Source organism: Oncorhynchus nerka, linkage group LG7 (genome assembly GCF_034236695.1).
Source record: "Oncorhynchus nerka isolate Pitt River linkage group LG7, Oner_Uvic_2.0, whole genome shotgun sequence".
Classification (NCBI taxonomy): domain Eukaryota; kingdom Metazoa; phylum Chordata; class Actinopteri; order Salmoniformes; family Salmonidae; genus Oncorhynchus; species Oncorhynchus nerka.
Window position 1 is genome coordinate 64,836,350 of NC_088402.1, and position 144,179 is coordinate 64,980,528.

General features: G+C 42.4%; 1 protein-coding gene across 2 annotated transcripts; it reads right to left on the bottom strand.

Annotated features, from left to right (window-relative positions):
• Nucleotides 1-6,550: 6,550 nt before the first annotated feature.
• Nucleotides 6,551-115,589, bottom strand: LOC115132189 (neural cell adhesion molecule L1-like protein). 2 transcript variants are annotated; one of them, XM_065020712.1, is made up of 28 exons: nucleotides 115,496-115,589; nucleotides 103,993-104,189; nucleotides 103,021-103,129; nucleotides 102,668-102,855; nucleotides 102,410-102,532; nucleotides 98,093-98,263; nucleotides 91,914-92,025; nucleotides 91,572-91,753; nucleotides 78,652-78,786; nucleotides 78,091-78,231; nucleotides 68,535-68,646; nucleotides 67,512-67,678; nucleotides 66,986-67,148; nucleotides 66,667-66,791; nucleotides 66,155-66,256; nucleotides 63,455-63,652; nucleotides 63,187-63,257; nucleotides 62,821-63,043; nucleotides 60,117-60,232; nucleotides 45,802-46,006; nucleotides 45,300-45,422; nucleotides 43,520-43,699; nucleotides 36,161-36,199; nucleotides 35,224-35,286; nucleotides 32,036-32,197; nucleotides 31,521-31,652; nucleotides 28,566-28,638; nucleotides 6,551-12,930 (listed from the first exon to the last, which is right to left on the bottom strand). In XM_065020712.1, exons 2-28 carry the CDS (start codon nucleotides 104,072-104,074, stop codon nucleotides 12,759-12,761), a joined length of 3,669 nt encoding a protein of 1,222 aa, XP_064876784.1. In that variant the 5' UTR covers nucleotides 104,075-104,189; nucleotides 115,496-115,589; the 3' UTR covers nucleotides 6,551-12,758. The 2 variants fall into 2 exon arrangements, with proteins under 2 accessions (XP_064876784.1, XP_029520392.1); XM_029664532.2 differs by lacking the exons at nucleotides 32,036-32,197; nucleotides 35,224-35,286; nucleotides 36,161-36,199 and having other exon boundaries at nucleotides 6,552-12,930.
• Between the last annotated feature and the right edge of the window lie 28,590 nt (nucleotides 115,590-144,179).

A 144,179-nucleotide genomic window follows, 5' to 3' on the forward strand; every position in this document is an offset into this window, starting at 1 on the left:
AGCTCAATGAGTTTAAACAGGAGAACGGCAAGATGGCAGCAATCTATAAGTCATTGATAGAGGACATCAGTTCTGTATGTGAATCCATGATAACAATGACAGAGAAATCAGATTATCTCGAGGGACAATCCAGGCGGAAGAACATGGTTGTGGATGGAATTGCAGAATCTCCACATGAGACCTGGATGGAATCTGAGGACAAAGTGTGGTAAATTATCTCAGAGAAACTGAAGATGCACCACAGGAAGATTGAGGCGGAGCGAGCCCACAGGACTGGAAAACCCTCCACCGGCCCAGGTGACAGGCACAGGTACACTACCATTCAAAAGTTTGGGATCACATAGAAATGTCCTTGTTTTTGAAAGAAAAGCACATTTTTTTGTCCATTAAAATTACATCAAATTGATCATAAATATAGTGTAGACATTGTTAGTGTTGTAAATGAAACGTCAGATATTTGATGGAATATCTACATAGGTGTAGTGGACCATTATCAGCAACCATCACTCCTGTGTTCCAATGGCACGTTGTGTTAGCTAATCCAAGTTTATCATTTTAAAACACCAGTCTCAACGTCAACAGTGAAGAGGCGACTCCGGGATGCTGGCCTTCTAGGCAGAATTGCAAAGAAAAAGCCGTATCTCAGACTGGCCAATAAAAGATTAAGATGGGCAAACGAACACAGACACCCTGCCTTGAAGGCCAGCATCCCGGAGTCGCCTCTTCACTGTTGACGTTGAGACTGGTGTTTTGAAGGGGTATTATTGATTGTTCAGTTTTGATAATAGGTTGTATGGGGTTTCTCTTTATTTTATAATAATTTGCTTATTAACTGTGAAACTTAAATGGTATTATCATGTAACCATGATGGTTGAAGTTGCGTTACGTAATGCCATCAAAGTGTTTGACTTATTACAGTACCAACATAACTTTTAAGTCCATCAGCATCTGAAATGTCCTTCTAATTGGGTTTCATTTATTTCCATAGTTAAAATGATTGAATAAAACTGCTGTACAACAATAGCAGTTGGCTATACATAGAGGAGCAATACAACACCCAGGCATTGTTTTTGATTGTGTGAAATGGGGAATGAAAATGTTTGCATAAAATATTTTTTCACTTTTTTTTATTACACTCATATAGCAGTCAAAACAAACTGAAATCCTTGAGCATACAAAATATTAACCATAATATTTGTCTTTTCTGGTGGATTAACCTGAAATTGCAACCAGCTTTCTATTTCAACAGTAAAATAATATGGGATCTCTGATATGGGAGCTCTGCTTCTCGCTCCTAAGTAACTTCGTAGTATTTTGTTTTTGTGTGTGTTATTTCTTAAATCATTGGCCCATAAAATGTTTTGTGTTATTACATACAGCCAGAAATAACTTATGGATATCAGAGTGACGGTAATTCACCAGCATTAAGACCAGGAATACATTAATAGTGTTGGATGTTACATTTTATTTAGAATAGCAATGGAGTGGTCTTGGTGTCTTGGAACAGTTGGTTATCAATGTCTAGCTTGTCGACTACGAGAGCTGCACGTCTCCATTTTAGTCTAGTGTCGTTCTGCGATTTCCTTTGGTAACTGATTGTTCATGCCTATTTTAAATCCGGCGAGTCTTTTGACCAGGCTTTTAACCATTATTTTTTCTTTAAAGGACGCACATTTGGCAATGGTGGCTCACTGAGCCTAGAGGAAAGTCTTTGTCCTCAGGCATGGAGGGAAGCCAAAGTCATTCCTCTACCCAAGAGTAGTAAAGCTGCCTTTACTGGCTCTAACAGCAGACTTACAGTATCAGCTTGCTGCCAGCCCTTAGCAAACTGTTGGAAAAAATGGTGTTTGACCAACTACATTTCAATTTCTCTATGAACAAATTAACAACAGACTTTCAGCATGCTTAAAGGGAAGGGCACTCAACAGGTACTGCACTGACACAAATTACTGTCACGTTCTGACCTTAGTTTTTTTGTATGTCTTTGCTTTAGTATGGTCAGGGCGTGAGTTGGGTTGGTTGTCTATGGTTGTTTTTCTATGAGTTGTTATTTCTGTGTCTGGCCTGGTATGGTTCTCAATCAGAGGCATCTGCCAATCGTTGTCCCTGATTGAGAACCATACTTAAGCAGCCTGTTTTCACCCTTGATTTGTGGGTGATTATTTTCTGTTGAGTGTTTGTATTTTGCACCAGACAGAACTGTTTTGGTTTTGTTCGTTCACTTTGTTGTTTTTGTTCAATGTTCAATTTCTTTATTAAAAATATGGACACTTACCACGCTGCGCATTGGTCCTCCGATCCTTCCTACTACTCCTCGTCAGAGGAGGAAGAAGACCATTACAATTACTGATGACTGGTTGAAAGAAATATATAATAAGAAGATTTCAGTGCAGCCTTTGATATTATTGACCATAGCCTGTTGTTGAGAAAACGTATGTATTATGGCTTTTGAACCTCTGCCATCACGTGGATTCAGAGCTATCTATCTAATAGAAAAGAGGGGTTTATTTAATGGAAGCTTCTCTAATGTCAAGTGTGGTGTACCGCAGGGCAGCTCTCTAGGCCTTTTACTCTTTTCTATTTTTACCAATGACCTACCACTGGCATTAAACAAAGCATGTGTGTCCATGTGTGCTGATGATTCAACCATATACGCATCAGCAACCACAGCTAATGAAGTCACTGAAACCCTTAAACAGGAGTTTGTCTGTTTTGGAATGGGTGGCCAGTAGTAAACTGGTCCTGAACATCTCTAAAACCAAGTGCATTGTATTTGGTAGAAGTCATTCCCTAAATTCTAGACCTCAGCTGAATCTGGTAATGAATGCTGTGGCTGTTGAAAAAGTTGATGATGTTACCTTAGACTGTAAACTGTTTTGGTCAAAACATATACATTTACATTTACATTTAAGTCATTTAGCAGACGCTCTTATCCAGAGCGACTTACAAATTGGTGCGTTCACCTTAAGACATCCAGTGGAACAGCCACTTTACAATAGTGCATCTAAATCTTTTAAGGGGGTGAGAAGGATTACTTTATCCTATCCTAGGTATTCCTGAAAGAGGTGGGGTTTCAGGTGTCTCCGGAAGGTGGTGATTGACTCCGCTGTCCTGGCGTCGTGAGGGAGTTTGTTCCACCATTGGGGGGCCAGAGCAGCGAACAGTTTTGACTGGGCTGCGCGGGAACTGTACTTCCTCAGTGGTAGGGAGGCGAGCAGGCCAGAGGTGGATGAACGCAGTGCCCTTGTTTGGGTGTAGGGCCTGATCAGAGCCTGGAGGTACTGAGGTGCCGTTCCCCTCACAGCTCCGTAGGCAAGCACCATGGTCTTGTAGCGGATGCGAGCTTCAACTGGAAGCCAGTGGAGAGAGCGGAGGAGCGGGGTGACGTGAGAGAACTTGGGAAGGTTGAACACCAGACGGGCTGCGGCGTTCTGGATGAGTTGTAGGGGTTTAATGGCACAGGCAGGGAGCCCAGCCAACAGCGAGTTGCAGTAATCCAGACGGGAGATGACGAGTGCCTGGATTAGGACCTGCGCTGCTTCCTGTGTGAGGCAGGGTCGTACTCTGCGGATGTTGTAGAGCATGAACCTACAAGAACGGGCCACCGCCTTGATGTTAGTTGAGAACGACAGGGTGTTGTCCAGGATCACGCCAAGGTTCTTAGCGCTCTGGGAGGAGGACACAATGGAGTTGTCAACCGTGATGGCGAGATCATGGAATGGGCAGTCCTTCCCCGGGAGGAAGAGCAGCTCCGTCTTGCCGAGGTTCAGCTTGAGGTGGTGATCCGTCATCCACACTGATATGTCTGCCAGACATGCAGAGATGCGTTTCGCCACCTGGTCATCAGAAGTATAAATAAATAAATATAATTAAATAAATAAATATAGATTGAATGGTTGTAAAGATAGTGAGAATTCCATCTGTAATAAAGAGATGCTTTGCTTTTTTGATACCACACTCCACAAAGCAAGTCCTGCAAGCTCTAATTTTATCTTATCTTGAATATTGTCCAGTCAAGTGAGGCAAAGAATTACTTAGTTGAGCTGCAGCTGGCCCAGAACAGAAAAGAGGCACACGTCTTGCTCTTCATTGTAATCAAATGGCTAATATTAATACTATGCATGCCAGTCTCTCTTGGCTAAGAGTTGAGGAAAGACTGACTGACACTTCTTGTTTTTATAAGAAACATTAATGTGTTGGAAATTCCACATTTTTTGCACAGTCAACTTACACACAGCACTGACACAGACACTTACCCCACCAGACATGCCACCAGGGGTCTTTTCACAGTCCTCAGGTCCAGAACAAATTCAAGTACGTGTCACGCCCTGACCTTAGAGATCCCTGTTTATTCTCTATATTTTGGTTAGGTCAGGGTGTGACTAGGGTGTGTACTCTAGATTTTGTATATCTATGTTTGCTTTTTCTTTGTTGGCCTAGTATGGTTCCTAATCAGAGGCAGCTGTCTATCGTTGTCCCTGATTGGGGATCATACTTAGGCAGTCCTTTTTCCCACCTTCAGTTGTGGGATCTTGTCTTTGTTTGTTGCATGGGTTGCACTCCTAAGCTTTTTGTTCGTTGAGTTTGTTTTTTTGGTGGAACATTTTAATAAAGAAAATTTCCGCCTACCACGCTGCACCTTGGTCTCATTTGAACGACGGACGTTACAACATGTACAGTATAATGCAGAGCCATGAGTGCATGGAACTCCCGTCCATCTTATATAGCACAATTGAAAAGCAAACCTGGCTTCAAAAAACAAATAATGCAAAACCTCATGGCACAATGCCTCTCCCCCATGTGACCTACTTTTTGTGTGTATGTACTGACATATATGTGTAACTGATAGATGCGCACACACACACACACACACACACCACATATTAATGTTTTTAATGGGACTGTCCCGACGGAGCTCACTTCAGACCGGTACTTTATGCATCTAAGTTTGACTCAAACCTCTCCAGCTTGTGAGAGTCGTGCATGTGTGGAAAGGACATGATTGAAATTAGGATACTAAGCTGATTGAAATTGGGATAAAAAGATGATTGAAATGTAACTAAGTATTGCTTGAATGAGAGCTATCATGGGACTAAATCTGGTGTGAGAGAGGCAATATGGGAGATTATTGAGGATGTGTAATGAATACCCGAACCAGTTCTGTGAGCTGAGTTTTTTAATCTATAACTTTATCTAGAGATGGGTGGGGCTAAAGCTTAAGAGGGTGTGAAAGATGCTGACAAAGAAGAGCTCTCCAGTAGGTGTACCAACACATTCTTAGGCAATTTTGTCAAAAGTGAGAAGCTTTCAAAGCAGAATTCCTTTCCCATTGTTTCTCAACTGTAGTTGATGATATACCCTTTCCTAGTTCTGAGTCCCTACTGTTATCCAATGTAAAAAACAACAACATTTTTCTACATCAAACCGAATCGAGCCAGTCGGTCACATTCGTCATACAGTGAATAATTTGTCTGGATTTCCTGAATCATAAATGCCCTAAACTAAATAGAGTAGAGTGAGTAGATCTAAATGCATGGAAGGATAATTTGACTGAGAACAGTGTGAGCCTCACCCCGTCTAACCGGCGGAAGTAATGGTAACAATGGTGTTCACTATGGCCCTGACCTTCACCATTTCTACCGTGAGACCTGAGTCCGAGCCAGAAACCTGTACACAGCATCCAGTCGAAGCTATCAACTGCCTTTTCTCTCACACCCATTAATAGTATAACCTTTATTATGATGACAGTATTACCATACTAATTAGATTGTATAACCCAGAATAAAGGGTTTGAAATGATGAAGTGACTGCTTTTATGGGTTGATTTCCCTTACTTTAATAGAAGTATAGAAACTTTTGATATAAACTATAATCTAATGCTTACCTTAAAATGTAATGATAATACTCACAGATTGAGTGATAAGAGGAGGGAAGTGATGGAAAATGTAATTGGTGTGCTGCAGTCAGCATGCCAATTGCACACTCCCTCAAAATTTGAGACATCTGTTGCATTGTGTTGTGTGACAAAACTGCACATTTTAGAGTGGCCTTTTATTGTCCCCAGCACAAGGTGCACCTGTGTAATGATCATGCTGTTTAATCAGCTTCTTGATATGCCACATCTGTCAGGTGGATGGATTATCTCGGCAAATGGGAAATGCTCACTAACAGGGATGTAAACAAATTTGGGGCAAAATAAATAGAACAATTTGCTTTTTGTGAGTATGGAACATTTCTGGGATCTTTTATTTTGGCTCATGAAACATGGGAACCACACTTTCCATGTTGCGTTTATATTTTTGTTCAGTGTAATTCCTCCCCCAATTTTCATTTTCTGGGAAATAGCACCTTTGATGAAGCGGAATTTCAAACTAATAGAGATGGGAAGAATCGACTCATCTCCTGTTTAGTGGGAACCACTCACAGTTAGGATTTGTCCCAAATGGCACCCTGTTCCCCATGTAGGCCTAGTGCACTGATCTGTTCAAAATTAGTGCACTATATAGGGAATAGGGTGCCATTTGGGATGCACACTTACATTCAGGCACAATAGAATGTTCTTGGAATGGCCAACTAGCAGTTGTTTAAAAAATATATATTTAGCCATTATTTTACCAGGTAGGTTGACTGAGAACAAATTCTCATTTGCAGTAACAACCTGGGAAATAGTTACAGGGGAGAGGAAGGGGATGAATGAGCCAATTGTAAACTGGGGATTATTAGGTGACCATGATGGTTTGAGGGACAGATTGGGAATTTAGCCAGGATACCAGGGTTAACACCCCTACAATGGGATCTTTAATGACCTCAGAGAGTCAGGACACCAGTTTAACATCTCATCTGAAAGACAGCACCCTATACAGGGCAGTGTCAATCACTGCCCTGGGGAAGTGGGATATTTTTGTTTTAGACCAGAGGAAATAGTGCCTCCTACTGGCCCTCCAACACCACTTCCAGCAGCATCTGGTCCCCCATCCAGGAACTGACCAGGACCAGCCCTGCATAGCTTCAGAAGAAATCCAGCAGTGGTATGCAGGGTGGTATGCTGCTGGCATAATTCTTTAAATGTTGACAAGTGATAGAGTGAAAAATATCATTATCTTGAATACTATAACAACTGCAGCAACCTTAGAAATGTATTAGGAATGCCAACCTTCTGTTGAATGAAATTGGTTCATGCCATGATTTTGACAGGAAATTAAAATGAAAACTGACCTAAATTTGACCAATGCCCTAACACGATTTTACAGCATACACAGCTTGTACACCTTCTACTGTACTATCGATGTGCATAGGGTGATTTCATTATCATTTGTATTTACATTTTTTAGAATTTCACTAGCATATAATTATTTCAATTATTAAATTAGTCTTTTACATTTAATTTACTAGTAGACAGTTTTCCAAAGCAGGGATGGAAACAGCTGTAATATGTTTGATCCTATAATTTACAAAAACACATTAGACATCAGTATTAACATTGTAAAATGCAATCAACCACAGTAACATTCACACATTGCATACAAAGCCAACTTTTCTTTTCTACAATATATACAGTGTTGTGAAGTATTAAAAGGGCAGTGCCATCAAAAACTTGATTTCCTGTTATTCTGATGATATTTCCACACTGAGGTCGAATAACACTATGAAGTTGTGAAAATGATGGAACAGATTTTTTTAAAGAATGTCTGGAATTTCAGCCTGTTCAGGTGGGATGAAGTTTTTGACCAAGATCATGACATCACAATCAGATCTTATTATTCTGACCAATGACCAGTCATCTTTTATTTGCATGCGTAATCCTCCTACTTTGAAGGGGTAAACTGAGTAGGCTCTAGAGCAGGGGTACTCAACTCTTACCCTACGAGGTCCAGAGCCTGCTGGTTTTCTGTTCTACCTGATAATTGCACACACCTGGTGTCCCAGGTCTAAATCAGTCACTGATTATAGGAGAACAATTTAAAAAACACAGTGGAACTGTCTTCAAGGTCCAGAGTTGAGTGAAGGGGTCTAGACAATTATATCCGACAATCAGGGCTGTGTATTTATAGTAAATATATTTTAATTTGTATCAACGCCCAAACGATCAGACTGAGAATTTCAATGTCGAAAGGAGGCTCAGGGAAATAAATGACAAAAAATATATTTGTAGTTATTTTCATGAAATAAACAAACACAGTGATGTATTAGACATACAGTGATGATTTAAAAATACAATTAAAAACACTTTTAACATTGTGAAAATTAAATATACAAAAGTAGGCACAAGTAATTATGTAAAGGTAATCAACGAGGGGATATGCAGTCTATAGAAAATAATACACAACGTGGAAGGTGTGTGCCAAGGTGCGCAGCAGAATGGCACTAACCTTCCACCGAGTTACATTATTTTCCATAGAATGCATAGAGCTCAGGGTTGATTATCCCACTTATACCACGGTTATAATGCCTTTGTCTCTTTTCGACTCCTGACATGTTCATTACTATGAGACAGCTGGAGATAGAATTTGAATATTGAAACAATGTTGCAAATGTCAGACAGCAAGGTTTATACAAATCTCCGCTGTTGAAAACAAAATGTTAATGTAAAAGAAATGTGAGATAATATAGTGGAGATCAAGTTTATAAATTGCTTGGCAGGGCTGACGAGACAGTGAATTGAGCAGTCAGATGGAACAGAGTAAATACAGTTGTGGCCAAAGGTTTTGAGAATGACACAAATATTAATTTTCACAAAGTCTGCTGCCTCAGCTTGTATGATGGCAATTTGCACATACTCCAGAATGTTATGAAGAGTGGTCAGATGAATTGCAATTAATTGCAAAGTCCCTCTTTACCATGTAAATGAACTGAATCCCCAAAAACATTTCCACTGCATTTCAGCTCTGCCACAAAAGGACTAGCTGACATCATGTCAGTGATTATTTTGTTAACACAGGTGTGAGTGTTGACGAGGACAAGGCTGGAGATCACTCTGTCATGCTGATTGAGTTCGAATAACAGACTGGAAGCTTCAAAAGGAGGATGGTGCTTGGAATCATTGTTCTTCCTCTGTCAACCATGGTTACCTGCAAGGAAACAGGTGCCGTCATCATTGCTTTGCACAAAAAGGGCTTCACGGGCAAGGATATTGCTGCCAGTAAGACTGCACCTAAATCAACCATTTATCGGATCATCCAGAACTTCAAGGAGAGCGGTTCAATTGTTGTGAAGAAGGCTTCAGGGCGCCCAAGAAAGTCCAGCAAGCGCCAGGACCGTCTCCTAAATTTGATTCAGCTGCGGGATCGGGGTACCACCGGAGCTTGCTTAGAAATGTCAGCAGGCAGGTGTGAGTGCATCTGCACGCACAGTGAGGCAAAGACTTTTGGAGGATGGCCTGGTGTCAAGAAGGGCCGCAAAGAAGCCACTTCTCTCCAGGAAAAACATTAGGGACAGACTGATATTCTGCATAAGGTACATGGATTGGACTGCTGATGACTGGGGTAAAGTAATTTTCTTTGATGAATCCTCTTCCCGATTGTTTGGGGCATCCGGAAAAATGCTTGTCCGGCGAAGACAAGGTGAGCGCTACCATCAGCCCTGTGTCATGCCAACAGTAAAGCATCCTGAGACCATTCATGTGTGGGGTTGTTTCTCAGCCAAGGGAGTGGGCTCACTCACAATTTTGCCCTAGAACACAGCCATGAATAAAGAATGGTACCATCACAACACAGAGCAACTTCTACCAACCATCCAGGAACAGTTTGGTGACGAACAATGCCTTTTCCAGCATGATGGAGCACCTTGCCATAAGGCAAAAGTGATAACTAAGTGGCTCGGGGAACAAAACATAGATATTTTGAGTCCATGGCCAGGAATCTCCGCCGATCTTAATCCCATTGAGAACTTGTGGACAATCCTCAAGAGGCGGGTGGACAAACAAAAACCCACAAGCATTGATTATGCAAGAATGGGCTGCCATAAGTCAGGATGTGGCCCAGAAGTTAATTGACAACATGCCATGGTGGATTGCAGAGGTCTTGAAAAAGAAGGGTCAACACTGCAAATATTGACTCTTTGCATCAACTTCATGTAATTGTCAATAAAAGCCGAAATGCTTGTAATTATACTTCAGTTTTCCATATTAACATCTGACAAAAATATCTAAAGACACTGAAGCAGCAAACTTTGGAGAAATTAATATTTGTGTCATTCTCAAAACTTTTGGCCACGAATATAGGCATTTTAACATCATAGATTTAGCCGGTGGTAAATGGTGGAATAGACACCATTTACGGTTTTAACCAATCAGCATTCACGATTAGACCTTGTAGCCCACGCTATATTATCTCGGTAGAATTCGATGGCTATAGTTAAGTCTTACATGTTCGGTTTGAGCTGCTTTTGAAAGCAAAAGTTTAATAAAAAAATGTATACCAGCAAATGAACACATTTCTAGTGGCAAATGTGCTAAATTATAGCCCTGGTATGAAAGGGATTATAAACTCTGGGTTTTCTGGAAAATAATCCAACTCAGTGGAAGGTCAATTCCACCCTGCATATCGTGGAACACAACTTCCAGGTCCTTCATTATTTTCCATAGAACGCAGAGCAACTCATTGATTATCCCTTACACAATACACACTCTAGAATGTCATACAAGCCAATCAGAAACAAGTATTCAACAATACCGTGGTATAAAGAATGTTTATGCCTCATATCTGTTGACCTTTTCTAAGAAAGTAAAAACATAAGAAATCATGCATCGTTATTAATGATATATGTGTCTGCTGTCTACCTTTTCTTTTTAAAGATATATATATAGTGTATTTACAGTAACAGTCAAAAGTTTGGACACACCTACTCATTCAAGGGTTTTTCTTTATTTTTACTATTTTCTACATTGTAGAATAAAAAAGACACCTAAACTATGAAATAACACATGTGGAAAAAGTAGCAACCAAAACATTGTTAAATCAAAATCCAGGTTATATTTAAGATTATTCTAAGTAGCCACCATTTGCCTTGACAGCTTTGCACACTCTTGGCATTCTCTCAACCAGCTTCATGAGGTAGTCACGTGGAATGCATTTCAATTAATAGGAATGCCTTGTTGAAAATTAATTTGTGGAATTTCTTTCCTCCTTTGAGCCAATCAGTTGTGTTGTGACAAGGTAGGGGTGGTGTGACGTGGTAAAAAAAAGGTGCAGAAAAGAGACCATAAAAAACAACAAACACTAAGTATCGAAAATTCACTCAGGAAACAAATGCACACAGTAAACAATTCAAGCGTCTGCAAAGGACCACAGAAAACACACCTCTTTAAGCAGGGACACAATTATGAAATAATAAGACACACCTGCCTCCCTCTGGTGCCAGGAGGAACCATGACAGGTGGTATACAGACGATAGCCCATATTAAGTCCATATTATGGCAAGCACAGCTCAAATTAGCAAAGAGAGACAACAGTCCATCATTACTTTAAGACATAAAGGTCAGTCAAAACGGAACAATTCAAGAACTTTGAAAGTTTATTCAAGTGCAAGTTCAACCATCAAGCGCTATAATGAAACTGGCTCTCATGAGGACCGCCACAAGAAAGGAAGACCCAGAGTTACCTCTGCAGGAGAGGATAAGTTCATTAGAGTTACCAGCCTCAGAAAGCATCCTAAATAAAAGTCACAGACACATCAACTATTCAGAGGAGACTGTGTGAATCAGGCGTTCATGGTCGAATTGCTGTAAAGAAACCACTACCAAAGGACACCAATAACAAGAAAAGACTTGCTTGGGCCAAGAAACACGGGCAATGGAAATTAGCCCGGCGGATATCTGTCCTTTGGTCTGATGAGTCCAAATTGGAGGTTTTTGGTTCCAACCGCCATGTTTTGAGACACAGAGTAGGTGAACAGATGACCTCCACATGTGTGATTCCCACCTTGAAGCATTGAGGAGGAGGTGTGATGGTGCTTTGTTGGTGACACAGTCAGTGATTTACTTAGAATTCAAGGCACACTTAACCAGCATGGCTACCATTGCATTTTGCAGCGATACGCCATCCAATCTGGTTTGCGCTTAGTGGGACTATATTTTGTTTTTCAACAGCACAGTGGCCTAACACACATCCAGGCTGTGTAAGGGCTATTTGACCAAGAAGGAGAGTGATGGAGTGCTGCATCAGATGACCTGGCCTCCACAATCACCGTACCTCAACCCAATTGAGATGGTTTGGGATGAGTTGGACCACAGACTGAAGGAAAAGCAGCCAACAAGTGCTCAATATATGTGGGAACTCCTTCAAAGCTGTTGGAAAAGCATTCCAGGTGAAGCTGGTTGAGAGAATGCAAAGAATGTGCAAGCTGTCATCAAAAAAAAGGGTGGCTACTTTGAAGAATCTAAAATAGAAAATATGATTTGATTTGTTTAACAGTTTTTTGGTTACTACAGTACATGTTTTCATATGTGTTATTTCATAGTTTTGATGTCTTAACTATTATTCTACAATATAGAAAATAGTGAAAATAAAGTGTCCAAACTTTTGACTGGTACTGTATATTGAAACTGCAGATGTCCAATCCTGTCTACAAGAATGTGAAAACATTTCCTAATGAATCCGTCACAATGTGGAGGTACAAAATAAATATGCATCATATACAATTGTGATTGACAGGAATTTAACATTTCTGATCAATGTCATGCATCACACAGATGATGCCATTCATTTCCTTTTGTTGTCACACACCCTTCAGAGGGAAGTCCGAAGGAAGCATTTGTCTCTTCACGCAGTGACTGGGCTGGGTCTTACAGAGCCTCTGTTTTTGTGGCCAGAGTATTCACCGATAAATGAACCATCTTCGTTGAACTGGCATTCTTCTTCGTCCCCATAGTCGCTGTCCCCTCCCATGCCCCGATCCAGGGAACATTGGCTAGCCTTCAGTGGGTTTTCCTCACTGTCACACAGCACAAAGGACAGAGGCTCATTTTGGTTACACACACACACACACACACACACACACACACACACACACACACACACACACACACACACACACACACACACACACACACACACAATTTTGGCTGCTATTTTAGATTTCATGTTAGTCTTAAGGCATCAGTATGCTTCAGTCTGGCTGGCGTGAATGCATACTCCCTTAAGACTTTCACTTCAAATACGAGAAAAAAGCAGCCACAGTGCTGTTATTCGATTTTGAGATTCCGTAGCCAGTATACGCTTCCTCAAGCTTCCTGTCATTAATTTAGACCTTTTTGCAGAGGAGATCTTAATCACACAATTTTATATCTAACTTCGATTTTTGGTGCACTATTTCTCAATGAACAACAAAGACTTTATTGAAGAATCCTTAATGTTATTGTCAGTCGACTAAAAGTCTGGACCGTTTTAGTCTAGTTTCAGTTAGTCATTTTTTTCATTGAATAATTGATATTTACCTCTAACTTCCTGTGTTAAGAGATGCTTAAATTCAGATAGCCTTGTCCAACTTCAATAGCCTTGTCCAACTACAATAGCCTTGTCCAACTACAATAACCTCCTATATCTTAGTTGGCAACATTGCTAGATTGTAGCATACTCTATGGTTAATTCTGGCTATGGTTAAATAGCTGGATAAAGTTTAAACAATTTACAGCTCCAATTCTCTCCTCGTCATAACCATCTGAGGGGGATGAATTACAATGATTCACTTAAAGAGGGAAGTATCTGAGCTTCCCAACAATGACAGAATTATTACAGTAATACTATTTAGCAAATAGTATATGCCAGGCGTTGTCTTAGAAAGGCATGAAAAATTGACAAAGACTCTTCTCCACGCTCCCGTCCGGTAGGTGGTACATCAAGGCTCAGACCAACAGACTCCTAAACAGCTTCCATCCCCTGGCTATAAGACCGTTAAATGGCTAACAACTACTGCTCTCCCTCTCCCACAGACTATCCACACTGACTCTATGCCCATCCACAGATCTCTACCCACTCAGACACAACCTACGCTGCTGCTAAAAATATTATTGAAAAATAAAAAAAAATATTATTGATTATTGATGGCCATTGATTATCAATTTCCAATAACATTTATCTATTTATCCTGCTACTGGTCACTATTACTCCTGTTTACATTTGGAAAGTATTCAGACCTCATGACTTTTTCCACATTATATTACGTTACAGCCTAATTCTAAAATTGATTAAATAAAACATTTTCCTCATCAATCAACGCACAATACCCCAAAATGACAGCAAAAACAGTTTTTTGCTGCAAATATATTAACAAATAAAAAACAGAAATACCTTATTTACATAAGTATTCAGACCCTTTGCTTTGAGAGTGTAGTGCATCCTATTTCCTTTCATCATCCTTGAGATGTTTCTACAACTTGATTGGAGTCCACCTGTGGTAAATTCAAATGATTGGACATGATTTGGAAGAGACACACCTGCCTATATAAGGTCCCACAGTTGACAGTGCATGTCAGAGCAAATACCAAGACATGGGGTCAAAGGAATTGTCCATAGAGCTCAGAGACAGGATTGTGTCAAGACACAGATCTGGGGAAGGATACCAAACAATTTCTGCAGCATTGAAGGTCCCCAAGAACACAGTTAAATGGAAGAAGTTGGGAACCACTAAGACTCTTCCTAGAGCTGGCAATCGGGGGAGAAGGGCCTTGGTCAGGGAGGTGACCAAGAACCCAATGTCACTCTGACCGAACTCCAAAGTTCCTCTGTGGAGATGGGAGAATCTTCCAGAAGGACAACCATCTCTGCAGCACTCCACCAATCAGGCCTTTATGGTAGAGTGGGCAGACGGAAGCCAGTCCTCAGTGAAAGGCACATGACAGCCCGCTTGGAATTTGCCAAAAGGCACATAAAGACTCTCAGACCATGAGAAACAAGATTCTCTGGTCTGATGAAACCAATATTGAACTCTTTGGCCTGAATACCAAGCGTCACATCTGGAGAAAACCTGGGACCATCCCTACGGTGAAGCATGGTGGTGGCAAGTTGTCTCGCAGAAGGGACCAGGATACTAGTCAGGATCGAAGGAAAGATGAATGGAGCAAAGTACATAGAGATCTTTAATGATCCAGAGCATCAGGACCTCAGACTGGGGCGAAGGTTCACTTCCAACAGGACAACAACCCTAAGCACACAGCCAAGACAATGCAGGAGTGGCTTCGGGACAAGTCTCTGAATGTCCTTGAGTGGCCCAGCCAGAGCCCAGACTTGAACCAGATTGAGCATCTCTGGAGAGACCTGACAGAGCTTGACAGGATCTGCAGAGAAGAATGGGAGAAACTCCCCAAATACAGTTGTGCCAAGCTTGTACCGTCACACCCAAGAAGAGTCAAGGCTGTAATCGCTGCTGAAGATGCTTCAACAAAGTACTGAGTAAAGGGTCTGAATACTTACAGTGTGTAAAAGGTGATATTACATTTTTTATACATTGGCAAAAATGTATAAAAATCTGTTTTGGATTTGTCATTGTGGGGTCTTGTGTGTAGATTGAGGGGGGGGGGACAATTTAATCAATTTTAGAATAAGTCTGTAACGTAACAACATGTGGAAAAAGTCATGGGGTCTGAATACTTTCCAAATGAGCTGTATATATTACCATGCATAGTTATATATTCCTGCTACCAATCACTTTTCAGCTCAGTTCACATGTATATCCTACTACCAGTCACTTTTTATGTATAAACCCACAACCACTCCAGTACATTGAATAAGATACTGGCACTGATGTTTTTTTTTAACTCACATCATAGTTCTTGTGTGTTTTTATTGTATTTTATGTTCTATTATTATCTACAGTATATTATTATTGTTATCATCACTGCATTGTTGGGAAAGAGCTCTCAAGGTAAGAATTTCACTGAAGGGGAGAGTGGTGTAAGTTGAGCCGAAGAGGTAAGTTGAGCCGAAGGGTTAAGCTGAGCCGAAGGGTTAAGCTGAGCCGAAGGGTTAAGTTGAGCCGAAGGGTTAAGTTGAGCCGAAGGGTTAAGTTGAGCCGAAGGGTTAAGTTGAGCCTTGTTTCTAGGAAAACATACACAAAATGTATAATTTGACCAAATATTTAGGAAGTGGTCATCATTTTCATTGAGTCTCTGAAGGAAGAAACCACATGGAAAAAGTGGTAAGCATGTCCAAAAAACAGATTTTAACAAAGTCAAAAGAATGTATTGTACCTAAACCAAAGTAGATACTATTGTTCTATACATCAGTTGGCATCTCTATAAGCTTCAATAAACCTAGCATGAAAGTGTATATTAGCCCTATGCGGGCTAATATAGTCCAAATGTTTGCCTTGGGGTAAGTTGAGCCAATGGCCATGAGGTAAATTGAGCCAATGGTTGAGCAAATGGCAAGTTGAGCAAATTGAAGTGTTTTCTTCACAGGCGTAATTCAAGGCATTATCGCTGGGATATGAGGTCACAACAGGGCCTGTTCTATGTTAAAAGTATTTTAAAAAGTACAACGTGGTTGTTAGGTGTTAAGCCTGTGTTAAGAGATGCTTACAATTATTCAAAGACAAAAAGCTATTGTGATTGTGTGGAATTGTGTTTGGGAAAAAAAGGAGACATGATTTGAAAAGAAAAATGTTATTCCACCTTTATTTAACAAGGTAGGCAAGTTGAGAACAAGTTCTCATTTACAATTGTGACCTGGTCAAGATAAAGCAAAGCAGTTTGACACATTTATTTTACCTTTATTTAACTAGGCAAGTCAGTTAAGATCAAATTCTTATTTTCAATGACGGCTTAGGAACAGTGGGTTAACTGCCTGTTCAGAGGCAGAACGACAGATTTGTACCTTGTCAGCTGGGGGGTTAGAACTTGCAACCTTCCGGTTACTAGTCCAACGCTCTAACCACTAGGCTACCCTGCCGCCCACATACAAGAACACAGAGTTACATATGGAGTAAAACAAACATACAGTCCAGTCAATAATACAATAGAAAAATAAGTCTATATACAATGTGAGCAAATGAGGTGAGATAAGGGAGGTAAAGGCAAAAAAAGGCAATGGTGGCGAAGTAAATACAATATAGCAAGTAAAACACTGGAATGGTAGATTTGCAGTGGAAGAATGTGCAAAGTAGAAATATAAATAATAGGGTGCAAAGGAGCAAAATAAATAAATAAATACATTAGGGGAAGAGGTAGTTGTTTGGGCTAAATTATACAGTAGATGGGCTATGTACAAGTGCAGTAATTTGTGAGCTGCTCTGAGCGCTGGTGCTTAAAGCTAGTGAGGGGGATAAGTGTTTCCAGTTTCAGAGATTTTTGCAGTTCGTTCCAGTCATTGGCAGCAGAGAACTGGAAGGAGAGGCGGCCAAAGGAGGAATTGGTTTTGGGGGTGACCAGAGAGATATACCTGATGGAGCGCGTGCTGTTATGGTGACCAGCGAGCTGAGATAAGGGGGGACTTTACCTAGCAGGGTCTTGTAGATGACCTGGAGCCAGTGGGTTTGTCGACGAGTATGAAGCGAGGGCCAGCCAACGAGAGCGTACAGGTCGCAGTGGTGGGTAGTATATGGGGCTTTGGTGACAAAACAGATGGCACTGTGAAAGACTGCATCCAATTTATTGAGTAGGATATTGGAGGCTATTTTGTAAATGACATCGCCGAAGTCGAGGATCAGTAGGATGGTCAGTTTTACGAGGGTATGTTTGCAGGATGAGTGAAGGATGCTTTGTTTGCAAAATAGGAAGCCAATTCTAGATTTAACTTTGGATTGGAGATGTTTGATGTGAGTCTGGAAGGAGAGTTTACAGTCTAACCAGACACCTAGGTATTTGTAGTTGTCCACATATTCTAAGTCAGAACCGTCCAGAGTAGTGATGCTGGACGGGCGTGCAGGTGCAGGCATCGATCGGTTGAAAAGCATGCACTTAGTTTTACTTGTATTTAAGAGCAGTTGGAGGCCATGGAAGGAGAGTTGTATGGCATTGAAGCTCGTCTGGAGGGTTGATAACACAGTGTCCAAAGAAAGGCCAGAAGTATACAGAATGGTGTCGTCTGCGTAGCGGTGGATCAGAGACTTACTAGCAGCAAGAGCGACATCATTGATGTATACAGAGAAGAGAGTCGGTCCAATAATTGAACCCTGAGGCACCCCCATAGAGACTGCCAGAGGCCCGGACAACATGCCCCCCGATTTGACACACTGAACTCTATCAGAGAAGAAGTTGGTGAACCAGGTGAGGCAATCATTTGAGAAACCAAGGCTATCGAGTCTGCCGATGAGGATATGGTGAATGACAGAGTCGAAAGTCTTGGCCAGATCAATGAATACGGCTGCACAGTATTGTTTCTTATCGATGGCGGTTAAGATATCGTTTAGGACCTTGAGCGTGGCTGAGGTGCACCCATGACCAGCTCTGAAACCAGATTGCATAGCGGAGAAGGTATGGTGGGATTCGAAATGGTCGGTAATCTGTTTGTTGACTTGGCTTTCGAAGACATTAGAAAGGCAGGGTAGGATAGATATAGGTCTGTGGAGGTTTGGGTCAAGAGTGTCCCCCCCTTTGAAGAGGGGGATGACCGCAGCTGCTTTCCAATCTTTGGGAATCTCAGACGACACGAAATAGAGGTTGAACAGGCTAGTAATAGGGGTTGCAACAATTTCGGCAGATAATTTTGGAAAGAAAGGGTCCAGATTGTCTAGCCCGGCTGATTTGTAGGGGTCCAGATTTTGCAGCTCTTTCAGAACATCAGCTGACTGGATTTGGGAGAAGGAGAAATGGTGAAGGCTTGGGCAAGTTGCTGTGGGGGGTGCAGTGCTGTTGACTGGGGTAGGGGTAGCCAGGTGGAAAACCTGGCCAGCCGTAGAAAAATGCTTCTTGAAATTCTCAATTATAGTGGATTTATCGGTGGTGACAGAGTTTCCTATCCTCAGTGCAGTGGCAGCTGGGAGGAGGTGTTCTTATTCTCCATGGACTTTACAGTGTCCCAGAACTTTTTTGAGTTTGTGTTGCAGGAAGCAAACGTATGCTTGAAAAAGCTAGCCTTGGCTTTTCTTTTACCCCTTTTTCTCCCCAATTTCGTTGTATCCAATTGTTAGTAGCTACATCTTGTCTCATCGCTACAACTCCTGTACGGGCTCGGGAGAGACGAAGGTTGAAGGTCATGCGTCCTCCGATACACAACCTAACCAAGCCGCACTGCTTCTTAACACAGCACGCATCCAACCTGGAAGCCAGCCGCACCAATGTGTTGGAGGAAACACCATGCACATGGCAACCTTGGTTGGCGTGCACTGTGCCCGGCCCGCCACAGGAGTCACTGGTGCGCGATGAGACCAGGATATCCCTATCGGCCAAACCCTCCCTAACCCGGACGATGCTAGGCCAATTGTGCGTTGCACCACGGACCTCCCGGTCGTGGCTGGTTATGACAGGGCCTGGGCACGAACCCAGAGTCTCTGGTGGCACAGCTGGCGCTGCAGTACGGCGCCCTTGGTCACTGTGCCACCCGGGAGGCCCCAGCCTTGGCTTTTCTAACTGCCTGTGTATATTGGTTTCTAACTTCCCTGAAAAGTTGCATATCGCGGGGGCTGTTCGATGCTAATGCAGAACGCCATAGGATGTTTTTGTGTTGGTTAAGGGCAGTCAGGTCTGGAGAGAAACCAAGGGCTATATCTGTTACTGGTTCTAAATTTCTTGAATGGGGCATGCTTATTTAAGATGGTGAGGAAGGCATTTAAAAAAAACAGGCATCCTCCACTAACTTGATGAGGTCAATATCCTTCCATGATACCGGGGCCAGGTCGATTAGAAAGGTCTGGTCGCTGAAGTGTTTCAGGGAGCGATTGACAGTGATGAGTGGAGGTCATTTGACCGCTGACCCATTAAGGATGCAGGCAATGAGGCAGTGATTGCCGAGATCTTGGTTAAAAAACAGCAGAGGTGTATTTAGAGGGCAAGTTGGTCAGGATGATATCTATGAGGGTGCCCATGTTTATGGCTTTGGCGTGGTACCTGGAAGGTTCATTGATAATTTGTGTGAGATTGAGGGCATCAAGCTTAGATTGTAGGATGGCTGGGGTGTTAAGCATGTTCCAGTTTAGGTTACCTAGCAGCACGAGCTCTGAAGATGGGGGGCAATCAGTTCACATATGGTGTCCAGAGCACAGCTGGGGGCAGAGGGTGGTCTATAGCAGGCAGCAACAGTGAGAGATTTGTTTTTAGAGAGGTGGATTTTTAAAAGTAGAAGTTCAAATTGTTTGGGTACAGACCTGGATAGTAGGACAGAACTCTGCAGGCTATCTCTGCAGTAGATTGCAACACCACCCCCTTTGGTCGTTCTATCTTGTCTGAAAATTTTGTAGTTAGGGATGGAGATTTCAGAGGTTTTGGTGGTCTTCCTAAGCCAGGATTCAGACACGGCTAGGACATCCGAGTTGGCAGAGTGTGCTAAACCAGTGAATAAAACAAACTTAGGGAGGAGGATTCTAATGTTAACATGCATGAAACCAAGGCTATTACGGTTACAGACGTCATCAAAAGAGAGCGCCTGGGGAATAGGAGTGGAGCTAGGCACTGCAGGGCCTGGATTCACCTCTACATCACCAGAGGAACAGAGGAGGAGTAGGATAAGGGTACGGCTAAAAGCTATGAGAATTGGTCATCTAGGACATCTGGAACAGAGAGTAAAAGGAGCAGGTTTCTGGGGGCGATAAAATAGCTTCAAGATATAATGTACAGACAAAGGTATGGTAGGATGTGAATACAGTTGAGGTAAACCTAGGTATTGAGTGATGATGAGAGATATTGTCTCTAGAAACATCATTGAAACCAGGTGATGTCATCGCATGTGTGGGTGGTGGAACTGAAAGATTGGATAAGGTATAATGAGCAGGGCTAGAGGCTCTACAGTGAAATAAGCCAATAAACACTAACCACAACAGCAATGGACAAGGCATAATGACATTAAGGAGAGGCATGCTTAGCAGAGTGATCATAAGGGTCCAGTGAGTAGTGAGGATGGTTGGGGTCACGGCGATTCAGACAGCTAGCCAGGCCATGGGTAGCAAGCTGGCAGATGATGGAGGTCTGTTTTTAGCCACCTCGTGCGTTTCCATTTGTAGATTAGTGGGGTTCCGTGTGGTAGAGGGGACCAATCCAATTGGCAAAATAGACATAGTTATAGTGACCCAAGAAAATTGTCCGATGGCCCTATTTAGATAGCAGCCGATAAGATAGCTAACGATTAGCGGGCCGCAGATGGGCGTTCAGGTAACGTCGCGATGGAGGGGCCAGTTGGATAACTCCCTCGGGCAGATAACGTTGGTATTCCAGTCGTGAAGGCCCGGTGGGGCTCCGCGTCAGCAGTAAAACGGGTCTGGATAAGTGATTGTAGCTCAGGAGTGGCTGATAGAACTCTTCAGCTGGCTAGCTCCGGAATAATTTATGTTTGCTCCGGGACCGACGTAAGCCAATAGTCACTCGGATAGCAGCTAGTTAGCTGCAAGATCCAGTTGTAAATGTCCAGAACTTGCTGGCTCTCACAGACCTGTAACTTCTTCTTTAAGAGGCTCCTCTGTCCTCCACTCGTTACCTGTATTAATGACACCTGTTTGAACTTGTTATCAGTATAAAAGATACCTGTCCACAACCTCAAACAGTCACACTCCAAACTCCACAATGGCCAAGACCAAAGAGCTGTCAAAGGACACCAGAAACAAAATTGTAGACCTGCACCAGGCTGGGAAGACTGAATCTGCAATAGGTAAGCAGCTTGGTTTGAAGAAATCAACTGTGGGAGCAGTTATTAGGAAATGGAAGACATACAAGACCAGTGATAATCTCCCTCGATCTGGGGCTCCACGCAAGATCTCACCCCGTGGGGTCAAAATGATCACAAGAATAGTGAGCAAAACTCCCAGAACCACACGAGGGGACCTAGTGAATGACCTGCAGAGAGCTGGGACCAAAGTAACAAAGCCTACCATCAGTAACACACTATGCCGCCAGGGATGCAAATCCTGCAGTGCCAGACGTGTCCCCCTGCTTAAGCCAGTACATGTCCAGGCCCGTCTGAAGTTTGCTAGATAGCATTTGGATGATTGGGAGAATTGGAAGAAGATTGGGAGAATGTCATATGGTCAGATGAAACCAAAATATAACTTTTTGGTAAAAACACAACTCGTCGTGTTTGGAGGACAAAGAATGCTGAGTTGCATCCAAAGAACACCATACCTACTGTGAAGCATGGCGGTGGAAACATCATGCTTTGGGGCTATTTTTCTGCAAAGGGAACAGGAAGACTGATCCGGGTAAAGGAAATAATTAATGGGGCCATGTATCATGAGACTTTGAGTGAAAACCTCCTTCCATCAGCAAGGGCATTGAAGATGAAACGTGGCTGGGTCTTTCAGCATGACAATGATCCCAAACACACTGCCCGGGCAACGAAGGAGTGGCTTCGTTAGAAGCATTTCAAGGTCCTGGAGTGGCCTAGCCAGTCTCCAGATCTCAACCCCATAGAAAATCTTTGGAGGGAGTTGAAAGTCTGTGTTGCCCAGCAACAGCCCCAAAACATCACTGCTCTAGAGGAGATCTGCTTGGAGGAATGGACCAAAATACCAGCAACAGTGTGTGAAAATCTTGTGAATGCTTACAGAAAACGTTTGACCTCTGTCATTGCCAACAAAGGGTATATAACAAAGTATTGAGATAAACTTTTATTATTGACCAAATACTTATTTTCCACCATAATTTGCAAATAAATTAATTAAAAATCCTACAATGTGATTTTCTGGATTTTTTCCCCCTCATTTTGCCTGTCATAGTTGAAGTGTACCTATGATGAAAATTACAGGCCTCTCTCATCTTTTTAAGTGGGAGAACTTGCACAATTGGTGGCTGACTAAATACTTTTTTCCCCCACTGTATATACACGGGACACGACAAGACGAGGACAAAGGACGTCTGACTGCTATGCCATCTTGGAAACTAAAGTTTTAAAAAGGTAGTGGTAACATTTAATTCACTACAGACATTTGTAGGCAGCTTAACCTATCCTGGCCATACCAGGGGTAGGTTATGTCAAAATACAATGATTTTGAACAAGCTGTTTTCGAAACTGTACTGTTTACATGAATTCTGATTATTTCCAGGGATTCACAACATCCTGAAATGTATATAGATATCATTGTTAGAAAGAATACTATATTTCCATTGACGGAGTGATGCTGAATGAAATACTCAACTTACCCCACTCTCCTCTACTGTTTTACACTTGTTGTGTCCTGTGGATGTGGCAAATAAATATTGAAACAGCATTCGTATTTTAAAAATTGGGAAAAAGCCACTGCAACATGGCAATGCAGCTTCTGACGTGATCAGAGCAAAAATGGCCAATATGAAAGTAAGAGAGGAGATATTATTATTTCTTTACAGACTTTAACATACTTTGGTTACCAATGTAAGTAGAGCAGTAAAAATAAATGTTTTGTCATACAGTCTGATATACCACGACTGTCAGCCAATCAGCATTCAGCTCTCGAACCACAGAGTTTATAACAGACCATATACCACGTGTATGAGAAAACATGTATCTTTACTGTTCTAATTAAATTGATAACCAGTTTATAATGCAATAAGACACCTCTGGGTTTTGTGGTATATGGCCCATATGCCACGGCTGAGGGCTGTATCCAGGCACTCCACATTGCGTCGTGCGTAAGAACAGCCCTTAGCCGTGGTATATTGGTCATATACCGCAACCACTCTGGCCTTATTGCTTAAATACAGTACACCGCACAGCCCTAACTCCAACAACAGAATGGTGAAGGCGAATACCGGTCATTAAAAATATTAATGAAAGTAAACAGCTGATTGGCCAGCTCAGCCAATGAGCCAACATTACGTCACGTTATATAAGTAAATAGCAAGCATTTTTGAAACAGCTGGTTTGATACAAGTTTGAGGTTGGATTTTTGAAGTGTTTTTTTCTAAAACGTGTGCTCTGGTCACAAAGGATGAGTCAACATTATTTGGTTATGAGTTAACAGAATATGAACTTTTAAAAGTGAGATTTTCACTGGACAGTTACTTTAAAAATATTCTGCAAAGGCATGCATGCGTATGCCTGAACAAAACAGATAAAAAGACACTTCATGGCAAATGTAATGTCTCGTGGAATTCTTGTCTCATCACATTTTCTTCAACTGAAATGAAAACTAATTTGTTATATTTATATATCTCGTCTCGTTATCGTCATTAGTTTTTGTTCAGGGAAAATAGATAATTAAATGAATATTTTTTCGTAAAATGTAGTTATAGTTGACTAAATTAAATATGCACTATGTAGAATTGTATCTAATTTCAGTTTGTGTGACAAAACAAGCAAGTATATTGTAGAGAATTATCGTACCATCTAAACCATGGATGGGCAACTGGCGCCCTTTTGTAGTTTCTTTAATTTATTTATTACATTTTTGGGGAACTCAGTTGGGGTCTCAACTTACTGTTGAAACATTAGAATACACAAGGCACAATTTCGAAATGTGGTTGTGCATCAGCAGTCACTCAATTTGCCCATGTCAGGAAATGGTTTAGATTGGTAAAATTAGTCTAGCGGCAAACTATCTAAAATTGTAGTAAGCATGGTAGAATTACCGACTGGGGTGGTGCCCTGTCACGTCCAGACCATAGAGAGCCTTTATTTCCTATGGTAGAGTAGGTCAGGGCGTGACTGGGGGTTAGTCTAGTTTATATTTTCTATGTGGGGTTCTAGTTTTGTTTTTATATGTTGGTGATTTTGTATGATTCCCAATTAGAGGCAGCTGGTAATCGTTGTCTCTAATTGGGGATCATATTTAGGTAGCTTGTTTCAACCTGTGTTTTGTGGGATATTGTTTATGGGTAGTTGTATGTCAGCACGCCATTATTCTTTATTGTTTTGTGTGTTTCACTGAATAAAAGATGCCTAACCCAGATCACGTGACATGCCAATTGATCATCAGTTATCATATTAAAAATGGTAAACATTTGCATACCCACTATGGCAAAATGTGTAGAATTACATGAAATGAATTGTAAAACAGATATTGTTTTCTCTCCATCCCATGGCAAAATGAGTAGAATTGCATGAAATTTGTTAGAAAATTGCTAAATCTTCTCTCCACCGCAACGCAAAACGCGTAGAATTGCAGCAAACTTGATTTAAAACGGCAATATTTAGCAGAAAATTCACTTAAATAAATGTTTTGTTTTCTTTGCTATCACGAAGGGGCGCCGCTACAATGGGTGGGGAGGTATGGATGTGGCTACACTGACCCACAAGCCACTGAAGCCCCTCATGTTGAGTTAAGTTTTTGGTGTGGATACCACCCGCATCAAAGTTGCCCATCCCTGATATAAACCGCTGCGAAATATATTTTCCATAACCAAAAATATTGTCTTTTCAGGTGTTTGAAGCTGGTGTACAAAACTGAAAGTAAAAGATGCAAAAATTGAACAAAACGGGAGGCATAGAAATAGTGCATATAGAACATATCTACCGATTCTTAGACTTGCTTTCGATGAGAATGACAGATCTATAACACACATTTCTATGTGAATTTGGTTGGGTCGCCCAAAAAGTGACATATTGCAGCTTTAACACTGATATACACACACACTCGCACACAGAAATGCTCACACAAACAAACTCACAGACGTGTGCGCACATGCACACGGAAACACACACAGCTAGCATGGCTTTAACATAGCGGGTGGGGGTGTGGTTTTGATGGGGAAAGGGTGGATGGGGGGCAAGGGAGGCGGGGTGAGGCTACCATCGTACAATCCCTTCACTTCACTAATTGCTAATTGCCAAGGCTTCAGGACGGAAGGCAATTTCAAATCTCTTTAGATGGAAATTGCCCGAGTGCTGCTCATTCCGTACAGAGTGGCCATATGCAATCCCAGACAAACAGCCTGTCATTCCTGGTATTCCCAGGGGAGCACGCCGGGGCCAAGGAGATTAGATGCCAATTTAAGACTGGGCACATGGCCAGCTTTCAGGTGTCTCTCGACAAGACAAAGGGTCACCTCAGTACCAAGGATTTCTTATCACACTCACTAAAGCCCAGGACCATCAATATGTGTTAATACTCTACATTATCTCTGTCCCATTTAGCATTCATAATTCAGTGTGATATGATCATTTATCAAATGGTTGTACATACTGAATAGTCAACACAAACATGAGACAATTGATTAGGGGAAGCATTAAGATATAGATGTGAATATTTACATATCAGGCCTTTAAGAAATAATTTTCAATAATCTATTAAATCATCCAACATGAATCTTCTCATATCTGTATGATATTAGGTAATGTTTCAGTTTACACTGGCCTCATTTGAATTGCTACCAATCTCTCTTTCTTTTTTCTACATCAGAGCTGGCAAACAAGTGCCTGTATAACACTAAGTGTTATGTTTATTGGTGAAGTGCGGCAGCCGGTGCGACCCATCATGGGCTGTGTTCGAATACCCATACTAAACCTACTGTATACTACATACTTAATGAGTATATACTGCATACTATTAGTTCATTTTAGTATACTGTAAACTAACGGTATTATTTTAGTTGAGCATACTAGAGCTTTACCTGTGTACCGGAAGTTGATGCTGTTGCTATGGAACCTCTTGCTAGCTTTTTAGCATAACAAATGACTAGCTAAACATTTTACGATTCCGTAAATTCAATCTGCAGTGCCGTAGTGGGCTCTCGGCGTTCGTAAATCCAGAGCGTTGTCAGACTGTAAATTCGGAGTGTCAAGCACCCAAGCTAACTGGCTAACGTTGGCTAGCTACTTCCAGACACAAATGACACACCTCACACTGACCATTTTACTCACCATAGCAGAGCTGGTTAGGCTGTTATGTTATCCAGAGCATTGATGATTTAACAATGAATTAACAATGTCCATTGAAACGCACAACAACTATACCACTTCGCTAAGAATGTGAATAATCAAGTCAATAAACGTTAGATAGCATATAGTTAATATACTGCCTGACAAGTTCGATGTATTAGTATCCAACTAACGTTAGGTAACTAACTAACTAACTAACATACTAGTACATACTGTTGTAATGCTATGCGGCTCGTAAGGATTGAAAAGTCATTACTTTATTACACTGCCCAACATTTTCTTAACATTTGTCATTAGTTAGTTCAATGAATTTGTTTTCGCTCGTCGGACTTTGCTGCATATTTTCCGCCAATTTCGTCAAATCTGAAAACGTTGTGAAGCCACGGCTATTTTCTGAAGAATTGCATTATGGGCCCTAAAAGTACGGAAATAGTGTCCTATGCGTGTATAGTTCGTATTTTGCCAAGTTGAGTACGGCATCCAGGAACATTTGGCATACTAACTATATCCATACTATTACCAATAGGCATACTATTTACTCAATTCATGTCACAAATAGTACGGTTAGTATGAGTATTCGAACACAGCTATTGTCACGTCCTGACCTTAGTTCCTTTTTTATGTCTCTATTTTAGTTTGGTCAGGGCGTGAGTTGGGGTGGGCATTTATGTGTTGTTCTATGTTTTTGTATTTCTGGTTTTGGGCTGGTATGGTTCCCAATCAGAGGCAGCTGTCAATCGTTGTCTCTGATTGAGAACCATACTTAGGCAGCCTGTTTTCCCACTATGATTTGTGGGTAGTTATTTTCCGTTTCTGTGTTTGCACCATACGGGACTGTTTCAATTTTTATTTCTTTCCTGCGCTTTGTTCTTTTGGTATTTTCTCGTTCTGAGTTATTAAAGTTATCATGGACACGTACCACACTGCATTTTGGTCCGATCCTTCTTATTCCTCATCAGAAGAGGAAGACAATCGTTATAGCTAAACTGTGACATCGCCATACTGTGATAAAATTAATGCAGAGTTGCTGCTAGAGTCTTGGGTTCATTTTGGGCTCTGATCTGAATCCAACTTCCTCCTCGACCTCAGCTGCAGCGCCTTGCTCTCTGTGAGAGAGGAGTTAACTGGGCACTGCGTGGTCACACAGACATGAGAGAGATGGAAGTACATCACTGATTTTTGATGACTTTGGTCATCAAAAGATGTCTCGCCTTTGACCGCCCGTTTAGTTTTTTTTCCAGCTTTGAAGGAAGTATTTTGTCCTACATGTCTCAGAATAAATCATGTTTTAAAGCACATCTACTACATAGGGAGCAACGTACAACAAATGTGTTTGAGATTTTACGGAAGTGCACATGCACCCACCCAGACACACATTGACAAAACATATACTGTACACAATATCCTACTCTACAGTACCATATCAATTTAAGGACAACAACTACCTACATTTTTTTGTTTACTTAGCTGCTTTCATTTCTGTGCTGATCCAAGAAAAGCGCATGCATATAAGGTTTTCTTTCGGGACAAGAGAAATGTACAGTAAGAAAATCATGAAAAGTACGGAAGTTCTTCTAATCTCATTGCCACAAAGCTCAATCATAAATACATTATAGTGAAAATACATATTGCTGTCAATGTAAGCACTTCCATATTAAATCTCACCAGTCTCAAGAACAATAGCCAATGGCTCACCTGTAATCACAGAATGTGTCATCATTCATGCCCTGGGACTCAACTTCAGGGTGGAGATCCTCCTTTTCCTTTACTGCAAGATTGAAACATGTTCTATTAGCCTAGTACCAGAAAGCTCTATACATACTCTTAGAATGTTTTCATTCAATTACATTTAAGGGAAGGAGATTGTCGTAACACTTCACAACATTTTCATGAAAAATGTATAAATAATTGATAAATAGTTCCTCATTATATAATCATAAACATTCATAAGCATTATCATTCATAAAGATTAGGAACATTTATTATAGTGTATAAAGCATTTATAAGCATTTATATTGTCTTATTCATTAAGGTTAATAGAAAGTGTGACCGGACATCGTTCAAAACGACACTGTGGCAGATCCCGGTTGTGAGAAAGTAATATTGTCCCTGCATTGAGAAAAAGCAGGTCCTACCTTCAGTACAAAACAGTATTATTTTGATTGATCAAATGACATGTACCAGGAAGAGTCAGTGTGGTTTTCAGGTGTACATGTTTGATTGCATTCCATCCCTGAAATATCAAGTGACAGGATGAACCTTTAAAAAGTAACCTTTAAAAGGTACTCTGCTTAGTTGAACCATATAGGGTTCGTCAGCTTGTCTCGATAGGAGAACCCTTTTTGGTGCTAGGTAAACCCTTTTCAGAGGGTTCAACCTAGAACCCTCTACTGTATGAAGGGTTCTTCCTAGAATCTTCTATAAATGGTTCTACTAATCACCCTTTTATCATCTAAAGGTTCTTCCTAGAACTCTCTATGAAGAGTTAAATTGAGAAGCGTTTTATCTTTGAAGGGTTCTTCTTAGAACCCTGTATGAACAGTTCAACCAGCCTTATTAGCCTTTGATATATGTAATGTATTGTCATAAAAAGTTTAATTTTAAAGGCCTTTCTTTGAGGGCCTAGCTATACTCTATCGCAGTAGTCTGAATCTCCTGGTTTACAAGCCACATCAGGCATTCAAGTCCTGCAACCCACATTCAGAATGACTGACAGGGTAGGGAAGATTAATTAGTGAGACTACCTAAATCATCTAAACTGGAACAGACATCTCAGTAAAAGGTGAAATAAGTCTAACTACTAACAGATTGGATTCATTTAGGAAAATATACTGTATGTTAGAGATGAAAAGGTTTTTGGTAGAACCCTTCATAGACGGTTATATGAAGAACCATTCATAGAGGGTTCTACTGTAGGCCAAGATAAAGGAAACACTTCAGTTGTTTGAGCTGGTATAGTGTGGGTCGAGGGCAAGCAAAAAGTAAACAAAAATACCAATAAATAGTCATTCTGAGTGATCACCTTCAACCTATGATGAAGAATTTCTATACTGATGGGAGTAGTCTCCTTCAGGATGACAATGCCCCAGTCCACAAGTGGTCATTGAATGGTTAGATGAAACCCAACGTAAACCATATGCCATGGCTGTCTCAGTCACCAGATCTCAACCCAATTGAAAGTTATGGGAGATTCTGGAGCGGTGCCTGAGACAGCGTTTTCCACCACAATCAACCAAACACAAAATTCTGGGATTTTCTTGTGGAGGAATGGTGTCGCATCCCTCCAATAGTGATCCAGACACTTGTAGAATCTATTCCAAGGCGCATTGATGTTGTTCTGGCAGCTCGTGGTGGCCCGACACCCTATTACGGCACTTTATGTTAGTGTGTCCTTTATTTCACAACACGTATGTAACACAAATGTTTAATTTTCTCAGTTGAAACCACAGAAGGATATGAACAACAAACATCTCAAATGACCAAAAATATCTCCTCAACCATCCTGAGTGCTCTTTTGTGCGTCTGTTCAAAGCGATTTCCAACAGCTCTATGTGTAAATATGATTAAAAAATAAAGGGGCTTTTGGGAGATACAAAGGAGAGGGGTTTCATGAAAAGCATCAGGACAAGTAAAGGAGGGAATACAGGGGTGATGAAATATTCAGTGTTCATGTTAACAGCTCCCACAGGCGGAAATGGTGAGAGCGAAAGAGAGCGGGTGAGACAGCAACACCTTTGTGAGGCCGAGACAGGTGCACAAAGGCTCGAGAAGAGCCGGGGCCGGGTCCAGGTGAAGGCGGAGAAGGGGAACAAAGCTGGATGATTCCAACCTGTCTTTTTGACAACCCCAGTAATCAGCGGTGCCGGGCTGGGACGCGAGGGCCACAGCACAGAGAGGAGGGACAATTGGGAAGGAAAGAAGGCCTCTAGCACCTTGCCGATGTTTCAGACACAGGTTTGAATGGGGTTTGTCTGATTTCCCACATGCATGGACTGATTGGCATGCACGTTATGCAAAGAGCATTCCCACACGTCACAACTTCTGCCGAAGTTGGTCCCTCTCCTAGTTCGGGCGGTGTTCGGCAGTTGAAGTCGCCGACCTTCTAGCCATCGCTGATCCACATTTAATTTTCCATTGGTTTTGTCTTGTCTTCCATCACACCTGGTTCCAATTCCATCAATTACATGTTGTGTATTTAACCCTGTGTTCTTCCCCCATGTCCTTGTCCATAATTGTTTTCTTGTAGTGCTTGTGCAACGGTATGCTGGTATTACCAAGTTTTGTTTGACCCATGTATTGTATTGTTCTGTTGACGGTGGTTTATGGATATTAAAGGACACCGCTGTAAATCAGTTTTCGCTCTCCTGCGCCTGACTTCTCTGCCTCCAGTACGCACCTCACTACAACAAAGCTGAAGCTGTTGGCCAGGTTCGGGGTCCATTTTATTTCACTCAAATCAGGAAATAAACAGGCATTCAATTTGTTAATAAATACAAAAATCACCATTGAAAACAATAGGTTAATGTTCGGTTGACGAGTTGAAAAGCAATTTATTTCCTCTATCGAATTAAATAGATGCCAAAACCAGCTAAGTTCAAAGACAAAACTGACCTTGGACACTGGAAGACATGTTTGGGTGAGGTGGCGTACCTGCGTATTTGCCACCCTTGTTGCGGGTCACGAAGCATGCGATGAGCACGGTGAGGGTGAGGAGAGCCACAGCGCACATCATCCCGATGAACCAGCCCTGGGTGGAAACTCCCAAGTGAAGACTGGCCAAACCTAACCCACCCCAAACAGACAAATGAGGTTAGTTTTCCCCATGTCCTAAACAACTCATATAACAACGAGTACATTAGAAAACAGATTGGCATGTGAACCATATGAAAGTCCGTTGAGGTCATGAAAATAACTTTTTTTCTCAATAAACCTCCATAGTACAATGATATCCCCTATTGTTTGATTGTTTCACTTTCCCCTGGTAACATTTGTCAATCACTTATAAAATAATATAAAATGAAGGACACAGGAAATAAAAACACATCTCACCACAGACGCTGTCGATAATTGTCGACAAATGCTTGTCAATCTGGTATTCTGTTGTTGTGAGTGGAATGGACAGTTGATGGCTACCAATTGCACAACATGGGACTATTCTCTCTTACCTTTGACCCTGGTCTGTATAACGTCTTCGAAAATACTAGCATTATCGAGCCGTGACTTAGCCAAGAGACGCACAGTGTACACCGTCTCAGGCTCCAGCCCGTCAATCAAGTGGAAATTCTTAGAAGTGTTTACTGCTTCTGAAATCCTCCAGTTACCTTCACCTACAGGATTCGCACAACCATCAGGTGTTATTAGTCAGGATAGCAGCACATGGTAAGGTCTACTACACTACTTCTACGACAACAACACTGAAAAATACATTGTTTACATTTCAGATAATGGAAACAAAGTATAAATAATTGTAAGTTACTGAAATGCAATATCAGTCAGTTTGTGCATACAGTACAGTCAAGCCTTATATATCCTTATAACTAGGGCTGTGGCGGTCATGAAATTTTGTCAGCTGCTGATTGTCAAGCAAAAAACTACCGGTCTCACATTTAGCATCTTCTGTCTTCCACACATAGCCTACAAGTTACTGATGCAGACCTTTGGAACATCTACATTTTAAAAAGTCAAATCCATGCAATATAGCCTACACCATCACAATAAATCCAGTATTTATTTTAGACAGGTCTAAAGATATGAAGAAAATGTAGTCTATTTCAGAAGAACAGAATAGCATACTCTGCATGGTCCTGATCTGGCTATGCCATATAACTTTAAGCTACACTAGTTCATTTAACAGAAAAGATTTGCTTAGAATTCCGTAACATTATTTTATATTATTTTATAGTATGAAGAATACAATTGAACCTAGTTGAATAAAATAGAAAGGATCTTTTCTCCACACATGCATTCTGTGTGGAGGGTTAGGGTTAACAAAGAAACAGGTACTCCTATATGCTTAATTTATAGTTATTTATGTAACTTTAGTTGTGATACAAATGTTGGGCTATATTTTAGATTTATAATACATTCTAAGGCTGTATGATGTGACTCTAATGATGATTTGAAAAAAGTTCCATGAAAGGCAAGAGCTCTGCTTTGTTACTTGCACAGGCCGCACACACTTCATCAGTCTCTCATTCACAATTTGACAAGCACTTGATAATGCCTCGGATTTCCCGGCTGCATCCCCTTTGTGTGGCCCTAATTTCCCCCCAAAAAATCATGTATTTTGCGGCCAGTAGCCGTTATGCCCTTTCGCTGAATATAATAATTATAAATCCCTTCTCCCTACTGCCTGCCCGAAGCACCTCTCACTCACATGGCTCTCAGTCACATGATTGGGTCTTCCTCACAGGCTACAAGTGAAGACCGACACATCGGGGACGCAACTGCGTGCATCCTTATCCAATTCCGAGGCGCATATTGAAGATATTGGAAGAACTTTCCACATTTACTTTTCATCAGCCAACAAGATGAGTAGGCCTAACAAACAGAAAAAGCACTAGCCTATGTCAATCTACTATCCCCATAGTACAAAAGTTGACCTATTCTGTGCGAAAAATAAATATTGCAACCATAGTCTGGGACAATTGTGGGATGCGAAAGGTCCAAAATTAATACAACCACTAGCATATAAAAAACCTGTTTTAAGCAATGAGCCCGACGCAACAGATGATAACTTTAGCTTAAAATGTTGATAAACTAATAGGCTATTTCTTCACAGCAATGCGCACACACAGAAGGCGCAAATGTTCCATTAGCAGGAAAACACCACAAATGCAATTATACATGTAATGATTTTATTATAAAGGTGCATTTATATGGCGAAAATGAGCTTCCCCAAACTTGAAAACACTTGCGCTGCGTATCTATGCCAGTTAGGTACTACACCCATTGTAAAGCGGATTCATGTGCTTCATTTTAAGAAGTTATTTGGCCACTTTAGTTGTGATACAAACCTTATCATAACACATATGCCTATGGGCTAGGCTACATGAGGTGTGTGATTATGATTTGAAAAAGTAAAAAAAAAGATGCATGCGCAGTTATTATTAAGCTGGGCATCATTGATAATATATAATTCACAAGTGATAGGTTAATATTGTCACCCATCACACTATTCTTAATTTAATCTTGTCTTTACATATACATGTGTGAAATTAGTTTTAATTTAGAATGGACCATTATCATGCACCTGTATTGAACAGGGGCAGCGGGGGAAAAAACATGTCATCTATGCTTAAGTAGCGAATGAAGGATGCCTTTCCCGTGGTTCATTTTCATGCCAGCCAGGTAGACTTTACTCCTGTTTTAAAGAGAAGCAATTTGCTTAATATTACGAAGGTGGAGAAATAAATATAGTAAGTCTAGCCTATAGAAAGCTGATGGGATCATCCTATTTTTAATAGAGGCCATCACTCTGTTTTCTCACGCAATTACATAGCCTATAGAAATGTTGAGCAACATTAGCTCATAGGCTCTCATGAAGTGTTTGATTCGATTTTTGAATACATTTGCATTGATGTCAGAGTGATTAGAGGGACAATAGAGTAGTTTGCCAGTTCAGTAAGCTACTAATGACCATCAGCAGCATCAAAGCTTGGAGAAACCTAATTACCGTTACTAAACGGTCACATGGAATTTGACTACCATCATGACTCGTGACCGCCGGTGTGGCGGTAATATGGTCACCGTAACAGCCCTACTTATGACATATAACTACATGCGTCCATTAAAAAAAAGAGTAATACACTAGCAATGTGCTACTTCTTAAAAAAGCTGCGGGGGTTAGAGAGTAGCTTACGGTTATTCATATAAGCGACATAAAGCTGAGAGTCCTGTTGCTCGTCCCCGGCAGTCCAGCTGATTTTTACAAAGGTGTCACTCACATAGGAGCGTATGTTAAACAGGGCTGGGACTGATAAAGAGAGAAGAAAGGAAGGGGAAAGAAAAGAGAGGCAGGGAAGAGAGGATTAGTGAAGCCAAATCGGATCCCCCAAGTAAAGAACACTGCAGCCACTAGGCACCCTTCAAGGAGACTGTTAGAAAGCAAGGCAGGCATCCTCTACTTGATTGTGTGGAATTGGATTTGGTGTACAGGGAGATATATAACTTAGGCAAGTCTTCTGAGTTGCCATTTATGACATCCCACATGCAATAATATCTAAATTGATCCGACTACTTAATGTCTGGAAATTGTATTGTTGTCAGAGACACAGAGTGGAAAATTCATCATAATAGAAATATAGCAAAAAACAAAGGAGCATCATATTAGAAGTGTGAGTAGGTAGTATACCTAAGGAGGAAGGAGTTGCATTCACAGGAATCGAGCTGTGAGGATTGAGAGAGCAGTTATGCCCTGAAATGAAAGACGCACCTCAAGTTCCAGTGTACCCATTGAAACAGTTTCTAAATTTCTACAACGGTCTTGTTTACGTACAAATTGTACTTTGTCAACATTTACAACGGAGGTCTACTAATGGTAGGCTTAGTGCTAGGTATCAATGTAGTGTTATTGAATGCTGAAACAATTGTGTCCAGGCTCTACAAATTGACATCTCACCACCAATTACAAATGCCTATTTATGGTTAAAAATGACGCTGATACCACTACTGTATACTATAGTGGCGTCATTCAACACATTCTTTTGAAGGGCCACTACATTTTTGCATTAATTCCTATCTTATTTGGAATTACAAGCCTAAATCCCAGAATTAGCCTAGCGAGCAAAGCTGGTTGAAATGATGTCAAAATTAATGTAAAACAGATTCTAATGACATAATTTCAACCCGTTCTGCCCGCTGGGAAGGGGGCATGTGCCTCTTTAGTTTCGATGGGCATGACACCACTGGTATACTGTTACTAATGTTAGGGCAATGATCATCACACTACTAACCTATCAAAATATCCCACACAATTAACACATTCCGTTTGCAATTCTAACATGTTCCAATGGCATGGGAAATGACTTCATAAACTATTTCCAAAACATTTGAAATGTATTAAGGATCTAAAAATCCACTCCAAACTATAGCTTTTAAGGTAATTGTTGAAGCAAAGATAGGGTAGAATGCCTTTTACATTCAACATGTTATTCAATGTGTTACAATAAAACGTGTTATTGTGTAATTCATGTATTTCCAACGCATTTTTAAGTACACAACTACCGCAACTACCACAACTACCGCTATCTGTATTTGGAATTCTATCCAGGAAGCCTATGGATACATAGTCCTCTCAGTGGGTGCCACAGCTGGAATGGACGAGAAATCTTCAGAGGGAGAAGAGTTCAAATAAGGCACCACGTCACAAACATGAGGAAAGCTAGTCTCCAGGCACAGTCAAACACCAAATACCATACACATGTGTACGTAAGCACCGATGCATGCACGCACGTACACACACACACATACATACACACACAGCCATAATCCATCAATACGCACAACACAAAAAAACTACAACCATCATATATCAATGATGATGACAGCCAAATGGTACATTTTTAATCAGTCAGACATATGCAAGGGATACACAAAGCACAACACTAAAGCCAGGTATTGATCTTTTCAAAACAACTGAAATTATGAAATGTGCTTTATGAAGAGCTTATACACTGAGCATACCAAACATTTGGAACACCTAATTCTAATATTGAGTCGCACCCCCTTTTGTCCTCAGAACAGCGTCAATTCTTTGCGGCTGGCCCATTTTGACTCCAATGCTTCCCACAGTTGGCTGGATGTCCTTTGAGTGGTGGACCATTCTTGATTCACACGGAAAACTGTTGAGCGTGAAAAACAGAAGTGCTGCAGTTCTTGACACAAACCGGTGCGCTTGACACCACTATCATACCCCGTTCAAAGGCACTTACATATTTTGTCTTGCCGATTCACACTCTGAATTGCACACATACGCAATCCATGTCTCAAGGCTTAAAAATACTTATCTAACCTGTTTCCTTCCTTTTATTTACAATGATTGAAGTGTATTTAACAAGTGACATTAATAAGGGATCGTAGCTTTCACCTGGATTCTAAATATCACATACACTGCGGCAAAAAAGTGTTTAGTCAGCCACCAATTGTGCAAGTTCTCCCACTTAAAAAGATGAGAGGCCTGTCATTTTCATCACAGGTACACTTCAACTACGACAGACAAAATGAGAAAAAAAATCCAGAAAATCACATTGTAGGATTTTTTATGAATTTATTTGCAAATGATGGTGAAAAATAAGTATTTGGTCAAAAACAAAAGTTTATCTCAATACTTTGTTATATACACTTTGCTGGCAATGACAGAGGTCAAACGTTTTCTGTAGGTCTTCACAAGGTTTTCACACACTGTTGCTGGTATTTTGGCCCATTCCTCCATGCAGATCTCCTCTAGAGCAGTGATGTTTTGGGGCTGTTGCTGGGCAACACGGACTTTCAACTCCCTCCAAAGACTTTCTATGGGGTTGAGATCTGGAGACTGGCTAGGCCACTTCAGGACCTTGAAATGCTTCTTACGAAGCCACTCCTTCGTTGCCAGGGCGGTGTGTTTGGGATCATTGTCATGCTGAAAGACCCAGCCAAGTTTCATCTTCAATGCCCTTGCTGATGGAAGAAGGTGTTCACTCAAAATCTCATGATACATGGCCCCATTCATTCTTTCCTTTACACGGATCAGTCGTCCTGGTCCCTTTGCAGAAAAACAGCCCCAAAGCATGATGTTTCCACCGCCATACATCACAGTAGGTTTGGTGTTCTATGGATGCAACTCAGCATTCTTTGTCCTCCAAACACGACGAGTTGAGTTTTTACCAAAAAGTTATATTTTGGTTTCATCTGACTATATGACATTCTCCCAATTTTCTTCTGGATCATCCAAATGCTCTCTAGCAAACTTCAGACGGGCCTGGACATGTACTGGCTTAAGCAGGGGGACATGTCTGGCACTGCAGGATTTGAGTCCCTGGCGGCATAGTGTGTTACTGATGGTAGGCTTTGTTACTTTGGTCCCAGCTCTCTGCAGGTCATTCACTAGGTCCCCCCGTGTGGTTCTGGGATTTTTGCTCACCGTTCTTGTGATCATTTTGACCCCACGGGGTGAGATCTTGCGTGGAGCCCCAGATCGAGGGAGATTATCAGTGGTCTTGTATGTCTTCCATTTCCTAATAATTGCTCCCACAGTTGATTTCTTCAAACCAAGCTGCTTACCTATTGCAGATTCAGTCTTCCCAGCCTGGTGCAGGTCTACAATTTTGTTTCTGGTGTCCTTTGACAGCTCTTTGGTCTTGGCCATAGTGGAGTTTGGAGTGTGACTGTTTGAGGTTGTGGACAGGTATCTTTTATACTGATAACAAGTTCAAACAGGTGCCATTAATACAGGTAACGAGTGGAGGACAGAGGAGCCTCTTAAAGAAGAAGTTACAGGTCTGTGAGAGCCAGAAATCTTGCTTGTTTGTAGGTGACCAAATACTTATTTTCCACCATAATTTGCAAATAAATTCATAAAAAATCCTACAATGTGATTTTCTGGATTTTTTCTAATTTTGTCTGTCATAGTTGAAGTGTACCTATGATGAAAATTACAGGCCTCTCTCATATTTTTAAGTGGGAGAACTTGCACAATTGGTGGCTGACTAAATACTTTTTGCCCCACTGTACACATACTAAGATGTGTTTAAGATGGTGCCGACAGAGATGGCAGCATTGCAACTTGCTCTTAGAAAACTTTTATTAGCTCAGGAAATGTTTTGTGTCATTACATACAGCCGGGAAGAACTATTGGATATTAGAGTGGTGGTAACTCACCAGAACTACCAGCATTATGACTAGGAATAGGACTTCCCTGGAGCCGATCCTTTGTTCACTCTCCCCAGAGCAATTGAACTTATTCCAGAGGCCAACCCAAAACATCGCCGGCGGAGGAGAGGCACTCGAGGCGTCATGCTAGTTCGATTTAGGAGGCGCACACACTACCCACCACTTCCGAGTATATTACTCGCTAATGTTCAATCTTTGGATAATAAAGTTGATGAGCTTAGAGCAAGGATTTCTTTCCAGAGAGACATCGGGGCCCTCAAAGAACTTCACTGAACTTTTTGCAAACAACATATCCTGAGGCTGCATTTATTGTAGCTGGGGATTTTAACAAAGCAAATCTGAGGACTAGGCTCCCGAAATTCTACCAACATATTGACTGTCCTACTCGCACTACTAAGACTCTCGACCATTGCTATTCAAACTTCCAGATGCTTACAAGGACCACCCAGCCCTCCTTTTGGCAAATCTGACCACAAATCCATCTTGCTCCTCCCGTCTTATAGGCAGAAACTCAAACAGGAAGTGCCCGTGCTTTGTACTATTCAATGCTGGTCTGACCAATCGGAATCCACGCTCTCAGTCCCATCAAAGCTGGGACCGAGAGACTGAAAAGCAGCTTCTATCTCAAGGCCACCAGACTGCTAAACAGCAATCACTAACTCAGAAAGGCTGCTGCCTACATTGAGACCCAATCACTGGCCACTTTAATAAATTGATCACTAGTCACTTTATACAATGCCACTTTAAAAATGCTTACATATCTTACACTACTCATATCACAAGTATATACTGTATTTTATACCATCTATTTCACTTTGCCTATGCTGCTCGACCATCGCTCATCCATATACTTACATTTACATATTCTCATTCACTCCTTTAGATTTGTGTGTATTAGGTAGTTGTTGAGGAATTGTGAGATTAATTGTTAGATATTACTGCACTGTTGGAACTAGAAGCACAAGCATTTCGCTACAACATGGCATAGACTGACCAGGTGATTCAAATCAAATTGTATAGGTCACATACTTTTATTTTTTTATTTAACCTTTTTTATTTAAGTGAATGTGATACCGTAGAATAGTTTAGCCTGTCCGGAAGCAAGACGTCGGTCTCGGCGACATGGCTGAATTTCCATTTACAACATTTCGCATTAACATCTGCTAACCATGTGTATGTGACAAATAAAATTTGATTTGAGGATTGTTTTGATCACGTGGACTGGGATATGTTCCAGGTAGCATGCAAAAATAATCTAGACGCATACACGGATACAGTGACTGAGTTCATAAGGAAGTGTATAGGAGAAGGAAGTGTATAGGAGTACCCACTGTGACTTTTAAAACCTATCCTAACCAGAAACCGTGGACAGATGGTAGCATTCGCGCAAAACTGAACGCGCGAACCACCCCCTTTAACAATGGCAAGGCGACTGGTAATATAAACAGTGTAGTTATTCACTCCACAAGGCAATCAAACAAGCTAAAGGAAAACCAGCCACGTCACTGAGATCTTGCTTCCGGACAGGCTAAACTATTCTACGGCATCTCATTCACTTAACAATGCTTACATATCTTGCATTACTCCTCTCATATGCATATACTGTTTTTTCTATACTATTCTACTGCATCTTAGTCCGTTCCGCTCTGACATCGCTCATCCATGTGTATATAGTCTTAATTCATTCCTACTTAGATTTGGGTGTATGGGTGTATGTTGTGTAATTTGTTAGATATTACTTGTTAGATATTACTGCACTGTTGGAGCTAGAAGCACAAGCATTTCACTACACCTGCAATAACATCTGCTAATCACGTGTATGTCACCAATACAATTTTATTTTGTTTGATAAATATGTGTATGTCTTGCCTAGTTAAATATATATTTTTTAAAAAGTATGTGACCTATACAATTTGATTTGATTCACCTGGTCAGTCTATGTCATGGAATGAGTAGGTGTTCTTAATGTTTTGTAGATTCAGTGTATAGTTGCAGTAAATGCGATAAAGAGGAACAATGGGTACATATTGAAGATGCGCATGCTTATCCCGGGAATCTTTTAACTTGTCAATTTTCGAGGCATAAAGCTAAGAACATTAACAACGTCATAGTTAAGAACATTATAAAAATATGGAAAGAAAATTAAAAGTATTCTACAAGAATCAATATCACTCTGTAAAACACAATCATTTGGAACAATACTTGGATAGCTTTTCAGAATTCACTGATAAATTTGTCCACATTGGAAAACTAAAGGCATAGAAACCATTAATGACTTGGTAACAGGAAATACATTTGTTTTCATGACAGAATTCAAAAGTAAATTTGGACTGAACAATGTAGATAGTTTCAAATACATGCAACTTAAAAGTTACTTAACACAACATTTCGATTTGAAATCTTTTGGACATCAGAGCAACCTTGAGGGAGTCTTATTTTTGTCACGTGTGCTCCCTTATCCGGCCTCTAGGTCACCAGGCTGCTCGTGTTTCTTGTTTTAAAGTTCCGTTCCTTTATTAAATGTATTCACTCCCTGAATTTGCTTCGCGACTCTCAGCTCACATCGTTACAATGTGAGCCAGGAAAAGATCTTCATATGATAGGGAAGATATACAAAACCTTGCAGGGAGCATGTCCAACTGACAATCTCTTAGGAAAAAATATAACTATTGGAACCAAGACTTAAAAATAACTGATTTTGGCACAAGATGGAGGGAAAGTTGGAGCATAACTAAGGAAATTACAGTTAACGATAATGTTAAAGCTTAATCCAGTATAAACTAGTGTATAGAATTTATTATACAAAAGACAAAATTCACAAATTCTACAGCACAAGGCCAGAGTCAGGTCTTAAGTGTAAAACGAATAATGACTCAATAATCCATGCTTTCTGGGAATTATATAAAGTCCGGAAATTGTGGGCGTAGCTAGAAAGTTGGCTGTCAGAAGTATTACAATGCAAACTTGTTTTTAATCCGTCTGTCTTCAAATTTCAAGACATGGCATGTGGGGGTGTAGTGAGATACCCGATGGGTTGGACAATTTTCTTCATCACTCATCTTGAAACCCGCCATCATTAACACAATGGAAAAATCAAATTATTTAATATTTAAATACTGAAAGTGTGGAAAGAAACAAAATGGTGCAGTTTCAGGCCATGTGGCAGAAAGTGATGCGGCCGCCGGAGATCAGAGTGGGTGTGCAAGTGGGTCTGGGCAGGTGTGATGTAGTTGATGTTTGTACAATGTAGTCGTTTGTACAGTAAGTGTATGTTTTGTATTGTTTATAAAATATCAAATGAAATCGTTAAAAAAAAGAAAAAGGGATCATAGCTTTAACCTGGTGTTCCTAATGTTTTGTGCACTCAGTGTAATTGAATCTCTGGCGATACACTGTTTTTCTAAGGGATTTGTGGTAGGAGGTTTTGCTATCTGTCTTAAATGCAACATACATTTTTTTTCTCTCACTTTTTTGCTACACCATGAGGAGACAGACAAAAATAGATGGTTTTAGACCAGTTGAAGAGTCCCAACACATTGTTCTGATATCACTGCTGTTGTGTCCTTGAATCACAGCTGTTGTTCTTGTTTAGTTTCTCAGTAGTTTCTCTTTTTCTATTTCCTTTGTACCATACACTTATTTCTTTCTCTCACGCATGTCAGTCTCTCTCATCCTCTCTCTCGCTCATAGGCACCCACCCACACTCAAATACAAACAGAAACAAAAACACACAACCCACACTTTTCCCAGGATGCATCTCACAGTGCCATGAATGTTCCATTGTATGTAGTATCAACTCCATTCTCTCTATCACCTCCCATCAATGTCTCCAAACTCATTGCGTTCCAGCTCCCTATTGCCTATTGTAGATAACAATGACTGACTTGGCCAGAAGGCACACGTGCCCAATAGGCCCTTTTATCTCCATTCAGAGCCATATACTCTACCATGTTCAGTAATGACAGACACTATAATGTCCCAATAGGAGCACTGACTCCAAGCACGGACTACAACTCCCTTCAACACTTCAAAAACTGGTTGTCTCAACAATGAATTCTCATTCAGCTTCATCAACGTGGCTGCCTGATATTTGCTAAAAGTTGTCAGAATATACAGTTTGTCTCATAATCTAGATGTCAACCACAAAACAATAAAAGGGTTTGAAGCTGTTGTTGAATATTTGTTTGCACAGTGTAAACTATACATGTGTAGTAGTATTTGGCTTGACAGGAATGGATGCGATTTCAAAACCATGTCTGCAGATGTAGGAGAAAGTTTAGGGTTATTTACTATGACCTTGTTTTGTCTACTAGTTCGTTGTAAAGAAACAAGCTAGCCTTTTAACTTCCCACATCTCCCCCATATGATATAACAATGTGGAACCTACAACATTATCCCAGTTTGATATGTTCCTTGAATGCGTTCATGCGCATATCAGCAAAAAATAGAACAGATTTCTTCCTCACTGTGAGATAGCAGAAAACTGCTGTAAAAACTTTACCAACTTTTCCATTTTAAAATAGCCTAGAATCACAGTTATTATTACTTCCAAACAAAAAGCATTTTGTGGACTCTAATAAATCAACAATGTTGTTTGGATTATTGTTTGAAGTCGCTGAGATTATATTTGGTTATGAGTTACAAGCGTACCGACACCTACTACAAGCAACCGTAGCTGCGTTGCGTAGTGTTTTGTTCCGTAGCGTAAAGTAATCATTGAGTTTAACACAGCCATCAACTCCCTCAACCATGATCCATCCCCCTGTGGATTGGCTACTCACTTGCTTCTGTGACCGTGCTACCCTCCTCCATGCGCTGGGGTCCGCAACCCACCCTGGTGCAGGCGCTCAAGTAAAACATGTACTTGCTCATCTCCTCCAGGCCCTGCAGGAGCCACTGGGTGGTGTCGGCACTGCTGACGTTCACCTCCTGCATGTCCCCCATCGCCAACGTCTCATTTACTATAGAAGAAGAAAATAATGGAAGCCATTTAGCAGACGCTTTTATGCAAAGCGACTTACAGTCATGCGTGCATAATTGTTTACATATTTTCTTTAATCTTTATTTAACTAGGCAAGTCAGTGAGGAACAAATTCTTATTTACAATGACGGTCTACCCCGGCCAAACCCTAATTACCCTGGGCTAATTATGCGTCGCACTATGAGACTCCCCAATCACGGCCGGTTGCGATACAGCCTGGGTCTGTAGTGACGCCTCTAGCACTGAGATGCAGTGCCTTAGACCGCTGCGTCACTCGGGAGCCCGAGTTTTACGTATGGGTGGTCCCAGGAATCAAACCTACTATACTGGCGTTGCAAGCGACATGTTCTACCAACTGAGGTACAGAGGACCACCCAAGAAGAAGATAAACACACACACATACACAAAAATACAAATTTGTTTGGAGAGGCTGGAGCAGAGCTCACAGTCAAACATTCACATGACACGGCTCATGACTTTTGTGAGCTGACGAGGAAAACAAGACTCTAGTTACAAGACTTGACTAAGAGTCTGGGGCCTACTCATATGCTGTAATTAGGCTCCAGAGGTTTTCATTGTCAGGTCTCGTGGTAAATAAATGGAGATATTAGTGTTATAGTATTTTACCCATCGATTACAGATTCCAATTACTGCACTTACAATTCACTGCCTCCCTTTTTTCTGTATTAGTGCCTTTCCATGTTATTCCTAAAGACGTTGCTCTGAAGCAGCATGTACATAAAGAGATACCTCTATACAATGATAAGGTTTAATAAGATTTCCTTGTTGATTTTTTGTTGTAGGACTGTATATTTGCCAGCCTGTTAGGCTCTCTGAACCAGTTCTATTGTAATGTTTATATTCCCACTGGCTCCTTGTACTTTAATATCAGTGAAATGCTGATATCTGATGACAAGCACTGAAAAGGGCATGCTGGCTGCATTCAGAGGCTTGACTGGCTCAGTGGGTGCTAGAACAACTGCAGGGAAGGGTCTCCCATAACATTTCACACAATGCCTCCAGAAATGTCAGGCAAAAAAAAAAATGCAGGTAAAAGGAAAATGTAATGAATGTGATGAAAGCCTCTTACCTCAGTGTTCTCTCCGTAAGATAAGTGTTCTCTTCATATAAGATGTGAATGATTTCATTTCAATTCCATGTGATAGAAAGCATATAATGACATATGAACACTAGCCATGTCTTCTTTTGATTTAGTAAATGTTTCCATTCTATTAGGGGAAAAACAGCAACTACATTTGATATGCCTATAGAGGTAACCCTCTGCCAGTGGGCAATACCAATAATTGAGCTTTAGAGAGAACCCAATTGACCATTGAGTATTTAAACAGCACCATCTAGTGCAGGTTTTGATAGTGCAGCTATTGGAACAACAGCAAACTGTACTACAGTAAATGACCAGTCTAAACTGACCGCTAGGTAATAGCAGGTCAAGAGTAATATTCAGCTGGTAAAATTGTGGTGAAGTTGTGTGTACACACTCATCTACTGTAGTAATACTAGAGGGGTCATATGAGTACATACTCATCAAGTAATACTAGGGTGGTCATGTGTGTACATACAGAGTTGGTACTGCAGGAGATATCCCGTAAGGATGCCGTTGGCCTCAAAGGGGGGTGCCCACACCAGGGTGATAGAGTCTCTCTGGGCGTTTGACACTGTCAGAATGGGCACTTGTTCGGGGACTGTCAAAACATAGAAAAACAAACAAACATTACACATTCAGCCTACAATCCGTCATAATCGTATTGAACATACTCCTTAGGCTTACCTTGCTGAGAAATCTATAGGCTTTAGCGTTCACATATTTTGAGCTTGATTTTTCAGCAAGGCACACAAATGGTGTATTAATATACAGTATAAGACAAACACTCACACTTACAGTAACATGTTGTGTTCTGTGACAACACCACAGTTCTCAGGGCGGGTGATGTCACTGCACAATGGCTATTACTACAGGACACAGCTAACGGTCTCACATCTGCTACACAAAGTTTGCATTGTTGTACTGTTATGCCTAGAAGTAAACCTGTGAGTGCACACATTCCTCTGCCAAATATTTACCTCCTTCTGGAGTCTGGAAGGTGACGGGGTCACTATTGGGGCCGTTGCCCCTTTTGTTAAAGACGTTGACGGTAAGTCTGTACTCCGAGAAGGGTCTGAGGCCAGGTACCATGGCATGGCTCCTGTTCCCTGGGAACGTCAGGAAATGTCTCTCCTCAGGAATTCTGTTGGAATGTAGGAGACTCCGTTTCCTCAACCAGTGCACCTGAGGGAGGGATAGAAAATGAAGAGACTTATATGGAAGCCATTTTTAAGATTTTTTTTTTTTTTACCTTTATTTCACTAGGCAAGTCAGTTAAGAACAAATTCTTATTTTCCATGATGGCCTAGGAACAGTGGGTTAACAGCCTGTTCAGGGGCAGAACGACAGATTTGTACCTTGTCAGCTCAGGAGTTTGAACTTGCAACCTTCCGGTTACAAGACCAACGCTCTAACCACTAGGCTACCCTGCCTCCCCAGATGATATTCAAATGAGAAAAGTTTTGTTTGTGATGGATATGGTTTCACAGGACCTTTATTTATTATATATTTTTATTGGACATATACACTCCCCTCCATATGTATTTGGACAGTGAAGCTAACCATTTTAATTTGGCTCTATACTCCAGCATTTGAGATGGAATGTTTCATATTATGCGACAGCACAGAAATTTTGGAGTCACTTTTATTGCAAGTAAGAATAGAAGATATTTCTGAACACTTTTACATCCATGTGGATGCTTCCATGAATATGAATAATCATGAATTGTGAATAAGGATGAGAGAGAAGCTTACAGAGGCACAAAAATCATAACCCCCATTTTTTGTTGCCGCCTCTGAACGGCATCTCACTCATCATTATTTATGATTTATTCATGATTTTTCTTAATCATGGGATCAGAAACATCTCACCTACTCAGTTAAAGAAAACAACTCTAGTCATCATTCAGTTACAATTGGACAAAACATAACCCAAAACACAATCAAAACAAACAGCAAATTAGTTTGTAGAGTCGCAAGTTTGATGTAGTTGTCACGCCCTTGGTTCTCTATGGTGTAGTAGGTCAGGGCGTGACTAGGGGGCGTTATAGGTTATATATTTCTATGTTGGTGCTCTTGGTATGCATCCCAATTAGAGGCAGCTGATGTTCATTGTCTCTAATTGGGGATCATACTTAAGGGTTCCCTGTTCCCACCTGCTTTGTGGGATATTGTTTTGTGTTTGTGCACCACGTAGTCACGGTTCAATGTCCGTTTATTATGTTTTGCTTAAAGTTTCACTTTGAAATAAATATGTGGAACAACAACATCTGCTGCTCCTTGGTCCTGTTCTTAAGACATCCGTGACAGTAGTCAATGCATGAAATACTAAACTTTTGACTTCTTTAATACGTTATAAGTGAATATGTTCAAATGAATTATTCAAATGGGAGGACTAGATACATAGTGATTTCATTTCTAAACAGTAAAACATATACTTGTGAAAATACCCTCAAATAAAAGGTGACATTCTGTACTGTCACCTTATATGAAACCTTTGATCTCAAATCCCCAAATCTGGAATATAGAGACAAATTAAAAAATGTTGCTTCACTGTCCAAATACAGTGCCTTCGGAAAGTATTCAGACCACTTGACTTTTTTCACATTTTGTTACATTAAAGCCTTATTCTAAAATTGATTGGGGCGGCAGGGTAGCCTAGTGGTTAGAGCGTTGGACTAGTAGCCGGAAGGTTGCAAGTTCAAACCCCCGAGCTGACAAGGTACAAATCTGTCGTTCTGCCCCTGAGCAGGCAGTTAACCCACTGTTCCTAGGCCGTCATTGAAAATAAGAATTTGTTCTTAACTGAATTTGTTCTTAACTGAAAAATCATCCTCAGCAATCTACACACAATACCCCATAATGACAAAGCAAACAGGCTTTTAGAAATGTTTGCAAAAGTATTAAAAATAAAAAACTTTAATTACATAAGTATTCATACACTTTCCTATGAGACTTTAAATTGAGCTCAGGTGCGTCCTGTTTCCATTGATCATCCTTGAGATGATTCAACAACTTGATTGGAGTCAACCTTAGGTAAATTCAATTGATTGGATATGATTTGGAAAGGCACACACCTGTCTATATAAGGTGCCACAGTTGACAGTGCATGTCAGAGCAAAAACCAAGCCATGAGGTCGAAGGAATTGTCCTGGGGGCTCAGAGACAGGATTGTGTCAAGGCACAGATCTGGGGAAGGGTACCAAAAAATGTCTGCAGCATTGAAGGTCCCCAAGAACACAGTGGCCTCCATCACTGTTATGGAAGAAGTTTGGAACCACCAAGACTCTTCCTAGAGCTGGCCGGCCAAACAAACTGAGCAAAAAGGCCTTGGTCAGGGAGCTTTAGAGTTCCTCTGTGGAGATGGAAGAACCTTCCAGAAGGACAACCATCTCTACAGGACTCCACTAATCAGGCCTTTATGGTAGAGTGGGCAGACGGAAGCCACTCTTCAGTAAAAGGCACGACAGCCCGCTTGGAGTTTGCCAAAAGGCACCTAAAGACTCTCAGAACATGAGGATCAAGATTCTCTGGTCTGATGAAACCAAGATTGAACTCTTTGGCCGGCCTGAATGCCAAGTGCCAAATCTTTAGGAAACCTGGCACCATCCCTACGGGGAAGTATGGTGGTGGCAGCATCATGCTGTGGGGATGTTTTTCAGTGGCAGGGACTGTGTAACTAGTCAGGATCGAGAAAAATATGAACGGAGAAAAGTACAGAGAGATCCTTGATGAAAACCTTTCTCCAGAGCACTCAGAACCTTAGACTGGGGTGAATGTTGTGGTAGCAGAATCAGAATTCTTTAGGTAACATTGACAAATAAGATGTTTTATCAATTTTCATAAGTATGCTTATGTGGAAAAAGTTACTTGGGGCCCAGAGAGGGGAGAGGTCAGCCTTGTCTTTCATATGTAAACGTATCTTTTAAACCTTGTGAAGGTATGACTGAGAGGGAACCAATTATCTCTTGGCTCCACAATGTCTGTGTGCCAGTCACTCCTCTCCGTAAGCTTGTTCAGGAGGGGTTGTATTTTTTATGGGAGTATCTAGGATTGACAATTGATATATGCCATTGGATGAGGTAATGTTTTGGTCCTAAGTGGTACCAAGAACGAGGTGAGAACTTCGTTTTAGGAGAGCAAACTAAACGATAATTTATAGCTAATGCTGTCTGGCTATAGGATACTCCTTTTTTCAAGTAAAAGGTTCTTTGTGTAATGTTTCTAAGATCTGTTATTTTTCATGTGAGTTTAGGTGGGTGTGTCTTTGCTATAAAGGATCTCAGTTGCCATTATGTTGGCACTCTCAGAGAATTCATTTATAGACACTGAATTGATCTGAGAATCACAGGGATATGGTGAAGCTCATATAATTAAAGATGGACTTTATGATAACTCTGACTTGTGTGTGCTTTGCTCTCTCATGATTTGGTAATACAGGAAATTTCCACGACATTTGGCGACGAGGATAGGATAATGAATCTTCACTCGGTAACCGTTCCTGACGATCTAGGTAAATAAATCATGCACGAGTGATCCCTCAAACTTGGGATCTTAGGGAAACCACACTTCGGAAACGAAGCAGATGGACCAACCTTTGATCTGAGAGGAAGCGAGCCGAGTGGATACCACATCTCGAACTGAGTTTTTTTTAAAGAGGTGAGCGAACCACAATTGAAGTCAAGTTTTTTAAAATATGCCTCTTACGTATACTCTAAGTGTGAATTCCTTTGTAAGGAGCGCACCTCGGAGGCGTAAGCAGGGCCGAGTCAGAGGAGAGTAATCTGAGAGTTTGTGGACTCAAAGATACTCTGCCACTGTCCGGTTGCGAGTGACCAAGAGCTGTTCTGACACTGAATTGATCACAGTGGGGATTGGTGCGGTCTGTGGGGGTGAGGGGCCAGGGTAACTGTGTGTTCTGTGTGAAACATGGTACTTGGTGAAGCCCTATTGGAAGAAGGACCTAATTCTGTGTGTCTGTGTTATTGTCTAAGTGACCCTCAGAGGTGGTGAATTCCAATTATTTTAAATGTGCTAGCCAGGTATGCCCTGGGTTACTCTGTGTGAGTATTTTGTTATGGGATCACTAGGTAATATTTGCCGGAGCGTTCTGTGTGAGCGGGGTAGGTTGACTCTGTGTAAGTAACCTTTCAAGTATGTTCTGATGTTCTATGTAAACATCTGACCAATCCTGTGTGGGTGATCCTTAAAGTTCTGTGTGAGTACCTAAGATTTCTTATGGTTTATATAGATTCTGTGAATTATTTGAAATTATGATAAATTGTATGTTTGTATAATCAATTACTAGAGATTTGATAAAGTAATGCTGAGAATATAATTAGATACAATTTAAACCACCCATTCGTAGACGTATGTAGGTTTTGAGTTCGTATCTTTAATGGATAATTTGATAAAGATGTGGGTTTAAGCACTATTAACTTCTTGGATATAGGGGGCACTCTTTTAATTTATGGATAAAAAACGTTCCCGTTTTAAACAAGATATTTTGTCACGAAAATATGCTTTCTATGCATATAATTGACAGTTTTGGAAAGAAAACACTCTGACGTTTCCAAATCTGCAAAGATATTATCTGTGAGTGCCACAGAACTGATGCTACAGGCGAAACCAAGATGAAATTTCAAACAGGAAATGCAACAGATTCTGAATGCGCTTTGTTCCAATGTCTCCTTATATGGCTGTGAATGCGCAAGGAATGAGCCTACACTTTCTGTCGTTTCCCCAAGGTGTCTGCAGCATTGTGACGTATTTGTAGGCATATCATTGGAAGATTGACCATAAGTGACTACATTTACCAGGTGCTCCGCTTGGTGTCCTCCGTTGCAATTATTGCGTAATCTCCAGCTGCATGTATTTTACCATTTGCTTCAGAGGAGAAACCAAACTGCCACGAATGACTTATCATCGAATAGATATGTGAAAAACACCTTGAGGATTGATTCTAAACAACGTTTGCCATGTTTCTGTCGATATTATGGAGTTAATTTTGAAAAAAAGTTTGGCGTTGTAATGACTGAATTTTCAGGTTTTTTTCTTAGCCAAACGTGATGAAAAAAACGGAGCGATTTCTCCTACACAAATAATATTTTGGGAAAAACTGAACATTTGCTATCTAACTGAGAGTCTCCTCATTGAAAACATCCGAAGTTCTTCAAAGGTAAATTATTTTATTTGAATGCTTTTCTTGTTTTTGTGAAAATGTTGCCTGCTGAATGCTAGGCTTAATGCTATGCTAGTTATCAATACTCTTACACAAATGCTTGTGTAGCTATGGTTGAAAAGCATATTTTGAAAATCTGAGATGACAGTGTTGTTAACAAAAGGCTAAGCTTGTGAGCCAATATATTTATTTCATTTCATTTGCGATTTTCATTAATAGTTAATGTTGCGTTATGGTAATGAGCTTGAGGCTATAATTACGCTCCCGGATACGGGATTGCTCGACGCAACAGGTTAAACTAGTCTACAAAATCTGAGAAATTGAGCTCTAGAAACTGATTAGAGTGTGTCAACTTTTGGTTATCTTACCCTAACGATGTAACTATAAAACGCATCTTGATTATCTCCGTCTGGGTACAACATTTGAAATAAAACTGCCCTTAAGGTCTGATAATGTTATATTTTTCTTCCCAGTATGAGAGAAGTTGCGGGATTTATTGAACAAACTGTTTTCCATAAAGTTAGAGAGAATTCGAGGGAATCTCGACGTAATTTATAATGTCGTACAAAGCCTAAGGTTTTCCATCAAACAAATTATCATTGCGTGATGTAGTAAAGTAATTGAAATACGTTGCATAAGTAAACATAATCTACTTTTATTAAAAGGCGCAAGATCGGTTTCCTAGTCAATAAATGTCGATTTTATTCTTTGATTGCAAATCTATTCATTTGGCATATGAGAATCATAGCCGGAGTAACGCTTGGACCTTTAAAACTAGGTCTATTTTTCTGGGAATTGCCGATAGTGACGTGTCATGATTTTACTTGTAAAGTGTGTTTATTTGCAGAGAATCTTAGTAATTTACATAGCGTTGGTGGTATAGTGGTGAGCGTAGCTGCCTTCCAAGCTGGAGTCCCGAGTTTTTGATTGTAATTAAACTATTTGTATGTTTTGCCTGGAAAGTTATGGTCGCTAGTGTTTGTATAAGATATAAACTGAACGTTTTAATAGCTTGTTTGGTTCAAATTGATAGAAGGGATAAATTGAACTTTTTAATAGATTGTTTAGGTTAAATTGATAGACTAATTCATTCAACTAAAAATAATAACGAAGCAAATTTTGATGCAAGACGATGTCTGTTCACTAAATTATCTGCTGGAATAATGTATTGAGAATTGAGTCGTATTTAAATTACTGTATCAATAGAGGAGACAGTTGCCTAAATTAAAGAAATTCTAAATAATAGCGGAGAGATAATGGCGATAGAGAGGTGCCCACCGAAATGTTTTGACTGACACATGTTATAATTTTGGAGCTGCGTGTGTTATTTTTAAAGTCTTGGACATTTCATAAGTGTGAAGAGGAAAGAGAAGAGGAAGTTATAAAGTTTGGTTTTAAAGCTTACGATAGAGGTAAGGAAAAACATTGAAATGAGAGGGGTTAAATATAAATAGGATATGTTGAGCTGAAAGTGATACAGGTGTGAGTAAGGAAACATTGTGATAATGTATTCTGATGGTTATTGAATCTTGGTTTGATTGTTTAGGTAACACCAGTGAATTTGAGCAGGAGAGTTCATGTAGTCTAACATTATAATCTGTTTCCATTATGTGGAACAATGTCAGGTCATTAAAGTTGATTGCAGGTTGAGTAGTTTGAGAGCCTGTTGGCAGAAGACTGAATGGGTATTAATGTTGAAAAGCAAGCTTGGGTCAAACTAGTAAGTTAGTATGTTAAGTGGGGGAGAATCATAGATTTTAATTCTAGTTTTGTTACCTCTATAGTCAAAACAATTTAATATGTTTTGGGAAATTAGCTAGGTTAAATTTGGTTATTTGTGCTTTTCCCCTGATACATAGACATCTGTCTCATGGGCATCAGTTTTTTTTTTGAGAAACATGCTGATTGTGTTTTATTTTATTGAGATATGTAAACATATCTCTGAGCAAGTTTGTCATCTGAACCATTATAGTAGTGAGTTCTTGTGTAGTTTGTTTGTTATTTGCATGAATTTATCACTGTATCATCTGCATACATTGGAACTTCAGACCCTGTACAGACAGAAGGAAGATCATTAAAGTATGTGCTGAACAGTATTGACCTTTGGGGAATGAAAACTTTGTGGATATGAGTGGAAAAAAGTTTAGATTTTTATGCTGATGAGACAGCGCTAACTTTCAAATGATTTTAGATTTGTTAAAAATCAGGATAGTTTTTACTAAATTTATATCAACAGGTTGAAATTATTAGATTGCTGATTAAAGTGGTTTGTTTATTTGTTTACTGATTCTTGTTGATTTTAGGTGTTGATTTTACTTAATTAAACATTGTATTATCTGATGTGTTTGAGTAGGATTCTTTCTTCCGGGACGGATGGAAGTTATCTAAAACATTTGTTATGACTATTTGTTGGTGTTTTTAAAATACTATGTTTGATTTTTTTACATTTCCTTTGGGTTTGGTGAGTTTTCCATTTGTTTTAGTGCAAAGGTATCTTAAAGGGGCATGGAATTTTTATGAGTTTTTAATTAAACATGTTAATTATTTTTATAAAGGAATGTTCTGGGTGTCACGCCTTGGTCTTAGTATTTTGTGTTTTCTTTATTTATTTGGTCAGGCCAGGGTGTGACATGGGTTATTGTGGTGTGTTTTTGTCTTAGGGGTTTTGTGGGGTGTCTACGTAGTCTATGGCTGCCTGAGGCGGTTCTCAATCAGAGTCAGGTGATTATCGTTGTCTCTGATTGGGAACCATATTTAGGCAGCCATATTCTGTGAGTGTTTCGTGGGTGATTGTTCCTGTCTTTGTGTTTGCACCAGATAGGGTTGTTTCGGTTTTCGTTATTTCATTTCGTTATTTTTGTAGTTTCTTTATGTATAGGTTTTCCTTTATTAAAATATATAATGAATCATCATCACGCTGCATTTTGGTCCGATCCTTGTTCTACCTCTTCGTCAGAGGAGGAGATAGAAGAGAGCCGTTACAGAATCACCCACCACACCCGGACCGAGTGGCGTGGTAACAGCGACAGCAGAAGCAGCGAAAGGAGGAACGGACATGGGAGGATGAATTGTTCGGAGAAGGACCCTGGGATCAGCCTGGAGAATATCGCCGCCCCAAAGAAGAACTGGAGGCGGCGAGAGCTGAGAGGCGCTGGTATGAGGAGAAGCAACAGCGGCAGCAGGATCAACAATATCGGGACTACACTACTTGGGAGGATATAGACAGGTGGGCGGTCGACCCAGAGAGAGTGCCGGAACCCGCCTGGGAGTCGCTGGAGCAGTGCGAAGCAGGTTATAGGAGAATGGAGTTGGAGAGACAAGCACGGCAGCGCAGAAGAAAGCCCGAGAGTCAGCTCCAAAAATGTATGGGGGGGGGCTCAGGGAGAGTGTGGCAGAGTCAGGAGTCAGACCTGAGCCAACTCTCCCTGTTTATCGTGAGGAGCCAAGGAGGAGACCAGAACCAGAGCCGGTGTTAGAGGTGAGCGAAGCAGAGACTGTGAAGGAGTTAATGGGGAAAGTGGAGGAGAGAGTAATGAGGGAGTTGCTAGTTTGGTGCTTTAGGTACGATATTCGTCCGACGGAGCGTGTCGGGGATTTGATGGCACCTGGGTCAGCGCTCCATACTCGTCCTGAGGTGCGTGTTAGTCGGCTGGTGAAAATTGTGCCAGCCTCACGCACTAGGCCTCCTGTGTACCTACCTAGCCTTGCACGTCCTGTACCAGCCCTGCTCTCAGGCTCTCCAGTACACCTTCACGGTCCGGTCCATCATGTGCCACCTTCACACACCAGTCCTCCGGTGGCAGCTCCCCACACCAGGCTTCCTGTGCGTGTCCTCGGTTCAGTACCACCAGTTCCAACACCACGCACCAGGCCTTCAGTGCGCCTCGCCTGTTCAGCGCAGCCAGCGCTTTCCTCCTCTCCTGCGCTGCCGGAGCCTCCTGCCTGTTCAGCGCAGCCAGAGCTGCCAGCCTGCATGGAGCAGCCAGATCTGTCAGTCTGCATGGAGCAGCCAGAGCTGCCAGGTTGCATGGAGCAGCCAGAACTGCCAGTCTGCATAGAGCTGCCAGTCTGCATAGAGCTGCCAGTCTGCATGGAGCAGCCAGAGCTGTCAGTCTGCATGGAGCAGCCAGAGCAGCTAGATCCGCCAGTCAGCCAGACTCTTCCGGATCTGCCAGTCAACCAGACTCTTCCAGATCTGCCAATCAACCAGACTCTTCCAGATCTGCCAGTCAACCAGGCTCTTCCAGATCTGCCAGTCAACTGGACTCTTCCAGATCCGCCAGCCAGCCAGGATCTGCCGGAGCCAACTACCTGCCTGAGCTTCCTCTCAGTGCTGAGCTTCCTCTCAGTGCTGAGCTTCCTCTCAGTGCTGGGCTTCCCCTCAGTGCTGAGCTGCCCCTCAGTGCCGAGCTTCCCCTCAGTCCCGAGCTTCCCCTCAGTCCCGAGCTGCCCCTCAGTCATGAGCTGCCCCTCAGTCCAGTGAGGTTCTGGGTGAGGACTATTAGGCCATGGTCGGCGGCGAGGGTGGATTATCCCAGGACGCGAGGGGGAGGAACAATGACATTTATGGAGTGGGGTCCATGTCCCGAGCCGGAGCCGCCACCATGGACAGACGCCCACCCGGACCCTCCCTATGGTTTTGAGGTGCGTCCGGGAGTCCGCACCTTAGGGGGGGGGGGTTCTGTCACGCCTTGGTCTTAGTAGTTTGTGTTTTCTTTATTTATTTGGTCAGGCCAGGGTGTGACATGGGTTATTGTGGTGTGTTTTTGTCTTAGGGGTTTTGTGGGGTGTCTACGTAGTCTATGGCTGCCTGAGGCGGTTCTCAATCAGAGTCAGGTGATTATCGTTGTCTCTGATTGGGAACCATATTTAGGCAGCCATATTCTGTGAGTGTTTCGTGGGTGATTGTTCCTGTCTTTGTGTTTGCACCAGATAGGGCTGTTTCGGTTTTCGTTATTTCATTTCGTTATTTTTGTAGTTTCTGTATGTATAGGTTTTCCTTCATTAAAATATATCATTAATCATCATCACGCTGCATTTTGGTCCGATCCTTGTTCTACCTCTTCATCAGAGGAGGAGATAGAAGACAACACGTAGGAACTATTTGACTATTGTTTGCAATTTGTCTAATATAGTAAAAAACACTTCTTTGAAGGGTTTTGTATGACCTAGGACTTATTATTTTGAATGTTAGAAAATGAAAAAAGTATTTAATATATTGTATTAAAACAACCTCTTAGGGATAATGCGGAATTTGGTTCCTGTACAGGAACCAAAATCCGTGAAATTTCAGAGCGCCACCTGTAGTACTCGATAAAACTCAAACTTTCATTAAAACACACATGCAAGGTACTCAATTAAAGCTACACTCGTTGTGAATCTAGCCAACATGTCAGATTTGTAAAATGCTTTTCGGCGAAAGCATGAGAAGCTATTATCTGATAGCATGCACCCCCCGAAATACCTGAACGAGACCTAAACAAAAGATTTAGCGGTAGCCGGCGCTACACAAAACGCAGAAATAAAATATAAAACATTCATTACCTTTGACGAGCTTCTTTGTTGGCACTCCTATATGTCCCATAAACATCACAATTGGGTCTTTTTCCCGATTAAATCCGTCATTGTATACCCAAAATGTCACTTTATGAAGGCCGGTCTGATCCAGGAAAATTCACCTTTACAAGACGCAACGTCATTTTTAAAATTAAAAAAGTTGCCTATAAACTTTTACAAATCACTTCAAACTACTTTTGTAAACCAACTTTAGGTAGTAATAAACGTTAATAATCGATCAAATTGATCACGGGGCGATCTGTATTCGATAGCAGCAAGTCTTGAAAGCATCGTCCATTTTTTTCACTTTCATAACTTCCTCCGGTGCACCCCAAGACAGGAAGTGCCTATACGTCATCCCACCAAGGATAAACCAGCAAGGAAATGCCAGTACTGGCGACATCGTGTGGAAGCTGTAGGCATTGTAAACGGAACCTCATCTATTTTCTATCGCCTTAGACAATACATTGACTGGCGGATGAATATTTTTTGTGTGTTTTTGGTGAACAGTTTTCCCTGGCATTTCTACTCCTAAACACGTTCTGTTATAGCCACATACATGATTTAACCAGTTTTAGAGACTTCAGAGTGTTTTCTATACACACATACTTATCATATGCATATACTATATTCCTGGCATGAGTAGCAGGACGTTGAAATGTTGCACGATTTTTTACAAAAAGCTGCGAAAATTCGCATCATCCCTAACAGGTTTTAAAACAATTAACACTTAAAATTCCTTTTTTTTTTTTTTTTACAAATATGTGTCTAAGTTTTATGCCATTGGTGTTACTGACATACAAACCACTCCTTACAAAGACATACAATTATTTGTTAATCACACCCTTATAGTTTGTCATACATTTGAGGATTTCAATGATGATTTGGTAACCTGGGTACCAGTCTGTTTGAGTTCTCATTCCACTCCTTGCCACACATTGTCATGCTACCCATAGCATGTTTAGCATGACATGGAGTACAATGAGTGGAATGTTAGCAAAACAGGTTCTAGATTTCAGGCTAATGATTTGGTGTTACTAAATATAAAGTGTAATTGGTGTTACTCTATTTTGATGAAAGGAAATGACTGGTTATCACAATAAAATAAAACATTTGAAGTCATTAAGTTGCCATATAAATTGATTTAAAAATAGGAAGACGCACCCAAATACATTTAAATAAATAAAATCTATGAATTAGATACTTTTTCTAAATTCCATGCCAAACTCCATTGCAACTCAAGAATGACTCAAGTGCCATTGAGAATTAACTGCTGCTGACTAATGATAACTAGGGCTGGGTGATATGGCCAAAATATCATATCACATTTTTATTTTTTTATGGTATGGGTATTTGACAATATTTTGTTTTTTAATAATACAAGTTCTAAATATGCTTCATGAGTAGTGCATATCCCAGGGAGGCAACAAATACATTCTAAGTGGTTTTAAATGGGGCTTTCTCTCTTCTGATTGTTTTATACTGTTCAATTAAACTTCATCCAAAAATAAACGTTTTGCATTTTCATACATTTACTTCACTCATTTATTATTTCCACGCTGTAAAACATTTATTTGTATGCCTCTATTTTGTGAAAAAGTCAATTTTCCTTTATCATAATAATGACTGTCCTCTATGACCATGTATTTTCAATGGATTCAACGACAGTTCATACTTTCGCCACAAGGTAAATTGTGCCATTTTCTAAGATGCTTTCGGCACCCGCACTAACTCATTGGTGCCCGTGCTCTCACAGGCACTATTCATGGCATTCAGTGCCTTCAGAAAGAATTCATACCCCTTCACTTATTCAACATGTTGTTGTGTTACAGCCTGAATTAAACATGTATTAAATTGATTGTTTGTCACCCATCTACACACAATACCCCATAATGACAAAGTGAAAACATGTTAATAGAAATGAGCTTTGCACACCTGAATTGTACAATATTTGCACATTATTCTTTTTAACATTCTTCAAGCTCTGTCAAGTTGGTTGTTCATCATTGCTAGATAGACAGCCATTTTCATGTATAGCCAGAGATTTTCAAGTTTTTTTAAGTCAAAACTGTAACTAGGCCACTCAGGAACATTCAATGTCATCTTGGTAAGCAACTCCAGTGTATATTTGGTCTTGTGTTTTTAGGTTATTGTCCTGCTGAAAGGTGAATTTGTCTCACAGTGTCTATTGGAAAGCAGACTGAACAAGGTGTTTCTTTAGGATTTTGCATGTGCTTAGCTCTAATCCATTTATTTTTATCATAAAAAACTCCCTAGTCCTTGTCGATGAAAAGCGAACCCATACAATTATGCAACCACCACCATACTTGAAAATATAAATAGTGGTACTCAGTGATGTGTTGTGTTGGAGTTGCCCCAAACATAACATAACGCATTGTATTCAGGACAAAGTACATTTCTTTGCCACATTTTTCACAGTTTTACTTTTGTGCCTTACTGCAAACATGATGCAAGTTTTAGAATATTTGTATTCTGGAAAGTTCCTTGTACTTCACTCTGTCATTTAGGTTAGTATTGTGGAGTAACTACAATGTTGTTGATCCATCCAAATGTTTCTCCTGTAACTGTTTTAAAGTCATCATTGGATTCATGGTGAAAACCCTGAGCGGTTTCCTTCCTCTCCGGCAACTGAGTTAGGAATGACGCCTGTATCTTTGTAGTGACTGGGTGTATTGATACACTATCCAAAGTGTAATTAATAACTTCGCCATGCTCAAAGGGATATTCAATGTCTGCTTTTTTATTTTTACCCATCTTCCAATATGTGTCCTTCTTTGCGAGGCATTGGAAAACCTCCCTGATCTTGGTAGTTGAATCTGTGTTTGAAATTCACTGTTCGACAGAGGGACCTTGCAGATAATTGTATGTGTAGAGTACACTTATTGTGTGACTTGTTAAGCAAAGTTTTTCAAAATGTGGAAAAAGTCAAGGGGTGTGAATACTTTCTGAAGGCAGTGTAAAGTACATGTGCACACCCAAAGCTCTGCTAGCAAATTAGCCGTTCGCAACTGTTAGCAGTCTTTTACTGGTGATAAGAACGGACGATTGCCATACTTTTTAGAGTTTCATTACTCAGTTATTACATTTATATAACATTTACCAAACGTAAAGTAGAAATCCAAACCGGTTCGTGCATTAACTGTATAATGTAAAATGCGGTTCGTCGACCAATAATTAATGCTAACTGCTAACTAACTTCAATGTAAAACATGCTATGCTAAATGGGCACATAATGTACACAAAATGGTAGATTACACAGAGTACCCTGACTTGAAAAACACACAGGCAACCTTAAATTCAGCCTTAATATTCCACATTTTTGTTTCTCAAATAGGAATACAGCCTGTGGAGTAGGCTACCCAGGGATATGTACAGGTGACCCAGTATTTATATTAAGTGAGATGTAATGGCCCTACTTTGGGTGACTTGGATAATGCTCATTAGGCCATACAATGGAAAGCGGACAAGCTAGTTCCTCCCTATTTCAGTCCATTTTCTTCCATTTGGTACCTGATGAACACAACCCTGAACACTCACATTGTAGCCTCCCAGATGACCCCGCAATGTTTCCTGGGAAACCCTGGTCCAACTGACTCTGAGAAGGGTGGTGTTCAACACCTCCACTGCCACGTCCTGTGGGGAAGCTGTAGGCACTGGAGAGGACAGGCACCAATCAGTAGCAATAGTACAAGCACACAAGCGCACGCACACGCACACACTAGACAAAGGGTAGGTAGCACATATTTACAAAGAAATACAACATCAAGAACGAACAAACACACTATATAAAACAAAAGCATTTCCACTTCTGTATGAAACTATGGAGGGTACGTATTAGTACAGTCTATGTAGACGGCGGGGATGGGGGTTATAGTACAGAGGGTGTGAAAAACAAAACTAAGATCCATTATCCTTTGTGTCATTATGTGTCAAATCTCACAATTTGCTCAGACAAAGGTGAGAATTTGACTTGCAAACTCTCTGCAACGGTTCCAATTTCTTATGTGAGGGGACTACTTGAAGTACACCTACATAGGACTGGGGTGATATCCAGAAAAAAAATGACAGACACTTAACCTGATACATTATCCCGAAAACAATGCCAAAAGACAACTGAAGACAAGAAAGTGGGGGAGATGCAATGTTCACATAAATTAATAATATTGGTCTCTTTGTCAAAAATGGCAGTTGGGTCAGAGTAGTACTAGGATACACTACAACACCATCTGCACATCAGAACAGTAGATAAACAATGGAAATGGTAAATGTATGATACAACCAATGATGATTATTTGCTTTATATACTGTATATAACTAAGAGTAGAAAAATAGTTTTCATTCACATAGAGGAGCAACATGCCTCCCCTGGGTGGGCTTGGTAAAACACACATTATGATACACCTATCCAGCCTTAAAAGTGTACATCCCAATAATATCTCCTTTCTCCTGAAGTGCGTACTCATTCACTAGTTCCTTTCAAATCAGTGAAGAAACTTTGAATTTATACTGTATTCAGTTGAAGTCGGAAGTTTACATACACCTTAGCCAAATACATTTAAACTCAGTTTTTCACAATTCCTGACATTTAATCCTTGTAAAAATTCCCCGTTTTAGGTCAGTTAGGATCACCACTTTATTTTAAGAATGTGGAATGTCAGAATAATAGTAGAGAGAATTATTTATTTCAGCTTTAGTTTCTTTCATCACATTCCCAGTGGAATTTTGGTAGCATTGCCTTAAAATTGTTTAACTTGGGTCAAACATTTTGGGTAGCCTTCCACAAGCTTCCCACAATAAGTTGGGTGAATTTTGGCCCATTCCTCCTGACAGAGCTGGTGTAACTGAGTCAGGTTTGTTGGCCTCCTTGCTCACACACACTTTTTCAGTTCTACCCACAAATGTTCTATAGAATTGAGGACAGGGCTTTGTGATGGCTACTCCAATACCTTGACGTTGTTGTCCTTAAGCCATTTTGCCACAACTTTGGAAGCATGCTTGGGGTCATTGTCCATTTGGAAGACTCATTTGCGACCAAGCTTTAACTTCCTTCCTAACTGATGTCTTGAGATGTTGCTTTAATATATCCACATAATTTTCCTTCCTCATGACTCATGATGCAATCTATTTTGTGAAGTGCACCAGTCCCTCCTGCAGCAAAGCGCCCCACAACATGATGCTGCCACCCCCATGCTTCACAGTTGGGATGGTGTTCTTCAGCTTGCAAGCCTCCCCCTTTTTCCTCCAAGCATAACGATGGTCATTATGGCCAAACAGTTCTATTTTTGTTTCATCAGACCAGAGGACATTTCTCCAAAAAGTACGATCTTTGTGCAGTTGCAAACCATAGTCTGGCTTTTTTATGGCAGTTTTGGAGCAGTGTCATCTTCCTTGCTGAGCGGCCTTTCAGGTTATGTCGATATTGGACTTGTTTTACTTAGGATATAGATACTTTTCTACCTGTTTCCTCCAGCATCTTCACAAGGTCCTTTGCTGCTGTTCTGGGATTGATCTGCACTTTTCATACCATATTCAAAGTACGTTCATCTCTAGGAGACAGGACGAGTCTCCTTCCTAAGCGGTATGACAGCTGCATGGTCCCATGGTGTTTATTCTTGCGTACTATTGTTTGTACAGATGAACGTGGTACCTTCAGGCATTTGGAAATTGCTCCCAAGGATGAACCAGACTTGTGGAGGTCTACAATTGTTTTTCTGAGATCTTGGCTGATTTCTTTTGATTTTCCCATGATGTCAAGCAAAGAGGCACTGAGTTTGAAGGTAGGCCTTGACATGCACCCACAGGTACACCTCCAATTGACTCAAATTATGTCAATTAGCCAGAAGCTTCTCAAGCCATGCCATCATTTAATGGAATTTTCCAAGCTGTTTAAAAGGCAAAGTCAACTTAGTGTATGTAAACTTCTGACCCACTGGAATTGTGATACAGTAAGTTGTAAGTGAAACAATTGTTGGAAAAAGTACTTTAGTCATGCACAAAGTAGATGTCCTAACTGACTTGCCAAAACTATAGTTTGTTAACAAGAAATTTGTGGAGTGGTTGAAAAACTTGTTTTAATGACTCCACCCTAAGTGTATGTACATTTCTGACTTCAACTGCATATAAGGGAAGTGAACGTACACACTTTGGGACGAGGGACTGATAATTGGGACATTGCCAAAAAGAGGCCATATGTATGAAGTTCACGGGATTAAAGGAAAAACTCTGGTGGTCTGTTACTCACAGTCTTCCCCGGAGTACCCTGTCACTACTTTGGGTTCTGGGCCCCAGCCGTGACTGTTGCGACTCTGGATCTTGATCTCGTAGGGGACGAATGTGGGGGTGTTCTTGATGACAAAGGCGTGTCTCTTGACAAGATGCTCTTTCCAGATATCTTCTACTCCCAGTTTCCTGTAGCTCAACTTGTACTCCAGGCCTGGACCATTGTGCTCCACAGGCAATAGTGGCTGTGACAGAGGACAACACAACAGAAAGTATGTCATTAAACACATAAAGGTATCTACAACATACTCTACCTGTATCTAAGACATACAGCATACAATTGCTGCCTTTAAGGGTAGCTATAGATGCAGTTATGAGTCTCTCTCACCTCCCAACTGATATCCATTTGATGGGGCAGATGACCCTGAATTTTGATGTTTTCTGGGTTTTTATCAGGAGCTGTGAGGACATATGCATTATTATATAGTTTGCTCTGTGTTGAGACAATTCCTTTAGGGCGCATATGGCCAAAATAACTCTTCACATGACAATGGCCAGTTCATTGAAAACTTTGAAATCCTCTTAACTTATATATAAAGTAGACAGTTATAAATGTATAATAAGATGATTATAACAGGTTACAGAGAAAGTCAAACCTGCAGGAGGGGTTTTGTATCGGTCTGTGGGGTTGCTTGGGGGCCCTTTCCCAATGCCATTAACTGCATACACTCTAAACTGGTAGTTCAGGTGGCCGTGTAATGTCAACAAAGCTGTGACCTGGTTGCCAGGGACTCGCTGGAGTTCTCGCCAGGTCCCAGGATCCCACTGACTCTCCTCGTACTCCACTATGAACTCTGTGCTCGTACAGTATACAAAATCATAAATTAGCCATTCAGAAATAAATATACTGTTTACTGAAAAAGTACTACATTGTATGTCTACATTAGGAAATATCGAAATACACTACGTGTATATAAGTATGCTCGTCGAACATATCATTCCAAAATCATGGGTATTAATATGGAGTTGGTTCCCCTTTTGCTGCTATAACAGCCTCCACTCTTCTGGGAAGGCTGTCCACCACAGTAGATGTTGGAACATTGCTGCAGGGACTTGCTTCCATTCAGCCACAAGAGCATTAGTGAGGTCGGCACTGTTGTTGGGCGATTAGGCCTGGCTCGCAGTCGGCATTCCAATTCATCCCAAAGGTGTTCGATGGGGTTGATATCAGGGCTCTGTGCAGGCCAGTCAAGTTCTTCCACACAGATCTCGACAAACCATTTCTGTATGGACCTCGCTTTGTGCACGGGGGCATTGTCATGCTGAAACAGGAAAGATACTTCCCCAAACTGTTGCCACAAATCTGGAAGCACAGAATCGTCTAGAATGTCATTGTATGCTGTAGTGTTAAGATTTCCCTTCACTGGAAAAAGGGAGACTTAAACAATGAAAAACAGCCACAGACCATTATTCCTCCAACACCAAACTTTACAGGTGGCACTATGGATTCGGGCAGGTAGGGTTCTCATGGCAACCAGATTCGTCCGTCAGACTGCCAGATGGTGAACGCGTGATTCATCACTCTAGAGAACGCATTTCCACTGTTGCAGAGTAAAATGGCGGCTTTACACCACTCCAGCTGACGCTTGGTATTTCACATGTTGATCTTACACTTGTGTGCGGCTGCTCGGCCATGGAAACCCATTTCATGAAGCTCTCAGCGAAAAGTTATTGTACTGATGTTGCTTCCAGAGGCAGTCTGGAACTTGGTAGTGAGCGTTGCAACTGAGGACAGGCGATTTTTACATGCTACGCGCTTCAGCACTCGGCGGTCCCGTTCTGTGAGCTTGTGTGGCCTACCACTTCACGGCTGAGCCGTTGTTGCTCCTAGACATTTCAACTTCACAATAGTGTACCTTGTCTGTGCATAAATTTCACATTATAGAAATCTCTTTTTACAGTTTCAGGAAAGGGGTTATAATACTGTATATTGAGGAAGAACACCCCCAAGTGGTACATGACAATCAATGTTTTTAGTACTCTGAACAAAAATATAAACGAAACATATAAAGTGTTGGTCCCATGTTTCATTAACTGACATAAAAGATCCCAGACATTTTACATACGCACAAAAGGTGAATTACTCTCAAATGTTTCATACAAAATTTGTTTACATCCCTGTTAGTGAGCATTTCTCGTTTGCCAATATAATTCATCCACCTGACCGGTATGGTATATCAAGAAGCTGATTAAACAGCATAATTATTAGACAGGTGCACCTTGTGCTGGGGACAATAAAATGCCACTCGAAAATGTGCAGTTTTGTCACACAACACAATGCCACAGATGTTAAACGTGAGGGAGCCTGCAATTGGCATGCTGACTGCAGGAATATCCACCAGAGCTGTTGCCAGAGAATTGAATGCTAATTTCTCTACCATAAGCCGCCTCCAATGTCGTTTTAGAGAATTTGGCAGTACATCCAACCGGCCTCACAACCGCCGATCACATGTATGGTGTCGTGTTGGCAATCGATTTGCTGATACCAACGCTGTGAAGAGAGTACCCCATGGTTACGGTGGGGTTATGGTATGGGCAGGCACAAGCTACGGACAACGAACACAACTGCATTTTATCGATGGTAATTTGAATGCACAGAAATACCGTGATGAGATCCTGAGGCCCATTGTTGTGCCATTCATCCATCGCCGTTGCCATCACCTCATGTTCCTGCATGATAATGCACAGACCCATGTGTTGCAAGAATCTGTACACAATTCCTGGAAGCGGAATATTTCCCAGTTTTTCCATGGCCTGCATACTCAGATATGTCACCCACTGAGCACGTTTGGGATGCTCTGGATCGATGTGCACAACAGTGTGTTCCAGTTCCCGCCAATATCCAGCAACTTCGCACAGCCATTGAAGAGGAGTGGGACAAAATTCCCTAGGTCACAATCAACAGCCTGATCAACTCTATGTGAAACAGATGTGCCGCGCTGCATGAGGCAAATGGTGGTCACACCAGATACTGACTGGTGTCGACCAAACATTTTTTTTTTTAAGTTATCCGTGACCAACAGATGCATATCTGTATGTGAAATCCATAGATTAGGGCCTAATTTATTTATTTAAATTGTCTGATTTCCTTATATGAACTGTAACTCAGTAAAATCTTTGAAATTGTTGCATGTTGTGTTTATATTTTTGTTCAGTATATGTTTGTAGTATGCTGAAACTGGGACCACATTTGATCTTCTCTTTCTAGTCCCACAGGTACGTTGTAAATTTGAGGACACACTTCCTATAGCAAAAGGTTGAGGGTGAAGACAGCTGACTGTGGTAGCCAGGCCTACCAGTGGCAGAGCTGTTGTGGTCGTCACCGGGTACCCAGGCCAACCGGACACTCCAGCTCTTTTGTTCAGACAGCTCCACATCCTCTGGCGCATCAGGGACATCTGAAACAACATAACAGCAACATTGTAATCACATTATGATGGTGGGGTGCACAGTTTCAGTCATTTGAGGACCGCATTCCTGCTACATTTCGTCTTTGACCGCCTTATATAGTAACTAGGGACTGACTACCTGTGACATGTTCATTGGGGCATGCAATGGAAAAAAAATAAAACATGTTTTGCAAAGGAAAACTAAAATGATACATTTCCCTCTTTCAGTCTATTTTCTTCCGTTTGGTGAACTCTTGGTGCACTCTTCAGCCAATCAGTAAGATCCCTATTAAGCACCGTAGGTTCCAAAGATAAATCTAAACCGTCTGGACTGCGGACCTCCAGGGCCTGAATTGTGCACTACAGCACTACAGACGTAGTACAATGGCATTACTGAAACTGACGGTGATGCTGCTTACCCAGTACAGTAAGAAGTGCAGAGGCGGTGTCCTGGTCTAGATTGGTTCTGGCGGTACATGTGTATGTTCCCTTGTCGCTTTGGTTTACATTGATAATTTGTAGCATTCCATCATCCAGAAAATATCTAATAATAAAAGCACATTTATAAAGAGAGACTCATAATACATTCACTTGTATCATTGGTAAAGCTGTCAATCTTAATAGGTGGTTTCTATGAATATTTCCGTAATCTTTGTGAGGTGATCCAACTTCCTACACTCTTGTAATAGTATAGTGATGAATACAAAATGGGGTAACAATCCCATTAGGGTATCTTACCTGGACTGTTCTGTGAATGGGGGTATCTCTTCCCCATCCTTGCTCCAGACTATTTGAAACTCGTTCCTAAGAGATATATCATACTCTGCTTGGCATGTAAGCTGGGCTGTGGTTCCACTTAATATGTGCAGGTCCTGCGGCGGCTCCACGATTTGGGTGGGATCTGAAACATACAAATACATTTACCGGGTGAATAAAACAAGATCTTAAACTCTTCTGATGTTCAGTTACATTTGAAAGTCTCGCGGGCCATATTTGAAGTCTCATGCTAGCTATGTAAGTCCGGTGAGAGAGATTTACAGACATTTTACACAGGCTGAACTGAACTATGTCTGGAGGATAATGAATGCCATATTTTCCCTGCTACCTTTCCTGTCACCACTTATCTGAAAGGACTAGATGAATAAAAGCAATATGGCTGAAAGCCAACATCCTTATTATTTGTCCTAAACCCAATTTCCTTCAAAGTGCAAATGAAAAAACCTAATGATAAAGCCATTCAATGCTGTCTAAGGTGCAGAAATACCTTTGACGTCCAACAAGGCTGTGATGGTTGATTTTCCCTCCGAATTGGTGGCGAAACATACATATTCCCCACTGTCTTCTTTCCCTGCCTGGTTGATCTGCAGCGATCCATTCTTAAAAACTGAGAATCGTTCCCCCTCAACAGATTCCGTAGAGTCATCCTTGTTCCTAGAAGACAAGCATTTCAGAGTTGCCATTTGTTGTTTTCCTACCGGACATGTACATGTTAAAACTGCATTGGATATACAATAATTACACAAAAACATTTCATTGCAACACAAATTGAATTCTAATACGTTGTAAATGCATTCCACCCGTTTTTGCTTTCAAAGACACCTGAAAAGCCTGTTTGAAGTGAAATTTGAGTTCCTAAATTCATTACACATTTGGAAAACAGTTTATCTAGTCATTTAACATGTCATGTTAAAATTGCAAATAGAATTGTGTGTGGAACTTCCAGTAGGGTTGGTTTGCACTCTTCCTCATTTTGTTAAGGCGTTGGCGAATGAAACTCATTGGAACTCATGAGTCCTATATGAAATTTGAATGGGTCAATGTCAATGGGTCTAAGTGAGTGTTCCCTATCTAAACACACCAAAAGAGAAGGATTAGGGGTGGTGTTAGTGAAAGAGATAATCAGAATATAAGGAGATGAACGGAGGAAAAGTGTCACAGAACTGCCCAGATGGAGGACAAATGAAGAATAGGGTGATGTATGATATATAAACAGCAGGAGAGAAATAATTAAGGATGATTCGGGCATTGTTCACCACCCAAATAATAAACAATAAAAAACAATCATAAAAAACAAATCGCTCACAAATTTGACTTCAAAACTGGATGCGTGCTGAATCCTTGTTCATAGTGAATCAAATGAACAGCACACCAAAAAGTGATCGTCAAAATGTAATGGCAAATACATTAATTATTGAAGATAACCTTTTGCAGTGCTTTCCATACCAGTCACTACAGGTGTTCACCAACAACAGCAGTGGAGGAGAAATAGGCTGGTGGCTCAACTCACCAGGAAACATTGGATGGAGGAGAGCTGAATACTTTGCAGTCCATGATGATGTCCCTCCCTTGCACTACTGAATATCGCTGGTAATCCTTAGTCAGCATCCGAGGTGGGAGATCTGTGGGGGAAGCAAAAACATAAAGCTATCAACCATGGTATAGGTTAATGATTGGTTTATTGGTGATACTATCATGAGGAAGAATTTGGGTGGTTTTAGGTAAGCTGTTCTAGTTTGAGAAAAGTCATTGTTAGCTTGGAATGTCCAAGCATAGCCTCGTCCAGGATCTGTTTGTGATATGCTGCTCTGCTTCTCGGATAGGACTGGTTGTGTGTGTGTTCTGTGGCCAGCAGAGGTTGCAACAGTACAATAAACACACTTGCATGCATTCCCACATGCCAGCACACTCACTATTATACTGTACATCTTACGGAGAAATCACTGTCAGATCCATCAAACATTAGTCAAATTAAGCAATAATACATGAGGCCATGTGTTATGACATTTTTATCATGGCTGTGATGTGGTCATAGCCACGAGTTCTCTTAAAAGATTAGCCCCCTTTTTTCAATTTTCGCCTAAAATGGCATACCCAAGTCTAACTGCCTGTAGCTCAGGCCCTGAAGCAAGAATATGCATATATGGAAATTTTGAACATAAATATACTGCTCAAAAAAATAAAGGGAACACTTAAACAACACAATGTAACTCCAAGTCAATCACACTTCTGTGAAATCAAACTGTCCACTTAGGAAGCAACACTGATTGACAATAAATTTCATATGCTGTTGTGCAAATGGAATAGACAACAGGTGGAAATTATAGGCAATTAGCAAGACACCCCCAATAAAGGAGTGGTTCGGCAGGTGGGGACCACAGACCACTTCTCAGTTCCTATGCTTCCTGGCTAATGTTTTGGTCACTTTTGAATGTTGGCGGTGCTTTCACTCTAGTGGTAGCATGAGACGGAGTCTACAACCCACACAAGTGGCTCAGGTAGTGCAGCTCATCCAAGATGGCACATCAATGCGAACTGTGGCAAGAAGGTTTGCTGTGTCTGTCAGCGTAGTGTCCAGAGCATGGAGGCGCTACCAGGAGACAGGCCAGTACATCAGGAGATGTGGAGGAGGCCGTAGGAGGGCAACAACCCAGCAGCAGGACCGCTACCTCCGCCTTTGTGCAAGGAGGAGCACTGCCAGAGCCCTGCAAAATGACCTCCAGCAGGTCACAAATGTGCATGTGTCTGCTCAAATGGTCAGAAACAGATTCCATGAGGGTGGTATGAGGGCCCGATGTCCACAGGTGGGGGTTATGCTTACAGCCCAACACCGTGCAGGACGTTTTTCATTTGCCAGAGAACACCAAGATTGGCAAATTCTCCACTGGCGCCCTGTGCTCTTCACAGATGAAAGCAGGTTCACACTGAGCACATGTGACAGACGTGACAGAGTCTGGAGACGCCGCGGAGAACGTTCTGCTGCCTGCAACATCCTTCAGCATGACCGGTTTGGCGGTGGGTCAGTCAAGGTGTGGGGTGGCATTTCTTTGGGGGGCCGCACAGCCCTCCATGTGCTCGCCAGAGGTAGCCTGACTGCCACTAGGTATCGAGATGAGATCCTCAGACCCCTTGTGAGACCATATGCTGGTGCGTTTGGTATTTGGTAGCATTGCCTTTATTTTGTTTAACTTGGGTCAAACGTTTCAGGTAGCCTTCCACAAGCTTCCCACAATAAGTTGGGTGAATGTTGGCAAATTCCTCCTGACAGAGCTGGTGTAACTGAGTCAGGTTTGTAGGCCTCCTTGCTCGCACATGCTTTTTCAGTTCTGCCCAGAAATGTTCTATAGGATTGAGGTCAGGGCTTGTGATGGCCACTCCAATAGCTTGACCTTGTTGCACTTAAGCCATTTTGTCACAACTTTGGAAGTATGCTTGGGGTCATTGTCAATATGGAAGACCCATTTGCGACCAAGCTTTAACTTCCTGACTGATGTCTTGAGATGTTGCTTCAATATATGTACATAATTTTCCTGCTTCATGATGCCATCTATTTTGTGAAGTTCACCAGTCCCTCCTGCAGCAAAGCACCCCCACAACATGATGCTGCCACCCCCGTGCTTCACGGTTGGGATGGTGTTCTTCGGCTTGCAAGCCTCCCCCTTTTTCCTCCAAACATAAAGATGGTTATTATGGCCAAACAGTTCTATTTTTGTTTCATCAGACCAGAGGACATTTCTCCAAAAAGTACGATCTTTGTCCCCATGTGCAGTTGCAAACCGTAGTCTGTCTGTTTAATTGCGGTTTTGGAGTAGTGGCATCTTCCTTGCTGAGTGGCCTTTCACGTTATGTTGATATAAGACTCGTTTTACTGTGGATACCTTCACAAGGTCCTTTGCTGCTGTTCTGGGATTGATTTGCACCTTTCGCACCAAAGTACGTTCATCTCTAGGAGACCGAACGAGCTGCCTTCCTGAGCGGTATGATGGCTGCGTGGTCCCATGGTGTTTATAAGTGAGCACTATTGTTTGTACAGATGAACGTGGTACCTTCAGGCATTTGGAAATTGCTCCCAAGGATGAACCAGACTTGTGAAGGTCTACAATATTTTTGCTGAGGTCTTGGTTGATTTCTTTTGATTTGCCCATGATGTCAAGCAAAGAGGCACTGAGTTTGAAGGTAGTCCTTGAAATACATCCACAGGTACATATCCAATTAACTCAAATTATGTCAATTAGCCTATCAGAAGCTTCTAAAGCCATAACATCATTTTATGGAATTTTCTAAGCTGTTTAAAGGCACAGTAAACTTCTGACCCACTGGAATTGTGATACGTATGTGTATGTGACCAATAAGATTTGATAGTGAATTATAAGTGAAATAATGTGTCTGTAAACTATTTTTTGAAAAATTACTTGTGTCATGCACAAAGTAGAAGTCCTAACCGACTTGCCAAAACTATAGTTTGTAAACAAGAAATTTGTAGTGGTTGAAAAACAAGTTTAATTGACTCCAACATAAGTGTATGTAAACTTCTGACTTCAACTGTGTATGTATGTATGTATGTATGTATGTATGTATGTATGTATGTATGTATGTATGTATGTATGTATGTATGTATGTATGTATGTATGTATGTATGTATGTATGTATGAATGTATGTGTGTATGTATGTATGTATGTATACACACACACACACACACACGTGTATATATAGACACATATACATATACACGTGTTTGTTTTGGACTTTGTCCCCGTCATGTTCATGACGTACGCTTTTGGGTAGTGAAATTAAAAACCCCTATGTCGTATTCGTGCACCTGTCTCCAATCACTATACAGCGTGAAAAATCCACGCTTGCAACATCTGCATAGTGCGAATCCCGGCCTATGGAATAAAAGTGGGGCTTTTAATGCTCAAATTAAATTCATGCTGATAAATTTAGTGGTGTGGGGGCTGTGCTTTGGCAAAGTGGGTGGGGTTATATCCTTCCTGTTTGGCCCTGTCCGGGGGTGTCCTCGGATGGGGCCACAGTGTCTCCTGACCCCTCCTGTCTCAGCCTCCAGTATTTATGCTGCATTAGTTTATGTGTCGGGGGGCTAGGGTCAGTTTGTTATATCTGGAGTACTTCTCCTGTCCTATTCGGTGTCCTGTGTGAATCTAAGTGTGCGTTCTCTAATTCTCTCCTTCTCTCTTTCTTTCTCTCTCTCGGAGGACCTGAGCCCTAGGACCATGCCCCAGGACTACCTGACATGATGACTCCTTGCTGTCCCCAGTCCACCTGGCCATGCTGCTGCTCCAGTTTCAACTGGCCTGGGCCCTAGGACCATGTCCCAGGACTACCTGACATGATGACTCCTTGCTGTCCCCAGTCCACCTGGCCATGCTGCTGCTCCAGTTTCAACTGTTCTGCCTTACTATTATTCAACCATGCTGGTCATTTATGAACATTTGAACATCTTGGCCACGTTCTGTTATAATCTCCACCCGGCACAGCCAGAAGAGGACTGGCCACCCCACATATGCTCTCTCTAATTCTCTCTTTCTTTCTCTCTCTCGGAGGACCTGAGCCCTAGGACCGTGCCCCAGGACTACCTGACATGATGACTCCTTGCTGTCCCCAGTCCACCTGACTGTGCTGCTGCTCCAGTTTCAACTGTTCTGCCTTATTATTATTCGACCATGCTGGTCATTTATGAACATTTGAACATCTTGGTCATGTTCTGTTATAATCTCTACCCGGCACAGCCAGAAGAGGACTGGCCACCCCACATAGCCTGGTTCCTCTCTAGGTTTCTTCCTAGGTTTTGGCCTTTCTAGGGAGTTTTTCCTAGCCACCGTGCTTTTACACCTGCATTGTTTGCTGTTTGGGGTTTTAGGCTGGGTTTCTGTACAGCACTTTGAGATATCAGCTGATGTACGAAGGGCTATATAAATAAATTTGATTTGATTTGATTTGATTTAATTTGATTAAAAAAATTACATCCATAGGCCTAATGGACACATGCTCAAACTCACACACTTTGGATAGACTTAAAGGGGCAATCTGTAGTTGCTACATCCATTTTTGGACTTATAAATGATATATATTAATGTAAAGATAAAATGTAATCGTATTATATGTAGTAGAAAGTGATGGGTTAGAAGAAGCCCACATAACCAACCCGTAAAGTATAAATGTGCATCCATATATGGCCAGCTATGTAAACTTTAACATTGATTTATCCTGCAAAAGATGTCATTCAATTGGTAACATACATTTTTGTCATCTTCTCATGCCTCTCAAAAGGAAAGTAATATTTAAAAAGTAACTGAATGTAATCAGATTACATTACTGAGTACTTTTAGAAAGTAACCTATCCAACCCCGAATGACAATATATTTTCTATTCTATTCATATACCGCATAGCAGCCTAGCTATTTGAAAAAAATGTACACCTTGCACAGATGGGGCAGCATTGATGAAAGGGTGTCCCATTGACTCCATGGTATATAAAAGGTTGTCATCATCAGAGAGCTTTCTTCTGGGGTATAGCTAAAAGGCTAGGGCATGTTCATGTAATTTAGAGATATATTTTTATAGGGATGCCATCGTGCAGAGCTCGTTCCCTAGGTTTTCATACATGCAGCCTCAACGATTCTCTCCGTCTCTTTCCAGTCGATTTTTGTAGTTCTTGGTTTCTTCATTGAAACTTAGTGTTGCGTATCTCGATCCATATTTGTATTATTATGAATGAGCCTGGCTTCAGTTTGCGATTTCCTTCGTTGCCTCTTCGGCTAGAGCGCAACTGCAAAACAAGCCACACCTTATTCAGTAATCGTATGGTTGGCAGGGCTCAAGGCTTCGGACTCACAGAGGATTTTTAGGTCCTTCTGTGTTATACAGTGCCTTGCAAAAATATTCATCATCCTTGGTGTTTTTCCTATTTTGTTGCATTACAACCTGTAATTTAAATGTATTTTTATTTGGATTTCATGTAATGGACATACACAAAATAGTTCAAATTGCTGAAGTGAAATGGAAAAAAATTACTTGTTTCAAATTTTTGTTTTTTTATTTTAAAAAACGGAAAAGTGGTGCATGCATATGTATTCACCCCCTTTGCTATGAAGCCCCTTAAGAGAGGCAACAAAGAGACTAAAGATAACCCTGAAGGAGCTGCAAAGCTCCACAGCGGAGATTGGAGTATCTGTCCATTTCTGACTACTTTAAGCCATACACTCCACAAAGCTGGGCTTTACAGAAGAGTGGCCAGAAAAAAGCCATTGTTTAAAGGAAAAAAATAAGCAAACATGTTTGGTGTTCGCCAAAAAGCATGTGGGAGACTCCCCAAACATATGGAAGAAAGTACTCTGCGTAGATTAGACTAAAATTTAGCTTTTTGGCCATGAAGGAAAACAATATATCTGGCACAAACCCAACACCTTTCATCACCCTGAGAACACCCTGTTTTTCATCGGCAGGGACTGGGAAACTGGTCAGAATTGAAGGAATGATGGATGGCGCTAAATACAGGGATATTCTTGAGGGAAACCTGTTTCAGTCTTCCAGAGATTTGAGACTGGGACGGAGGTTCACCTTCCAGCAGAACAATGTAACACTCGAGTGCTTTAAGTGGTATGACTTAAAGATTGCTGTACACCAGGGGAACCCATCCAACTTGAAGGAACTGGAGCAATTGTGCCTTGAAGAATGGGCAAACATCTCAGTGGCTAGATGTGCCAAGCTTACAGAGACATACCCCAAGAGTTGCAGCTGTAATTGCTGCAAAAGGCTGCTCTACAAGGTATTGACTTTGTGGGGGTGAATAGTTATGCATGCTCAAGTTTTCAGTTTTTTTGTCTAATTTCTTGTCTGTTTCACAATAAAAAATATTTTGCATCTTCAAAGTGGTAGGCATGTTGTGTAAATCAAATGATACAACCCCCCCCCCAATTTTTTTTATTTTTTAAATTCCAGTTTATAAGGTAACAAAATAGGAAAAATGCCAAGGGGGGTGAATACTTTCACAAGCCACTGTAGCTGGGTGGTGTCTGGTTCTGTCCCTGCCCTCCTTTCTCAGATGTTTTATGATACAAGCAAAGACATTGTTTGCGTTTAGGAACTCAGTATCTCTGACACCAAGATCGTCTCAATGGAGGCTCATTTAAGTTGCGGTTGAGGCCTTCCCGCAGTCCAGCGAAGCTGCTGATTCCATATCGGTCTTCTTACTTTAGCGGTGTTTAAACTCCAGAGAATATTACCCAACTCCTGTTTTGAAACAGTTGCCAGATCGATGTTTATCCCCTTTTCTGACAGCCATTCCAGAAAGCACTTCATTGCCCAATGTCTCTCCTTTTCTATGTCGTCTATAGCAGCGCTACTGATTTCTGTATGTCTAACGTTAACGCTAGGCTCAGGTTGCTGGTCCACTTGCACTTCTTCTTGCTTCATTTCCTCCTCCTCTTCTCGTTGGCACCATTCTTCAAACGTTAGTGGATAAAACAAATCAAAACTAACTTCAAAATCATCCATGATGACTTACAGGTGCTAAGACTTATAATTTTAAAAGTAGTAGTGGTAGTAGGTTGCTAGGTAATGACGTAAACGATGCCACTTTATATGAACGTGGCCATGTGTACATGTATGTTGTCTCATATCATGGGCAGGAGAGGCTCTAACAATGGGAATTCCAAACCACCCGTTGTATAAATGTGTAATTATATATTTATATGGATATGACATCCATAAACTCCCTATCAGACTTCTGGGTGAACCAGGGCTGTGTGCTATAGCCACACACACACACACACACACACACACACACACACATACACTCAGGAGAAAACTGTAACCAGTCCCTCCAGTTACTAATAAGCTCGCACCCATTAAGAAAAAAAGTGTTGAATCCCCTTGAATTGATGAGGAATTGAAAAATTGTATGGTTGAGAGGGACGAGTCAAAAGGTATGGCAATTAAGTCTAGCAGCTGATTGGCAAACATACTGCAAATTAAGAAATCATGTGACTAAACTAAATTAAAATAAACTACACAATGAAACAAAGATAGTAAAAAGCTTTGGGGCACCTTAAATGAAATCTTTGGAAAAAAAGCCAACTCGGCTCCTTCATTGAATCAGATGGCTCATTCATCACAAAGCCCACTGATATTGCAAACTACTTTCATTGGCAAGATAAGCAAACTTAGGGATGACATGCCAGCAACAAATGCTGACACAACACATCCAAGTATATCAGACCAAATTATGAAAGACAATAATTGTACTTTTAAATTCCGTAAAGTCAGTGTGGAAGAGGTAAAAAAAAATTTTGTTGTCGATCAACAATGACAAGCCACCGGGATCTGACAATCTAGATGGAAAATTACTGAGGATAATAGCAGACGATATTGCCACATCTTCAATTTAAGCCGACTAGAGAGTGTGTGCCCTCAGGCCTGGAGGGAAGCTAAAGTCATTCTGCTGCACAAGAATAGTAAAGTAAAAATAGTAAAGCCCCTTTTACTAGCTCAAATAGCTGACCAATCAGCCTGTTACCAACCCTTTGTAAACTTCTGGAAAGAATTGTGTTTGACCAGATGCAATGCTATTTTACAGTAAACAAACAACAGAATTTCAGAATGCTTATAGGAAAGGACACTCAACAAGCACAGCACTTACACAAATGACTGATGATTGAGAGAAATTGATGATAAAATGATTGTGGGTGCTGTCTTGTTAGACTTCAGTGCAGCTTTTGACATTATTGATCATAGCCTGCTGCTAGAAAAGCATATGTGTTATGGCTTTACACCCCCTGCTATAATGTGGATAAATAAAGATTTACTTGTTTAACAGAAAACAGAGGGTGTTCTTTAATGGAAGCCTATCAAATATAATCCAGTTAGAATCTGGAATTCCCCAGGGTAGCTGTTTAGGCCCCTTGCTTTTTTCAATTTTTACTAATGACATGCCACAGACTTTGAGTAAAGCCAGAGTTTCAATATATGCGGATGACTCAACACTATACACATCAGCTACTACAGCGACTGAAATGACTGCAACACTCAACAAAGAGCAGCAGTTAGTTTCAGAGTGGGTGGCAAGGAATAAGTTAGCCCTAAATATTTCTAAAACTAAAAGCATTGTATTTGGAACAGAACACTCACTAAACCCTAAACCTCAACTTAATATTGTAATAAATAATGTGGAAACTGAGCAAGTTGAGATGACTAAACTGCTTGGAATAACACTAGATTGTAAACTGTCAAAAAATATTGATGCAGTAGTAGCTAAGATGGATAGAAGTCTGTCTATAATAAAGCAATGCTCTGCCTTCTTAGCAACACTATCAACAAGGCAGATCCTACAGGCCCTAGTTTTGTCACACCTTGACTACTGTTCAGTCGTGTGGTCAGGTGCCACAAAAAAGGACTTAGGAAAATTGCAATTGGCTCAGAACAGGGCAGCACGGCTGGCCCTTGGATGTACACAGAGAGCTAATATTAATAATATGCATGTCAATCTCTCCTGGCTGAAAGTGGAGGAGAGATTGACTTCATCACTACTTTTATTTATGAGAGGTTTATTTATGAGACATGTTGAATGCACCGAGCGGTCTGTCTAAACTACTGGCACACAGCTCGAACACCCATGCATACCCCACAAGACATGCCACAAGAGGCCTCTTCACAGTCCCCAAGTCCAGAACAGACTATGGGAGGCACACAGTACTACATAGAGCCATGACTACATGGAACTCTATTCCACATCAAGTAACTGATGCAATCAGTAAAATTTGTTGAAAATAAACATGAAATAAATACCTTATGGAACAGTGGGGACTGTGAAACAACAAACATTGGCGCAGACACATGCATACAGTCACACACACACATGGATTTAGTACTGTAGTTATGTGGTGGAGTAGGGGCCTGAGGGCACACAGTGTGTTGTGAAATCTGTGAATGTATTGTAATGTTTTAAAATTGTATAAACTGCTTTAATTTTGCTGGACCCCAGGAAGAGTAGCTGCTGCTTTAATAAATACAAATACACACACACAAAGTGCTAATGTCCAGTACTGACTTATGATCATGATGTTAGCATTAGCCAGGATGGTGCCATGTCTGTTGGAGACTTCACACTGGTAGACGGCACTGTCCTCAGGCCTGGCCCTGTGCAACACTATGGTGTCATCAAGCACTTGTCTGTTCGATGACGGGCCATCTGAAAGAACCAGAAAGAAATGCTTAAAACCAAACACGAATGCAGATTATATAGTACTGGCAGTCTTTGTATCTGGCCTGTATATTGCCTGATCATTGTTATTTTATTGGGTTACTATTTTATTTTATCTATTTTAATTTTTAACTGCATTGTTGGGAAAGGGCTCGTACGTAAGCATTTCACAGTAAAGTCTACATCTGTTGTACTCAGCGCATGTGAACAAAATCAATGTGATTTGATTTATAGGATGCTGAGCAACAACTGGACCAAATGCAACACAGTGGAATGACTATTGTATTACACAAAACTACAAAGATAATATTGTATCCTATATAGTCAAGTGAAGTGGGTGGACTGGGCACTGAAGTAACCGGCAAGGACAGAGGTCAGGTTTCATATGTTAGAGGTCATCTCACTCACCGTCCAGAGGCTGTCCGTTCTTCCTCCATGAGATAACCGGCCGTGGCTTTCCCGAGGCAGAGCACTTGATGTGCACGTCAGAGCCAACAACAGCCAACTGGCCCTTGGGTGGCTCCGGCTGCCATCTTGGTGGCTCTGTGAGACATACAGTGCATTCGGAAAGTATTCAGACTCCTTGACCTTTTCAACATTTTGCTACATTACAGCCTTATTCTAAAAGGGACTAAAAAATGTTTCACATCAATCTCCACACAATACCCCATAATAAGTGAAAACAAGTTTTTAGAATTGTTTGCAGATTTATACAAAAACAGATACCTTATTTACATAATATTACTGACCCTTAGCTATGAGACTCAAAATTGAGCTTGGGGTTGAACTTGGAGTCCTCCTGTGGTAAATTCAATTGATTGGATATGATTTGGAAAGGCACACACCTGTCCATATAAGGTCCCACAGTTTACAGTGCATGTCAGAGCAAAAACCACACCATGAGCTCGAAGGAATTGTCCGTAAAGCTCCTAGACAGGATTGTGTCGAGGCACAGATCTGGGGATGGGTACCAAAAATTGCATGCAGCATTGAAGGTCCCCAAGAACACAGGGGCCTCCATCATTCTTAAATGGAAGAAGTTTGGAATCACCAAGACTCTTCCTCGAGCTGGCCGCCCGGCCAAACTGAGCAATCGGGGGAGAAGGGCCTTGGTCAGGGAGGTGACCAAGAACCCGATGGTCACTGACAGAGCTCCAGATTTCCTCTGTGGAGATGGGAGAACCTTCCAGAAGGACAGCAATCTCTGCAGCACTCCACCAATCAGGCCTTTATTTTACAGTGGCCAGACGGGAAGCCACTCCTCAGTACAAGGCACATGACAGCCCGCATGGAGTTTGCCAAAAGACACCTAAAGGACACTGACCATGACAAACAAGATTCTCTGCTCTATTGAAACCAAGATTGAACTCTTTGGCCTAAATGTCAAGGGTCACATCTGGAGGAAACCGGTCACCATCCCTATGGTGAAGCATGCTGGTAGCAGCATCATGCTGTGGGGATGTTTTTCAGCGGCAGGGACTGGGAGACTAGTCAGGATCGAGGGAAAGATAAACATAGAAAAGTACAGAGAGAGATCTGCTCCAGAGCGCTCAGGACTTCAGACTTGGGGTTCACCATACAACGACCCTGAACACACAGCCAAGACAACGCTTCGGGACAAGTCTCTAAATCAAATCTAATTTTATTGGTCACATACACATGGTTAGCATATGTTAATGTGAGTGTAGCGAAATGCTTGTGCTTCTAGTTCCGACAGTAAAGTAATATCTACAAAGTAATCTAACAGTTTCACAACAACTACCTTATACACACAAGTGTAAAGGGATAAATAAGAATGTGTACATATAAATAGATGGATGAGCGATGGCCGTGCGGCATAGGCAAGATGCAGTAAATGGTATAGAGTACAGTATATACATACGCTGGCTACGTCCCTTCCGTCTTCAAGAGAGCGAGAGTTGCACCCCTTCTGAAAAAACCTACACTCGATCCCTCCGATGTCAACAACTACAGACCAGTATCCCTTCTTTCTTTTCTCTCCAAAACTCTTGAACGTGCCGTCCTTGGCCAGCTCTCCCGCTATCTCTCTCAGAATGACCTTCTTGATCCAAATCAGTCAGGTTTCAAGACTAGTCATTCAACTGAGACTGCTCTTCTCTGTATCACGGAGGCGCTCCGCACTGCTAAAGCTAACTCTCTCTCCTCTGCTCTCATCCTTCTAGACCTATCGGCTGCCTTCGATACTGTGAACCATCAGATCCTCCTCTCCACCCTCTCCGAGTTGGGCATCTCCGGCGCGGCCCACGCTTGATTGCGTCCTACCTGACAGGTCGCTCCTACCAGGTGGCGTGGCGAGAATCCGTCTCCACACCACGTGCTCTCACCACTGGTGTCCCCCAGGGCTCTGTTCTAGGCCCTCTCCTATTCTCGCTATACACCAAGTCACTTGGCTCTGTCATAACCTCACATGGTCTCTCCTATCATTGCTATGCAGACGACACACAATTAATCTTCTCCTTTCCCCCTTCTGATGACCAGGTGGCGAATCGCATCTCTGCATGTCTGGCAGACATATCCGTGTGGATGACGGATCACCACCTCAAGCTGAACCTCGGCAAGACGGAACTGCTCTTCCTCCCGGGAAGGACTGCCCGTTCCATGATCTCGCCATCACGGTTGACAACTCCATTGTGTCCTCCTCCCAGAGCGCTAAGAACCTTGGCGTGATCCTGGACAACACCCTGTCGTTCTCAACTAACATCAAGGCGGTGGCCCGTTCCTGTAGGTTCATGCTCTACAACATCCGCAGAGTACGACCCTGCCTCACACAGGAAGCGGCGCAGGTCCTAATCCAGGCACTTGTCATCTCCCGTCTGGATTACTGCAACTCGCTGTTGGCTGGGCTCCCTGCCTGTGCCATTAAACCCCTACAACTCATCCAGAACGCCGCAGCCCGTCTGGTGTTCAACCTTCCCAAGTTCTCTCACGTCACCCCGCTCCTCCGCTCCCTCCACTGGCTTCCAGTTGAAGCTCGCATCCGCTACAAGACCATGGTGCTTGCCTACGGAGCTGTGAGGGGAACGGCACCTCAGTACCTCCAGGCTCTGATCAGGCCCTACACCCAAACAAGGGCACTGCGTTCATCCACCTCTGGCCTGCTCGCCTCCCTACCACTGAGGAAGTACAGTTCCCGCTCAGCCCAGTCAAAACTGTTCGCTGCTCTGGCCCCCCAATGGTGGAACAAACTCCCTCACGACGCCAGGACAGCGGAGTCAATCACCACCTTCCGGAGACACCTGAAACCCCACCTCTTTAAGGAATACCTAGGATAGGATAAAGTAATCCCTCTCACCCCCCCTCCCCCTGAAAAGATTTAGATGCACTACTGTTCCACTGGAGGTCATAAGGTGAATGCACCAATTTGTAAGTCGCTCTGGATAAGAGCGTCTGCTAAATGACTTAAATGTAAATGTAAATATGAGATGAGTAATGTAGGGTACATAATCATTATATAAAGTGGCATTGTTTAAAGTGACTAGTGAAACATTTATACCTGGGGCGGCAGTGGTTAGAGCGTTGGACTAGTAACTGGAAGGTTGCAAGTTCAAACCCCGAGCTGACAAGGTACAAATCTGTCGTTCTGCCCCTGAACAGGCAGTTAACTCACTGTTCCTAGGCCGTAATTGAAAATAAGAATCTGTTCTTACCTGACTTGCCTAGTTAAATAAAGGTAAAAAATAAAATAAAATAAAAAATGAATGTTACTGATGGCTGTTTAAAAGGTCTGATGGCCTTGAGATAGAAGCTGTTTTTCAGTCTCTCGGTCCCAGCTTTGATAAACCTGTACTGACCTCGCATTCTGGATGATAGCGTGGTGAACAGGCAGTGGCTCGGGTGGGTGTTTTTCCTTGATGATCTTCTTGGCCTTCCTGTGACGTCGGGTGATGTAGGTGTCCTGGAGGGCAGGTAGTTTTCCCCCGGTGATGTGTTGTGCAGACCCCATTACCCTCTGGAGAGCCTTGTGGTTGTGGGTGGTGCAGTTGCCGTATCAGGCGGTGATACAGCCAGACAGGATGATCTCGATTGTGCATCTCTAAAAGTTTGTGAGTGTTTTAGGTGACAAGCCACATTTCTTCAGCCTACTGAGGTTAAAGAGCCGAATTGCGCCTTATTCACCATGCAGTCTATGTGGGTGGACCATTTCAGTTTGTCTGTGATGTGTACGCAGAGGAATTTAAAACGTTCCACCTTCTCCACTACTGTCCCGTCGATGTGGATAGGGGGGTGCTCTCTCTGCTGTTTCCTGAAGTTCACGATCATCTCCTTTGTTTTGTTGACGTTGAGTGTGGTGATATTTTCCTCACACCACACTCTGAGAGCCCTCATCTCCTCCCTGTAGTCTGTCTCGTAGTTGTTGGTAACCAAGCCTACCACTGTAGTGTCGTCTGCAAATTTGATGATTGAGTTGGAGGCGTGCATGGCCATGCAGTCATGGGTGAACAGGGAGTACAGGAGAGGGCTGAGAACGCACCCTTGTGGGGCCCCAGTGTTGAGGATCAGCGGAGTTGTTTCCTACCCTCACCACTTGGGGGGGCGGCCCGTCACAAAGTCCAGGGCCCAGCTGCACAGGGCGGGGTCGAGTCCCAGGGTCTCGAGCTTAATGACAAGTTTGGAGGGTACTATGGTGTTAAATGCTGAGCTGTAAGTCAATGAAAAGCATTCTTACATAGGTAATCCTCTTGTCCAGGTGGGATAGGGCAGTGTGATTGTGATTGCGTCGTCTGTGGACCTATTGGGGTGGTTGGCAAATTGGAATGGGTCTAGGATATCAGGTAGAGTGGAGGTGATATGATCCTTGACTAGTCTCTCAAAGCACTTCATGATGACAGAAGTGAGTGCTACGGGGCGATTGTCGTTTAGCTCAGTTACCTTAGCTTTCTTGGGGACAGAAACAATGGTGGCCCTCTTGAAGCATGTGGGCACAGCAGACTGGGATAGGGATTGATTGAATATGTAAACACACCAGCCAGCTGGTCTGCGCCAGCTCTGAGGACGCGGCTAGGGATGCCGTCTGGGCCAGCAACCTTGCGAGGGTTAACACGTTTAAATGTTTTACTCACATTGGCTACAGTGATGGAGAGCCTACAGGTTTTTGTGTCAGTGGCACTGTATTGTCCTCAAAGCGGGCAAATAAGTTGTTTAATTTGTCTGGCAGCAAGACGTCAGTGTCTGCGATGGGGCTGGTTTTCTTTTTGTAATCCGTGATTGACTGTAGACACTGCCACATACATCTTGTGTTTGAGCAGGTGAATTGCGAATCTACTTTGTCTCTATACTGACGCTTAGCTTGTTTGATTGCCTTGCGGAGGGAATAGCAACACTGTTTGTATTCGGTCATGTTTCCGGTCGCCTTACCATGATAAAAAGCAATGGTTCGCATTTTCAGTTTTGCATGAATGCTGCCATCAATCCACAGTTTCTGGCTAGGGAAGATTTTAATAGTCACCGTGGGTATAACATCACCGATGCACTTGCTAATAAACTCGCTCACCAAGTCGGTGTATACATCAAGGTTGTTGTCTGAGGCTATCCGAAACATATCCCAGTCCACGTGATCGAAGCAATCTTGAAGCGTGGAATCCGATTGGTCAGACCAGCGTTGAACAGACCTGAACACGGGCGTTTCCTGTTTCAGTTTCTGTCTATAGGATGGGAGCAACAAAATGGAGTGGTGGTCAGATTGCCGAAAGGAGGGTGGGGGAGGGCTCTGTATGCGTCGTGGAAGTTAGAGTAGCAATGATCCAGAATGCTGCCAGCTCGAGTCGCACATTCGATATGCTGACAAAATGTAGGGAGCCTTGTTTTCAGATTAGCTTTGTTAAAATCTCCAGCTACAATAAATGCAGCCTCAGAGTTTATGGTTTCCAGTTTACATAGAGTCCAGTGAAGGTATTTCAGGGCCGTCGAGGTATCTGCTTGGGGGGGATATACCGGCTGTGATTATCATCTAAGAGAATTCTCTTGGTAGATTGAATTTTACAATCTCTGATGTCTCTCTGGAAAGCAACTCTTGCTCGAATTTCATCTACCTTCTTGTCAAGTGACTGGACATTGGAGAGAAGTATACTCGGGAGCGGTGAGTCCGTCTATGGAGCCTGAAGACCGTTCCGTCTGCCCGTTCTGTAGCGCCTTTGTTTTGGGTCCCCTACTGGGATCAGATCCATTGTCCTGGGTGGTGGTCCGAACAGAGGTTCCGCTTCGGGCAAGTCGTATTCCTGGTCGCAATGTTGGTTAGTTGACGTTGCTCTTATATAGGAACACAAAGGATGGCAACAGAGGAGATGGCCGCCGTTTTACAGGCTCCAAACCAATTGTGCTATTATGTGCGTTTTGTCGCGATATTTGTAAATTATTTTGTACATAATGTTTCTGCAACCGTATCTTCCGTAAGAAAATAGCTTCTGGATATCAGGACAGTGATCACTCACCAACAACAACAACAGCAGCAAGCAGGACTCACACGATATTCTCCAAACACCCCACAGGGCAGACATCCCAATTATTTGCAAAAGGAAGCGACGCAGAGGACGAAGAGCCAGATGCCTCGTCTGGACCCGCAGAAGACAACTAGGAAAGCTGCCGTTACCGTCAATATTACTCGCCAACATGCAATCATTGGACAATAAACTAGACGAGGTAAGATCACGAATATCCTACCAACGGGACATCAAAAACTGTAATATCCTATGCTTCACGAAATCCTGGCTGAATGATGACATGGATATTCAGCTAGCAGGATACACGCTGCAATGGCAAGATAGAACAACACATGAGGGGTGACGGTCTGGTGGTAAGACGAGGGGTGGCGGTCTGTGCATGTTTGGAAACAACAGCTGGTGCACGAAATCTAAGGAAGTCTCTAGATTTTGCTCGCCTGAAGTAGAGTATATTTGATAAACTGCAGGCTACACTACTTGCCTAGAGAGTTCTCAGCTATACTTTTCGTGGCTGTTTATTTACCACCACAGACAGATGCTGGAACACAGAGACGCGCACAAAGCTCTCCCTCGCCCTCCATTTGGTAAATCCAACCACAACTATCCTCCTGATTCCTGCTTACAAGCAAAAATATAAGCAGGAAGCACCAGTGACTCGGTCTATAAAAAAATGATCAGATGAAGCAGATGCTAAACTACAGGACTGCTTTGCTATCACAGACTGGAACATGTTCCAGAATTCTTCCGATGACATTGAGGAATACACCACATCAGTCACTGGCTTCATCAATAAGTGCATTGAGGACGTCGTCCCCACAGTGACTGTACGTACACACCCCAACCAGAAGGCATGGATTACAGGCAACATTCGCACTGAGCTAAAGGGTAGAGCTGCCGGTTTCAAGGTGCGAGACTCAAACCCGGAAGCTTACAAGAAATCGACGAACCGTCAAACAGGCAAAGCGTCAATACAGGGCTAAGATTGAATCATACTATCAACGCTCGTCAGATGTGGCAGGGCTTGCAAACTATTACAGACTACAAAGGGAAGCACAGCCGCGAGCTGACCAGTGACACGAGCCTACCAGACGAGCTAAATCACTTCTATGCTCGCTTCGAGGCAAGCAACACTGAGGCATGCATGAGAGCATCAGCTGTTCCGGACAACTGTGTGATCACGCTCTCCGTAGCCGAAGTGAGTAAGACCTTAAACAGGTTAACATACAGGCTGCGGGGCCAGACGGATTACCGGGACGTGTGCTCCGGGCATGTGCTGACCAACTGGCAGGTGTCTTCACTGACATTTTCAACATGTCCCTGATTGAGTCTGTAATACCAACATGCTTCAAGCAGACCACCATAGTCCCTGGGCCCAAGAACACAAAGGCAACCTGCCTAAATGACTACAGACCCGTAGCACTCACTTCCGTAGCCATGAAGTGCTTTGAAAGGCTGGTAATGGCTCACATCAACACCATTATCCCAGAAACCCTAGACCCGCTCCAATTTGCATACCGCCCAAACAGATCCACAGATGATGCAATCTGTATTGCACTCCACACTGTCCTTTCCCACCTGGACAAAAGGAACACCTTTGTGAAAATGCTGTTCATTGACTACAATTCAACGTTCAACAGCATAGCACCCTCAAAGCTCATCACCAAGCTAAGGATACTGGGACTAAACACCTCCCTCTGCAACTGGATCCTGGACTTCCTGACAGGCCGCTCCCAGGTGGTGACGGTAGGTAGCAACACATCTGCCACGCTGATCCTCAACACTGGAGCTCACCAGGGGTGCGTGCTCAGTCCTCTCCTGTACTCCCTGTTCACCCACGACTGCATGGCCAGGCAAGACTCCAACACAATCATTAAGTTTGTTGACGACTCAACGGTGGTAGGCCTGATCACCGACAACGACGAGACAGTCTATAGGGAGGAGGTCAGAGACCTGGCCGGGTAGTGCCAGAATAACAACCTCTCCCTCAACTTAACCAAGACTAAGGAGATGATTGTGGACTACAGGAAAAGGAGCACAGGGCACGTCCACATTCTCATCGAAGGGGCTGTAGTGGAGCAGGTTGAGCTTCAAGTTCCTTGGTGTTCACATCAACAACAAACTAGAATGGTCCAAACACAGCAAGACAGTCGTGAAGAGGGCACAACAAAGCCTATTCCCCCTCAGGAAACTAAAAAGACTTGGCATAGGTGCTCAGATTCTCAAAAGGTTCTACAGCTGCAACATCGAGAGCATCCTGGTTGCATCACTGCCTGGTACGTCAATTGCTCGGCCTCTGACCGCAAGGTACTAGAGGGTAGTGAGTACGGCCTAGTACATCACTGGGGCTAAGCTGCCTGCCATCCAGGACCTGTACACCAGGCGGTGTCAGAGGAAGGCCCTAATAATTGTCTAAGATCCCAGCCACCCCAGTCATAGACTGTTCTCTCTACTACCACATGGCAAGCGGTACCGGAGTGCCAAGTCTAGGACAAAAAGGCTAAAAACAGTTTTTACCCCCAAGCCATAAGACTCCTGAACAGGTAACCAAATGATTACCCGGACTATTTGCAAACCCCTCTTTTAGGCTACTCTCTGTTTATCTTATATGCATAGTCACTTTAAATATACATTCATGTACATACTACCTAAATTGGCCCGACCAACCAGTGCTCCCGCACATTGGCTAACCGTGCTATCTGCATTGTGTCCCACCACCCGCAAACCCCTCTTTTTACGCTTCTGCTACTCTCTGTTCATCATATATGTATAGTCACTTTAACGATACCAACATGTACATACTACCTCAATAAGCCTGACTAACAGGTGTCTGTATATAGCCTTGCTACTCTTTTTTCTGTTGTTTTATTTCTTTACTTACACACACACACACACACCTTTATTTTTTTGCACCATTGGTTAGAGTCTGTAAGTAAGCACTGTAAGGTTTACACCTGTTGTATTCGGCGCACGTGACAAATAAACTTTGATTTGATTTATACAATACTTCTTCCCGGCTGTATGTAATAATACTTAAGATTTACTGTGGTAACAATGTAAGAAATAATACAATAAAAAAACAAAATACTGCATAGTTTCCAAAGAACGCGAAACGAGGCGACATCTTGCTAACTCTACTACAGGAGATAGTGCATACGGCCCAGTACATCACAGGAACCAAGCTTCCTGACATCCATGACCTCTATACCTTCTCTGTTCAGAGGAAGGCCCTAAAAATAGTCAAAGACTCCATCCACTCTAATCATAGACGGCTTCCTCTGCTACTGAACAGAAAGCGGTACCGGAGCGCCAAGTCTAGGTCCAAGAGGCTCCTAAATACCTTCTACCTCCAAGCCATAAGACCACTGAACAACTAATCAAATGGCTTCACAGATCATTTGCATTGCCATCCCACCCTCTGGAACGCTGCTGCGACTCTCTTATTATCTATGCAGAGTCACTTTAATAACTCTACCTACATGTACAGTTGAAGTCGAACGTTTACATACAGCTTAGCCAAACACATTTAAACTCAGTTTTTCACAATTCCTGACATTTAATCCTAGTACAAATTCCCTGTCTTAGGTCAGTTAGGATCACCACTTTATTTAAAGAATGTGAAATGTCAGAATAATAGTAGATAATTATTTATTTCAGCTTTAGTTTCTTTCATCACATTCCCAGTGGGTCAGATGATTACATACACTCAATTAGTATTTGGTAGCATTGCCTTTAAATTGTTTAACTTAGGTCAAACAATTCGGGTAGCCTTCCACAACCTTCCCACAATAAGTTTGGTGAATTTTGGCCTCACGGCTTCACGGTTGGGATGGTGTTCTTCGGCTTGCAAGCCTACCCTTTTACCTCCAAACATAACAATGGTCTTTATGGCCAAACAGTTGTACACTGCTCAAAAAAATTAAGGGAACACTTAAACAACACAATGTAACTTCAAGTCAATCACACTTCTGTTAAATCAAACTGTCCACTTAGGAAGCAAAACTGATTGACAATAAATTTCACATGCTGTTGTGCAAATGGTATAGACAACAGGTGGAAATTATAGGCAATTAGCAAGACACCCCCAATAAAGGAGTGGTTCTGCAGGTGGTGACCACAGACCACTTCTCAGTTCCTATGCTTCCTGGCTGATGTTTTGGTCACTTTGAATGCTGGCGGTGCTTTCACTCTAGTGGTAGCATGAGACGGAGTCTACAACCCACACAAGTGGCTCAGGTAGTGCAGCTCATCCAGGATGGCACATCAATGCGAGCTGTGGCAAGAAGGTTTGCTGTGTCTGTCAGCGTAGTGTCCAGAGCATGGATGCGCTACCAGGAGACAGGCCAGTACATCAGGAGACGTGGAGGAGGCCGTAGGAGGGCAACAACCCAGCAGCAGGACCGCTACCTCAGCCTTTGTGCAAGGAGTAGCAGGAGGAGCACGGCCAGAGCCCTGCAAAATGACCTCCAGCAGGCCACAAATGTGCATGTGTCTGCTCAAACGGTCAGAAACAGACTCCATGAGGGTGGTATGAGGGCCCGATGTCCACAGGTTACAGCCCAACACCGTGCAGGACGTTTTTCATTTGCTAGAGAACACCAAGATTGGCAAATTCGCCACTGGCGCCCTGTGCTCTTCACAGATGAAAGCAGGTTCACACTGAGCACGTGACAGACGTGACAGTCTGGAGACGCCGTGGAGAACGTTCTGCTGCCTGCAACATCCTCCAGCATGACCGGTTTGGCGGTGGGTCAGTCATGGTGTGGGGTGGCATTTCTTTGGGGGGCCGCACAGCCCTCCATGTGCTCGCCAGAGGTAGCCTGACTGCCATTAGGTACCGAGATGAGATCCTCAGACCCCTTGTGAGACCATATCCTGGTGCGGTTGGCCCTGGGTTCCTCCTAATGCTAGACCTCATGTGGCTGGAGTGTGTCAGCAGTTCCTGCAAGAGGAAGGCATTGATGCTATGGACTGGCCCGCCCATTCCCCAGACCTGAATCCAATTGAGCACATCTGGGACATCATGTCTCGCTCCATCCACCAACACACTGCACCACAGACTGTCCAGGACTTGGCGGATGCTTTAGTCCAGGTCTGGGAGGAGATCCCTCAGGAGACCATCCGCCACCTCATCAGGAGCATGCACAGGCGTTGTAGGGAGGTCATACAGGCACGTGGAGGCCACACACACTACTGAGCCTGATTTTGACTTGTTTTAAGGACATTACATCAAAGTTGGATCAGACTGTAGTGTGGTTTTCCACTTTAGTTTTGAGTGTGACTCCAAATCTCCAGACCTCCATGGGTTGATAAATTTGATTTCCATTGATAATTTTTGTGTGATTTTGTTGTCAGCACATTCAACTATGTAAAGAAAAAAGTATTTAATAAGAATATTTAATTCATTCAGATCTAGGATGTGTTATTTTAGTGTTCCCTTTATATTTTTGAGCAGTGTATTTTGGTTTCATCAGACCAGAGGACATTTCTCCAAAAAGTACGATCTTTGTCCCCATGTGCAGTTGTAGAAGTGGCTTCTTCCTTGCTGAACAGCCTTTCAGGCTATGTCGATGTAGGACTCGATTTACTGTTTATATAGATACTTTGTACCTGTTTCCTCCAGCATCTTCACAAGGTCCTTTGCCGTTGTTCTGAGCGGTATGACGGCTGCGTGGTCCCATGGTGTTCATACTTGCATAGTATTGTTTATACAGATGAATGTGGTACCTTCAGGCGTTTGGAAATTGCTCCCAAGGATGAACCAGACTTGTGGAGGTCTACAATTTTTTTCTGAGGACTTGACTGATTGCTTTTGATTTTCCCATGATGTCAAGCAAAGAGGCACTGAGTTTGAAGGTAGGCCTTGAAATACATCCACAGGTACACCTCCAATTGACTCAAATTATGTCAATTAGCCTATCAGAAGCTTCTAAAGCCATCACAAAATTTTCTGGAATATTCCAAACTGTTTAACGGCACAGTCAACTTAGTGTATGTAAACTTCTGAAACGTCTGGAAAAATGACTTGTGTCAGTCCGGAGCCCGCAGCGACGGCCTCCAGTCCGGAGGCGCCAGCGACAGCCTCCAGTCCGGAGCCCCCAGCGACGGCCTCCAGTCCGGAGCCCGCAGCGACGGCCTCCAGTCCGGGGCCCGCAGCGACGAGGGTGCCCAGTCCGAGGCCCGCAGCAACGAGGGGGCCCAGTCCGGGGCCCGCAGCGACGAGGGTGCCCAGTCCGAGGCCCGCAGCAACGAGGGGGCCCAGTCCGGGGCCCGCAGCGACGAGGGTGCCCAGTCCGGGGCCCGCAGCGACGAGGGTGCCCAGTCCGGAACTCGCAGCGACAAGGGTGCCCAGACCGGGGCCCGCAGCGACGAGGGTGCCCAGTCCGGGACTCGCAGCGACGAGGGTGCCCAGACCGGTGCCCGCAGCGACGAGGGTGCTCAGTCCGGGGCCCGCAGCGACGAGGGTGCCCAGTCCGGGGCCTGCTGCAACGAGGGTGCCCAGTCCGGGGCCCGCGGCAATGAGGGTGCCCAGTCCAGGGGCGGCGGCGAGGTTCCCCACACCAGAGGCGTCACCAAAGCGGGGTGAGCCAGTGGTGGAGCGGGGTCTGCTTCCCGCACCTGAGCCGCCACCGCGGATAGATGCCCACCCAGACCCTCCCCTATAGGTTCAGGTTTTGCACCGTTGGGGGGGGGGGGTATACTGTCACGCCCTGACCTTAGAGAGCCTTTTTATGTCTCTATTTGGTTAGGTCAGGGTGTTAAACATACACTGTATAAAGAAGGGCAAAGGCTTCACTTGGACATTGTAAAGGGGACAACAAACTTTTTTTGTGGGGGACACACTGAAAGTATAACCTGCCTCAGTCTACTTACCCTCCACCATGACGTTGAAGTAGTGGACTGTGTCTCCGACAGAGTTCCTCGCCTCACACGTGTACTTCCCATCATCCTCCTCTTCAATGTTATTAATGGTTAAACGTTTCCCATAGTTTTTTAGATTTGCCCGTTTCGGTAGCTTCTCTGTCCTTTTTGTCCATTCAATCACAGGAGTTGGACTGAGTAACAAGATGAGAGAAAACGAGATATGATTAGTGAAAAATGATACACACATTATTCTATAAAATGTAATACAACATGTTCTATGCAGATCCAGTCACTGAAGTTATGAATAAATATTCTTCATACTAAATTGAGAAATAATTAGACTCCACTTACAATCCCTCTGCTATACACTCTAGGACCAGCTCCTCTCCTTTCAGCAGACGTACCTCTGATTGAACACCAGAGGGTACCAGAAGGCTCGGTCTTCTCTCTGGAATGGCATAGGCTTCCATGGGCAGAAAAGGACAGGCATAAGATGTATAGTAGGTATATTTCTGAAACCATAGGAGCAACTGCAGTAGGTGTTTGTCCACACTTGAGTGTTTTGGTACATTCTCTTAGCATATATATACACAGTACCAGTCAAAAGCTTGGACACACCTACGTATTCAAGGGTTTTTCCTAATATTGTACTATGTTCTACATTGTAGAATAATAGTGAAGACATCAAATCTATGAAATAGCACATATGGAATAATGTAGTAACCAAAAAACATTTAAACAAATCAAAATATATTTTATTATTCAATGTAGCCACCCTTTTCCTTGATGACACCATTGCACACTCTCGGCATTCTCTCAACCAGCTTCATGAGGAATGCTTTTCAAACAGTCTTGATGGAGTTCCCATATATGCTGAGCACTTGTTTGCTGCTTTTCCTTCACTCGGCTGGTCATCTATGAACGTTTGAACATATTGGCCATGTACTGTTATCATCTCCACCCGGCACAGCCAGAAGAGGATTGGCCACCCCTCAGGGCCTGGTTCCTCTCTAGGTTTCTTCCTAGGTTCCTGCCTTTCTAGGGGGGTTTTCCTAGCCACTGTGCTTCTACATCTGCATTGCTTGCTGTTTGGGGTTTTAGGCTGGGTTTCTGTACAGTACGTATATAAAAAGGGCTTTATAAATACATTTGATTGATTGATTGACTCTGCAGTCCAACTCATTCTAAATTATCTCAATTGGGTTGAGGTCGGGGGATTGCGTAGGTCAGATCATCTGATGCAGCACTCCATCACTCTCCTTGGTCAAATAGCCCTTACATAGCCTGGAGGTGTGTTTTGAGTCATAGTCCCACTAAGCCCAAACCAGATGGGATGAAGTATCACTGCAGAATGCTGTGGTAGCCATGCTGGTTAAGTGTGCCTTGAATTCTAAATACATCTCAGATAGTATCACCAGCATAGCACCCCCACACCATCACACCTCCTCTTCCATGCTTCAAGGTGGGAACCACATATGCGGAGATCATCCATTCACCTACTCTGCATCTCACAAAGACAGCGGTTGGAACCAAAAATCTCAAATTTGGACTCCAGATTTCCACCGGTCTAATGTACATTGTTCGTGTTTTTTGGAAGAAGCAAGTCACTTCTTCTTATTGGTGGCCTTTAGTAGTGTTTTCTTTGTATCAATTCGACCATGAAGGACTGATTCACACAGTCTCCTCTGAACAGTTGATGTTGTGATGTGTGTTACTTGAACTCTATGAAGCATTTATTTGGGTGGCAGATAACTCCAATGAACTGATTCTCTGCAGCATCTTCAAGCGCCGACAGAGATGGCCGCCTCGCTTCGGCGTTCCTAGGAAACTATGCATTTTTTTTTTTATGTGGTATTTCTTACAATTGTACCCCAGGTCATCTTAGGTTTCATTACATACAGTCGAGAAGAACTACTGAATATAAGATCAGCGTCAACTCACCATCAGTACGACCAAGAATACGTTTTTCGCGACGCAGATCCTGTGTTCTGCCTTACAAACAGGACAACGGAATGGATCGCATGCAGCGACCCAAAAAAACGACTCTGAAAAAGAGGGAAACGAGGCGGTCTTCTGGTCAGACTCCGGAGACGGGCACACCGTGCACCACTCCCTAGCATTCTTCTTGCCAATGTCCAGTCTCTTGACAACAAGGTTGATGAAATCCGAGCAAGGGTAGCATTCCAGAGGGACATCAGAGACTGTAACGTTCTGTGCTTCACGGAAACATGGCTCACTGGAGAGACGCTATCCGAGGCGTTGCAGCCAACGGGTTTCTCCACGCATCGCGCCGACAGAAACAAACACCTTTCTGGTAAGAAGAGGGGCGGGGGCGTATGCCTTATGGCTAACGAGACATGGTGTGATGAAAGAAACATACAGGAACTCAAATCCTTCTGTTCACCTGATTTAGAATTCCTCACAATCAAATGTAGACCGCATTATCTACCAAGAGAATTCTCTTCGATTATAATCACAGCCGTATATATCCCCCCCCAAGCAGACACATCGATGGCTCTGAACGAACTTTATTTAACTCTTTGCAAACTGGAAACCATTTATCCGGAGGCTGCATTCATTGTAGCTGGGGATTTTAACAAGGCTAATCTGAAAACAAGATTGCGCAACCAGGGGTGGAAAAACCTTGGATCATTGTTACTCTAACTTCCGCGACGCATATAAGGCCCTGCCCCGCCCCCCTTTCGGAAAAGCTGACCACGACTCCATTTTGTTGATCCCTGCCTACAGACAGAAACTAAAACAAGAGGCTCCCACGCTGAGGTCTGTCCAACGCTGGTCCGACCAAGCTGACTCCACACTCCAAGACTGCTTCCATCACGTGGACTGGGATATGTTTCGTATTGCGTCAGATAACAACATTGACGAATACGCTGATTCGGTGTGCGAGTTCATTAGAACGTGCGTTGAAGATGTCGTTCCCATAGCAACGATTAAAACATTCCCTAACCAGAAACCGTGGATTGATGGCAATCCACGCATTCGCGTGAAACTGAAAGCGCGAACCACTGCTTTTAATCAGGGCAAGGTGTCTGGTAACATGACCGAATACAAACAGTGCAGCTATTCCCTCCGCAATGCTATCAAACAAGCTAAGCGTCAGTACAGAGACAAAGTAGAATCTCAATTCATCGGCTCAGACACAAGAGGCATGTGCCAGGGTCTACAGTCAATCACGGACTACAGGAAGAAATCCAGCCCAGTCACGGACCAGGATGTCTTGCTCCCAGGCAGACTAAATAACTTTTTTGCCCGCTTTGAGGACAATACAGTGCCACTGACACGGCCTGCAACGAAAACATGCGGTCTCTCCTTCACTGCAGCCGAGGTGAGTAAGACATTTAAACGTGTTAACCCTCGCAAGGCTGCAGGCCCAGACGGCATCCCCAGACGCGCCCTCAGAGCATGCGCAGACCAGCTGGCCGGTGTGTTTACGGACATATTCAATCAATCCCTATACCAGTCTGCTGTTCCCACATGCTTCAAGAGGGCCACCATTGTTCCTGTTCCCAAGAAAGCTAAGGTAACTGAGCTAAACGACTACCACCCCGTAGCACTCACTTCCGTCATCATGAAGTGCTTTGAGAGATTGGTCAAGGACCATATCACCTCCACCCTACCTGACACCAAAGACCCACTCCAATTTGCTTACCGCCCAAATAGGTCCACAGACGATGCTATCTCAACCACACTGCACACTGTCCTAACCCATCTGGACAAGAGGAATACCTATGTGAGAATACTGTTCATCGACTACAGCTCGGCATTCAACACCATAGGACCCTCCAAGCTCGTCATCAAGCTCGAGACCCAGGGTCTCGACCCCGCCCTGTGCAACTGGGTACTGGACTTCCTGACGGGCCGCCCCCAGGTGGTGAGGGTAGGCAACAACATCTCCTCCCCGCTGATCCTCAACACTGGGGCCCCACAAGGGTGCGTTCTGAGCCCTCTCCTGTACTCCCTGTTCACCCACGACTGCGTGGCCACGCACGCCTCCAACTCAATCATCAAGTTTGCGGACGACACAACAGTGGTAGGCTTGATTACCAACAACGACGAGACGGCCTACAGGGAGGAGGTGAGGGCCCTCGGAGTGTGGTGTCAGGAAAATAACCTCACACTCAACGTCAACAAAACTAAGGAGATGATTGTGGACTTCAGGAAACAGCAGAGGGAACACCCCCCTATCCACATCGATGGAACAGTAGTGGAGAGGGTAGCAAGTTTTAAGTTCCTCGGCATACACATCACAGACAAATTGAATTGGTCCACTCACACAGACAGCATCGTGAAGAAGGCGCAGCAGCGCCTCTTCAACCTCAGGAGGCTGAAGAAATTCGGCTTGTCACCAAAAGCACTCACAAACTTCTACAGATGCACAATCGAGAGCATCCTGGCGGGCTGTATCACCGCCTGGTACGGCAACTGCTCCGCCCTCAACCGTAAGGCTCTCCAGAGGTAGTGAGGTCTGCACAACGCATCACCGGGGGCAAACTACCTGCCCTCCAGGACACCTACACCACCCAATGTTACAGGAAGGCCATAAAGATCATCAAGGACATCAACCACCCGAGCCACTGCCTGTTCACCCCGCTATCATCCAGAAGGCGAGGTCAGTACAGGTGCATCAAAGCTGGGACCGAGAGACTGAAAAACAGCTTCTATCTCAAGGCCATCAGACTGTTAAACAGCCACCACTAACATTGAGTGGCTGCTGCCAACACACTGACACTGACACTGTCTCAACTCCAGCCACTTTAATAATGGGAATTGATGGGAAATGATGTAAATATATCACTAGCCACTTTAAACAATGCTACCTTATATAATGTTACTTACCCTACATTATTCATCTCATATGCATACGTATATACTGTACTCTATATCATCGACTGCATCCTTATGTAATACATGTATCACTAGCCACTTTAACTATGCCACTTTGTTTACATACTCATCTCATATGTATATACTGTACTCGATACCATCTACTGTATCTTGCCTATGCTGCTCTGTACCATCACTCATTCATATATCCCTATGTACATATTCTTTATCCCCTTACACTGTGTATAAGACAGTAGTTTTGGAATTGTTAGTTAGATTACTTGTTGGTTATTACTGCATTGTCGGAACTAGAAGCACAAGCATTTCGCTACACTCGCATTAACATCTGCATGTGACAAATAATATTTGATTTGATTTGATTTGATTTGAGAAGTAACTCTGGGTCTTCCTTTCCTATGGTGGTCCTCATGAGAGCTGGTTTCATCATAGCACTTGATGGTTTTTGCGACTGCATTTGAAGAAACATTCAAAGTTATTGACATTTTCTGGATTGACTGACCTTCATGTCTTAAAGTAATGATGGACCGTCATTTCTCTTTGCCTATTTGAGCTATTCTTGCCATAATATGGACTTGGTATTTTACCAAATAGGGCTACTTCTGTATACCACCCCTACCTTGTCACAACACAACTGATTGGCTCAAACACATTAAGAAGGAAAGACATTCTACAAATTAACTTTTAACAAGGCACACCTGTTAATTGTACTGCATTCCAGGTGACTACCTCATGAAGCTGATTGAGAGAATGCCAAGAGTGTGCAAAGCTGTCATCAAGGCAAAGGGTAGCTACTTTGAAGAATCTCAAATATAAAATGTATTTTTATTTGTTTAACATTTTTTGGGTTAGTACATGATTCCATATGTGTTATTTCATAGTTTTGATTTCTTCACTATTATTCAACAGTGTAGAAAATAGTTTAAAAAAATTAAAAACCTGGAATGAGTAGGTGGCTCAAACTTTTGACTGGTACTGATAAAATTACATAGATGAATCTCATTCAACGTGTGCATATTAAACATGTATTGACTTTTCCTATAAATAAGTTTGAGCCTTTAGTCAGTCAAATACTATGAACTGTAATGGGATATTATCATTCATGTTAAAGTCAAATATAATGTTAAAGCAACTCCCCACTGCTGTCAGTCATCTAACTCACAAGCAGGTTTTACTGAAATGTAAACTAAATATGAAGACCCACCTTGATCCAATGGAGCCATGTCTATTCCTCTGATCTGAAGTACATGCCTGCACCTTTTTTCACCTGCACACTTTGCACTTTTGTAAAATAAAACCATATATAATGTTGATAGACTTTTGAATCCGACAATTGTCTTTGACATGTGTGGGGACAGCACTCCTCCCTCTCCTTACACCATCACTGCATCTAGTGTCCTGAACATGCCTTTTCAACGCATACTCAACATGTAGGGCAGGGATTTCAACCTGGGAGTAGTATGTTGCTGACCGGTCTTACAGACACCTATTTAATCCGTTTTTTCAAGTGCTACTTGTAATGTAAGTGTATCGGAGCCTTAATGTTGCACTTAGAATATGAGGATGTCCTCTTGGTCTAATGTTTAGAGGAAGGACTATAGCTTGCCTGTCCCTGGTATAAAACAGGTTGAGAAACATTGATGTAGGGCATTACACTGTCAACCTACAGCTCTTGACGACCACCGACATGGCTGTCTTCCGAACGATGGTCCGTATGACGGAGAATGCAGCGAAGCAGCAGTAGTCTCTCCGGCTATCCTTCTCCAGGGCGTTGGAGATGTAGAGGTTGCCGTCATGGCCCATGGATACCCTCTCATCCTGTTCAATATGTTGGAGACCTGGAGGAAACAATATATCGTTTTAATTAAGACACACAATGGAAAATGTTTTGCACAGAAAGCGTGGATCTAGATATCTAAGGCACTTGCTTGCAGTTCCTATCGCTTCCACTGGATGTCAACAGTCTTTATAAATTGGATGATGTTATTCCTTTGAGAAATGAACAAGTAGGGCTGTTCAGAATGAGGGTCGAGTCTAGTGTACTGTTGTGGTTGGGGTGCGCGACCTGAAAGCTCGCTCCACTTTGTTTTTATCCACTATTGAACGCAGTTTATCCCGTCTTAAATTTGATTGATTATTTACGTTAAAAAAATACCTAAAGTTGTACTAGGAAAGTTGTTTGAAATGTTAGGACAAAGATTACAGGTAACTTATTAGATATTTTGTAGTCATGTTGTGCGAGTTGGAACCAGTGTTTTTCTGGATCAAACGCGCCAAATAAATTGACATTTTGGAGATATAATGACAGAATTAATCGAACAAAAGGACCATTTGTGATGTTTATGGGACATATTGGAGTGCCAACAGAAGAAGCTCTTCAAAGGTAAGGCATTAATTATATCGTTATTTCTGGGTTTTGTGTCGCGCCTGGCGGGATGAAATATGATTGTCTGTGTTTGTTTGAGGGGGTGCTGTCCTCAGATAATCGCATGGTTTGCTTTCGCCGTAAAGCCTTTTTGAAATCTGACACTGTGGCTGGATTAACAAGAAGTTAAGCTTTATTTTGACATATTGCATATGTATTTTTAATAATGTTAAATATTTACAATTCTGTAGTTTGAATTTGGCGCCCTGCACTTTCACTGGATGTTGGTCAGGTGGGACGGTAGCGTCCCATCTAGCCTAAAGAGGTTAAAAAACGATTTCCCCAAGTGTTTCCCTTCATAGAGCAATGTAGGGAGAGTATTTGGTTGGATAGCTATTAGGTAAGAGTGGGATTATAGAAGTAGGCATGGTCTGTCCATTCATAGTTTTAGACATAGACTTGAATGGGAAAAATTCAAGCAAGGGGAAGGCCGATGTCATCAGAGGGCCACATCAGGCCTACTCCATAAAGTTTGCAAAAACACTATTATGCTGGAAACATATTTTTTTGTGTGTGTGATGATTACTTTATTTATATGTGGGATATTGTTGTCAACAAGTTCAAAAATAGCTGGAGTGCATCTAATGTGTCCTCCTCCCAGAGCGCTAAGAACCTTGGCGTGATCCTGGACAACACCCTGTCGTTCTCAACTAACATCAAGGCGGTGGCCCGTTCCTGTAGGTTCATGCTCTACAACATCCGCAGAGTACGACCCTGCCTCACACAGGAAGCGGCGCAGTCCTAATCCAGGCACTCGTCATCTCCCGTCTGGATTACTGCAACTCGCTGTTGGCTGGGCTCCCTGCCTGTGCCATTAAACCCCTACAACTCATCCAGAACGCCGCAGCCCGTCTGGTGTTCAACCTTCCCAAGTTCTCTCACGTCACCCCGCTCCTCCGCTCTCTCCACTGGCTTCCAGTTGAAGCTCGCATCCGCTACAAGACCATGGTGCTTGCCTACGGAGCTGTGAGGGGAACGGCACCTCAGTACCTCCAGGCTCTGATCAGGCCCTACACCCAAACAAGGGCACTGCGTTCATCCACCTCTGGCCTGCTCGCCTCCCTACCACTGAGGAAGTACAGTTCCCGCTCAGCCCAGTCAAAACTGTTCGCTGCTCTGGCCCCCCAATGGTGGAACAAACTCCCTCACGACGCCAGGACAGCGGAGTCAATCACCACCTTCCGGAGACACCTGAAACCCCACCTCTTTAAGGAATACCTAGGATAGGATAAAGTAATCCCTCTCACCCCCCTTAAAAGATTTAGATGCACTACTGTTCCACTGGATGTCATAAGGTGAATGCACCAATTTGTAAGTCGCTCTGGATAAGAGCGTCTGCTAAATGACTTAAATGTAAATGTAAATGTAATCTTTAAAGCTACAAACACCAAACCAATGTTGACATGTTCAGACTTATATGGCTGATACTAACTCAGCAAAAAAAGAAATGTCCTCTCACTTTCAACTGCATGTATTTTCATCAATCTTAATATGTGTAAATATTTGTATGAAGATAACAAGATTCAACAACTGAGACATAAACTGAACAAGTTCCACAGACATGTGACTAACTGAAATGGAATAATGTGTCCCTGAACAAACAGGGAGTCAAAATCAAAAGTAACAATCAGTATCTGGTGTGGTCACCAGCTGCATTAAGTACTGCAGTGCATCTCCTCCTCATGGACTGCACCAGATTTGCCAATTCTTGCTGTGAGATGTTACCCCACTCTTCCACCATGGCACCTGCAAGTTCCCGGACATTTCTGGGGGGAATGGCCCTAGCCCTCACTCTCCGATCCAACAGGATCTTTTTGCCAGTCCTGTCTGATCAAGCAATGGTGGGTTTGTGCCCATAGGCGACGTTGTTGCCGGTGATGTCTGGTGAGGAACTGCCTTACAACAGGCCTACAAGCCCTCAGTCTAGCGTCTCTCAGCCTATTGCGGACAGTCTGAGCACTAATGGGGCGGCAGGGTAGCCTAGTGGTTAGAGCGTTGGACTAGTAACCGGAAGGTTGCAAGTTCAAATCCCCAAGCTGACAAGGTACAAATCTGTCTTTCTGCCCCTGAACAGGCAGTTAATCCACTGTTCCTAGGCCGTCATTGAAAATACAAATTTGTTCTTAACTGACTTGCCTAGTTTAAATAAAGGTAAAATAAATAAAACATTTGAATAATGGAGGGATTGTGCGTTCCTGGTGTAACTTGGTCAGTTGTTGTTGCCATCCTGTACCTGTCCCGCAGGTGTGCTGTTTGGATGTACTGATCCAGTGCAGGTGTTGATACACGTGCCCTGCCACTGTGAGGACGACCTCCTGTCTCCCTGTTGCACTGTCTTAGGCCTCTCACAGTACGGATATTGCAATTTATTGCCCTGGGCATCTTTCTTTTTGTGTTTTTCAGAGTCAGTCGAAAGGCCTCTTTAGTGTTCCAAGTTTTCATAACTGTGACCTTAATTGCCTACTATCTGTAAGCTGTTAGTGTCTTAACGACCGTTCCACAGGTGCATGTTCATTAATTGTTTATGGTTCATTGAACAAGCATGTGTTAAAACCCTTTACAATGAAAATCTGTAAAGTTATTTAGATTTTTACGAATTATCTTTGAAAGACAGGGTCCTGAAAAAGGGACATTTCTTTTTTTTGCTGAGTTTGTGCCTTTTAAACTGTAACCATTTAATATGTGCATAAAAGCTCAAGTGGCTTCAATAGTAAATAGTGACTAGCTAGCTATCAACTAGCTAAGTCCTGGACCAGACCTGGCCCAAAACTAGTGCGGACAAGAACTAACTGTGGTCTAGTTCTGATCTGTACTAGCTCTGGTCCAGCTCTGATCCAGGGTGTAACTAGCACCTAGCTAGCTCTGGTCCCCACACTAACTAGCTCTGGTCAATGCTCTGGTCCAGGGCATAGCTCGGATCATTGGTCTAGCTCTGGTCCGCATTAACTAGCTCTGGTATAGACTGACTCACCTTAGATTTTCTTCAGGAAATTTCATTTTCTAATTTCTAGTTTAGAATTCGTATTTAATTTCTTATTTTTATTTGGACCACTTTATGAGAAGCTGCTCTCAGCTCTAAAAAACAAGCATTTCTTTTTGAGCTCCTTGCCGAATTGAAAAGTGTGTGATTTGGCTAGATGGAACTAGAACGGCTGAGAGCCTAAGCATATGGCCTTATCCCCATTGAGACACTACTTCATACAGTGCTGTGATGTCATTAGACCCTCTTTTGGCTATGGCGAGAAAAAGGTGACAAAATGTCCAAATTTAAAGGGAACTATGTTGAGCGGCCCTAATTCTTCTTGTGTAATAACAAAAAAGCTCATTCCCATTACTATGCCAATTTAAAACAACTACTGAATTACTACATAAAGAACATGTCAATACTATTTTGTGACTTGGGTAATAACAATATTACAACAGAGGTATAGGAGCAACCTAATGTAAAGTGTTACTGTACTCTATTTCAATTGAAATGTGTATAAAGTGACATATTCCCTTCTAAACTGTTTCAGTTGGATGGTGCTGTAAAGATTGAACTAGTGGTCTATTTTCTCACCAATATTCATCCAGTAGATCTTTCGTGGAGGGATCCCCTGTGGTGGATTGCATTCCAGAATCACAGGCTGGCCTTCTTTAACAACTATTGGGGCAATCTCCTCTTTGGGGAACTTTGGGGTACCTGTGCAATGGTTAGGCATGTTTTACTCATGTCAACACCTTTAGATAGGATTCCAAATGTAACACTCACAGTCTTGCTGTAAGATGCAAAACTGTTCACTATGCTAGGTTCTTACAACATGAGAGTGGCACTCACTTGGTACAATGAGTTCAATTTCCTCTGATACTGCTGTTCCCAGATTGTTTGAAGCGTAGCACTGATACATCCCCTGGAACTGCGCAAGGCGCCCGCTATGAATCACAAAACTCCCATTGTTTCTCTCTTTTTTGACCCCCAAGTCGAAGAGGGGATCTATGGCCTGGCCATCTTTTGTCCATCTGTATCTGTTGGGGCAATGAAGCATTTTGTAATGCTTGGTTACAGTTATGATATTTAGCTTGAGATGCAACAATAAGCATTGGGTTAATGCTGATAGTGTGAACAATCCATAAGCATATAAGGGCAAAAAACAGGGAGATCCTAGGATGAATCGCAGTCATCTCACTCACACTGGTTGTGGGTTGCCTTTGGCTTCACATCTCATGGAAAAACTGCCTTCAAAGGGTAAGGCAATGACAGGGCCAGCGGTCTGCACTGTTATGGTCGGTAGCTGCTCCACTGCGGGATGAAAAGATAGAAATCATACATTCATCTCCATATTGCTTTCATCAAACAAACACTTTAACAACTTGACTACCATTATGGGGATTTGGTCATGTTTTGTGCAATGTACAGCAGGAAATGTATAACTTATGCTTGTTGGAAGATTAATATTGAGAAACTAGCTCTATTTGCCCACATGTCTGAGCTAATAATGAACTGCAGTGCAGACAGCGATTAAACCAACAAGACATACCAATCTTGCACTGCATGTTACACATGCCTGAAGTAAATGACCCGTCATAGGCATGAATTTAGTTAGCCAGTCCATGTCTCTGACAGCTGGACCATATACTCTCTCTTCACTGCCCATCATGGGCATAGGGTGTGTCTAAAACATTCCCCTATAGACTATGAAATATACTGAATGTACAAAAGATTATGAACATGTTCTTTCCATGACATAGACTGACCAGGTGAATCCAGGTAAAAGCTATGATCCCTTAATGATTTCACTTGTTAAATCCACTTCATTCAGTCAATTTAGACATGGATTGTGCATGTGTGCCATTCATAGGGAAAATGGGCAAGACAAAATATTGAAGTGCCTTTGGGGTATGTTAGTAGGTGCCAAGTGCACCGGTTTGTGTCAAGAACTGCAACGCTGCTGATTTTTCACAGTCAACAGTTTCCCTTGTTTATCAAGAATGGTCCACCACCCAAAGGACATCCAGCCAACTTGACACAGCTGCATCCCTGTGGAAAACTTGACACCTTGTAGCGTCCATGTCCCGACTAATTGAGGGTGTTCTGAGAGCAAAAGGGTGGGGTGTTCTTAATGTTTTGTACACTCAGTGTAGGTTGCCAATACTGCACTTTACCTTCCAGGGGGATATCGAGTCCTCCGGCCCTGGAGGTCAAGGCCAAGAGGAAAGCAAGGCCCAAGCTCCACAGCGACCTCATCACTCCACCGCCGTTGAGCAGAGACTGTCCAGGAGAGCAGGCGACACTACTGACAGCACCACAGCTTTGATCCACTAGATCAGCGGATAGCTGTCAACACTTAGAGGGATAGGACCTAGATGTGCAGAGACACAGGGAAATATAAAAACTGTCAGTAACCCAGTGGTGCGTACTCATGGAGGCAAGGGAAGTCATTTTCCTTCAATTTGCAAGAGGCTGAATGTATCTCACTGGAGAAAGCATCAGTATGTGTATCCCATCTATCTGATGCTGTCTGGTAAAATTGAGAATGACATTGTTGCCCCATTGAATGCAACGGAAGCCAGCCAGCATTTAGCCTCCCTTGATAATAAAAAATAAAATAATAATAATAGCCAATCAGCATTGAGCTAAACTGAGTGAGCTCAACTGTGAATTGTCCTGGCGCACCAAAATAAAACTTTAAAGGGAAGCGAGTTTGGACTTGTCTTCACACCAATCACATCACATCAAAAGTAGAACGTAATTTACCGAAAAACTTAAATTTTTAGTAGAGGTCGACCGATTATTATTTTTCAACGCCGATTCCGATACTGATTATTGGAGGACCAAAAAAAGATGATACCGATTAAATCGTCCGATTTTTTATATATATATATTTGTAATAATGACAATTACAACAATACTGAACTTTACTTAATATAATACATCAATAAAATCAATTTAGTTTCAAATAAATAATGAAACATGTTCAATTTGGTTTAAATAATGCAAAAACAAACTGTTGGAGAAGAAAGTAAAAGTGAAATATGTGCCATGTAAAAAAGCTAACGTTTAAGTTTGCTCAGAACATGAGAACATATGAAAGCTGGTGGTTCCTTTTAACATGAGTCTTCAATATTCCCAGGTAAGAAGTTTTAGGTTGTAGTTATTATAGGACTATTTCTCTCTATACCATTTGTATTTCATATACCTTTGACTATTGGATGTTCTAATAGATACTTTAGTATTGCCAGCCTAATCTCGGGAGTTGATAGGCTTGAAGTCATAAACAGCGCAATGCTTAAAGCACAGTGCAGAGCTGCTGGCAAATGCAGGAAAGTGCTGTTTGAATGAATGCTTATGAGCCTGCTGCTGCCTACCACTGCTCAGTCAGACCGCTCTATCAAATCATAGATTATATTATAATAACACACAGAAATATGAGCCTTAGGTCATTAAAATGGTCAAATCCGGAAACTATCATTTCGGAAACAAAATGTTTTTTCTTTCAGTGAAATACGGAACCGTTCCGTATTTTATCTAAAGGGTGGCAACCCTAAGTCTAAATATTGCTGTTACATTGCACAACCTTCAATGTTATGTCATAATTATGTAATATTCAGGCAAATTAATTACGGTCTTTGTTAGGAAGAAATGGTCTTCACACAGTTCGCAACGAGCCAGGCTGCCCAAACTGCTGCATATACCCTGACTCTGCTTGCACAGAACGCAAGTAAAGTGACACAATTTCCCTAGTTAAAAGAAATACATGTTAGCAGGCAATATTAACTAAATATGCAGGTTTAAATATATATACTTGTGTATTGATTTTAAGAAAGGCATTGATGTTTATGGTCAGGTACACATTGGTGCAACGCCAGTGCTTTTTCACGACTGCGCTTGTTAAATCGCCCTTTTGGCGAAGTAGGCTGTGATTCAATGACAAATGAACAGGCACCGCATCGATTATATGCAACGCAGGACAAGCTAGATAAACTAGTGATATCATCAACCATGTGTAGTTAACTAGTGATTATGTTAAGATTGATTGTTTTTTATAAGATAAGTTTAATGCTGGCTAGCACCTTAGCTTGGCTCCTTGCTGCACTCGCATAACAGGTGGTCAGCCTGTCACGCAGTCTCCTCGTGTAGTGCAATGTAATCGTCCATAATCGGTTTCCAAAAATGCCGATTACCGATTGTTATGAAATCGGCACTAATTAAATCGGCCAACCTTTAATTGTTACATCTTGTTGTGCCGTTGTCCTCCGGTGGCTAGCTAACTAAAATCGTCCATTTCCTAAATTAGCCATGGATGGAGATAGGGATTTGAACTTGTGGTATTACTTATTGGCAAACGATTATGAACAGTAATTCTGATACAACCATAAATTCCTACATTGTGCCCCTGGCCTGAGAGAATGGAAGTTCAATATGTAGCTAGATGTAGTAGGCTGATGTTAACTAGCTGGCCTGGCGCATCATTATTCATGAAAGGAAGTTGGGCTAGTGAGCAAGCATTTTTGCCAGGTAGCCTAGGAAAACAAAAAATAAAAGCGTGTACTGTATCACAGAGTCATAGACCGTTTCGGCAACATGAACAGCATCCCTATACTGACTTTTAGTGGAGAAAAGTAAATCTTGAATTGCCCAAGGGACAATTTGCTTTGCCTATACAAATCAGTAAATAAACGGAAGCGAAATGGTTAAATTTCCGATATGTACTAGTAAAATCATATATAAAATGCACTGGGTACAGTTTGATAGACTACTCCTCAGACAGCCTAAAATAATTTAAATACAGCACCATTGCCCAAGCAAATACTGAAGCAACCCGGCTAGGCAATCACCATGTCTTTCCTTACTCTCTTCTGAATAACATTAATGTCCCATATCACACATCCTCTCTCAACGGGTGTAATTCATTACATCATTGTTGTAAAACATGCCAGTGGTTTGGGATTACCCTTGATTAGATTAGATGAGGTACGATCACAAATATCCTACCAACGGAACATCAAAAACTGTAATATCTTATGTTTCACGGAATCGTGGCTGAATAATGACATGGATATTCAGCTAGAGGGATGTACGCTACATGGCAAGATATAACAGCACACTCCGGTAAGATGAGGGGGGCGGTCTGTGCATATTTGTAAACAACAGCTGGTGCACAATATCTAAGAAAGTCTCTAGATTTTGCTCGCCTAAAGTAGAGTATCTTGTGCTAAAATGCAGACCACACTATTTGCCTAGAGAGTTTTCATCTATACATTTTGTCACTGTTTATTTACCACCACAGACGGACGCTGACACTAAGACCGCACTCAGTCAGCTGTATAAGCAAATAAGCAAACAGGAAACCGCTCACCCAGAGGCGGCGCTCCTAGTGGCCGGAGATTTTAATGCAGGGAAACATAGATCAGTTCTACCTAATCTCTATCAACATGTTAAATGTGCAACCAGAGAGAAAACAATTCTAGATCACCTGTACTCTACACAGAGACGCGTACAAAGCTCTCTCTCTCGCCCTCCATTTGGTAAATCCGACCTCAATTCTATCCTCCTGATTCCTGCTTACAAACAAAAAGTAGGAAACACCAGTGACTCGGGCTATAAAAAAAAAGTGGTCAGGTGAAGCAGATGCTAAACTACAGGACTGTTTTGCTGTCACAGACTGGAACATGTTCCGGGATTCTTCCGATGACATTGAGGAGTACACCACATCAGTCACTGGATTTATCGATAAGTGCATCAGTCACTGGTTTTATCAATAAGTGCATTGAGGACGTTGTCCCCACAGTGACTGTACGTACGTACGTACATACCCCAACCAGAAGCCATGGATTACAGGCAACATTCACACTGAGCTAAAAGGGTAGAGCTGCCGCTTGCAAGGTGCGGGACTTTAACCCGGAAGCTTATAAGAAATCATGCTATGCCCTCTGACGAACCATCAAACAGGCAAAGTGTCAAAACAGGGCTAAGATTGAATCGTACTACACCGGCTCCAACACTAGTCTTATGTGGCAGGACTTGCAAACTATTACAGACCACAAAGGGAAGCACAGCAGCGAGCTGCCTAGTGACACAAGCCTACCAGAAGAGCTAAATCACTTCTATGCTCACTTCGAGGCAAGCAACACTTAGGCGGCTTGCATGAGAGCATCAGCTGTTCCGGACAACTGTGCGATCACGCTCTACGTAGCCGACGCAAGTAAGACCTTTAAACAGGTCAACATTCACAAGGCTGCGGGGCCAGACGGATTAGCAGGACGTGTGCTCTGGGCATGTGCTGATCAACTGGCAAGTGTCTTCACTGACATTTTCAACATGTCCCTGATTGAGTCTGTAATACCAACATGTTTCAAGCAGACCACCTTAGTCCCTGAAGGCAACCTGCCTAAATGACAACAGACCCGTAGCACTCACATCTGTAGCCATAAAGTGCTTTGAAAGGCTGGTAATGGCTCACATCAACACCACTATCCCAGAAACCCTAGACCCATTCCAATTTTCATACCGCCCAAACAGATCTACAGATGATGCAATATCCATGATGCAATCTCTAGATGATGCAATCAACATAAACACCTCCCTCTGCAACTGGATCCTGGACTTCCTGACGGACCGTGCCCAGGTGGTGAGGGTAGGTAGCAACACATCTGCCATGCTGATCATCAACACTGGAGCCCCTCAGGGGTGCATGCTCAGTCCCCTCCTGTACTCCCTTTTCACCCACAACTGCATGGCCAGGCATGACTCCAACACACACACCATCAGTAAGTTTGCAGACAACACAACAGTGGTAGGCCTGATCACCGACAACGACGAGACAGCCTATAGGGATGAAGTCAGAGACCTGGCCAGGTAGTGCCAGAATAACAACCTCTCCCTCAACGTAACCAAGACTAAAGAGATGATTGTGGACTACAGGAAAAGGAGGACAGAGCACACTCCCATTCTCATTGACGGGGCTGTAGTGGAACAGGTTGAGACGTTTAAGTTCCTTGGTGTCCACATCAGCAAACTAGAATGGTCCAAACACACTAAGACAGTCGTGAAGACGGCACAACAAAGCCTATTCCCCTCAGGAAACTAAAAAGATATGGCATGGGTCCTCAGATTCTCAAAAGGTTCTACAGCTTCAACATCGAGAGCATTCTGGCTAGTCGCATCACTGCCTGGTACGGTAAATGCTTGGCCTCCGACAGCAAGGCACTACAGAGGGTAGTGCGTACGGCCCAGTACATCACTGGGGCTAACCTGCTGCCATCCAGGATCTCTACACCAGGTGGTGTCAGAGAAAGGCCCTAAAAATTGTCAAAGACCCCAGCCACAGACTGTTCTCTCTACTACCGCATTGCAAGCGGTACCGGAGCTCCAAGTCTAGGACAAAAAGGCTTCTCAACAGTTTTTACCCCCAAGCCATAAGACTCCTGAACAGGTCAACAAATGGCTACCCGGACTATTTGCATTGTGCCCCCCCCCCAAAAAAACCTATTTTTACGCTGCTGCTACTCTCTGTTTTTCATATATGCATAGTCACTTTAACCATACCTACATGTACATACTACCTCAATTGGCCCGACCAACCAGTGCTCCTGCACATTGGCTAACCAGGCTATCTGAATTGTGTCCTGCCACCCACCACCCGCCAACCCCTCTTTTACGCTACTGCTACTCTCTGTTTATCATATATGCATAGTCACTTTAACCATATCTACATGTACATACTAACTCAATTGGCCTGACTAACCGGTGCCTGTATATAGCCTCGCTACTGTTATAGCCTCACTACTGTCATAGCCTCGCTACTGTATATAGCCTCGCTACTGTCATAGCCTCGCTACTGTTATAGCCTCGCTACTGTTATAGCCTCGCTACTGTCATAGCCTCACTACTGTTATAGCCTCACTACTGTCATAGCCTCGCTACTGTCATAGCCTCGCTACTGTTATAGCCTCGCTACTGTCATAGCCTCGCTACTGTCATAGCCTCGCTACTGTTATAGCCTCGCTACTGTTATAGCCTCGCTACTGTCATAGCCTCACTACTGTTATAGCCTCACTACTGTCATAGCCTCGCTACTGTCATAGCCTCGCTACTGTCATAACCTCGCTACTGTTATAGCCTCGCTACTGTCATAGACTCGCTACTGTTATAGCCTCTCTACTGTTATAGCCTCGCTACTATTATAGCCTCGCTACTGTTATAGCCTTACTACTGTTATAGCCTCACTACTGTCATACGCTCGCTACTGTTATAGCCTCACTACTGTTATAGCCTCGCTACTGTTAAAGCCTCACTACTGTTATAGCCTCACTACTGTCATAGCCTCACTACTGTTATAGCCTCACTACTGTTATAGTCTCGCTACTGTTATAGCCTCACTACTGTTATAGCCTCACTACTGTTATAGCCTCACTACTGTCATAGCCTCACTACTGGCCTCGCTACTGTTATAGCCTCACTACTGTCATAGCCTCACTACTGTCATAGCCTCGCTACTGTTATAGCCTCACTACTGTTATAGCATCACTACTGTCATGGCCTCACTACTGTTATAGCCTCACTACTGTCATAGCCTCACTACTGTCATAGCCTCACTACTGTTATAGCCTCACTACTGTCATAGCCTCACTACTGTCATAGGCTCACTACTGTTATAGCCTCACTACTGTTATAGCCTCACTACTGTTATAGCCTCACTACTGTTATAGCCTCACTACTGTTATAGCCTCACTACTGTCATAGCCTCGCTACTGTCATAGCCTCACTACTGTTATAGCCTCACTACTGTTATAGCCTCACTACTGTCATAGCCTCACTACTGTTATAGCCTCGCTACTGTTATAGTCTCGCTACTGTCATAGCCTCGCTACTGTTATAGCCTCGCTACTGTTATAGCCTCGCTACTGTTATAGCCTCGCTACTGTCATAGCCTCGCTACTGTCATAGCCTCGCTACTGTCATAGCCTCGCTACTGTCATAGCCTCGCTACTGTCATAGCCTCGCTACTGTTATAGCCTCGCTACTGTCATAGCCTCGCTACTGTCATAGCCTCGCTACTGTTATAGCCTCGCTACTGTTATAGCCTCGCTACTGTTATAGCCTCACTACTGTTATAGCCTCACTACTGTTATAGCCTCACTACTGTCATAGCCTCACTACTGTCATAGTCTCACTACTGTTATAGCCTCACTACTGTTATAGCCTCGCTACTGTTATAGCCTCACTACTGTTATAGCCTCGCTACTGTTATAGCCTCACTACTGTTATAGCCTCACTACTGTTATAGCCTCGCTACTGTTATTTATCACCGTCTTTTTTACTGTTGTTTTTATTTCTTTACTTATCTATTGTTCACCTATGACCTTTTTTGCACTGTTGGTTAGAGCCTGTAAGTAAGCATTTCACTGTAAGGTGAATACCGAATACCTGTTGTATTCGGTGCACTTGACAAATAAACTTTGATTTGATTTGATTGTAAAACTGGGATGGCAGCATCAAATGGCATGCTTACAGAAAACCTTATTGGCACATAATATAAGATGCTGCTATGGATGATTGCTAGAGTGGGTAGACTTAAGTTTGTATATAGTAGTAAGCCTGTGAGTATTGTGGGTTTCAGCCTGTGGGTACAGTGGCACTGCCAAAGGGCTCACTCTACAAATGAATCACTCAGTCACAGGAGCGGGAGTCTGCCTTGTCCAAACACAAACCAATGATGTATCTCCCGCCAACCTCCCACAATGGAGTGTAACGTTGCCGGTTGGTCTTAGTTAGTAATATGAGTAAATGCAGGTTAATTTGGCAATTACTGTACACCAGGGCTAGGATTAGTCTAATTCAACAATGGAATTGAGAGTCAAGTAACACATTGGAAATTGTCCAATATTCTCAGTGAGGTTAAGCTTTCAATTTGTGAATTGAATTTCATTTGGAATTTAATAGTTGGTTGCCTTTTTGCGACAGAAATAAACCTAATTCATGATAAAGCAACTACGGTATGGTAAAACAGTCACAGCATCACACGATGTACCACATATAGTTCAACAACAAAAAAAGACACTAAAAAAGACTCCAATATTTCTGTACATACTGAAATCTTGTGAATAATTCATTTTTTCATTGTAGAAAATATATATATATGTAAAACAGTCCATAAAATGCAGGCAACCTTGCTTAAATTAACAATTTGACCCGTTTCCAGATTTTGTTGATCCTGACAACAAAAAATCAACATCATGCCTGACCTTACCAAGGATGTAACTCATTCAAGCTAAACAAAGCCTCTGTTTTGTAAACATAAATAACCTTTTGGATTATGAAAATAATTGGGCTTCATCAGGGTACAGTATGTACATGGAAGATCATGCAACAACCTCCCAGTTTACATTGACTCAAATAGCCAAAGTTGGATGAAATAAAACGTCAATTATTTCATTAATGTGATGAAGTCCATTCTTGCAGTATTGAAGAAACGCAAGGCTTTGGAATATAAACAGGTAACATGCTCCCAACATTTGTTTGGAAGCAGAGGGATCTATTACCAGACCACGTCAGGATATTGAACCCTCCAATCGCCAGGGATTGTGTTTACGTGACCAATAGTCAGCCGAGGAATGAGTGTGGGTCCACCACCCTGCTAATCCCTTTACCACAGCAACTCAAAACACACATTGTATTGTACCTCGTTACTCACTGACTTGAAATTCCAAACATACTATTAATCATCAATCCATTGAAAAAAAAAACTCCTTTCCAAAAGAGCAACAACATACAGTAAATGGCATGGAAATTAGAGTATACTCACTGAAATCTTTCAACTATGGGCTGTGAGCAAATCACCTGCACTGAAAGTCCATTTAAATGCGTCAGAAATCTGTGCTGTGCAAGTTCAGGCACACCGGACAGGAACAGACAGTGAGCATTCCAGCTCACCCTTCACGTTGCTTATTTTTCACCCAGTGAACGCCTCTCGTCCGCCCCTCCACTCAAGCGGCTAAAGGAGCTATGGGAGATTCACTGAAGTGACATATGTCGGCAAAGCCTCTCACTTGGCAAAGAGGCTCCTTAAGCCGAACGACAATGACTTGGACAAAGCCACGGCCACGGGGCTATTCACAGAGCATTAAAGAATGAGGGGAGAGGAAGTACAGGCATGCCTCTCTGTCCATACCCCTCCTCACCCTGCACTACCACCCCATGCCTCCCTTCACTAAACATGTGCATGATGACACCCATTTACACCCACCCTATTTTAATGATTATAATACAAATGGGTCTTAGCTCCATTGAAGAGAGTGGAGCGGTGGATGACATCTGCTTTCATCAAGCCTCATCTTTTGTAGTTGTGTACTGCACTGGCTTGAGGGGTGGATACTGTTGTTAGAGAAGGACATACATTGCACTCACTGCATGGTTTTACATGTCTGAAAACTTAGGCACAATAGGCTACTTGTATCGTCAACACATAATGGGCCTTTTGTGAGCTGTCTGTTACACAATATCAGCTAGGCTTGGGCGGTATACTGTATACTGGGTGTTTAGAAATACCAACGGTAAAAAAAAACATACACTACATGACCAAAGGTATGTGGACACCTGCTCCACTCTTCTGGGAAGGCTTTCCACTAGATGGTGGAACATTGCTGCGGGAGTTGCTTCCATTCAGCCACAATATCATTAGTGGGGTCGGACACTGATGTTGGGCGATTAGGCCTGGGGTTGAGGTCCGAGATCTGTGCAGGCCAGTCAAGATCTTCCACACCAATGTTGACAAACCTTTTCTGTATGAACCTCGCTTTGTGCATGGGGGCATCGTCATGCTGAAACAGGAAAGGACCTTCCCCAAATTGTTGCCACAAAGTTGGAAGAACATAATCGTCTAGAACGTCATTGTATGCTGTAGAGTTAAGATTTCCCTTCACTGGAACTAAGGGGCCTAACCTGAACCATAAAAAACACAACCCTAGACCATTATTCCTCCTCCACCAAACTTTACAGTTGGCACTAAGCATTCAGGCAGGTAGCGTTCTCCTGGCATCTTCCAGACCCAGATTAGTCCGTTGGACTGCCAGATGGTGAAGTGTGACTCATAACTCCAGAGAACATGTTTCCACTGCTCCAGAGTCGAAATGGCGGCGAACTTTAAACCACTCCAGCCGACGCTTGGCATTGCGCATGGTGATCTTACTCTTGTGCGGCTGCTCGGCCATGGAAACCCATTTCAGAAAGCTCCCGACAAACAGTTATTGTGCTGACGTTTCTTCCAGAGGCAGTTTGAAACACCTTAGTGACTGTTGCAACCGAGGACAGACCATTTTTTTGAGCTGCACGCTTCAGCACTCGCCGGTCCCATTCTGTGAACTTGTTGTGCCTAGACGTTTTCACTTCACATTAACTGCACTTACCGTTGACCGAGGCAGCTCTAGCAGGGCAGAAATATTACAAACTGACTTGTTGGAAAGGTGGCACCCTATGGCGGTGCCAAGTTGAAAGTCACTGAGCTCGTCAGTACAGGCCATTCTACTGCCAATGTTTGTCTATGGAGATTGCATGGCTGTGATTTTTTTTATACACCTGTCAGCAACCTGCCTCCACTTGACTCTCAGCTGTGCGATACACAATACCAGTCAAAAGTTTGGACACATCTACCCATTCAAGTGTTTTTCTTTATTTTTACGCACTGCTTAGGTATGCCAGTTAGGCACTACACCCCTTGTAAAGCAGATTCATGTGCTTAATTTTAAGAATGTATTTGGCTACTTATGTTTTAATAAGGTTTGTATCAAACTTATAGGCTTATGGTCTAGGCTACATGAGGTGTGTGACTATGATTAGGAAAAAGAAACGCTAAAAATACATTGTTTCTTTATGCTGGTGTTTTGTGGTGGGAAAATGAGCTGGTCGAGCATAACACGTTAACCCTGTTACCAATAGATAGACAGGCTAGAAATGTTTTAACAATTTCATTTTCCATTTCAGGTTACATTCAATTGCCACTCCCTGTTGCACACAACAAGTTTCCATTCTCCCTGTCACAAGGGGATTTTTTGCTGATTTAAGAAGAAATTGTCAACCCCTGTTACAGTCTAACCTGTTACTTTAATCTGCACTTAATAGGCACTTACTATAGTCATTTTTTATTTAATCTCTTGAGATGGGATATCTAAAAAAATAATAATAATAATTTGGACCAAGTCACACTTCTCAAAAGGGCACCGAATTGGTGGAACGACCCTTCCACTGATTTCAAATGTTAATCACATCCCAGTGAGATTCTGCTATCTTGGCATATTTCACTGTGGTAAGTAAAATTAAAGATGACTCTCTTATCATTTAATCTTTGGTTATGTGGTCAAACCACTAATCCCTTTAGCCATCTCTTTTATCAATTTATGCAGTCAACAAGAGCAATGCAAATAAAATAATGAACTGTTGTAAATGTTATAAAGAGGGTGCCTCAGATCACACCACTGGATGTTAACTTAGTTTCTAAGGATACCTTTTTCCTTCATATTTGTGAAAAAACTAAGTTCCTTGGGTAACACTTCCATTGAGCCTTGCTGAAAAGGGATACATTACAGGACAGCGCTGCATTTCCCAACAGCACGAACAGTAGTCTCTCAATTTATCATAACCGGCAAAGGTCAGAAAGAGACATGGCCTTACCTTTGAGGTCAATACCTGCCAAACCTAACATGTATTCCTTGTGCCCTCTCAAAAGGAGTGCGTATCTAAACAGGTACCACAGCCACAGCCTCGATTCCACACTAACAGAAGCACCTGGCAGCTCTCTGACATCAAGAGCCAACCTGTACTACCGGTATTATGTAAGGGCAGGGTTTGTAACTTGACAGACACGCACACACACTTGTTAGGTTACAGTGAAGCGTGCTAGAAACTTCTCACATTTCAAAGACTGCTCCTTTCAAAAGGAAAAACAAAAACATTGACTGTAGTGAGACGCTGCTGCACGTGGGCATTGTTAGATAACATTACTGTATTGTACTCACAGGGGAAGTCTATGTGAGCCAATTAATTAGTGTACTCCCCTTTTGGTAGACTCCCAGTTTTTTTTAATTGACCTGCAGCTGATGACAATATCGATTGTGGGATTTTGGGCATGTCCACAGTCAATCTGTGTTTGCAATTAAATCATGCCAAATGTACAGTCATTTGAAGAGGTGAGTGAATGAGAGACAAAGAATACAGTACAGGGCTACTGCTATTGTTGTTATGCTAAAGTACTAAACTTAGCCCTCATGCTTTCAATTGACCTTTCAACATTGCCGTTGTCATTGCCGTTGTTTTTAGAGTGAATGTTCTCATTGTTGATCCCGCCATATTGTGAAAAGTGTCATTCGGTAGAGTGGGAAAGAGCTCATTCAGTGCAGGGGTTAAGAGTTTAGTGGATTGTGTGAGGACATGGGAAGAGCCGTTTGCTCAATTTAATTTTGAAGCATGTGATTGGTTGGGCAGGGACAGTATTGTATTTACAACACTTAAACCACCAAACAAAAACTTGGTCCCTGAGGGGGGAAATTAAGACTTTGGACAGGCTACTAATCACTCATTACCCTTTTTGTTGATTTCTTTCTTTGCAATAAATATGGAAATAATCAAAGTGAGCTGTAACAGTTAACAAAACATTTTGGGATATACATAGGAATTCAGACTTCGTTATATCCTATTCCCCAATGGAATTACGTTTTACAAAACAATTATAATGGTTTTTCACAGCTCCCCTACATGGAACTCATCACTTGGCAGCGCTTGAGAGTGACAATGAAAGGGCCATTCAGCAGCTAAATCAGTTTGCTGCAAGAACTGGGATATGAACAGTGACACTCAAACTCAGTGACACTAGACCCCTTTTCGGGGTCTACTGGCAACCCACTTCACACCTCAGCTCTTTCCACCACAGTGCTGAGAAAGAGATAAGTGAATGATTCCCCCAACAAATACCAGAAGCTAACGCAGTACATCCGGTAACACTGTACTAACACCTTTTTCATAACCTTTTTAAAAACAGGCATGATATCTTTATGAATGAATTCAGCTCCCGAGTGGCGCTTCGGTCTAAGGCACAGGCATCGCAATGCTAGAGGCATCACTACAGACCCTGGTTTGATCCCGGGTTGTATCACAACCGGCCATGATCGGGAGTCCCATAGGGTGGTGCACAATTGGCCCAGTGTTGTCTGGATTAGGGGAGGGTTTGGCTGGGTAGGCTGTCATTGTAAATAAGAATTAGCTCTTAACTGACTTTCCTAGTTAAATTCTGTACCCCTTTCAAATAGTGTTACTCTATATCCTATAGCTTGTGTTGTTAGCATTTTCTTTTTTTTTATCCTGACTTGGTTTCCCTTGTTTTTTAAGACAAAACGTCCATGTGCTGTCAACAATTTCTCAGTTATTTACAATATATGCACTTTATGTACTGTAAATATTTTCTCAAAACACAGTAGCACCGGTAAAATAACTAGACGCTGGTTTACAACTCCTGGTGGTTTATTTTCTTTACAACAGAGCAATAGAGGAGAGAACTGAACATGAATATACCTGTTGACACGTTGACGGCATCTGACTCACTTTCTCTCATCTATTTCCTTTCATCAGCTAGGAGGGAGAAGGAAACAGAGGAACGAAGGAGCGGCCAAGTTCCAGGGATGTCTGGGGCTTTAGTGGCAGGTCACGACAAGTACCTTTTATCCAGTTTGAAATGAACAGCTGTTGGATCTGCTCAATCCTTGTGGATTAGGATTCATAATCAAGGGGCTTAGACAGGATGCAATCAAACCATTCTATTCTATTCTTACAAAACACACACATACAGTTCACTCCCACTGTCCCACTTACACACGCTTTGGAGATGACACCACTGCTCAAACTATGGCACAAAGGAAAGTAAAGAAGGCACTACGACCTAATTGAATGGACAGATCGTTAGGCTCATTTCATCAAATGGCTTATACCTGCAGCCTTGCTACCTATAAAAACTTGACAGAATCCAGATTTGAAAGCCATAGTAATTATTAGGGATGTAACGATTCACCAATTTGCATCGATCCCAGTTCAAATGTTAAAGATATGAGTGCATTGGTCTGTCACTCTAAACCGAACTAAATGTAGCATGCATCGTTCAGAAAATCAATACAAACGTTGACTTTTTGTTGCTCAAATGATTTTATTTAACAAGGCAAGTCAGTTATGAACAAATTCTTATTTACAATGACAGCCTTCCCTGGCCAAACCCTAACCTGGATGATGCTGGGCCAATTGTGCGCTGCCCTATGGGATTCCCAATCACGGCCGGTTGTGATACAGCCTGGAATCGAACCAGGGTCTGTAGTGATGCAGTGCTTTAGACCGCTGTGCCATCGGGAGCCCACTTTCTTTCTGGAGCCCATCCGGAGCCCACTTTCTTTTCGGGAGCCCATACTGCTCATCTTTTGTGACAACTGCGTCCTCTCCTTCAATGTTGAACTAAGCATGTTGACAGTAACTGATCTACAAGTCATTTTGCATGCTGAACAACCCCAGGCAATATCAGTAGCCTAGTCAAACTGTGTGCTGTGCATAGCTTCCCGCATTGACCAACAAGAATTAGGCCTATTCCTGATTTGGCACATCTGCATGTCACCTTCATAAAATGGCTTGGGCAATATTAGGCATTATTAGTTGAGTGTCAACCAATGTAACTTGCTAGGTTATTTTTATCATATACTATGTTGAAAATGGTGTTTTACCGGAATAAAAGTAGCAACGGAGACAAGTCTCATCTGGCTACAGTACATCTGGGCTTACATTAGATTTTATTTTGGTTGTTCATGTTCACTATCAGCAATAGTTTAGCTTGAAACAACTCACCAGACAGTTTATTAGGTACACCCATCTAGTACAGGGTCGGACCCTCTTTGCCTCCAGATCAGCCTGAATCTTTCAGGGCATTCTACAAGGTGTCGGAAATGGGATGTTGGTCCATGCTGATGCAATGGCATCAAGCAGTTGCTGCAGATTGAAAGGAGGTACATTCATGCTGCAAACCGCCCGTTCTAATCCCAAAGATGCTCTATTGGGTTGAGGTCTGGGGACTGCACAGGCCACTCAAGTAAACTGAACTCACTGTCATGTTCAAGGCAATGTTTTTCCCTCCTCAATTGTCCAGTGATGGTGATCGCCGCGTGCCCAATGGAGCCGCTTCTTCTTGTTTTTAGCTGATAGGAGTGGAACCCGGTGTGGTCATCTGCTGCACTAGCCCATCCACAACAAGGATCCATGGATGGGCTATAACGAGATGCCGTTTTGCACACCAATTTTGTAAAGTCCCATTATTTGTCTGTTTGTGGCCCACCTGTTAGCTTGCACAATTTTTGCCATTCTCTTTTGACCTTTCTCATCAATGAGCTGTTTTCTCCCACAGGACTGTCACAGACTGGATGTTTTTCGTTTGTCGCACCTTTCTCAGTAAACCCTAAACTGTCGTGCATGAAAAGCCCTGGAGGGCGGCTGTTTCTGAGATACTGGATCCGGCGTGCCTGGCACCGACAATCATACCTCGCTGAAAGTCACTTAGATCACTTGTTTTGCCCATTCTTACGTTCAATTGAACAGTAGCTGAATACCTCAATGCTTGACTGTCTGCTTTATATAGAAAGCCATGGCCCACAACTAGGGCTGTGGAGGTCACAGAATTTCATCAGCTGGTGATTAACACAACTGATACAGTCCTTTGGAACATCTAAATTTTAAAAGTCTAATAAATCCATGTAATATAGCTTACACCTTCACAATAAATCAATGATTTTATTTAGACAGTTCAAAAGAAGCATGATATTTTTTATTTTACCAGGCAAGTCAGTTAAGAACAAATTCTTATTTTCAATGACAGCCTAAGAAGAGTGGGTTAACTGCCTGTTCAGGGGCAGAGCGAGAGATATTTTTACCATGTTAGCTCGGGGGTTTGAACTTGCAACCTTCTGGTAACTAGTCCAACGCTCTAACCACTGGGCTACCCTGCCACCCCATATGAAGAAAATGTAGTCTATTTCAGAATAGCATACTCTTGAGTTGTCCTTATGTTAGGTCCTGATCTGGCTATGCCAAATGGCTGTGGGTTACACTAGTTCATTTAGCAGACAAGATTTGCTTAGACTAGTATGAAGAAGAAGATTGAACAAAGCTGAACAAAAGGGAAAGGATATTTTCTCCAAACGATTTGAGTGTGCACATGCAGAAATAAGTCTCTCACTGTTGCCGCCTGCTACCGACCCCCCTCAGCTCCCAGCTGTGCCCTGGACACCATTTGTGAACTGATTGCCCCCCATCTAGCTTCAGAGTTTGTTCTGTTAGGTGACCTAAACTGGGATATGCTTAACACCCCGGCAGTCCTACAATCTAAGCTAGATGCCCTCAATCTCATACAAATCATCAAGGAACCCACCAGGTACAACCCTAACTCTGTAAGCAAGGGCACCCTCATAGACGTCATCCTGACCAACTGGCCCTTCAAATACACCTCCGCTGTCTTCAACCAGGATCTCAGCGACCACTGCCTCATTGCCTGTATCCGCTACGGTGCCGCAGTCAAACGACCACCCCTCATCACTGTCAAACGCTCCCAAAAACACTTCTGTGAGCAGGCCTTTCTAATCGACCTGGCCCGGGTATCCTGGAAGGACATTGACCTCATCCCGTCAGTTGAGGATGCCTGGTCATTCTTTAAGAGTAACTTCCTCACCATTTTAGATAAGCATGCTCTGTTCAAAAAATGCAGAACTAAGGACAGATACAGCCCTTGGTTCACTCCAGACCTGACTGCCCTCGACCAGCAAAAAAACATCCTGTGGCGGACTGCAATAGCATCGAACAGTCCCCGCGATATGCAACTGTTCAGGGAAGTCAGGAACCAATACACGCAGTCAGTCAGGAAAGCTAAGGCCAGCTTCTTCAGGCAGAAGTTTGCATCCTGTAGCTCCAACTCCAAAAAGTTCTGGGACACTGTGAAGTCCATGGAGAACAAGAGCACCTCCTCCCAGCTGCCCACTGCACTGAGGCTAGGGAACACGGTCACCACCGACAAATCCATGATTATCGAAAACTTCAACAAGCATTTCTCAACGGCTGGCCATGCCTTCCGCCTGGCTACTCCTACCTCGGCCAACAGCTCCGGCCCCCCCGGCAGCTCCTCGCCAAAGCCTCTCCAGGTTCTCCTTTACCCAAATCCAGATAGCAGATGTTCTGAAAGAGCTGCAAAACCTGGACCCGTATAAATCAGCTGGGCTTGACAATCTGGACCCTCTATTTCTGAATCTATCCGCCGCCATTGTCGCAACCCCTATTACCAGCCTGTTCAACCTCTCTTTCATATCGTCTGAGATCCCCAAGGACTGGAAAGCTGCCACAGTCATCCCCCTCTTCAAAGGGGGAGACACCCTGGACCCAAACTGTTACAGACCTATATCCATTCTGCCCTGCCTATCTAAGGTCTTCGAAAGCCAAGTCAACAAACAGGTCACTGACCATCTCGAATCCCACCGTACCTTCTCCGCTGTGCAATCTGGTTTCCGAGCCGGTCACGGGTGCACCTCAGCCACACTCAAGGTACTAAACGACATCATAACCGCCATCGATAAAAGACAGTACTGTGCAGCCGTCTTCATCGACCTTGCCAAGGCTTTCGACTCTGTCAATCACCATATTCTTATCGGCAGACTCAGTAGCCTCGGTTTTTCGGATGACTGCCTTGCCTGGTTCACCAATTACTTTGCAGACAGAGTTCAGTGTGTCAAATCGGAGGGCATGCTGTCCGGTCCTCTGGCAGTCTCTATGGGGTGCCACAGGGTTCAATTCTCGGGCCGACTCTTTTCTCTGTATATATCAATGATGTTGCTCTTGCTGCGGGCGATTCCCTGATCCACCTCTACGCAGACGACACCATTCTATATACTTTCGGCCCGTCATTGGACACTGTGCTATCTAACCTCCAAACGAGCTTCAATGCCATACAACACTCCTTCTGTGGCCTCCAACTGCTCTTAAACGCTAGTAAAACCAAATGCATGCTTTTCAACCGATCGCTGCCTGCACCCGCATGCCCGACTAGCATCACCACACTGGATGGTTCCGACCTTGAATATGTGGACACCTATAAGTACCTAGGTGTCTGGCTAGACTGCAAACTCTCCTTCCAGACCCATATCAAACATCTCCAATCGAAAATCAAATCAAGAGTCGGCTTTCTATTCCGCAACAAAGCCTCCTTCACTCACGCTGCCAAGCTTACCCTAGTAAAACTGACTATCCTACCGATCCTCGACTTCGGCGATGTCATCTACAAAATTGCTTCCAACACTCTACTCAGCAAACTGGATGCAGTTTATCACAGTGCCACCACTGCGACTTATACTACCCACCACTGCGACTTGTATGCTCTAGTCGGCTGGCCCTCGCTACATATTCGTCGCCAGACCCACTGGCTCCAGGTCATCTACAAGGCCATGCTAGGTAAAGCTCCGCCTTATCTCAGTTCACTGGTCACGATGGCAACACCCATCCGTAGCACGCGCTCCAGCAGGTGTATCTCACTGATCATCCCTAAAGCCAACACCTCATTCGGCCGCCTTTCGTTCCAGTACTCTGCTGCCTGTGACTGGAACGAATTGCAAAAATCGCTGAAGTTGGAGACTTTTATCTCCCTCACCAACTTCAAACATCAGCTATCTGAGCAGCTAACCGATCGCTGCAGCTGTACATAATCTATTGGTAAACAGCCCACCCATTTTCACCTACCTCATCCCGACAGTTTTTATTTATTTACTTTTCTGCTCTTTTGCACACCAATATCTCTACCTGTACATGATCATCTGATCATTTATCACTCCAGTGTTAATCTGCAATATTGTAATTATCCGCCTACCTCCTCATGCCTTTTGCACACAATGTATATAGACTCCCCTTTTTTTCTACTGTGTTATTGACTTGTTAATTGTTTACTCCATGTGTAACTCTGTGTTGTCTGTTCACACTGCTATGCTTTATCTTGGCCAGGTCGCAGTTGCAAATGAGAACTTGTTCTCAACTAGCCTACCTGGTTAAATAAAGGTGAAATAAAAAAATAAAAAATTCAAATAAACATGCGACAATTCTGTGTTGAGTGGTTAACAAAGAAATAGGTATTCCTATATCCTTAATTTATCATTATTAATGCAACTTTAGTTGTTCTACAAACGTTGGGCTATATCTTTTGATTTTTATTAAATTGTAAGGCTGCATGATGCGTTTCTAATGATGATTTGAAAGGCATGAGCTCTGCTTTGTATTTTCTGCAGGCTGTAGACACTACATCAGTCACTCATTCACAATTTGACAAGCACTTGATAATGCCTAGAATATTATGGCGGCATCCCCTTTGTGTGGCCTTAATGCACCCTAAAAAAAAACATGCCTTTTGAAGCCATTCGCCGTTGTACCCTTCTCCCTGAGTGCTGCACGCTACATCACCTGATTGGGTCTTTCTCACAGGCTACAAGTGAAGAGACACACCGGGGACGCAACTGTGCGCGTCCGTATCCAATTCCGAGGTGTCAGCAGTTCCTGCAAGAGGAAGGCATTGATGCTATGGACTGGCCCGCCCGTTCCCCAGCCCTGAATCCAATTGAGCACATCTGGGACATCATGTCTCGCTCCAGGGTAGCCTAGTGGTTAGAGCGTTGGACTAGTAACCGAAAGGTTGCAAGTTCGAATCCCCGAGCTGACAAGGTACAAATCTGTCCTTCTGCCCCTGAACAGGCAGTTAACCCACTGTTCCTAGGCCGTCATTGAAAATAAGAATGTGTTCTTAACTGACTTGCCTAGTAAAATGAAGGTAAAAAAATATATAAAAAATCCACAGACTGTCCAGGAGTTGGCGGATGCTTTAGTCCAGGTCTGGGAGGAGATCCCTCAGGAGACCATCCGCCACCTCATCAGGAGCATGCCCAGGCGTTGTAGGGAGGTCATACAGGCACGTGGAGGCCACACACACTACTGAGCCTCTTTTTGACTTGTTTTAAGGACATTACATTAAAGTTGGATCAGCCTGTAGTGTGGTTTTCCACTTTAATTTTGAGTGTGACTCCAAATCCAGACCTCCATGGGTTGATACATTTGATTTCCATTGATAATTTTTGTGTGATTTAGTTGTCAGCACATTCAACTATGTAAAGAAAAAAGTATTTAATAAGAATATTTCATTCATTCAGATCTAGGATGTGTTATTTTAGTGTTCCCTTTATATTTTTTTGAGCAGTGTATATATAACAAAAATAAGGATCAAACTTCATTGGATTATATCTACAACTTTTTCTAAATGACCAAAAATGTTATCAATTTTCCTCAAAATCATTGAGGAAATTACATAAAAATGTTGATGAAACAGAATGATCAAGACTAGAAGCAGCCAGAGGAACTGTTGAAAAAAGGATTTGTGACAAATTGTGTTTGAGAATTGGGGGCGGGGGCTTCTTACCCCAGGGGGCGTCTCACCCCATAGTACCCTAAGTCCTACCTTATTGATATTGTACAAGCTCTCAAATGGAGTAATTAAATTATTTCAAATCTGATGAATCAATGAATACAGATATTCATCTAAACACGGTAGATGACACATCCTTACTACACATTTATGACAAGCTAGGAGTTAATGGGAATGAAAACTTCTGTTGTAACATGCTGGAAACAGCACAGGGTCATCCCTATACCACAAAGTGCACCCTACCAGCACACACATTCCTCAAATATTACCCCATCTACAGCAAGCTCTGACAGGGCCGCCACAAAACACTTAACTGAGGTAAACAAGACAAGAGCCTTCCTTGTACTCTATCTGGACTGTCAGACTTCCATTTGCTAAAAAGACAACACACTAACACTTAAGAGATATGACATGTTTTTCTTCATTATAGTATATAAGACTTGAGTACTCGACATAGTGCCAAGTGCTTTCCAAAGAACTACCACAATCTTGATAAGATGACTGATAATGGCTTCAATGGCATTACGGTTGAGTTGCATTCCAGTGACAGGTGTGTCAACATTACATTACAGTGTTGGCACTTGCCATTGTCAAGCATCTGATTTGGTTGCTTTACCTAGTAGTATGCCCTCCTATATCTAGTCATGCTAACGCTACAGATGGCTCCTTGCCAATGGTGGTTGAGGAAACTCACTCGACCTGGTAAGTCTTAATTGCTAACTAGCATGGGATGGTTACCGTGAGGACATCACCTTGTGTGGCTACTGAACAAATGGCAACCTCCCTACAGCCTTACACAATATCATGACAGGGTAGCCCCTTAAAAAGGCTCAAGGCCTTGCCACATTAGCATTTTGGAAAGGGGATGAATGAACGTGTTTGTTCTAGTTTGTGTGCTCAATTGAAAGAGTCCATTAAGTAGTGTTTTACGCCTTGTTCCAAGTTGGGTCGGAAGTTCTGTACTTGCTGGGAGGAAAGTGCAAGGGAGAAAGTTCTAAGGAAGTATGTTGGTTTGTAAAGTATGTCTTATGTCACGTGCAAACGAACTGCAAAAATCGGACAGAAAAATCCAACTTGCAACAACTCAAAGCAGCATTGTCTCGTGATTGTTATTTTCAAATCAAATCGTTATATTTCACATGCGCCGAATACAACAAGTAGACCTTACAGTGAAACGCTTACTTACGAGCCCCTAACCAACTATGCAGTTTCAAAAAGATACAAATAAAAATAAGAGATGAAAAGTAACAAGTAATTAAAGTGCAGCAGTGAAATAACAATAGCGAGACTATATACAGGGGGGAACCGATACAGAGTCAATGTGCCCCGGGAACCGGTTATTTGAGGTAGTATGTACACTACCGTACAAAAGATTGTGGTCACTTAGAAATGTCCTTGTTATTGAAAGAAAAGCGCATTTTTTGTCCATTAAAATAACATCAAATTGATCAGAAATACAGTGTATACATTGTTAATGTTGTAAATGACTATTGTAGCTGGAAACAGCTGATTTTTTAATGGAATATCTACATAGGCATACAGAGTCCCATTATCAGCAACCATCACTTCTGTGTTCCAATGGCACGTTGTGTTAGCTAATCCGAGTTTATATTTTTAAAAGGCTAATTGATCATTAGAAGACGTTTTTGCAATTATGTTAGCACAGCTGAAAACTGTTGTCCTGTTTGAAGAAGCAATAAAACTGGCCATCTTTAGACTGCTTGAGTATCTGGAGGATCAGCATTTGTGGGTTCGATTACAGGCTCAAAATGGCCAGAAACAAAGGACTTTCTTCTGAAACTTGTCAGTCTATTCGTCACTCTATTCCCCTGTGTTGAGGATCAGCGTGGCAGATGTGTTGTTGCCTACCCTAACCACCAGGGGGCTGCCCGTCAGGAAGTCCAGGTTCCAGTTGCAGAGGGAGGTGTTTAGTCCCAGGGACCTTAACTTATTGATGAGCTTTGAGGGAACTATGGTGTTGAACACTGAGCTGTTGTCAATGAATAGCATTCTCACATACAGTGGGGAGAACAAGTATTTGATAACCTGCAAAATCGGCAGTGTTTCCTACTTACAAAGCATGTAGAGGTCTGTCATTTTTATCATAGGTACACTTCAACTGTGAGAGACGGAATCTAAAACAAAATCCAGAAAATCCCATTGTATGATTTTTAAGTAATTCATTTACATTTTATTGTATGACATAAGTATTTGATACATCAGAAAAGCATAACTTAATATTTGGTACAGAAACCTTTGTTTGCAATTACAGAGATCATACGTTTCCTGTAGTTCTTGACCAGGTTTGCACACACTGCAGCAGGGATTTTGGCCCACTCCTCCATACAGACCTTCTCCAGATCCTTCAGGTTTCGGGGCTGTCGCTGGGCCATACGGACTTTCAGCTCCCTCCAAAGATTTTCTATTGGGTTCAGGTCTGGAGACTGGCTAGGCCACTCAAGGACCTTGAGATGCTTCTTAAGGAGCCACTCCTTAGTTGCCCTGGCTGTGTGTTTCGGGCCGTTGTCATGATGGAAGACCCAGACACGACCCATCTTCAATGCTCTTACTGAGGGAAGGAGGTTGTTGGCCAAGATCTCTCAATACATGAACCCATCCATCCTCCCCTCAATACGGTGCAGTCGTCCTGTCCCCTTTGCAGAAAAGCATCCCCAAAGAATGGTGTTTCCACCTCCATGCTTCATGGTTGGGATGGTATTCTTGGGGTTCTTCTTCCTTCTTCTTCCTCCAAACACGGCGAGTGGAGTTTAGACCAAAAAGCTCTATTTTTGTCTCATCAGACCACATGACCTTCTCCCATTTCTCCTCTGGATCATCCACATGGTCATTGGCAAACTTCAGACGGGCCTGGACATGCGCTGGCTTGAGCAGGGTTACCTTGCGTGCGTTGCAGGATTTTAATCCACGAAGACGTAGTGTGTTACTAATGGTTTTCTTTGAGACTGTGGTCCCAGCTCTCTTCAGGTCATTGACCAGATCCTGCCGTGTAGTTCTGGGCTGATCCCTCACCTTCCTCATGATCATCGATGCCCCACGAGGTGAGACTTGCATGGAGCCCCAGACCGAGGGTGATTGACCGTCATCTTGAACTTCTTCCGTTTTCTAACAGTTGTTGCCTTCTCACCAAGCTGCTTGCCTATTGTCCTGTAGCTCATCCCTGCCTTGTGCAGGTCTATAATTTTATCCTTGATGTCCTTACACAGCTCTCTGGTCTTGGCCATTGTGGAGAGTTTAGAGTCTGTTTAATTGAGTGTGTGAACAGGTGTCTTTTATACAGGTAACAAGTTCAAACAGGTGCAGTTAATACAGGTAATGAGTGGAGAACAGGAGGGCTTCTTAAAGAAAAACTAACAGGTCTGTGAGAGCTGGAATTCTTACTGGTTGGTAGGTGATCAAATACTTATGACAAGCAATAAAATGCAAAATAATTGCTTAAAAATCACACAATGTGATTTTCTGGATATTTGTTTTAGATTCCGTCTCTCACAGTTGAAGTGTACCTATGATAAAAATGACAGACCTCTACATGCTTTGTAAGTAGGAAAACCTGCAAAATCGGCAGTGTATCAAATACTTGTTCTCCCCACTGTAGGTGTTCATTTTGTCCAGGTGGGAAAGGGCAGTGTGGAGTGCAATGGAGATTGCATCATCTGTGGATCTGTTGGGGCGGTATACAAATTGGAGTGGGTCTAGGGTTTCTGGGATGATGGTGTTGATGTGAGCCATGACCAGCCTTTCAAAGCACTTCATGGCTTTGACGTTGATATTTCACTGCTGCTCTTTAATTACTTGTTACTTTTACCGCTTATTCTTTTCTGCATTTTTAAAAAACTGCATTGTTGGTTAGGGGCTTGTAAGTAAGCATTTCACTGTAAGGTCTACACCTGTTTTATTTGGCGCATGTGACTAATACAATTTGATTTGATGCTCCAGATACTCAACTAGTCTAAAGAAGGTCAGATACTAGTCTAAAGAAGGCCAGTTTTATTGCGTATTTAATCAGAACAACAGTTTTCAGCTGTGCTAACATAATTGTAAAAATGGTTTTCTAATGATCAATTAGTCTTTTAAAATGATAAACCTGGATTAGCTAACACAACGTGCCATTGGAACTCAGGAGTTTGGGTTGCTGATAAGGGGCCTCTTTACGGCTATGTAGATATTCAATTTGTAAAAATCTGCCATTTCCAGCTACAATAGTCGTTTACAACATTAACAATGTCTACACTGTATTTCTGATAAATTTGATATTATTTTAATGGACAATTTTTTTTAGCTTTTGTTTCAAAAATAAGAAAACGTCTAACTGACCCCAAACTTTTGAACGTTAGTGTATATCCAATGGATTAAATAAATGTGTCAAGAAAGACAGAGGGCAACCAGTCACACATACAGATCCTGATGAGGGATTGCAACATCGCCTGAAGCCACTATCAATAAATGTAAGACAACAATGATTATAAAAAGAGTTACTTCAAAGTTTACGTCTTTACTGAATTTCCATTCTAACTCTAACCTTAAGGGAGTTTGCGAACGCACTCGTTCGGTTTGCCTAGCTGACTTCGGCTAGCCCCCAGCCGAACTGAAGCATGCTGATGCCTTAAAACCTGTTAAGGATTATGCAAATTTTCGCAGCTTTTTGTTAAAAATCGTGCAACATTTCAAAGTCCTGCTACTCATGCCAGGAATATAGTATATGCATATGATAAGTATGTATGTATAGAAAACACTCTGAAGTATCTAAAACTGGTTAAATCGTGTCTGTGGCTATTACATAACGTGTTTAGGAGTAAAAATCCCTGGTAAAACTGATCACCAAAAACACCAAAACAATATTTATCCGCCATTCAATGTATTGTCTAAGGCGAAGGAAAATAAATGAGGATCCCTTGTAAACGCCTACAGCTTCCACACGATGTCGCCAGTACTGGCATTAAAAGTCTGCTTTATCCTTGGTTTGATGACGTTTAGGCTCTTCCTGTTTTAGTCTCTCCACAGGATGTTGTGAAAATGGAAAACATGGACGGTGATTTCAAGACTTGCTGCTATCGAATACAGATCGCCCCGTGATCAATTGTATAGATTATTAACGTTTATTAATACCTAAAGTTGGTTTAGAAAAGTAGTTTGAAGTGATTTGTAAAAGTTTATAGGCAACTTTTGTCATTTTAAAAAGTGACGTTGCGTCTTGTAAAATGGAATATTCCTGGATCACACCGGTCTAAGGAAAATGACATTTTGGCTATACAATGACGGATTTAATCGGGAAAAAGACCCAATTGTGATGTTTATGGGATATATAGGAGTGCCAAGAAAGAAGCTCGTCAAAGGTAATGAATGTTTTATATTTTATTTCTGCGTTTTGGGTAGCGCAAAATCTGTTGTTTTAGGTGACGTTCCAGTATTTGGGGGGGTGCATGCTTTCAGATAATAGCTTCTCATGCTTTCGCCGAAAAGCATTTTACAAATCTGACTTGGTGGCTAGATTCACAACGAGTGTAGCTTTAATTCAGTACCTTGCATGTGTGTTTTAATGAAAGTTTGAGTTTTATCAAAAACTATAGGTGGAGCTCTAAAATTCCCTAGTCCCTAGTGTGTGTACCCACACTACCCACCAGTCTCAAATGCCAAGAACAAGCTAGGTCTAGAAGGGGCCACAGCCATACTTAAGCATTTGTTTGATATTCTGTCACATTTTCCCCTGGCTCCTGAGAACTATGGGAGTGCTAACTGACCTTCAGTCCTTCACATCACTCGTTGGTTTCACTCACACACTGCTGGTATTCCTAACAATGGGCCTTTTTCCTGGATCTGGAATCTGATTCATATGCTAATGAGCCCTTCCCATGGCTCTCTCTCTCTCCTGTGCTGCAGATATTAGGCCCCCCACTGCACTCAAACGCCTGCTCAGAGGAATCTGTTCCAGGACTGTGTCCATTTATCCTATTTGTTTGTGGTTATAAAAATTGTAGGAATAACTAAAAATCAAAGAGCATGTATTGACTTAAGTGTGTAGAGTTATTTTTTTGTGTCGTTGACAGGGACCAGGTACAACAAACATTGCACTAGATTTGGTCGAGATAGTTAATTCTCATCTGCATTTGATTTCAAATATAATAGTTAATTTTATGTGCAATAAAAAAAGATTTGTGTAATCTTTATAATAAACAGAACACTTTAAAAATATATATTTTTTAAAGATAACCTTTATTTAATTAACTAGGTAGACAACAAGGTAGACTAAATTCGAGCAAGGGTTGCCTTCCAGAGAGACATCAGAGATTGTAACATTCTCTGTTTCGCAGAAACATTGCTCTCTCAGGATATGTTGTCGGGATCGGTCCAGCCACTGGGCTTTTCTCCATGCATCGTGCCGACAGAGATAAACACCTCTCTGGGAAGAGGAAGGGCGGGGGTGTAAGCTTTAGAATTAACAACTCATGGTGTAACCATAACATTCAGGACAAGTCCTTCTGCTCATCTGATCTAGAATTCCTTACAATCAAATGCCGGCCATTTAACCTACCAAGAGAACTCTCGTCAGTTATAGTCACAGAGGTGTACATTCCCTCTCAAGCAGACACCAAGACAGCCATCAAGGAACTTCACAAGGCTATATGCAAACTGGAAGATGTAGAAGAAAAAGAAACGCACACCTATTTAGGCGAGGTGCTGGCTAGCAGAGTATATGCAAACTGGAAACCATACTTCCTGAATCTGCTTTTATTGTAGCTGGGGATTTTAACAAAGCAAATTTGAGAACAGGGCTACCTAAATTTGACCAGCATATTGATTTAAACCTGTTAACCCTCTCAAGGCTGCTGGCCCAGACGGTATCCCTAGCCACAACCTCAGCGCATGCACAGACCAGCTGGCGGGGGTGTTTATGGAGATATTCAATCGCTCCCTATCCCAGACTGTTGTCCCCACATGCTTCAAGATAGCTACCATTGTTCTTTTACCCAAGAAGGCAAAGATAACTGAACTAAATTACTACCGCCCCGTAGCACTCACTTCTGTCATCATGAAGTGCTTTGAGAGACTAGTCAAGGATCATATCACATCCACCTTACAGGCCACCCTAGACCCAATTCAGTTTGCATACCGCCCCAACAGGTCCACAGACAATGCAATCGCCATCACACTGCACACTGCCCTATCCCATCTGGACTAAAGGAATACCGATGTAAGAATGCTGTTCATTGACTACAGCTCAGCATTCAACACCATAGTACCCTCCAAGCTCATCACCCTGGGTCTCAACCCCGCCCTGTGCAAGTGGGTCCTGGACTTTGATGGGCCGCCCCCAGGTGGTGAAGGTAGGAAACAACATCTCCACTTCGCTGACCCTCGACACTGGGGCCCCACAAGGGTATGTGCTCAGCCCCCTCCTGTACTCCCTGTTCACCCATGTCTGCGTGGCCATGCACGCCTCCAACTCAATCATCAAGTTTGCAAACACAACAGTAGTGGACTTGATTACCAACAATGATGAGACTCTGGGAGTGTGGTCTCAGGAAAACAACCTCACACTCAACGTCAACAAAACAAACAAAGGAGATGATCGTGAACTTCAGGAAACAGCAGAGGGAGCACCCCCCTATCCACATCGAAGGGACAGCAGTGGAGAAGGTGGAAAGTTTTAAGTTCCTCGGCGTACACATCACAGACAAACAGAAATGGTCCACCCACACAGACAGTGTGGTGAAGAAGTCACAACAGCGCCTCTTCAAACTCAGGGGGCTTTAGAAATGTGGCTTGTCACCCAAAACCCTAACAAACCTTTACAGATGCACAATTGAGAGCATCCTGTCGGGCTGTATCACAGCCTGGTATGGGAACTGCACCTCCCTCAATCGCAAGCCTCTCCAGAGGGTGGTGCGGTCTGCACATCGCATCACCAGGGGTAAACTACCTGCCATCCATGACACCTACAACACCCGAAGTCACAAGAAGGCCAAAAAGATCATCAAGGACATCAACCACCCAAGTCACTGCCTACTCACACCTCTACCATCCAGAAGGCGAGGTCAGTAAATGTGCATCAAAGCTGGGACAGAGAGACAGAAGCTGTTTTTCAATCTCAAGGCCATCAGACTGCTAAACAGCAACCACTAACTCAGAGAGGCTGCTGCCAACATTGAGACCCAATCACTGGCCACTGGTTCACTCTTCACTTTATACAATGCCACCCTAAATAATGTCACTTTAATTATGTTTACATATCTGACATTACCCATATATACTGTATTTTATACCATCTATTGCACCTTTCCTATGCCGCTCGGCCATCGCTCATCCATATACTTATATGTACATATTCTCATTCACCCCTTTAGATTTGTGTGTATAAGGAAGTTGTTGGGGAAATGTTAGATTACTTGTTAGATATTACTGTACTGTCGGAACTTGAAGCACAAGCATTTCGCTACACTCGCATTAACATCTGCTAACCATGTGTATGTGACAAATAAAATTTGATTTGAGACTTGCTTTGGCCAAGAAACATGAGCAATGGATATTAGACCGGTGGAAATTTAATGAGTCGAAATTTGCTATTTTTGTTTTTTGGTTGTGAGATGCAGAGTAGGTGGACGGATGATCTCCGCATGTGTGGTTCCCACCGTGAAGCTTGGAGGAGGAGGAGATGTGATGGTGTGGGCGTGCTTTGCTGGTGACACTGTCAGTGATTTCTTTTGAATTCAAGGCACACTTAACCTACATGGCTACCACAGCATTCTGTAGTGATACGCCATCCCATCTGGTTTACGCTTAGTGGGACTATATTTTGTTTTTCAACACGACAATGTCCCAAAACACTTCCAGGCTGTGTAAGGGCTATTTGACCAAGAAGGAGAGTGATTGAGTGCTGCATCAGATGACCTGGCCTCCACAATCACCAACCTCAACCCAATTGAGATGTTTTGGGATGAGTTGGACTGCAGAGTGAAGGAAAAGCAGTCAACAAGTGCTCAGTATAAGTGGGAACTCCTTCAAGACTGTTGGAAAAGCAGTCCAGGTGAAGATGGTTGAGAGAATGCCAAGAGTGTGCATAGCTGTCATCAAGGCAAAGGGTGGCTACATTTAAGAATCTAAAATATATTTGAACACTTTTTGGGTTACTAAATGATTTCATGTGTGATATTTCATAGTTTTGATGTCTTCACTATTATTCTACAATATAGAAAATAGTTTAAAAAAATAAAGAAAAACCTTGAATGAGAGAGTGTGTCCAAACGTTTGACTGGTACTGTACATGAACATAAATTACACAAGATAATCCTTTAACCTCTTCAGTCGACCCTCTACTTTTTTGAACATTCTGTTAAAAATCGCGCAACATTTCAGCGCCCTGCTACTCATGCCAGGAATATAGTATATGCATTTGCTTAGTCTGTGTGGATAGAAAACACTCAGACGTTTAAAAAACTGGTTAAATCACTGCTGTGGCTTTACCAGAACGGCATTTACATCGAAAAGCACAGGAAAAACTGATCACTGAAAATGGGGAAAATATATCCATGCGCTACTTGAACCCATTGATAAACGTGAACCACAATTAATTGACTGAGGTTGCAGTACCTACAGCTTCCACAGGGTGTCTAGAGTCTTGTCATTTCCCTTCGAGTTTTTTCTTGGTCAAACACATACAGGACACCGTATCTAATCCGGTCTAGGACCGGATATTTTCGTTGAGTTTCTAGCCGGACATTTTTCCAGACGGACAGCTAATAATCTTTACATCGCCTCCTGATGAATTTTATCGCTTATTAACGTTTACTAATACCTAAAGTTGCATTACAAACGTATTTCGAAGTGTTTTGTGAAAGTTTATCGTCGACTTTTGAATTTTAAAAAAATGACGTTACGTTTTGAAACGATGTTTTTTTCGTTTATCACACAGTCTACATATAACGATATCTAGGCTTTATATGGACCGATTTAATCGAAATAAAGACCCAAATAGTGTTTATGGGACATCTAGGAGTGCCAACAAAGAAGATGGTGAAAGGTAATGAATGTTTTCTATTTTATTGTGCGGTTTGTGTAACGCCGAAATGCTAATTATTTTGTTTACGTCCCCTGTGGGTCTTTTGGGGTGTTGCATGCTATCAGATAATAGCTTCTCATGCTTTCGCCGAAAAGCATTTTAAAAATCTGACTTATTGCCTGGATTCACAACGAGTGTAGATTTAATTCGATACCCTGCATGTGTATTTTAATGAACTTTTGAGTTTTAACTAATACTATTAGCATTTAGCGTAGCGCATTTGCATTTCCAGAGCTCTAGTTGGGACGCAAGCGTCCCGGGTAGAAGCAACAGGTTAAAGAGGGTGGCAAGAAGCGAAAATTATTGTTCATATTACCTTAGAACTGTACAGATACAATCTTGTCAACAAAATCTCAAGGTGCAGTTGAACGCTGTTCTGTACCAACTCGGTGTTTCAGTGTTCATCTCTATGATCAGAGTCTATTAGGGGTCACGCATTCATTTCTCAATTTTCTCTCTTTCTAGATTGGTTGATAAATCAAATTATTGCCTGTAGTTTTTTACAGCCTGTGGGCGTTGACTCAGGACGGATTTATGACCAGTGTCAGTCCACTAAGTAATAGCTTCAAGAGTTTTCTTTCTATGGGCATGAGGTCACCGGTGAAGAACGAAAGGGAACACGCACCAGCTTTTTGAGATATACTTACAGGAGTTCACTTCCATAATAATTACAATAATAGACAGGGCTCTCTTGTCATGCTTCTCTACTTGGGTTTAGCAACCATTGAAAAGAAAACTAGAAAATAGTACTGTTTTTCCATTTTGAGACGCTGTCGTCAGTAGACACTTCCTCAAAATAGTCAGATTTAATCTAAGATAACTCAAGAAATCTGTCATTAATTTAGGTTATTTTCCCAAGAAGATCTTAGTCGCGCAATTTTACATCTAACTAAGATGTTTGGTGCAGGATTTCATAATGAAAAAATGTGCATGAAAACGAATCGTCTCTTGTTGAATAACAACAAAGACTATTGAAGAATCCCTGCTGTTGACCAATCACCGACGAAGGGGCGTAAGACATTTTGTGTGCCCGAACTAGAGGTTGACCGATTATGATTTTTCAATGTCGATACCGATACCGATTATTGGAGGACCAAAAAAGCCGATACCGATTAAATCGGCCAATTTTTATTTATTTATTTGTAATAATGACAATTACAACAATACTGAATTAACACTTACTTTAAATCAATTTAAAAATATATATTTTTTATATACACCTTTATTTAACTAGGCAAGTCAGTTAAGAACGCATTCTTATTTTCAATGACGGCCTAGGAGCGGTGGGTTAACTGCCTCGTTCAGGGGCAGAACGACAGATTTTCAACTTGTCAGCTCGGGGGATCCAATCTTGCAACCTTACAGTTAACGAGTCCAACGCAATAACGAGTCCAACGCAATAACGACCTGCCTCTCTCTCGTTGCACTCCACAAGGAGACTGCCTGTTACGCAAATGCAGTAACACAAGGTAAGTTGCTAGCTAGCATTAAACTTATCTTATAAAAAACAATCAATCATAATCACTAGTTAACTACACATGGTTGATGATATTACTAGATATTATCTAGCGTGTCCTGCGTTGCATATAATCTGACTGAGCATACAAGTATCTAAGTATCTGACTGAGCGGTGGTAGGCAGAAGCAGGCACGTAAACATTCATTCAAACTGCACTTTCGTGCGTTTTGCCAGCAGCTCTTCGTTGTGCGTCAAGCATTGCTCTGTTTATGACTTCAAGCCTATCAACTCCCGAGATGAGGCTGGTGTAACCGAAGTGAAATGGCTAGGTAGCGCGCTAATAGCGTTTCAAACGTCACTTACTCTGAGCCTTCTAGTAGTTGTTCCCCTTGCTCTGCATGGGTAACGCTGCTTCGATGGGGCCTGAAAACTGTTGGCCTTCTTTAGAGTTGAGTATAGTTGAGTATCTGGAGCATCAGCATTTGTGGGTTTGATTACAGGCTCAAAATGTCAAGAAACAAAGGACTTCCTTCGGAAATTCATCAGTCTATTCTTGTTCTGAGAAAAAAAAGGCTATACCATGCGAGAAATTGCCAAGCAACTGAAGATCTTGTACCACACTGTGTACTACTCCCTTCACAGAACAGTGCAAACTGGCTCTAACCAGAATAGAAAGAGGAGTAGGAGGCCCCGGTGCACAACTGAGCAAGAGGACAAGTACATTAGAGTGTCTAGTTTGAGAAACAGACGCCTCACAAGTCCTCAACTGGCAGCTTCATTAAATAGTACCCGCAAAACACCAGTTTCAATGTCAACAGTGATGAGGCGACTCCAGGATACTGGCCTTCCAGGCAAAGTTGCAAAGAAAAAGCCATATCTCAGACTGGCCAATAAAAATAAAAGATTAAGATGGGAAAAGAATACAGACACTGGACAGAGGAACTCTGCCTAGAAGGCCTCTTCACTGTTGATGTTGGGACTGGTGTTTTGCGGGTACTATTTAATGAAGCTGCCAACATCAAAAACATGGTAAAAATGTCATTACTGACTATGAAAGAGGTGGGAATGTTGTTCCCTTGGCATATAATTGCTACATTTACTATCAATACAGCATGGAAAAAAGTTTTCCAGATTGTATTTTGGCAATTCTTTTTCACAATGTGAATTTTGGGTCACGACTGAGACAACATGGTTCAATTTGGGTCCTGAGGCAAAACCAGTTGAGAACCACTGGTCTAGTGATTATTAGCGAGCTGGACAGTCAAATCAAATCAAATTTTATTTGTCACATGCCCCGAAGACAACAGGTGAAATGCTTATTTACAAGTCCTTAACCAACAATGCAGTTAAGAAAAACAAATACTACCCATCCCGCATGCGGGAGCGTAACGTAGCCTCAAACTAATTAGCATAACGCAGCGGACATAAATCTTCCTAGAAAATGTTCCTATTCATGAAAATCACAAATTAAATATATTGAGACACAGCTTAGCCTTTTGTTCATCACACTGTCTTCTCAGATTTTTTAAATATGCTTTACAGCCAACGCTAGACAAGCATTTGTGTAAGTTTATCATGGCATAATGCTATGGCTAGGCTCTGCAAGCATCAGGCAATATTTTCACGAAAATAAGAAAAGCAATCAAATTAAATAATTTAACTTTGAAGAACTTCGGATGTTTTCACTCAGGAGACTCCCAGTTAGATAGCAAATGTTCCTTTTTTCCAAAAATATTATTCTTGTAGGCTAAATAGCTCCGTTTGTTCTTCACGTTTGGCTGAGAAATCGACTGGAAAATACAGTCACTACAACGCCAAACTTTTTTCCAAATTAGCTCCATAATATCGACAGAAACATGGCAAACGTTGTTTAGAATCAATCCTCAAGGTGTTTTCCACATATCTATTCGATAAAATATCCGTAGGGACAATTGGTTTCTCATTAGAAGCGATTGGAAAAATGACTACTTGTGTACTTTACGCAAGATTTTCTGCCGGAGCCATCATGTGAACACTTGCAAAATGTGGTCCCTTACGGCTATTCTTCAACATAAATGCCTAAAAATACGTCACAATGCTGTAGACACCTTGGGGAATACGTAGAAAACGTAAGCTCATTCGTAGCTCATTCACAGCCATATAAGGAGTCATTGGCATGAGGCAGTTTCAAAAAATGCGGCACTTCCTGATTGGATTTTTATCTGGGTTTCACCTGTACATCAGTTCTGTTGCACTCACAGACAATATCTTTGCAGTTTTGGAAACGTCAGAGTGTTTTCTATCCAAAGCTGTCAATTATATGCATCGTTGAGCATCTTGTCGTGACAAAATATCCCGTTTAAAACTGGATTTTTTTTATCCATAAATGAAAATACTGCCCCCTAGTTATAAAAGGTTAAGAAAGTATTTACTTAATAAACTGTAAAAAAAAAAAAAAAAAATAATAATTAATTAAATTTGAATGTAGGTCCATTGATTGTGTACAGTGATTATTAGCGAGCTGGACAGTCAAGAAACTGTGAATGAATATAATGTAAGTCCATTATAATTTCTACATTCTTTTTTTGTTTTTGTTTTCTTAAACTACCGTAGGCCGGATTGGGCCTGCGGGTCAGATGTTTGATACCCCTGTTCTACAACATCAAACATCCTGCTTTAGTGTTTGTTTATAGAACACAACATTTCTTTCACAGTTTGACATCTTGCCCAGTACAATATTTAAGTGATAATGCCAGAGAAACCGTGGTTTGGAGGATATATTGGCAAGTATGGTGTTAGGCCCGAGACTAAGTAGAGAGCCGGCAAAATAAATATTATTATCCCTTCTTGTGACAATTGTCAAAGAAATGCTCATTAAGATCTCTCTTTGTGGGTCTAACCCCAAGAAGTTCTAGAAAACGGTTAAAGACCTGGAGAATAAACCCTCCACCTCACAGCTGCCCATGTCCCTTAACCTGTTGCTTCTACTCGGGACGCTTGCGTCCCAACTAGAGCTCTGGAAATGCAAATGCGCTACGCTAAATGCTAATAGTATTAGTTAAAACTCAAAAGTTCATTAAAATACACATGCAGGGTATCGAATTAAAGCTACACTCGTTGTGAATCCAGGCAACAAGTCAGATTTTTAAAATGCTTTTCGGCGAAAGCATGAGAAGCTATTATCTGATAGCATGTAACACCCAAAAAGACCCACAGGGGACGTAAACAAAATAATTAGCATTTCGGCGTTACACAAACCGCACAATAAAATAGAAAACATTCATTACCTTTCACCATCTTCTTTGTTGGCACTCCTAGATGTCCCATAAACACTATTTGGGTCTTTATTCCGATTAAATCGGTCCATATAAAGCCTAGATATCGTTATATGTAGACTGTGTGATAAACGAAAAAAACATAGTTTCAAAACGTAACGTCATTTTTTAAAATTCAAAAAGTCGACGATAAACTTTCACAAAACACTTCGAAATACGTTTGTAATGCAACTTTAGGTATTAGTAAACGTTAATAAGCGATAAAATTCATCAGGAGGCGATATAAAGATCATTAGCTGTCCGTCTGGAAAAATGTCCGGCTAGAAACTCAACGAAAATATCCGGTCCCAGACCGGATTAGATACGGTGTCCTGTATGTGTTTGACCAAGAAAAAACTCGAAGGGAAATGACAAGACTCTAGACACCCTGTGGAAGCTGTAGGTACTGCAACCTCAGGCAATTAATTGTGGTTCACGTTTATCAATGGGTTCAAGTAGCGCATGGATATATTTTCCCCATTTTCAGTGATCAGTTTTTCCTGTGCTTTTCGATGTAAATGCCGTTCTGGTAAAGCCACAGCAGTGATTTAACCAGTTTTTTAAACGTCTGAGTGTTTTCTATCCACACAGACTAAGCAAATGCATATACTATATTCCTGGCATGAGTAGCAGGGCGCTGAAATGTTGCGCGATTTTTAACAGAATGTTCAAAAAAGTAGAGGGTCGACTGAAGAGGTTAATGTTGATTATGTGGTTGTTACTGACAAGAAGCACAAGGCTGAGCTCTTTAATCACCACTTCATTAAGTCAGGATTCCTATTTGATTCAGCCATGCCTCCTTGCCCATCGAACATTTCCTCATCTCCCACCACTTCTAATGCGACTATGCCCGATGCTTCTCCCTCTTTTTCCCCTGCCCCGCTACAAAGTTTTTCCCTGCCACTGTATCCAAGGTGCTAAAGGAGCTCCTTAAACATTACCCCAAAAAACATCTGGGCCAGATGGTTTAGACCCTTTCTTCTTGAAGGTTGCTGCCCTATCATCACCAAGCCAGCCTTTTCAACCGGTCTCTCCTTTCTGGGGAAGTTCCCATTGCTTGGAAGGCAGCCACATCTGGTCCTTTATTTTAGGAGGGAGATCAGGCTGATCCTAACTGTTATATGCCTATTTCTATTTGCCCAGTTTATCAAAAGTGTTGGAAAAACGTATCAATAATCAACTGACTGGCATTTTTGATGTCTATAGTATTCTCTTGGGTATGCAATCTGGTTACCGCTCAGGTTATGGATGTGTCACTGTAACCTTAAATGTCCTCAATGATGTCACCATTGCCCTTGATTCTAAACAATATTGCACAACTATTTTTATTGACTTAGCCAAAGCTTTTGATAAGGTAGACCATTCCATTCTTGTGGGTCGGCTAAGGAGTATTGGTGTCAAGGAGGATCTTTGGCCTTGTTTGCTAACTAGCTCTCTCAAAGAGTGCAGTCACCAAGGGAGTACCCCAAGGCTCAATCCTATGCCCCACGCTCTTCTCAATTTACACCAACAACATAGCTTAGGCAGTAGGAAGCTCTCTCATCCAATTATATGCAGATGATAGTCTTATACTCAGATGGCCCCTCCCCGGATTTTGTGAAAAATGCTCTACAACAAAGCTTTCTTAGTGTCCAACAAGCTTTCTCTACCATTAACCTTGTTCTGAACACCTCCAAAACAAAGGTCATGTGGTTTGGTAAGAAGAATGACCCTCTTCCCACATAAGATTTAGAGCTTGAGATAGTCACCTCATACAAGTACTTGGGAGTATGGCGGTTCACTGTCCTTCTCTCAGCATATATCAAAGCTGCAGGCTACAATTAAATCTAGACTTGGTTTCCTCTATCGTAATCGCTCCTCTTTCACCCCAGCTGCCAAACTAACCCTGATTCAGATGACCATCCTACCCATGCTAGATTACGGAGACATAATTTATAGATCGTGAGATGTTCTTTACCATTCGGCCATCAGATTTGCCACCAGTGCACCTTATAGGTGACATCACTGCACTCTATACTCTGTAGACTGGTCATCTCTGTATACCCGTCGCAAGACCCACTGGTTGATGCTTATTTATAAAACCCTCTTAGGCCTCACTCCCCCCTATCTGAGATACCTACTGCAGCCCTCATCCTCCACATACAACACCCGTTCTGCCAGTCACATTCTGTTAAAAAGGTCCACAAAGCACACACATCCCTGGGTCGCTCCTCTTTTCGGTTCGCTCCAGCTAGCGACAGGAACGAGCAGCAACAAACACTCAAACTGGACAGTTTTATCTCAATCTCTTCATTCAAAGAGTCAATCATGGACACTCTTACTGACAGTTGTGGCTGCTTTGTGTGGTGTAGTGTTGTCTCTACCTTCTTGCCTTTTGTGCTGTTGTCTGTGCCCAATAATGTTTGTACGGTTTTGTGCTGCTACCATGTTGTGTTGCTACCATGTCGTTGTTATGTTGCTACCATGCTATGTTGTCATGTGTTGCTACCATGCTATGTTTTTGTCTTAGGTCTCTCTTTATGTAGTGCTGTCTCTCTTGTTGTGGTGAGTGTTTTGTCCTATATTTACATTGTATTTATTTCCTAGGCCATCCCCACAGAAGGCCTGTTGCCTTTTGGTAGGTCATCATTGTAAATAAGAATTTGTTCTTAACTGACTTGCCTAGTTAAATATAGGTTAAATAAAGACATTTTAAAAATACAAGATTAAAGGCATTTATAGTGCATCTCTGATGAAATTCAATAAAAGCTATGATTCAGGCAATTTGTGGCATACTGTATGTGGACTGGGGTTTTGGGGTTCACACAACTAAAGATTAACGTCCATAACTTAGTCCCATCTCTCTATATAATGTACTATATAAGCCAATTTGAACAAAATATAAATCTACTTTCTGTTCAAGCAAATTAGGGTGGAGTGCAAGGCATGGACCTGCTTCTGTTCATCCACAGCAGCCAACCTAGCAGCCTGGATACATGTACGGACATGGCATTAATGTGTCATCCCCCTCTTTCTTCATTCTGCACTTATCGTGTTTTTCTATGTGTGTGCGATATAAACGGTCTGTTAATATATTTTTTTGTAACAAGACTATCTGGTTTTTCCTCAACGAACTCCAGTTACAACAAGAGAAAATCGGGCAGGGGGGAGGGGACACAAGTGGAGATTTTGTTTACTCCATGACTGTTGAGACACACTGTCAACAGGGAGTACAGTTCTACCATGGAACGAGGAGACGAGGGATGGATGTCTATAAAAAGGGGGACCTAACAGTGAATGCACTGTTTAAAAGCAAGAGCTCAGCTGAATTAATTTAAGTGCATTTCAAGTGCAAGCAAACCATGTTACTCACTAGCGAGGAGGAATTCAGGCCATTGTCTATTGAGCGGGTGCCCGCGCCCCTTGAAAAGCAACAATGGTGTTTCAGAGGGGAGGAGTTGGTGGTTTGGACAGTAAAGTCGTGGGTGTCCTCGAACCCGGAACCTCCAGTTCCTCTCCCTCCCCAGGTGGTCTTGGTCCAGAGAGACTATGGTCGTCTCTATCTCTATTCAACTGGGTTCAGAGTTATTTGTGGTGCCTGCATAAGGTGCTTATTACACTACTAATCAGTGGATGGTTGGAGCGGTTAAGACCTTTGACCTGGCTCTCTAGGAGGTGACAGGCCTGCCAGGCAGGAGTCCAGAAACCATAGTGACAGGAATACAGCGGTCCAGGCCACTGGCCAGAGAGGTTGGCTGGGACATTCAAATTTAGAGAGAGTGCCACTGAATTCCAAGTCCAGTGTTGATACAGTCCCAAAATGTATGCATGTCAGCATTAATATTCAAGATACAGGTGCATCATATGATGCAAAAGGCTTCATGACGTGGCATCCTACACTTTTCTCCTTGAAAACTTGATTGCTGAGAATCAGGCTGTCAAATAAAATACACCCACCTCCCCAACATAAAAATATTTTCACATGACCTTACCCTTGCACACCCTCCCCCTCATAGAATTAACTCAAAATAATGTTTAAGGCCACAAATAACAATAACTGCAATGACCCGGTGTGGTTGACAAAGTCATCTGCAGAGAGGGAGGAGGAGAAGAAGGAGGAGGGAAGGGAAGTTTATTTGCATAGACCATGATTTCCATTATGTCTGCTTCATTTACTTATAATGGGAAAGGGGGGATACCTAGTCAGTTGTACAACTGAATGACTTCAACTGAAATGTGTCTTCCGCAATTAACGCAACCCTTCTGAATCAGAGAGGTGCGGGGGGCTGCCTTAGATTGACATCCACGTCTTCAGCGCCCGTGGACCAGTGGTTTAACTGCCTTGCTCAGTGGCAGAACGACAGATTTTTACCTCGTCAGCTCGGGGATTCCATCCAGTTTAGGCCTAGTTAAATGAGGACTAATATCAAATATTAACAAAATAAAGGCCTGTTTGGTGGAGTGCTGCCGTTCTCCCCCGATTGCTCAGTTGAGGAGGGCGGCCAGCTCTAGGAAGAGCCTTGGTGGTTCCAAACGTCTTCCATTTAAGAATGATGGAGGCCACGGTGTTCTTGGGGACCTTCAATGCTGCAGACATTTTTTGGTACCCTTCCCCAGATCTGTGCCACGACACAATCCAGTCTCGGAGCTTTACGGACAATTCCTTCAACCTCATGGCTTGGCTTTTGCTCTGACATGCACTGTCAACTGTGGGACCTTACATAGACAGTTGTGTGCCTTTCCAAATCATGTCCAATCAATTGGATTTACCACAGGTGGAATCCAATCAAGTTGTTATAAACATCTCAAAGATGATCAATGGAAAAATGATTCTTGATCTTTTTTTTGTTTATACATGTCACGCCTTGGTCTTAGTATTTTGTGTTTTCTTTAGTTATTTGGTCAGCCCAGGGTGTGACATGGGTTTATTGTGTTGTCGTATTGGGGTTTTAGTAGGCATTGGGATTGTGGCTGAGTAGGGGTGTCTAGCATAGGCTTGGCTGCCTGAGGCGGTTCTCAATCAGAGTCAGGTGATTC

Bases quoted from the DNA above. Each gene is read 5' to 3' on its own strand.
- LOC115132189 (XM_065020712.1), bottom strand. From the start codon at position 104,074: ATGAGGTCGCTGTGGAGCTTGGGCCTTGCTTTCCTCTTGGCCTTGACC. The intron at 103,130-103,992 runs GTAAAGTGCAGT...TTCATCCCGCAG, and splicing joins ACTCGATATCCCCCTGGAAG to TGGAGCAGCTACCGACCATA. The intron at 36,200-43,519 runs GTGAGTAGCCAA...CTCCCTCTGAAG, and splicing joins TAGCACGGTCACAGAAGCAA to ATTTCTCGTCCATTCCAGCT.